We start from the raw sequence: 144,179 nt of genomic DNA, 5'->3' as shown, positions 1-144,179 counted from the left end.
CTTAACTGCATTAATAAACTCTCATTGATAGCTTTTCAACGATACATCTTAAGTGGTACTTATTATCATTAGTTCCAGAGTTATAGCCAAATAAAACTGTAATTAATGAAATATTTGGATCTTAAAAGGGGAAGGCACATCGGTTCGAATCCGACTTCATCTCCTTCTTTTTTAATTTAAATATATTGATTTATTAATAATTATAAATCTCTGATTGTACAAAAACACTTACAATAAATAATAATTCAATAATAACAATAAAAAAAAACAAAATAAATAAAAACAATATGAAAAAAATATCAGAAGTTATTAATGAAACTAAATTTTATATGTACTTTTCATTTTAAAAAGATGTATATGTAATTTAATAGGCGTACAAGGAAGTCATGTAGAGTACATATGAAATTCTTTTAGCTCAAGAAGATTACAAAACTTCTTGAATAATAATAGCGCTATTTGTTTTAATATCCTTTTTATGGTTATTCATCTCATAACTAAGTAAAAGATTATTTATTTACATAATTTCATAAGATATTATACATTGCAACTTAATGTTTTAATTTTCTACATGCCAAATTCAGTTAACATAATTGTTTTGAATACAGCGGATAAGAACGATAAAATAAGCGCTAAAAGACAAAATATAAACATTCAGTATGAGTTGTTTCCTTTTCTTTCATTGTACAAGGTCGTATAATGCAGAATGAGTGGTTGCTAAAGCAAAGAGAAGTTTCCAGTCTTTGTTTTACTCTACCTGGAGTAAATAAATTTATTAGCTTACTTACATTGTATTATTTATTTACAAGAGTATTATAAATACAAGGAGTATTTATAGCGGTATATAATTTAAGTTTAAAGTGTAGAAATTGCAGAAAGTTCGTTTATAACACTGGTTACAATTAATTATACCGTCTTTTGTAGGCCTAGTATTTATCAGAAAGAACAAGTTGAATTTTGAATCATCATTGTTTAATGATATTAAAAACTTCATGATCTGTTATTACATATATATTACTGTTTATGTTCTAAAATTAAAACTTTTCTAAATACAGCGATACAAATTTATGATTAATCTATAGATTTTACAAAAATGACAACTAGGGTCATCCCTGTGCACGCATCACGCGAAAACTACTGGACAAATTTTAATAAATTGTAGGATTTGTACTTAGAAGCTTGTTCGTCATTTCCAATTAGAGTTATCACGATATTCCTAAGTGGAGTTAAGATATTAATAATATCCATTAAAGAAAAAAAATTTACTTCATTAAATTTCTATTACCATGGTAAGAGAAATACGATTAATGTCATGGTAAAACGATTAATTTAATTCTTTAATGAATATTAATATTTAATAATTTAAATATTTTATTATTGTAAATATCTTAACTAACCACATTTAGGGAACTTTTATGGGTTTTGATTGTTTTTTTTTTTGACAGTCGTATTGGATTGTTAGAAGTTACGAAATATGCCTTCAAGAAAGAGAAGCAACCTTTTTTAGTATTCAAGTTGCTAAAAGAGTATTTCGGTCCTCTGAAACAGCTGAAGTGCGTGATTCTCGGCTAACTGCTAACCGAGATCGCAACTCTCAGAATCGATCTTTAGATTCATCTACAGCAAGAGTGTATCAGAATTTCTACGTCAAGAACTAGGGAAACTTTAGAGGAAAGACAGTTTTTAAGGCTTTAATTTTTATCAGTATTATCTTCACAACCATAAGGATAACGAATATGTTAGGGACCCATGGGGCTTCACCCATACGCTAGACGGAAGGCCGAGCAAAACTATACTGATCGGATATTTTGACATAAGTTGTAAAATATTTTTGCATTATTCCTGAACATATTGCCAAGTTTATAAAATCTTTTTTATCTATGCAATATACCATACGAGTTTTTAATAAACATATTCCTAGTATTTGTAGTTATCTAATTTAATAAGAGAAGAAATCATAATAATAAATTAGTAAACACTAACGGAATCCAAAACAATAATTTTTAAATTGATACACCAAAAAAATTACCAACATTATAGGAAGAATTATCCTTGCAGTTAACGGAACACAATCTAACATTCAAATGAAATTTTCTGAATTTTATTTTAGTGATTATTTTAATTGGTAAAAGAAGAAGATTTCATTCGAATATGTTTACTTAGAACGAGATTTTTCTCTCCTTTTAAACAAATTTTTCGAACAATTAATTTAACTAGCGAAAAATGAGATATATTTCAATTAGTTATGGCATTCAGCATTTTTCTGATTATTTTAAATATTTTAATTTTTTATAAATATTTTGTTTTCATTTAACATTAAATGTCATGGTACTTAATGGTTAAATATCATTTTTTTGTTATCTTTACCTACCGTTCTCTTTTGGATTCTAGTTAAAAAGACAGCTTAATCTGAATTGTAATAAGATAATATCCAGAGATGTAATAAGGTACAGATACACTCACCAAATGATCAAGGGCGCAACATCCTACAGGCTCCGATTTTAGTTTGAATTAAGCTAGTCAAACAATGACATCGGGTAAAATATACGAATCGATCAATTAATTTTACGATTAAATCTTTTATTCTTTTTACATCTACATATTAAAAAAGTATCAAAATGCATGAGTTCTGAACGTCAGTAGAGCAGTTATCTTTTTTTAGTGGTTAACATAACCACGAACTGATGTAAATTAGAATCAGTTTTGACGTATGCATTACTATTTATTAATTTTGATGACGGTTGTATTATTGTTTAACATGGAAAAAGTAAACACGTTCATTGAAAATTTGCTTACAGCGTTCAAATTAAAATAATGACACTTTCAAGTTTAAAATTGAATTACACTGGACATAAATTTTTTATTCATAAAAAGCGTAGTAGTGCGTGGTTTGTATAGGTAACGACCACACGTTTAGTTTAACTTTCTAAATAAATCGTAGTTGAAAATAATAGGCGGATTAAAGTGTAGTATAATTAGGTAAGATAAAAAGTAATTGTACCAGACGCTAATAATAACATAAAGATGATATACGAATCTCGTAATCTCTCCTAATTCCATGTACATTATTCATTTATTGTTTTTTTTGTTTGTTTATGATAATGCTTATATGGAAGCAGTAAAAAAATGTATTATTTTCAAACATGAATATTCTTATAACTCTTGTTTTTTATTGTAAATGAATTTGTCCCCATTTTTATTTGTAATTTTTAACCCCATATTATAAAAGTAAATGAAGCAGTACTGGATACGTAATAATAAAATAAATTATTTCATACGATTATAAATTTTTACTTCTTTGAACAAATTAAAGGAAGTATTGTGATCGCGAAAAATTTCGGTTTTCAGTTTACAACGGAAGTATCCATTTTGACCATTCCTGAATCCATTTTGACTAGTTTTGGCGTGACGTCTGTACATACGTATGTATCTCGCATAACTCAAAAACAATTAACCGTAGGATATTGAAATTTTGGATTTAGGGCTGTTGTAACATCTAGTGTTTACCTCTCTTTCTGATTGCAATCGACTGGACCAAAAGTGTCCAAAAAAGCCCAAAATCCAAATTTTTTTGTTGTTGGACTTTTTCTTAATTGAAGTAATAAGCCCTCATTGAAAGCTTTTCAACGATATATCGTAAGTGGTACTTATTTTCATCGGTTCCAGAGTTATAGCCAAATAAAATTTAATTAATGAATATTTGGATCTTACAAGGGGAAGGAACATCGGTTCGAATCTGACTTCATCTCCTTTTTTTTAATTTAAATATATTTATTAATAATTATTAACATCTGATTGTAAAAAGAAATTTACAATAAATAGTACTAATAACAATAAAAGAAAAAAATATGAAAAAGCATTAGAAGTTATTAATGAAATAAAATTGTATGTACTTTTCATTTTTTTTAAATGTGTATATTTAATTTAATATGCGTAAAAGGAAGTCATGTTGTGTCCATATCAAAATCTTAATATATAAATAATGTAATATACTAAATAATTTTTTTTAATATTACTACTACTACTATCTTTTTTACTTCAAAACTTATCTTATAATTATGATAATACGTTTTGCTTTTGAGTTAAGAAAAATTATTTAAATTTGGTTAAGCGGGATAGAATAAATGCTAAGGAGAGAGAGGAAATTGAAAGAGAGAGAGAGAGAGAGAGAGAGAGTGAGAGAGAGAAAAAAATAATGATTGAAAAGTTTTTACAAAATAAGACTTTAACTGTAGTCAAGTACTTTTGTTATCATCGTAAGTGACTTCGTTATCTACTGTAATGCACGCCAAAACTTTGACTATTACTCTGAGAAAAATAGCAACGTAAACTGTTATCAAAAAATAGGACAAGGGCTATTTGAAAGTCACCACTAGGACTTAGTTTTTTGTACTGATAATTTGTACGATAATTTAATAAACCTCTAAAATTTTTAGTCGTGTAATACGGGCCCTGGTTGCTAGTTTTACGTCATAGCTAAGGAAATGTTCTGATGAAATTTATAAATAATTACTGGTACGTTTCAAATTTAACGTTAATTAATTCGTGTTCATTTTATTCAGTAAATTTAATTATTTCATATCACAAAATTTCAAAAAATAAGAAATAAAATGCAAAAATAAATGTGTTTAAATATCATAAGATGCATGGAAAATAGAATGTAAATAAAATATTATTTTTTAGCAATGTATTTGAACAAATATTAATTTTAGGAAGTAAAAAGATTCAATTTATTGACTCTCTTACTTCAACGAAATATTTTTACAACGAAATTCTCGTTTTGAAAAATGTAAAAATTTTACATTACGTAGCCACGTGCCTTTTAAATTGTCTAAATTTACAATTTACATACAATAATTTAAACAAAAACTGTGAAATATTAAAATAAAATAATCAAAAAACAATGTTTGAGATTAAACAAAAATAAATGAAAACGATGATATTACAGTAACTTGTAGCGACTATATTCCATAGAAGATAACACACATTATTGATATTAATTCAAATGTGGGATCATCTCCCATCCTTTAAAAATAAAATAGTAACTTTATCAATTGTTTTTATCCATTAAATAACGGGTTGTACACCGATGCAAATGCCACAAGCGACTTTCTTATAAGTGTACTACTAACTAACATAAACGTATAGAAGAACTTATCCTAATCCCCGTAGGAAAAGACATATGACAGTTTCGGTCGCCAAGCCACCCCCTCCGTATCTAGCCTTTATAGGCTTAACCGTAGGTCATCTCGGCCATGACTCCTTTCAGTCAAGTCTCAGCCAGGATGCCACCGATGCGATGCCACAAGCGACATTCCCATCGGTGTACTACTAACATTAACTCCAAATAAAACGTATCTAGCCAAATCTCAAAAAAGACTGAATAACTTTCAAAGAAAGAAGGAACTGAACTCTGCCCACCCGAAAGATAAAAATGAGTACGACAGACAAGGAATCATAAAACGCAACACAAAAATATAACGAAACATAACAATAACAATAATGTAACATAACATAACTAAAGAAAAACAAAACAACAAAAAATCTACAACCAATCAGAAACACAGGAAATAAAAAAAAATTCAAATTTGTATGCCAGCTTCTTTTTTCCTAGTGCTCTGCTTGTTTATTTTTTGGTAAATAGTAAACATAAATGTTATTCCGCCAGAATAAAACAGATTTTCTCAACGTTAATTCTTAATTTTTAAAAATCCGCCATATATACATTAGTAACTACTTTAGATCAACCACAATAAATATCATCAATAATGTATTATAAGAGAACTGAAAAACTGTACATAATGTAATTTTTTTTTTATGAATATGAATGATAAATTAAGATTTATGGGCTAAAATAAAAATGTGATACAGTAACAGTTACCTCAACTATCAGTCACTGACACATTATTTCAACGTCCTTAAGAAGAACGGTTGGAAAAAACTGAGCAACCTCATGAGTGTAGAAAATCGGTTAGTAATAATACACGTCTTTTCTACAAAAGACTAGCAGTCTAGGGTTAAAAGACGTAAACCATTATTACTTATAAAAAAATATAACTTGAGAGATTACAGCTTTACTCTCATTTCTACAAGAAGATTTAGACAATATTACCCAAAATATTTCAATATTTTAATGATTCTTTTACTTTCTTTCCATTGGATGTTTATATATCCATTATTGGAAAAATTGTGTAAATTTAATTAGAAGTAAAAGTTACATCCAAAATTACTACTTCACGTGAATAGAGCTGTTTCATTTAAATTTTCCTTTATTCGTTCATTTAAATGGTTGCTTTGATTATGAAAATACTCTGTAATCTTTTGTTATTTATTGAAACTCATCTATATAAAAATAATACTCATTTCCTTTAGTAATAAATTGAAACTTGCCAAATTAATTTAACGTCTTAAATATCGAAGTAATTCAGATAAATCAGTACAAAATTGTTGATCCTAAACCTACCCTAATAAAATCTAATAAAGATTTGTAAACGTTTCTTCAATTTAAAATTTTTTAATTTTTTACAATAACTATTAATATTTTACGGAATTGATTTCAATTATATATATATTTAAAAAAAAATTATATAAGTGCCTTTGTAATTGTATACAATCTAGTATAAGTTGTATAAAAAAGAGATAAAAATATTTCTTATATTTTCAAACTAAATAGAAGTTATCTGGTAGATTAAAAAGGTGTTTACCTCAAATATTTTTACAGGTAAAAGAAATTAATATTTTTTATCAACAAAGCTGTTGGTTATAGATTAATTTCTTCAGTTTAATCTCTTTACAACAAATAATTAAATAAATTTTCAATTTCTCAGTTTTCATACTAATATTTTAACGACAGATTCTCAGAAAGATTCATAGTACCGTACACTATTACAGATATTAAAAAAACGTTTTCTTAAAAATTGTTGTTAAACCAAAAAATATTCCATACAATAAAATTACTATTATTCTATTACATAAAATACCACGATATTTTTGAACTAACCATTGAAAAACCGTCGGATAACATTAAGAAATAGATTATTGCGAGTAAATCATCCGTAAAAACGCTCGTCCAGTAAGACGAGATGAAGATTATTTGCGATTCAGCTTAAATGAACACTTTACTTGATATCTTCTAATTGGAGATGAAGAAAGGTTCACTCAATAATATCCGCAAGTCTATGAAGAAAAAAAATTCCATCATCGAATCCTTTATTCAATGATTATTTCGGAGTGGTTAAGAGAGATGAGATTTCTTTTTTTTTGTGGGAGGATTTTTAACGTTAAGACAAGTTTACTAATTTAAAGATGGGTTCCATTTGAATAAAAAATTTAAGTAAAGAACTTTTTTCTTGTATCTGCACTTCAATGGCCGATTCATTTAAAATTTTTTATTTTATAAATTGTTTAATTTATCTAGTGTTTTACTTGTTATTAAAAATTTTTATTGAATTTTATTTTTGGCTAAATATTGTTTATTAAAATATTTCTTCAGGTTAAAAAAAAAATTGATTCATTATATATAATTCAAAAAAATTAATTCATCATCGTCAAAAACTTTTATTCAATATTAAATTAATTTATTCATATTTCATATATGTATTCATATTTTTATTTTATTTTAATCATAGCTAAATACCTCGTTTTTTAAAAATAAATGAAAATTAATTTAATGATTTGTACTTATCTAAACACAAAATCATTGTGGAAATCTAATAGTAGAAAATATTATTTAAGAAAATGATTTGTTAAGAAATAATAAACTATGGAAATCTGAGTAATTCAGCCGGCTAAGTATAAAATTAAATTTAAAGGATATAAATTGAGCATTAAGTATTATACCAAATTATCATAACTTTTTTTCGCAGGCCTAATAATACAACTATGTAAATATTTACTCTTATATTATTCAAAACTTCTCCTCCAGTACGCGGCTTTTTGTGTAACCATCGCTATTTTTCTCAAATTTTCTTATTCACTTTACTCATACAAAACAGCTGACAAAAAATTCTTTCTTATATACAATAGAAAGAAAACTGTCCAAGTAAAGTTTACCGTTGTATTTTATTTAACATTTAAAGGTTTACTGGTTAAAAGAATACTTTATTACTCTAGTTTAATACTAAAAATATTATAAAATATAGATTAACAACAGCACTAATAATTGTAAATATAAGTTTACGATTTGTTTAAACAGTGAAAAACTTTATTTCTAATACTTTTTAAAATACGTCATTATTATTCAGAGCATAGCTATTATAAAGTATTATAATTTTGAATTATAGTAAAATAACTACAGTATAGACTGTTACTACTACAGTAACATAATTTAAATGTATGTAAACTCTCTATAACTCTCTGATCTGAATATATAACATATTTATTAATGGCACAATAATTTATGGTTATTATAAAACTGAAATAGAGGTTTGTAGATTGGATCATAAATTATTTAAACGTCACTTTATTTTCAGTATTCCAGATAAATAACTTCATTCATTGCCAAGCTTTCCTGAATACATTGTTTTAATAGAAATCATCCAAGAACTACAAAGTACATCTTACCCTTCATTAGATATATATGTACATATAAAGGTGTTTTATATTTATATACTTAACATTAAAAATTATATTTCAGAGGTCAGAAAAAGTAGATCCAACAGGATTGGAGAAAATTATAAATACTTAAAATGAATTTTATGAGAAGTGTAAAACGTAGAACGTATATACGTATATGTATTTAGTAGTGGTGTGTTTTATACCATTTTTATATGCACTTTTAGTATTTTTAGCTATTGTTTCATAATGATTGCCTTGTAAAACTAACTTGAGGTACATTTCTCCCGAAATATTAAAAAAAGAAATGACAAGGCAAAGAATTTACAAGGAACTACACAAAGAAACGTTCATATTTTATTAGCTTAGATGAAAATTGTTTTTTTTTTTTAAAAGGAAAAAAATACAATTTATTGATTGATACGCAATCAATTCCTTTTATTTTTAAGTTACGTCAGCATTTATTTGAGATGTATAGTATATGAATGAATTATGCAACATTATGAATCAATAATATATTAATTCATGATTACTGAATTTGTTTCACATCGATTCCAAAAAAAGAATGTAATTAGAAAGAGATAAAACAACGCAGCATGAATTTATCTTGCTGTAAAACTTTTGACATAGAAATACGTTTAGGTTGCAGAGTAAATAGAAGCCATGAATTTTTAAAATTATATATATATATATATATATATATATTTCTTTTCGTTATTCTTAGATGTAGTTTCTGTGGGAATAAGTGATATGAGTGTTTAGAGAGCAAATAACGGTCGATGGTTGGTAAAATATTAAATAAGGTAAATAAATGTTTCCCAAAGATCTTATTTACACAGGATTCGCTGAGGATAGTTGTATTTCGGATTACAGAAGCTTTACACCAAACATCTTTCTCATGAAGTTAAGATATCGAAACTTTTCGTTAACTAACAAATTCAATCTGAAAAACTTTGATGGGGATGTCATGATATTCCCCATCGGCTAGATAAGAATTAAACTGACAGTTACAATAGGAAAGGAAAGGTTTATAGTAGGAAAGGAAAGATTGTATCATTAGGATCTATATAGGCTGCGATGAGAAGACATCTTTTGAAACCATGTCGTCGAACTATAAGGTGACATCAGTTGCTCCAGCTGGCTGACGGCTGCCTTGTTTGACTCAAACTAACGACTTTATACTCTTTCGCTCGTCTTTCAATCGAGCCGGGCCCTAAACTTTCTTTTTGACCAGCTTCCCACATTTGTAACGTTTTCTAGATCCGTAGATCTACGTGCCCTATTTTAATAAATTTCTATTTTGGCTGCAGTATTTTGCTGTGAATTTCTTGGGCTGATTTTTCATTGATGTTCTCTCAAATTCGATCTTGTAAATTTTCGTAAAATATCTCACTAATAAGTTTTAACCACAGTTAGGTAAGCGAATATTTGACGCACTGTTCCCTTCCGTATGCCATATCACAGTGAAGCAATCGACCTTACTCATACAGCAGCACAGCACCGAGGATGATAAAGAAAGCTAGATTTATTACATATTTACTCTTATCATATCTGACGCAACCGGAGTACATTTTTTTTCGCATCTGTATTTTCCCCGCCCCCGCCATGGAGCCGGCCGGATTCACAACCAGCTCCACGGGTTCTGTCGCCTTAAGTTACCTCGGTAGAAACAAAATGCCACCCAGGTAGCCGGGACACGGCCTTTATTTGCGTGCTACGCCACTAATAAGGGGACCCCAATGAGAGCTCCCACCGAGACCTCGATCTTTACGCCCAGCCTCTAATGAAGAACCCTCAAATGGATCCCCCCACCGGGATTACGGTCTTACATTCCCTCCCCAAAGGTGCTGGGATGGAGTCGCCGGCCAATCATTGATGGTGGGACGCCGAATCTTGGATCGCTAAGCAGACGCCGCATCTTATGGCACAGGTGAAGTCTTACATCCCTGCCCTCCGGATGCATGCCCATGCAACCTGCAGGAAGGACGCCGAGTCTCCTGCCGGCAGTCCTTCCGCAAGTGATCGGCCTCGCCACAGGTAAAGCGTGGCCAATCTGGCCCGTACAGGGATTGGCTCTATGGCCCGTTTACAGCAGCGCAAACAAAGTTCGTCAACTAAGCGCCTTATGTTACATATTATCATAGGAATATTATTATTATTATATTACAATATTATTACATATTATTAGGAAGCGATATCTTTACTTATAAGTTACCAACAATTGAAACTTAGTGCGTTTCAATCTTTGTATTTTTAGGAACACCGGAAACTCCGTACTTTTCCCCCATCCAGACTTGGAGAAGTATATAATTCTATCTCAAAAACTAATAGAAAAAATCATGGTACATAGCCTTTAGCTTCAAGTTAGCATCTACAATAGGAAAGTAAATATTTAAAATAAAAAGTATTCCAAAGATTGACGTTACAAATTGTAGTATGTCAGATGGCTTAAAATAGATAGGAAATCTATTTTTAAGATGAATCTGATAAAAATAACTCAAAGTAAATTTACATAAAGAGTTAATTGTTTTTCAAATACTTTGAAAAATCGAGGGAAGTAATAAGATAAAGGATATAGTGAGAGCAAAAGTTTAATAGATGAAGCAAATAATTGAAGATGCAGACTGTATGTAATAAACATCCTCCATTTTTAACCTTAACATAGGATTAACCCATACGACTTAATTAAAATTAATTTAGGCAACCGAAATGATTTAGCGATCATTCTTTCTTGATTCATCGCTAATTCAGTTTACTTGGAAAGTTTACTTCGATTTTATTTGAAACACAAGTGGTTCCAGGAAAATATTCATAACTATATATTACAAAAATCTTTTATCTACCTTGTGTTACAATATTATAATATATATATATATATATATATATAGTATGATAAAATCTATATTAAATCTGGATTTGTTCTAAAATTTCTTTTTTAAAGATTTCCAACTTTTTTCTGTTTTTTTACAAGATTGAGTTAAGGTTAGACCAACATGAGTTAAAGAACTAAGTGGAATCTTAAAGTTACACATTTTTATTTTCTTGAGCGTTGGAAAAGTTTTAATCATAGCTTAAGTTCTTCTTGGTTTATAAATTGTTAAGCCAGGTACGTAGTAAACTTGAAAACATTATCCCTTGAGGTTTGGATTTTCTGAAAGCAATGTTTAAAAATTAAATAAACTGTCTTACAAATTTCGAGAATAATTTCAAACGATAATTCAGATAACAGGAAGAAAATGAATTTAATAAAGTAGCTTGAAGTTACAGGTAGCATATGCTCGTTATTTGCATTTTATTTAAACGCGATGAAATATTTATTTATTTTTCATCTAAAGAATATTAGAAAAAATAAACTAATGAACATAATTTGGGATAAGCAGCAGCAAGATTACAATAAGAAATATTTAATATTAAATATATTTTTATAAATATATTTTTTTATTTATTAGCAAAGTGACTTAATAAAATTTTTCATACATTTCTTTGCCCGTTTTCTACAAATACAAAAACCTTTGTGGCAGTGAGTGCGCCAGAAGGGCAGATTTCCGGTTTTAGTTAATAAATAAAGAATATACACTGTTATAACGATTTTTGAAAATTATATTGCTTTCGGTGATTACTTGTATTTAAAATCTATTTTATGTTAGCATCACGTATTCAAAACGAGTAAAACTTCAAAACTGATCTTTTGGACACCAACAATTTCCTTCAAATTAGATCACATTTTGAATTATTGCAAAACTAAAGTACTGCAGCAAAATTATCTGTTTTTTAGGTAATTGTGTGTTTTTTACCAAATTTTGAAAAAAAAATACAGTATCACTTTTGCTCGCATGGTAGTAGTGGAAGTGAAAATGAATTTTCTTAATGTTATGAGGTATGAGGGGGAGTAAGAAAATACTATTCACTTTAACTGGAGTTTCCTTATATACAGAATGCCCAGGAAGAGATGGAAACACTTTCAGGGCGAGTTTTACTGGTAAAAATAATGAAAAGGTTTCGTGTAAAATATGTGATGTAGTTAAAATACCTGAGTAACAGTTCAGTTCTGGGATATATTTTTATCATATTTCCCACATAAAATTACACGAGAAACCACCAGTTTTACTCCTTAATTTGAATCCCAGAAATTGTAGCAGGGCTCCTTCTAATTAGGACAGCTGAAATCCGGGCGAAATCTTTCGCTACCCGAAACTGGAAAACAAAGCGTTTCTAGCCCTATGTTTATATTTACTTTTTTCGTTATTTTCATCGTTAGAATATGTCCTGAAACTTTCTCCATTTCTCGTAGGACACGACAAACTGAGAAATCGTGTATATAGGGTAATGTATAAAATTTTGTAGCTTGAAAATTTCCAAAATTACAACACCAATTTTATTGAAATTTAGATATGCTGTGGTAGTTGATTTGAAGTTGTGCATGTAAAAATTTATTGAAGATTATTCGAGTCGTTCTTGAGTTTTGATCAATTTAATATCGAATAAAGAATCACCTCCGTTAACTGTCACCACTGAATTAAATCATTCTGTTAAACTAATGTTTTCATGAAAACTACAGCTCCGTTTCAGTATAAATCAAATACGCTAGATTGTAGGACATGCAGTTTTATTGAAAGTATATTTTACCAAAGCTTTTCTAAAATATTTTTTATTACTTTTTTAAAAATATAAAGCTAATTATTTTGCGTTTTTTTGTCTGTATTATTGCTGTTATATATTTCAAAAATTTGTTTATTATACAATCTATTTTATAATAATTAGTTTAATATTTTACGTGTACTTAAATAGAATTTAGTTTTCATGAAAATATTATTTTAAGTGCACGGTTTAATACTATAATAGAACGAAAAACCGGTGAAAATGTACCTAAAACCACTTTTTTGGCTCTAATTCCGTCAAAAAAAGTAGGGCTCTATTCCCAAAAGGTCTAAATCATACCACTAAGGTTTGTCAAAATCGATTTAGATTTACGTTCGGTAGAGCGGACGAAAACATATTTTATATATATAAATACGAAAGGTGCAGTAGCGATTTTCACATATTTTTGAAAACCGCTAAAAACTATTTTTTCATTGTAATGAGATATAAAAATATTTTCCTATCTCAAAATTAAAACTTTGTCGACGCCGTTACCTTTTCTCTTTTACTCTGATGAAACTAATATGTTTCTAATATGTCAGTTTATTCGCATGTAATAACATCCTTCGAGCATATTTAATGTAGCTAACCATCAACTTCAATAACCACTAATAGTCAAGACTTGGTTCTATTAATAACATTTTGAAAAGTTATGATCTGATGTGTTCAGAATTTTTTTGTTAGAACATGAATATATTCTATATTAAGAAAAATTTAATTTAATTCAATAATTCATCTTGTTTTAAATTTATATTCCATATCTTTTAGACTCATTTATAATTTCATATTTAACAGATTGCGAAAGAACAAACAGAAAACGAGGAAGTAGCACTATACTGAGAATACCCCTCTTCAAATATCATTGCAGTAAATATACTCGATCACTAGGGATTACTGCGTAGATGAGTAGCAGTAACAGATATCGCATGCGAGAGTTGTAAGTATTGTGGTAAAACAATCTGATTCTCTGGTGGGAACCTAATAACGTAATCTGAGTCTTAATTATTATTGTATTACAATATATTATACTTTTACGGTTTTATTCTAAAACCGGAAGGAAAACAACCAGTTTTATTTTTACTATCGTAAATAGCTGTAAATAAATCATTATTAATCATAATTGGTGAGAATAAAAATTGTTTTATAATATTTTATTAAAATAAATATTATTTTTTCACAACTAAGATAGTATTCAGAAAAAAATTATTTTTATATTTCAGGATCTACACCTTCTTTTTATTGTAGCTAAGTTTAAGAAAGTATAACCCTATAAGTTGCTATGCAAGTACTATTTGTGCAGCTCTTATATATATTTTTAAAAAGAAATATGTAAAGAAAAGGAAGGTGGAAGTATCAGAACTGTAGTAATATTGGCATTAGTATTATACTGCAAGCATAAAAAATAATGGTTTGCTTTAGAAATCTCAAAAATTATTACTACACGAACATAATTATATTATTCCATCAAAATGCTTGATCGCCAATTAAATTTCTTTTTTTGAATCTTTTCCAGAAATAAAAGTATACTACATAAATAAAACAAAGTACCAATTGTAAATGAAGTTTGAAGTTTATTTCTTAGTGCATATTTGATAGGCGATTAAAAGTGAGTACTTCTGGAAAAATTAAACAAAATCCCATAAAATTGCGACAAATATGTTTTTATTTATGATAAATTTATAATAAAAAAACGCATAAATAGTGGGGAAATTTTACCAATCATACATAAAATGCAATGCTAAAAAATAATGATACAATCTAGTTGTGGACCTCCCATTTTGAATGCGTTCAACTGAACCAAAAGTGTCCAAAAAAGCCCAAAATAAAAAAAAAAAATGGATTTTGGACTGTTTCTTAACTGCAGTAATAAGCCATTTGGATCTTACAATGGGGAGGCACATCTGTTGGTTCAGATTTCATCTCCTTTTTGTATTTTAAATATATTAATTTATTAATAATTACACTGATAAACATAATTTTTGTTTCCTAACATGCGATACATGATTTTAATCTACTTTTTGATGTTGAAAACAAATATTAACTAACAATCTTCCTAACTACCACCATTTTTGAAACATGTTAAAATTTTAATTAATGAATTTTTTTCATTTTCAACGTATAGTTAGCATTTTAAGCTCCTATCTTGTATTTTGTTAGCTCAAGTTTTATTGTTTAACTTTGTTAACATAATTTGTAAGCTATAAATAAACAATACTAGATAAAGAATTAAATCATATCATAGTCACATATTATGACTATGATAATGATATGATTTATTAAGATATCATCATGATACGATTATATATTGTATGATAATATTATATATTATATTATAATATATGATTCATCATGATATGATTATATTATGATTATGATATCATATCATATCTAATATGAATGGTAAGCCTTCATGGACAAGATTAATCATGTCTGTGCAGGTCAAAACATGTAGCTGAAAACACAGCTGTGTTTTTTGTATTAAGCACTGTATTTAGGAATGAATTAATTTTGTTCAGTCTTATTACTGTCTTAATTTTGTTAACAGTGCAGTGTCATAATGCCTCGAAATTATGTAAATGATGTGGATGCCTTTTGTTATGCATGTGGTGAGTTTACCGTAAAATCAAATAGAAAAAACTTTACACCTTTAATTAAAAATGCATATCATTTGTATTTTCAGTGTAAAATTGGTGATCAGGATAATATGTGAGCTCCTCGAATAGTATGAAATAATTTGTTCTGTATATTTAAGAGGATAGCTGAAAGATACACGGAATGCTTTGCCATTTGGTGTACCTATGGGTTAGTGTGAACCAAAGGATCATGTAACCGATCCTTATTTAACACTTGATACACTTTATTTAATAAGTGTATCTGGAATTTCTAAAAGATCTAAATACACTGTAAAATATCCTTCATTGCAATCTGCAATCAGGCTGTACCTCACAGTGAAATTATTCCAGTTCCTGTGCCACCTGTGAATGTATGTTTCGAAAGGAGCGATGAAGAATCAGGCAGTACTGAAGAAGACAACAATGATTTTAATTTTGTATTATCTTTCAATAAGCCACATCTTATATCACAAGGTGAATGAAATGATTCGGTTAGGGATTTAAATTGATAAAAAAATTAAGCTGAACTGTTTGGATCAAGACTGCAAGATTGGAATTTATATTTAAAAAAAACAAAAATTTCGGGCTTTAGAAGCCGACAAAAAAAACTTTCTCAGTACTTAATTGATAAAAATAAATTGGTTTATTGCACAAATATTGATGAACTAATGGTGCACTTAGGACAAGTTCTTAATTAGGGCTAAGTAAGTATTCTAAGTGTATGTTTTTTCTTTGTGAATGGGACAGCTAAGTTAGGGATACACACTCACTATGTTACCAAAGAGTGGAAGAAACGAGACAACATTACTCCAAAAAGGAAAAATATTATTCTTGAGCCCTTAGTTGAACCCAAAAAAATATTTTTGTCCCCTCTCCATATCAAGCTAGAACTGATGAAAAAATTTGTAATAGCAATGAAGAAGGATATCTCGAATTTTTGTACATCAGGCAGAAATTTCCGAATATAACTGAAGGAAAAATAAAAGAAGGAATATTTGTTGGTACTCAAATAAGAGGTTGATCAAAGATGATGCATTTAACTCAATGTTAAATAATGTAGAAACTGCAGCTTGGGATTCATTAAAAGACGTTTACAAACATTTTCTTGGCAAAAACAAATCCGACAATTACCACGATATTGTTAATCAACACCTTACTTCATATAGAGCTACGGGATGTAATATATCTTTGAGAATACATTTCCTACACTCACACCTGGATTTTTTACCGGACAACCTCGTAGACGTGTGACGAACACGGTGAACGTTTCCACGAAGACATTTCGGTGATGGTAAGCCTCTATAAAGGGAAATGGAATACTAACATGCTAGCCGATTGCTGTTTGATATTAATTCGGGATGTGCCTGAGACTATTTATAAAAGAAAAGCATCAGCGAAATCATTCTAATATAGGTATGACCATGCAAAATTATAAATTTTACTGATTTTAACTATATTTTTCCTATAATTTTTTTGAAGCGTAATATATTTAAAACTAAGAGTTATAGAAAAATTGTATTTACAGATCTGTAATGCACGCAAAAAAAAAACAATTAAGGAAATGGTATCACACTTAGAGACATTAGGATTTTTTTTTGTCTATCAGTGTTATTAACCCCTGAACATAAAAAAAATTTACGATTAATAATTCAGTAATAACAATACAACAAAAAAAAAAAAATTTTAAATATCAGAAGTTATTAATGAAATAAACGTTTACGTACTTTTTATTTAAAAACAACGTGTACATGCAAAATTTAATAGGCGTACAAGGAAGTTATGTGGTGTCCACATCAAATTTATTTTATATTCTTGTCTATTTATATTTCATTTCTACTAATCCTGACCGATTAATTATGATTGCTTAATAACTAAAATTCGTATTTCTTTGTTGAATTTAATTGTACGTATACGTTGTTGAGGAAGTAGTTTTTTATTTCAAATATTGTTCCGTAAAGCTTGTTCAGAGGATTAAGTAAATCGCCTAATTATTATTATTTAATTAAAAAAAATAAATATAACCAATTAGTTTATACTCATTGGACTGTACAGATATTGATTTACATATTGTTCATGGATCCTCATTATTGAATGTTTATCCAATAATTATAATAACAACTCAAAGGAACCTTTAAGACCTGCAAGCTATAGCTATAGGAACATATTTTGAAATCTCCCTGTTTAAAGAAAGTCTTAATATCTACCAAGATGCAAGCATCAGTAAGTTACGTAGAAACATCTGAAAAGACCAAAAACACTCCTCCAACTAACCATAAGGTGAAGGAAGATTTGGCAAGAATGGAGAAGAACCTAATGTGATGCAGGTTAAAGTTTAGAAAGAGAAGTGGCAAGGGCAAGGGCCCTATCACCTTTGACATCATGTATCCTATTGGTTTTTCATGTTCTATGACAAGAGTATTTTTCATTATGATTTGTTTGACAAAGCTGATATTTTGAATGTAAGGATTCAATGTAGGAATGTAGGAATCTTTTCCAAGGTAGGAAAGATTTATGAAGCTTGGTGCAAGGGCTATTGATCACAGTAGTCGATGCTTACTGTATCTTCTCAAAAAGTAAAAAAAAAAATTAATAATGATATAATTATGATATTAAATACTCTGTACTATTTCCGCAATATCACAAGTGAAAGGAAATTACATATTTTTAACCGTTGAGTAAAGGCGTTTAAAATGAGCATTTAATTAATGTTTTTTGTCTTTTTTTTTATTAAATCTATTATTAAAGATGGTATAATAAAAAAATGTGATACTATAGATAAATTAGAAAGTAACACGATCGTATAATTAATAATAATAATTAAAAAAAAAATTAAAAACCTTGTAACGTTTACCAGTTTTTATAAAATTAACAACGGTGATATAAATAAATGATTAATGTGTTTAAAATATACTGTTAAGTAAAACGCCTATAAACGCAATTGGTTTAGTCAAAGTATAATAACCCAATAAAATTTAAAGATGCTGTTAAGATGTGCTGATGAACGTCATTTTTTTAATGTCACGCTATGTATCAGATGTTTATTTCTTTACTGAACAACTTAACGACTAAAGGACAGTTAATGTAGTAAATAAAATAGATTAGTTAAAACTCTGCTATTCTCCATGTCCCATTATTTTGATTTTGCTAACATATCCTGATAGTAGGAATTAAATTACAAAAATAGAAAAAAAAAAATTGAAATTTTTGGAACATGGAAAACTTTACAATTTTACGAAAGTAATACTCCTTTCTTCAAGAAATCCTATTGGGAAACATACGAATTTTTTTTTGTTATAATAAATTTTTAGACGGGAAAACACTTCTGTTAATTAATTTTTTTTGATATATTAAGTAATATACTTTCACATTTAGTTGGAATATGACTAAAAGGACTAAACAATAAAGGACTCGGGGACCGCTGTGGTGCCGTAATAGCATAACTACCTTTTATCTTGAAGATTCTAGGTTCAAATCCCTACCAATATGTAATTTTTTTATATACCACAAAATAAATTGTTCATAAAGTAATAGATATCATTCAAATAAATAATTCGCAGACAACTGTCAAGAGTTTACGATAGAATACCAAAAGATGCGGCCAACAAACGGCTGCTCCAAGTATTGTACGTGGTATGGGATGGCTCGACAAAAGGAGCATGGACAAGGAGGCTGATCCCTAATTTGGAACCATAAATTTGGAAAGGGTATTGTGAGGTGAATTTCTATCTCAACCAGCTCCTATCCGGTCATGGGGAATTCTTGGCGTACTTATACCATTCAAACGAAGAGAATAACCTCGGTGCAGGTTCTGTGAGTCGGTTGATACGCCTGAACACACATTTTATGTCTCAGATGGGATGTAACAAGGAGAAATTGGGGCCTAGATTGGCTCACTACCAGGAACAGAGTAGATTGAATACTTAAGGGCCTGAAAGAATTGGAGGCAGTATCCAAATTGGCATCGGACATTCTGAAAGTTGTGGAGAAGGAATACGGAGAATGATCGGCAGGCGAGAAGGACTCATATCAAGTTAGGTCGAAAGGGAAGACCTCCATTGTCTGAGGTGAAGAAAACAGACCCGTGAGTGAGGGGGGACGGGCAGCCTCTGCGGAGCTGTCGTTCGAGATGATGAAGACTGGGACCCTGGAACCCCCACACTCGAATTCACCTCCCAGAGCTGCGTAATGCTTAACTGCGGGTCCGGTCCAGGGAAGGGAGTTGGTGAGGTAGAGATTTAGTCAGTAGGGCGCAGGTATACATACGCATCATCACTACATCTAGCAGAACCTATTAGCCAGTCCGGCAGTCAGTGCGTGAATGTCATTCCTCCCCTCACCAGCAAAAAAAATTAAGTAAATAAACAATGTTAATTAATTGCTGATACATTTACTTTGTTTTCTTAAACAGGTGTTATTATTTTTTTTTCATGATACTATATTTAATTTTACTGTTACTACGATTGTTAAAAATATGGATATATATAAAAACAATTATTTTATTTATAAAATAAAGAATGCTTCTTTACTAGAACAATTTTATGCTGCCCACACACCAATTTTTACCATTAATTAGTTTCTTAAATAATTTATAATTTTACAATAGTCTTTTTTTAAATTACAATAGTATATGGAAGTAAGAATACAATAAAAGCCAATTAAAATAGATGATCTATAACTATTTTCACATGTACAGTTAATGTGATAATTTTTATCACAGTTTTGTGATAGTTAATGTTAAGTATGCTCTTGGTAAGTAACCATTATAAACAAATTTTATGGGCAGTTAATGTTGATAAATTTTAATTTATTTACCCACAAACTCATTTATTTATTATCTCTAGGGTTGATGATCACTGTTACTTGGTTACATTTTAAAAAGAGAAAATAAAATTGTTAAAAAACTCTTTTTTTTTTTTGTCTTCAGTCATTTGACTGGTTTGATGCAGCTCTCCAAGATTCCCTATTCTATTCCCTAAAAAATTCTATCTCAAGAAAAAAAATTTTAATTTAAAATTCAAAGAAAGTGAATGTCTTGGTGATCTAAAATAGAATAATACCAGATAAGATTTGAGAAGGTTTAAAATGATTGTTTTAAAAATTATCCACCCGTTGCTTCCTACTTGCATGCAGGAAGAATACAGGAAAACGCAGAAGATTAAATGAAACAACAAGATCCGGGACTTTATGGAGTTTATTGAAGGCATTCCTTTTCCAAGCTACGGGGCGTGTAACTGTTGCAAAAGCATTTTTGTAATTTAGTGAAATCAATGATGCTGAGAACATCAGTTACGTTAAATATAACACTCAAATTTCCGTATCCACAATAATACTTTCTTAACGCAATAACATGAAAGTTTATGTGGCAATGATCTAGCATGAAAAAATTCAATAACTGTTAAATCTTACTTTAAAAATTAATTTCTATATTATTCTAAAAAAAATGTATAAATACACAATTGATTAAATCCCCAATAAAATTATTTTTATAACATAAAAAACGTTTTACCGCACTAATAGTAAGAGATTGTTAAAAAAAAAAAATTGCAAAAAATTTTTTTTTATTATAAATTAACAATTTGAAGTTCTAAATTTAATTTTTATTTCGGATTAATTAATTTTAATTACCTTCAGCCTGTAAGAAAGGTAGAATATCATCAAATTACAATATTGCCGGCAGTGTTCTGTCATACAGCTAGTATCATGGGTGAATAGATAGTATGATGTCTATATAAAGTAGAACCAATTCAGCTACCATGTGCTACTGTATAGTACAATGGATTTTGTAGTATTGGAGGTATACAAAGAGCACAATTAGTATGGTAGTAGCAAAACCAGAGTAGAAGTTTAGATTTCAAGGGGAAATTAATAACTAATATACAGAAGTACATACAGCTTTCAGTCGTCCCATTCAGGTATACCTTGTTAAGGTCTGGAGAAGCAAACAATGATTCAATGTACATGATGAATACGTAAGCCGCCTTTTACTACTACTAATTGTTATGCACCATTTATTATATAACTCAGAAGTCATTTTTGCTCTCCTTTGGGAAATTTTCCTCTATATTGTAACAACGCAAACTATTAAAATTAATATTTTAAGCGCATTAAACACACCGCTTTTGTTCTCTTCATAAACATTGTCAATTCTCGTACGAAACAGGTATTTTGCCAGACGAACAAAATAAAATATTAAAACAAATATTCAGGCCCTTCAATTTTTAAATGGTTTTTTAGGATTAAAATTTAATACGTACCAGTTATGAAGAGACACACACACACACACAAATCTGAAAACATAAATATTATGCGCTCTCCTAAAATAATTAAATTTTTTTTTTATCTCGGTATTACAATTTGTCATTAATCTATCCGTAGTTAAAGTGCCATTCTATGTATTATTTTTTCAATGTATGGTCTGGTACTCGGCATCATATAGATTTGTTTGATTAAAAATTAGAGTTGAACTAAAGGAGCTATCATCCCGAAGCTGAATGCAAGCTGACTCACTCTGTGCACTTCAGTTAGAATTTTAGAGAGAAATTTTTGAGGCCTAACTATTTTTTTTGCGTAAATTAATTTTCAAAGATCTTTCTATTGAGAGTGATCCGTCAGTTATTTTACAGGTCGTTTTTTTAGAAGGCAGTAAAATTTCCATTAAAATTTCTGGTAATTTGTTTTAACCATTTCGATCATATTTTTTTTCTCCTAAGTTAGGCAACAGTTATCAATTTATTTGTTTGAAAGTAAATAATTTTTAATATTTTTATTCTATATCCAAAAATGTTAAAACCTTCAATTCTTAACCTTTTACTATCCTGGCTTCACAGCTCTAAATCTATGCTGCAAAAGGAGCACTATCACTCAAAAAATAGAGTGTAGGTTTTTGCATTTCTCGACGTTTTATAAATCAGAGATACCAAAAAACAAAAATAGTGAAGTGTAATATTCTTGCGTACATACGTATGTTCGTGTTTTGGCATGTTTGAAACTTAATAACTTATGACTTGATAAACCGATTTTGATATTTTATACAGACTAGTGTGTATGGAGCAATTGGTTGGTAAAATTTTGGAGTCAATTTCTTTAACGGGTGTAGTAGATAGGTTTTTGAGATCAATTATCTCAAAATTTTGCAAAAAATAATCCCAATTTACATTAGGCCCTAAAAAATATTTTAAATACTTTAAAAATTGTGCCCCAAAAATTTAAAAAGCTGTATTTTTTATTTATTGCATATTTTTTTAACCGATCTTGTTTTGTTTTCCTAGGTATAGTAGTACTGGAAGTGACCCAAAAAAAAAATACTTTGGGGTAATATTGATAGTGAAGGGGCAGATAAAAATTTTAATTACTTTTTTTTAAATTTTTTAAACTTTTTTGTGATTTATGTATGAACATAAACCACAAAAAAGTTTCATTACTTTCATTTCATTTCTTTCATGTTTCATTACTTTTTTACTATACAAGACTAAATAACCAATGCCAGGAAATTTTTTATTAAAGAAAGTTCCTTCTGTTGTCACCTTTAAGGTGGATTTAATAGGAAAGTACCTATTGTAATGGGTAACATGATTCGACTTCCGGAAAATTTCAACATATCTTCTCGTTTCACATCCCCGGACCCCAAAACCACCGTCAGTTTAAAAGTTTATACATACATTTATATATATCAGTTTCAAACTGATACATAAAATATAACGACCCAAAATCTCGGTTGTGTCCGTTAATAGACAAAATCGGACCATGGGGTGGAAGTGGGGGAGCTTTTTCGAGAAAAATATACCGCTATAGCTTTCTTATTAAATAAAATATCGAATTCATTTAAATTTGCTACTATTCTTTGCATAAGGATCTAAAACTTGTTTAAGTAAGGTTTTTGAGATCACCAAACATTGGCCCAGAGGGTGAAAAAATGGGGTTTTGAAGACAAAAAAAAATTATACCTCCCTTAATTGGCATAGTATCGAATCGGTTTAAAGTAGTCCTCTAAACATTACCTATAACGTTTTTCTGAAAAAAACGTTTGATATGACCGACACTTACGTCAAGGGATGACCAAAATGTTGCTGGAATTGTAAAATTGTTGGAAATGGAACTTGTCGTATGCTAAACCTGTGAAACTTTATTTACATGCAATCATTGTTGTACTGAGTAAATTTGAAGATTTTTTTAACTTTAAGGTGGAAATTTTTTTTATCCCCTACTTAGCACTGGTAAAATCTACCTCCGGCTTCTCCTATTATACTTGCAATTAATAATGGTATATTTGATTATCTAAAAACAAAAAACGAAATTCAATTCTGAAATTGTCATTCTAATTTTTTTATTATATTTTCCAAATTGTGAAATTCATCCAGATTTTTTTTTTGTACAACCTCCTTAATATTAATAACAAGAATTTTTTTCTTCTGCATGGATGCTTTAAAAGTATTATATACTTCAAGTTTCCTAATTAGTAATGTGTTGTTAACTGTTATTTTTATTTATTTAAATTTATTATTTATTTAAGTCAATATACATTTTTTTGACGTGATTTATGTCATGTCAGCAATCATTACAGTTATGGATTTAACGAACATACATGATATTTTATACTGAGATTTATTGTATTAAAAAGATTAGAATTTAGAATGATATTTCATTATGAAACCTTTAAATTAATTTTATCGTACTTATGAGTTAGTCTGTTAACTGGGGAAACGAACGATTAACTAAATCCAAGAATAATAGAAGCCTTTTTTGCTTAAGTATATCTAGGCATCTTTACTAAGCAATTCTTATGAAAAAAATCCACACTTGTAATTCACTAGACCAATTTAAAAGAGAAGTTCTCGTTAAAATTACATATTAATTCATTTATATTGTAGATTATTTATTTCAGAATTTAAACAAAGCAAGGTAAATTTGTAACAGGACTTTGGTTAAGCTCCCTTCAGTAACAAGCCACACCCACCTTAATTAAGTTTCATGTTCAAACTATTCACTAGTCCAATCAAAACTTTCTGACGTATAACAGGTATTAATTTATTAACACAGTCTAACTTGGAGAGGTTAGTTATTCTGATTGAATTTCCAATAAATAAGAAAATATTAAAATTTTTTTTAAGATAATAAAATATTTATTTTGATCACTGAAGATTGTAATGTTATCTTGTTTTGATATTCTTAAACAAAAACGAAAAATTTGATAAAAAATTATTTCCTACCGTTTTATAAAAATATTTATTTTAAACACAATAAAAATAAACATATTTTAGATCTGAAAATAACCGTAATTTAATTTTATTCATATGGAAATAATTTGCTTGAAAACTATTTATACTAGAATTTATGAAAATATATTAATTTATTAAAACGGAAACTAAAAGAAAAAACAAACAATACAGGATAAAAATTATAACATGGAATTTTTTTTAAACTTATTAAATGTGTAAATGAGAATACTTGATACAATATTCGTTTATCTAGATAAATAAAGAAAAAATAAGTATAATGGAAATTTTTTTCAAAGTAAATTTTACAAACTTTAATGAATTTATTATGCAATTTCTTTTACTGCGCCGTTTTTCTACAAATTATATTACAACCCTTTAATACGCTATAAACGAAATATCCTAGGAAGTCGATAAACTGGAAAAATTTATATAGCTGCCTCATATTACACTAGATTAGACTAGGTTATATTGATTCTAGACTAATCGAGAAGTTTTCTAGTGTGGTCGATATAGTTATAGGTTTCATAGGATTGAAACCTGCGATAGATCAATGAATTACTGATCTTTCACTCATCATCATTACTGTCATCACACGTTCATAATAGAACCGAAGCCTCACCAGCAAAATAAATAAACATAGCATTGAGTATTCATAGTACAACAAGTGACAATAAATTTGTTCAGCAACTAGAGTATTATATACAAATATATATATATATATATATATATATATATACACAAGGTGCGATTGAAAAGTTTTAAGACAGGTGCCGCAACTGCTCAATAGGAAAGGGTAGATTTACCCTCGGATGTGGAAGACGAAGGTTGTTTCATCCTTGAAACGTCCTGAAAAGATCACCGCAATATCTTTGTTCAGTAGAGAGTGGCGTCCTGGTGAGTGAAGACGTATTTCCGATTCTCGACAGATTATTGATTTTGCAAACTGGATGAAAAAACGGAAAAACGAGTCTGTGTTAAATTTTTTTTGAAAACCGTAAAAACAGCTTCAGACTGATGAACTCTTCAAACAGCTTTCGGGGATAAATTTCAGACCCGGTAAAATATTTTTATTTGGTTCAACAGATTCAAAGGTGGGCGGGAATCAGTCAAAGATGACTCTCGGTTCAGCCGGCCTTCCATATCAAAAAGCAACGAAAATATTGTGAATTCGCGAATTAGTCCGCCCTGATCGTAGAATTACAACCAGAGAGATTACCGATGAACTGATTTTACGTTCTATGCGATTCAGTCATTTTAACTGAAGATTTTAACACGCGTCGAATATCCGTGAAGTTCATTCTGAAATTGTTGTCAGATCAGCAGAAACAATACTGGCATGAATTACCCCAAGAACTGACTAATCTGGCCGAGACTAACCTAAATTTATTAAGTAGGGTAATTACAGACGGCGAATCATGGGTTTATGGGTGTGACCCAGAAAAAAAGCCACACTTATCGCAATGGAAAGGTCAAAATTCACCTCGACCAAAAAACATCGTGAAAACCAAAGTCGGTTAAATCCGAAGACAGTATTGATGGTTTTCTTCGATTCTATGGATATCGTGCATAATGAATTTGGCTTTACGGGACAGACAGTTAACCAGGACTACTATAAAATTTTCCTTCAGTGTTTGCGCGAAAATGTGAAGAAAAAAATACCTGCACTCTGACGAGAAAAGAATCGAGTCCTCCACCACGACAGCGCACAGGGTCATCGTGCGTTCTTGATCGCTGAACGTTTGGCCAAATTCATGTGCTTCCACAGCCCTCCTTTACTGCTCATTTAGCTCCTGACAATTTCTCATTTCCTAAATTGAAATTCTCGCTGAAAGCGAACCAACTTGCCTCAATTGAAGACGAACAGACAAATACGGAAAGGGTTCATAACATCCATAAGAAAAACAATTTCCAGGAATTCTTCCAAAAGTGGAAACATTGTTGGAGTGGTCAGTCAGAAAAGTACTACTTTGAAGGATATCCATCATAATAGCCTGTAAGTACTGCCATTTTGAAATTACAAGCACAATCTTAAAACTTTCTAATAGTACGTCGTTTATATATATATATATATACATAGTCACACACACACACACACACACACACACACACACACACACACATATATATATATATATATATATATATATATATATATATATATAACTTATTATCAAATTATTAGTCTACGATAAATATTCTAATGCTATCCAGAGAATCATATGACATCCTAAATATTATTGAAACGAAGAGACAACTAAAAACTTTTTTAAACACAGATTCTTTTCTCTTGAAAAGTAAATTATCAAAGAATAATCAGTGTCAAGTTTCTTTGTTTAGCAAACAATGCAGACTGACAAATGATTAGTGGAAATTACTACCCACATTTAATGGACATAACTTAAAAAGGAAAAAAAAAACGTACCTATTTGGCTTAATAATAACAGTAATATAAGTAAGATATTCGATATATTTAAAATTTGATTAACTTTCTTAAATAGCTAACAAAAAAGTAATTATGATACTTTAATACCTCTAGATTTCATATGCAAGTTAACAAACTGATTCCATGCCAGGCTAACTCAGAATAGTAAAGAGTAAAATACTTTAAAAAGTACAAAAACTTTTAATTTCCTATTCCTTTCTTCATTTAGCCAAACATACTTTTGTCCATTGACATCCAAGCCGATCGAAATGTAGATGTTTAACTGTAAAGTTTTTCACTTATGCAGTTAAACAGAATGCAGTTTTCTTGCATTCTGTTTAGTTCAGATATTGGGTGTATCATTACTGTTCCGAGTGTACTCAGTACTCTCAGATAAAATAACTGTAATTTGTGCTTATTGCACCTCAGCAATAAGCTTAAAATGCTTTGAAATGAAAGTGCTTTCAATGAAATACGTCAATCATAAAAAAACAATAATATAAATAGTGTGAAAATCACACTTTAATGTAATACATACTCCGGGTTTCATCTTACAAAAATATAAATAAATGGATAAAAGATTACGTGGATTTCAAAGACTATAACTAATTTAAAATGTCTCCGTACAAGTGTAAAATATATTAATTAATTGCAACTGAGAGTTACGGTGAACCTACCTGGCAACATAGTTCAAAACAATAATTTTAGCTTACGAAAAACTATACGGATTGCATTATCTAGCGGTTGGATTGTAGACGTGTACTGAATGATATTTAACAAATTAATTAGTAACTGGATCAGATTCTCTGATTTATATGGGTCTATACCTCCTAAATTGTAAATTTATCGGTCTTCTAGAACTGCCGCGGAAAGATATTGGATTAGAAATAAGTCAAATTAATTGGTTTACTCACTCATTCCCGGGTTATAAATTATGAATCGATTAACATAGACTAACAAAAAACTATTTTTAGGATAGTAATTTTTAATTCTTGGTGGTATTAATATGCAATAAAAATAAAGCTAACAAAAACTTTTATGTATTACTAATTAAATCTATGATTAACCATATTTTGAAACTATTAAATTGAATTTAATGATAGAAATAATTTACATACGGCTAATAAGAATTAAATAATCATGTTATATGTTTAAATAAATTAGAGGATTTATTGGACAGGATATCCATTTGACCAATAGATATGTCTAGGCTTATCATTTTACCACTCAATAAGTGTCACAAATAAACATTTTACAATAAATAATAGCTAATGTTATTGCCAAGAGATAAACACATGATCCACACTAATTTACGGATTAAAAAACCGATATTAGATATCTAAATTTATATTTTTTGATGAATTACTGTTTGGTTTAATTTAAAAATACATACACAACTTCACATCTAGTCCGCATATTGCATATTTTATGTACAATAGTGTATAAATAAAATATTATGAAAATATAAAATTTCGGTTAGGGTAAAACAGAATAAAGTTTCATAGTATTTAAAAATTAAGAATAATCCCGAGTATAACATAAAACCACGTTAAATAATAAAAACAATTATAAAAATTAAAAGAAAACATCACAGCCAAAAAAGAAAAAAGTTTTTTTTTAAATAAATAAATTGATTAAAATAACGACAATTAATCTGACTTAAAAAAAAAGAAAACATGGTATGAAAATAAAGGACGAAATATCCTATTCAGTATTTTTATTAAATAAAGTAATGGTTGACCAATCAACTTTCAGACAGTTTTAATTTTTCATACTGTAGAATTAGCAGACATTTAAGGTAGTCTAACGATTAAGTTCTCACCAGGTCCTATATCGATAAGAAAATTCTGTCCTTTAACGAAAATATTTGAATGCAGTGGGGGGCTCTGAATAAAAATTGGCCTTTATTAAAGAGCTCTGAGTAGTAATTATTCTATACTAAAGGGCCCCCCCCCCCCCCCAGAGGATTAACTACTACTACAACTACCACCACCGCCGCCGCCGCTACCACCAGCACTACCCAAAGACGCGAGCACGCGAGCGCGCGCGCGCACACACACACATATATATATATATATATATATATATGTACACATTTATTTAACCTACGACACTCCCGGTAACATAAGGATTCCAACGCGAGGTCATACATATAAATCGGTTCGGCCGTTGACCTGGTACGGTAGAACAAACCTACACCGTAAATACATTAAAATCCTCTTTTGGGCATTCGTGTAATAAAAAAAATGGATTATTAGTTAATATTTAACAATAAAATAGTGACGCAGAGCGGACCAATGGTAGTGCACCGGGCAGCTGCAGACGTCTCCCTCCACGACTCTCTCCCGCTTGAAGCAATCCGTTGTCAAATAATTTTCAGTTTATTTAACTTAATATCTACGCATAGATTATTTTTATTTATATTTAACATTTGTATTTGTATTATTTATTAATTTTATTAATAAAAGAAAGGGATTATTAGCTAATATTTACCAGTGAAAGAAACAGTTATTTATTTTACGGGAGACAGTTGTTGGCGCGCATCCGGCAGGCACATCCCTTGGTCCGCTCTACGCCAATAGCAGCAGCTGGATTGGCAACTTAACAATCTCACATGAACGCACACAACATTTTTATCAATATGGATAGCGTTAAATTATTATATTTCTATTAAAAAATAATAAATTCTATATCTACTCACACCTCGAGCCTATTTTAAATATAAAAAATACTTTTCGGCACGCCGGAAGGCGTAGGCAGATTTCACCAGTGCTAAATAGGGGATACAAAAAAGATTTCCACCTTAAAGTTAAGAAAAACTTCAAATTTACTAAATACGACAATGGTTGCGTGTGGAAAAAAGGTTCACAAGTTTAGCATATGACAAGCCCCATCTTGTTACAGTTCCAGCAACATTTTGTCATCCCTTGCTGTAGGGGTTGGTCATATTAAACAATGTTTCAGATTAAGGTTTTAGGTAATTTTTGGAGAACTCGTCAGTTCTCCAAAAATTACAACCAACAGTATCGAATCGGTTTAAAGTGGTCGTCACCACTTTAAACCGATTCGATACTGTGCCTATTAAGGGAGGCATGATTTTTTTTTTGTCTTCGAAACCCCATTTTTTCCACCCCATGGGCCAGTAGTTGGTGATATCAAAAAAAAATTAACTTAGATAAGTTTTAGGTCCTTATCCAAAGATTAGTTCGAACTTCATATGAATTCGATATTTAACTTAATAAGAAAGTTATAGCGATTTTTTTTTTTCGAAATAGCCCCCCATTTCCAGCCCAATGGTTCAATTTTGCCCATTAACGAACTCGACCAAGATTTTGGATCGTTATATTTTGTATATCAATTTTAAAGTGATTGACGCAAAATTACGCCAGTTATCGAGTCCACATGAAAGTGAAATATACTCTTGTTCAGAAAAATGTTCAGAAAAATATTTTCTACATACTTATATTTCTTTTCTTAAAATATTTCTGTGTAATACTTAAAATTCTCACAAATATGAGGATACGAACCTGTCAAGGGTTTAGGGGACAGAGCCCACTGGTTCGTCTTTTGGGCGATCGAAGCGAGCACTGATTTGCCTCTAGACCAGCTCGGTGGGCTTATTGTAAAATTAAATTAAATATCTATCAGTATGAAGATGATGAAAAAAGGAAATGGTACGGCATTTGATTGTGTGATTCATTTGGAAGAGGCAATGGTTTCACTAAATATAAAGCTTCAAACTGCTTAATAAATAATGGTTAACAGATTTATCTTTCAGTCGGTATGTAAAAAAATATCATTATAAGCTAAACTGAGAGATTTGATAATTTATTAATAATACTGCAGATTTGAAATACTGTAAATCCAGAGATTCTCTAATAATATGAATTTTTTTTTAATTCAAAACTGTTCTTAGTTGGTTTCTGTAAACAAATAAGTGTTAATTGCTCTGTATAAATTTATAACTATGAGTATTTATTGTTTTTTAAAAACTACACTGTACTCGTAATTTATTATTTTCAGGATATAAATTAAGTTTAAGTAAATTCAAAGATAATTTTTATTAAAAACGTACTGCTTTGTCTGTGTTATATAAATAATCTAAAATAATTACCTACGGAATAACAGATGGCGAAAATTAAAAGCAATGGTGAAATGTACAATCTAATTGGTAAGATTACCATCTAAAACCCGACCTCCAAGGAATCTCCGAAAAATATTCACATAATTTTAAACTATCAATCTCTTACAGTTATAAAAAAAGAAAGATCTGACAGTTTATTACAGAAATCACATGGTCTTTTACATTGAATTTACGAAATTGATTTGATGTCATCCGACCGAGGAAGTCGATATAAAAAAAAATTCTACCTGTTATGTTGTATGACATGAACAAAAGTTGTAAATAAATAATATCCTAAAATTAAAGTGATAATATTAAATCAAAATTATAAATAATATGTATTAGATGAGGAGGAACTTATTACACAATAAGAAGGAAACTTTACAAAGAACAATGAAGAAGAATGGGCAGCTAGATTAAAAAATCGACGTGTGTTGGTTTTTACTTCCTTGTACGAAGCAAAGGAAGTATTGTGATCGCGAAAAATTTCAGTTTTCAGATTTCATACAAAAATACCCATTTAGACCATCCCTGAATCCATTATGGATTACGTATTTCGCATAACTCAAAAACGATTAGCCGCAGGATGTTGAAATTTTGGATTTAGGGCTGTTGTAACATCTAAGTGTCTATCTTCCCTTTTTATTGCAATCGAGTGAACCAATAGTGTCCAAAATCCCAAAAAATAAGGATTTTGGATTTTTTCTTAACTGCTGTAATAAGCCCTCATTGGGAGAGCTTTTCAACTATATATCATAAATGGTACTTACTTTCATTGGTTCCAGAATTATAGGCAAATAAAATTTCAACTAATGTAATATTTGGATGTTTCAAGAGAAGGAACAATTCGGTTAGAATAAACGTCATCTCCTTTTTATTTTTTACTTTTTTTAACTTAAATATATTGATTTATTAATAATTATTAACCGGTGATTATAAAAAAAGTTGTATAATAAATAATAATTCAATAATAACAATAAAAAAAAAATGAAAAAATCAGAAGTGTTATTTTCATTACTTATCTGATCTTGTCGGACAATATTCTCCGTAAATCGGAGTTGATCATCATTTCGTTTATTTGTTTTTTGTTGCCAATCATTAAATCGCTCTTTGGTTTGATATAATTCTTCTGATCTGAATCTGTGTACACATTCTCTAGTTTTCAAATCTTCTCTCTCTCTCTCTCTCTCTCTTTATATTCATCATCCTCTCTTAATATTCTTATTCTTTCCTTGGTATTAACGTTTTCTCCTGTTTATATTTATCATCTTCTCTTATTATTTTTATTCTTTCTTCGGTTATAAAATTTTCTTCCTCTTTATATTTAACAACTTTTCTTCATTATTTTATCCTTCCTTGTTCTTAACATTTTCTTCCTCTTCATATTCTTCTTCTTGTCGTTTTTTTGAAATATATTTTTTCATGTTATATTTCTTTTTCCTGTATGATTATTTCTTTTTCATTTTTGATTATTTACCAAATAAACCAATAATAAAAACTGAACATTTTACACCGTAAGGTCGAAATAACCATTTGTAACCAGTATACGGGAGTTCACTAAATGGAATAATTTAATTATTATTATTAACTTTTATTTATACGACACAGCAGACATCTGAAACTTTTTTAATCAGCAACTCAACGAATAATACTGATCTAGTAATACGAATAATGAAGGGACTCTTAATCTATCCTAATAATTGATGTAAAATTGTTGAATTAATAATTGTATAAATATCTTATGTTAATAAAAACTAATATTTCAGCAATTGTGTAATTTTCCACTTTATTAAAGAACTGGAGGATCGTCTCTCACTTTCAACTGAAATAAGTTTAATTGAAGTGCAGAAAAAAATGTCTATATGTAATTTACTAGGCGTACAAGAAAATCATGTGGTGTACACATCAGATTTTTTGATTAATCTACAAGAAAAATATAATAATGATAATATATTTTAGATTAAACTGAATCCTAAGTACAGGATGAAATACGAATGACCCCGAAAATTAAATGCAATATAATTGACTATTTATTAATTAGTATGCGACCATACCAATGTTAAAATGCGTAAGACGATTGACTATCATCTTTTTAAAACATATGATTTCTGGGAGGCCTGCTTATGTTTAGATAATAACCTTATAAATTTTAAGAGTTATCTTGTTCATACGAAATTTAATAAAACAATGTTATATCTAAAAATAGAAAAAAAAATTAAAATAAAAGAAATGTTGAAAAAATTGTAAAATAAAAATAAAAGTTAAAATACTCATTAAACATTAGTATATTATATGCAACTTAATCACGTCTTCATGTACAAGAAAATTTAATTGTAAAATAACTTCTCTAGTACATAATACTTATTATTCTAACACAAACGTGTAGAGAAAATAGTTACGAATATAAGAAAAATAAATTGTCCAAATAAATAAATCAATTTTTAATTGTTTTTTAAGAAGTAACAGGCTATAGACAATTATTATCAGTAATATTTTTTAAGTAAAGGTTTTTACAAATATCTTTAAAATAAACTTTGTGGCACATTAATTTTAAGGACTAGAAACAATACTTAATTTTAAAAACTATAATATTCTTTATATCTGTCATTTTTTTTTTTACTTGAAATCTAGTGATTTTATCTTCTGTGACACTTTACTTCCTAATGGATGTCCCGCTCATGACGGTTCTGCATTATTATTGAAAAATTCAATTTGACATTGTCATGCCGAGATATAAAATTGACTATATAACACTTTTAAAACTGACTGATAAGCCACTAAGATTGAGATTTAAAGCTAATATAGGAATTTGATGATCCTTTCACAATATTGTCTACCACAATATAAAATTGAAAGACATACATTTTCGGAAAACTTTTCGTCCTAAAGGGTGCCGATTTTTGTCTAATGGTAATTAAAAATTCTACTTTCTGGACTGGGGTTCTAGTCTTATATCAAAGGGAAGAAAGAACTAAAGTTTTCTTGATAATAATCCCTTTAAAACATTGCTTTTTTGATAGCTAAAATACTGGTCCGCAGACGAAAAAAATCTTCAGGTTTACTAGAAAATTTTATTTTAAACAAATTATACAAAAATTTATTTTGACGTTGAAATTTATCTTCACAGCAAGAATTTCTTATGTACTACCTTTCTAATAACCTGTAATAATCTACCTTTATAATAAATTTCTAGTAATCTACCTTTCTAGATTGGGACAAATTTTAAGCGTAGATAGAACTTGAAAGTAGCAGATTATCCAAAAATACGATACAGGGAATTTGTTACCTCAACGTGCTGTGTGTATAAATTAATAATAACCATTAACAATTAATCTAAAAAAAATTTAAATGTTGTAGATGAGTAAAATACCAATTTTATTTTATTATTTACAAACCAGCTTGTTGATATACGTCTAATATTTAAAAAAATCCCTTTCGGCACGTCCGAAGGCGGAGGTAGATTTCACCGGTGCTAAGTAGGGGATTAAAAAGATTTCCATCTTAAAGTAAAAGAAAAGCTTCAAATTTACTCAATATGACAATGATTGCACGTGAAAAAATGTTTCACGTGATTAGCATACAAGCCCCATTTCTTACAATTCCAGCAAAATTTTCGTCATCCCTTGACAAAAGGGTTTGTTATATCGAAAATCGTCTCAGATAAACGTTTTAGCTAATATTTAGAGAATAACGACCACTCTAAACCGATTCGCTACTGTGGATATTAAGGGAAGTATGATTCTTTTTTATCTTCGAAATCCCATTTTTCCACCCCCCCTGGGCCAATGGTTGGTTATATCAAAAAGCTTTACTTATATATGTTTTAGGCTCTTATCCATATAATAGTAGGAACTTTAAACGATTTCGATATTTTACTTAATAAGAAAGTTATAATGATATGTTTTTTCTAAAAAGCCCCCTCCCTATTTTCACCCCCATTGTGCGATTTTGGCCGTTAACGAAATCGACCGAGATTTTGGGACGACTTAATTATTTTAAGGAACAATTTGAAAGTCATTGCCGCAAAATTCCAGCAGTTATCGTGTTCACAACAAAGCGAAATATATATATGCATATATATATATATATATATAATGTATAATTTTTGGTCACCAAAAATTTTGGTTTTGGTGTCTGGAGGCTGTAAAACGCAAAGATGTCGAAATTTTCCGGAAGTCAAATCACGGTACCAATTACAATAGATGGTAGCTTTCTTATGAAATCTACCTAAAAAACTAGCAACTTCTGATTATAAATTCCACAGAAACAGTATGATAATTGATTTTAAAGCAAAGGTATGTCTACCACATCTGACATAACAACATAAGTATTTTTGATAAATAGGATTGAACGGAGTTTACATAAATATAAAGGCTTGATTCAGTAAATAAAAAAAAAAACTATCCACTTGTTTAAACTTTCTATAGAGTTTACTTGCTTCTAAATCTGAACTTATTGTGAAAGGCTAGAAAGGAACTTAAGCTACCAGATAAAAGTAAAAATCCATATAAAGGAAGACAGATTAGACTAGGTAAAGAATAAAAAAGAAACATAACAAATATTTACTGAAAACTTACCTGAAGTCTTTCAGACATACGACCTTCCTACATTTTTGCCACGATTTTTAAAATAGAGAGCATCTAAGAAGTCTTAATCCAATGGACGTTTTACTTGATACTCACTCAAATAAGAAAGAAAGAAGTTAATAAAACTGGTTAAAGAAACCTTTAGGATAATATTTAACTACAGTTTTTATTCTTGAAAATTTCCCAAATACAACTGTAAAATTTATAGTGTCCTATTTATAAAAGTACTAAAGAACATTAAATTCAAATTCTAATCGCATTCAAAGAATAAGAAATTTCTAATTAAAAACCAATTCATTTTGATTAATCACCATATCGATTAACGAGAAAAATTAAATCTATAAAATACATGAATTTGGTTTTCGAAATAATTTCTCAACGACTGAAATTTTCAGGGCAGTTACATTATCAGTGAAACTTAAGGAAAGACTCCTCAACATTTTTTTTATGTTAATATTTTGTTTATATAACAAACTAATTTCTATTAAAAGTTGAATATTTCCCACACAAACTTTACGGATTGTGAAGTTTCACTTTGACTGATTCTTTCAGTTAAATGGGAATATGAATCCTCATTGTTTGAAGACATCTTCCTGCTACTATTAGTGATGGCCCAAATTTACTAATACGTATTTAAAATCCTTACTTTGCTTTCAGTATAAAGAGTTAAGTAAATAATAATTTTCATTAGAAATAAAAGGAAAATTACAAAAAAAAAATAGTGTTACCAAGTTACAACATAAAGTATGTCGTTTTCTCTAAGAAGAAAAAAAAACTTTTATCAGCAAATTTCATTACATAACTTCGTTAATAAAAATATACTAGAAAATTATAATCAAATATGTAGGTACAACAGTGGATAAACGAATATTGTAGTGCAAATATTGTAGATAATTAAAGAGTAAAATTATTAACGGTGAAAATGTTAAACGTATCAATTATCATGATTGACTTATTAATCAGCTATATGTATGGTTGTTATACATAAACATATTTAAATCATTTTCAATGAATAACAGCTTTAATAAAAGTTCTAGCTTGAATATTAAATTCATGTTACTGTTTATGTCAATATTTATCTATTTATTTATTTCCATGAAAACTCTGTCTATCAGAACTTACTAAGAGAGGACTCTATTGGCAGACTCCCTCAAAGTGTTATAAGTTATAACTTTCTATTGTTACAGATCGGAAACGAACATAAAAAAAAATTATACCAATTCAAATAATTATTTTTAACTTTTTACTTCCTTGTACGAAGTAAGAAAGTATTGTAATCCCGAAAAATTACGGTTTTGTGATTTCAACAGAAATATCCATTTTGATCATCCCTGAGTACATTTTGAATAGTTTCGGCGTAACGTCTGTATGTATCTCGCATAAATTAAAAATGATTAGCCGTAGGATGTTGAAATTTTGGATTTAGAACTGTTTTAACATCTAGTTGTGCGCCTCCCTTTTGATTACAATTCACTGGACCAAAACTGTCCAAAAAAGCCCAAAATTCATAAAATTAGGATTTTTTGATATATCGAAGTGGTACTTATTTTCATTGGTTCCAGAGTTATAGCCAAATAAAATTTTAATTGGTGAAATATTTGGATCTTACAAGGAGAAGGTACATCGGTTCGACTTCATTTTCTTTTTTTTCTTTTTTTTAATTTAATAACTAATACATTTTTTTAATTTTGATTTATTAATTAAATAATCATTAACTTACAATTGAAAAAAAAAATGAAAAAATCAGTGGTTATTAGTGAAATAAAATTTTATGAACTTTTCATTTTAATTCAAAAATGTTTACAGAGGTTAATAAATTATTAATATATCAATAAATTTAAATTAATAAAAAAAAGTTAAAAAAAATTAGATGTATATGAAATCGGATTCGAATCGATGTGTGCATAATTACGGTTCGATACGTTCTCATTTACACCACATAACTACTTAACCGACGTGAACCAAAATTAATATATAAACTAATATAAAATTCTGATACGTACATCAGAAAAAAATGAGATGCAGTGTGGTGTCCACCACAATGCATTTGTGTAACTGTCCACTTTATTAAAGAATTGGAGGATCGTATCTCACATTCAAGCGAAATAAGTTTAAATGAAGTTCAGCAAAAAAGTCTATATATAATTTAATAGGCGTACAAGGAAGTCGTGTAGTGTCCACATCAGATTTTTTTAATTTTAATTGCTCTTTCAGAATCGATTTTAATTTATTATTTTATAGAATTATTTTACGCATTAATTTAAGTTATTTTAAAGGGAATGTTAATGATTTCTTTAAATCTTGTATTTATCAAATTTACAATAATCTCTTGTTTTTAAAGCAATAAATAAAAATTAAATGGAAGTAAATATATTTATAAGAGTAAGAAGATCAAACCTGGAATCGATTTTTATTTTGTCACTTTAATTTAGTATTTTGGGCAAGGACAGCTATTAAAAAAACAAAAATGAAGATGTAAAAATAAGTGTTAAATGAAGTAATAATAATAATAAAAATGAATAAACCACAAAAAACAATTTTACTCACGCACACACACACACACACACACACACACACACACACACACACACACACACACACACACACACACACACACACACACACACACACACACACACACACACATATGTATATATATATATATATATATATATATATATATATATATATATACATACACACACACACACACACACACATGTAACTTATTTTTTTACCTATATTTATATATAAAAGTACAAAAATACAAGAGTAGCACACCTGCCATCACACATTTAAGAAAATCAAAGTCGATTGAGTTCATAAAAAAATTAATTCAACGAATTAAAAAAATAATTCCAAGCTTTATATGAATTTTCATTTGACATAACAAAATCACATGCTACCAAATTAGAAAAAATACTGCGAAATTATATCAGTGCAGGTATGGGGTTTTTCAACAGATTGGGTAACAAATAAAAAAAATTTCATTCATCGCATCATTTACGAAATGTGGAAAGGAATTTCTCTTTTATTTAATGCTTTTATTCTGTCTGATTTTCTATTCGAATATCCTTAAAAATGTTCGTTTTTTTTTATTGCACGATATCAAATATTTCATATACCAGTTTTTTTCTTCCATTTATATATTCCCTTATTTAAAATTATTTCGTCGTTATTGAAACTTGTATCGTTATACTACATACCCAAGTTTTGGAATTTCATTCAAAAATTGTTAGTTATAAAAAAAAATATGATTAAAATGTACAAATAAATAATTGAAATAAAAATTTATAGTTACGTAAAATTATTATTTACTTTATATTTTTTAAAAACAAATAATGTATAATCAATCATATATGAAAATATCTAAGGAATGTACGCCATGACATAAAATTATTGGTGATATGTAACAATCATTTTAGTAAAAAATTTTATATAGAGATAAGGATGAGTGGATGCAAGTACCTTTATTGCTAGCAAGTTCTGTTTCTTGAAATAATATACGATTATTATATGAAAAGAAGTATAAAATAATTTTAAGTAATTTTAAATTTGATACATTATTCAGAGGAGCAAAACCTGCGCAGCTTCTATCTTTTTGTCTAAAGAGAATTCAGGCGGGCTATAGAACTGTAACTGGGCGTAGTTGGTTGACTTTAATTCTTTCATATATCTTTTGAAAATGACTTCTGCTCACTTCTGCATTTGGCATTTCAGGGTTAAAAGATCATATACTCACACACACTAGAACTTTAACAATCTGTTTAGCTTTCCTCTTACTATTATTATTTTCATTATTATTATATTATTATAATCATTATCCCGTTTAGTTTTTTTTTTTACTTCGTCTATAAAATTACTATATGTTCTTTAAGCTTGATATATTCATACACAGGTGCGCAAGTGTAAATATTTTCTGTGTATCAGAATAATTTTCTTGTATATAGTTTTTACAAGATAATAAATTCTTACGTTGAATTTTATGTTTTTGCATTATAAATCTCGAGAAATTCCAGATACACCCATTTAATTTACAACTACTTTTGATAAATATATCTTAAACAGGTAGTTAGTTGATAATAAGGTAATAATAATTCAAAGAAAATTTAATGTCAATCTCATGTAGTTTTTATTGCTCTTACAGAATACTGTCACTAGTTGATTTTTTTTTTAATATAATTTCTTGGTCGGTATAAATATACCGTTTGATATACAGGAGCAAATCTTTCTCTGATTCTTAACGATGGGGACATTGATTCCTACCGTTAATTTATCACATTTAATGCCCATGTCTATTTGAAAGATGTCCAAAGCAGAATTAAAAATTTCATGGAACATAGAATGTGTATTTGACTTAATAATTTAGCTGTTTACGTATAAACATGCATTTTCTTTGAGTAATATCTAAGGTATTACAGAATAAGATCTCTCTAATCATTTTTTTCCCATTTTTCCTCTATTATCTTTTACCCACTATCAATATCTAGTACCCACTTTAAAAGTGATATATTCGGTAAACTCGTCCAAGCGTTATAAAATTCCAAACAATATAGAAAATTTATAATGTTTAACTTTATATAAGGCATTTACCATCCTGTAATTTTTTTTTGTAACGACCAAGTTCATTTTAAGTTTCCCCTAATCCACACCGGATTAGAATGACAAATGAGAAATTTTCATTTGTCAAATTATAAGATGGAATTATAAAAATTATGAAAACTTGAATCATGAAGTCAAACAATTATAATGCATTTATAACAGAATGCAGCTCTTTTTCTATGTTAAAACAAGGTCTCAATTTGATCAACAAATGTTATTACGTGTAATTTTAATGCGCAGAATCAAAAGGACCCTAAACTGATCGTAATTAAGGCGTACAATAGAGCTTTTTAAGTGTAAACTAATCAAAATAAATAATACATCCAAATGGCTGTGTTGGTACAACGTGTCATAGATAGCTAAGGAAAATTAAAACCGAGTTTTAACATTAGCGATAATAAACTTTAAGGTCTTTGAGAGAGTACAGGAAAGAGAAAGAAATACTAAAAACTATCGGTTAAAACAAAAGAATGAATGTGAAACTACAAATTAAAAAAAATGAAATATAACATTTAACATTTTAAATGAAAAATAATTTACATTTTTTTCAGAAATAGATAAAATAATTGAATTAATAATTAACACAATGTTTTATCGTAAAAAAAAATAATAATCGAGAAATAAACGAACAAAAAGTGTATATTTAGTTAAACAATAAATAAAATTTTTAATCACAAGATTTTTAAGATAACCAACATAAAAAAGTGACAAAAATAAAATAAATGAAAACAATTTATAATATAATATTAATAATTGTCAGTAATAAGATAATACAGTTGGAAAAAATTCACATGTTGCTTATATTAATAGTATTATAACTGTCATATTTTTTTTTTTAAAAAAAGGGTCCATGAGAAATGAAAAATGTTTGACGGTGCTCTCTGCTCCGTGCTCTCTAGATGACAAACGATGGGGCGCTACCATAGAGTGAGTAAAATATTGAATGCGCATAGCATCACGGCAATTGCTGGACGTGAACTCAGTAGTAATGTACAACCTTTTTTTTAACACCATTTCATTAATACAATACTACCATCGGTAGACTTCCGGAGTATTCTTATGAAATTTTCTTATTCATTACGTTTTACTTAAAAGTTTTACTTTCACATAAATTATTACGTAAAGATAAGTTATAAAATTTTTTTGGCTAATTAGTATTTGACAAAAAAATTATATTAATTATTTGTTATCTAGTTCAATTTAATATCAAATATTAAGTATTAATGATAGATAGAATTTATTTTCTAATAAAACCATAAAATGTGTTTCATATTAATACTAAATTACATAATTATTTCAGTAAGAATAAACAAAATTTCTTATAGGGGATGTTTCACTCTCGGTTGTAGGACCATTTTAGAGAATAAAAAGATTTTTTGATGCAAATTTTGCAATCAGTAGTGCCTTATTACATATTCCACTAAATATGAAACTGATAGCATTTTGGCGCTAAAATTAAAAATTTACCTTCAATCCACAAAAATTAATGAATAATTTCACATAACATTAGGTACTTAATGTAATTTATTCCACATCTAACAAATTTTAATGCTTAAAAAAAAAAAGCAGTTAAATGTGCAATGAGTGGATATACTTGAGTGGTATTCTCCGTCATTCTAAATTCATCTGAGTTCACGTCAGTTATTATATGTACAGAAAATTTCCACATTCCGACTGCTTAAAATTATTTTAAAAATGTAATCCAGTTATTTGAATAAGTAATTATTAATACATTCAATGAATGATGTCCTTTTTCACTGTTTTTATACTGTTATACATTACATTTTACCAGTCGGTTACGACGCTATTTTGACAAAACCTAAAAAGGTTTTATTAAAATACTAACCGGTCAGGGCCCCACACCCTCGATACCTGTGCATTTTTTATTCTCATGCTTCTGAGAGTATTAAATACCTTACAGATATTCATTAAAGAAAAAAATTAGTCATTTTACTTCATTATATTTCTGTAGCCTGCCATGTTGACAGAAATATAATGGAGTAAAAGAATTAATTTTTATTTTCAATATCTGTAATTCATAACTTCATCCTGAAAGGTATTAGGGCCTCGATCTATGGCTAAAAATCCTCCCTAGGATAACAGGAATGTATCTTAAAAATATGAAAGCAGTCACTTGGTTGGTTCGCGCATAATGCTGTTGCAAACAAACAAACACAGAAATTTTTGCATTTATAATTTAATTTATTTTGCAAGATCACAGTAATAGGAATTTGATTATTAAACAGGCTACTACTACTCTGTCGACCAGTACTGTTACCGGCTAGTACTAGAGATCGACTCGCATATGCAGATGACGTATATGGAATAAAATAGCGTTCCGCTGCTAGCTCGGCCACTGGTTGTACTGGTCTATCCGTCCTATATGTAAAGTAATTCCAAATGGTCTATGGTTTGTGCTGGATTACAGCGGTTAAAGTGCTTACGATCCCAGTTGAAGGTAAAGCTATACAAGGCAAGTCTGGACAAGCCCATATTAAAAAGTCGACACCACCGGCAGTTGACAGTCGTACTGTGGTTATCAAAGCAGCTGGAAAATCCTATTCCGATTTACTTAAAACGATGAAGTCTACAGTAAGTAGCGAAGATGCAAAAGAGGTCGTCTCCTTACGTAAGGGCAGGAGTGAAAAACTCCACGTGAGAATTCAGGGAGCGCAGAAAGCTGCTGAGTTTACAAGTAACCTACGAGATAAGGCGGCAGATTTACATGTTGACCTGCGTACAAGAGCGGGAAGGCGCACAATAGTTCACATCAGGGATGTAGAATATGACACCACTGAGACAGACATTTTTGCTGCAATTACTGCAAGAGTAGGTACTGATGAGGACATCAAGATATCGTCAATTAGAAAAGGGTACGCAGAGACCCAAAATGTTACAGTTATCACCTCGTATAGGGCTGCCTGTAAGCTGGTGGAACAAAGGTTGAGGATTGGCTGGGTAAATTGTCGGGCATATATTAGGGAATCAGAGGAAAAGTGCTTCAGATGCTGGAATACTGGACATCGTAAACATGAGTGCAAGGGCCCTGACAGAATGGATCTCTGCTTCAATTGTGGGGGCAGAGACCACAAGATTGCTGAATGCCGGGAGCATAGTAGCTGCCTGGACTGTGGGAGCCAAGAACACCGCACTGGAGGCTGGGGGTGCTCAAAACATTTAAATGTTTAGGGTGATAATGGTTAACGCAAACAGAAGCACCATGTCTCATGATTTGGTTAGTGAACTGGTCATAGAGCAGAGGGCTGATTTACTGATAATCACGGAGCCAAACAAGTACTTTGTTGCTAGATCAGGCTGGATGGTGGATACAAATGGTGACGTGGCAATTATGGATGTAAGTGGCAGGATAGCATGGAGATTGACGTCCAGATCTGGAGGCATGTTGGCGGTGGAGTCGGATTCAACACTAGCGATTGGTGCCTATGTGTCTCCAAACTGTGACATACATGAATTTACTAGAAGACTAGACATAATACAAGGAGTAGTAAATAACGCTAGGAAGAAAGTCATTATTCTAGGTGATTTCAATAGTAAAGCGATTGCAGCAGGGAGCGCATTCACCAATCGCAGAGGTGAGATCCTTACGGATATGATGGGGGCAATTAGCTGTCATTGTGTAAATGATGGCACCCCTACATATGAGGCGAGAGGACACTCGTCAGTCTTGGACTTAACAATCATAGACGATAGATGGAGTAGGGAACACTGGGACTGGCGAGTGTTACCACATGATGTGGCGAGTGACCATCATGCCACTATGATTACCATAAAAGGCTCAGATTATGTGACTAGAGAGAAAATGCCCTATAGTAGTTTTACAAAGGAACAGATAGAGATCATAATCGACAGAACGGCCGAAAGGATTATCAACATAGAGAATCTGACACCAGTTGCCCTGACTAACGTTATAAGACAAGAAATGGGCAGAGTAGCTCACAGAAGAGCCAATAGACACTCAGTGTATTGGTGGAATATGGAGATTGAAACACTAAGAGGGCTCCTACAATCGCGCAGAAGAAGGAAGCAGAGACTCAGAATGCGAGGCGGACAGGAGTACGAGGAGGCATCTCTGGCTTATAAAGAGACCAGACGGGCCTTAAACAAAGCTATTCGTATGTCTAAGAAAAAACAATGGCACAGACTCTGCGAGGAGTTAGACGGAGACCCCTGGGGACAGGCATACAAAATAATCACTAAGCGATTTGGAAGGCGTCTGCCCGTATTAAATAATGAGCAGGCAGAACAACAATTTAATGAGCTATTCCCCGGTAGATTAGAAACTGCAGGAAATGTTATAGATTGCGAACCCAGACGCTTCACGTTCTCTGAACTGCACTTGGCTGTAGCACAACTGGGTAATAGGAAGAGCCCGGGTCCAGACGGAATTCCAGCGGCACTCCTTAAAGGGCTGATAAAGAGAATTCCTTATGAAATGCTTGATGTTGCCAGCCATGGATTAGAAAACAAGACATTTCCAGGAATCTGGAAGGAATCTAGGGTGGTGTTTATTCCAAAAGGCACAAATGAGAATGGAGAACCTTTATACAGACCATTGAGTCTTTTAAATACCATGGCGAAGGTAGTGGAGAAGATGCTCGCTGGCCGAATCTTTAAGGAACTTGATGAAGGAATAGGCATTAGTAGAAATCAGTTTGGATTCATGAAGGGTCGTTCAAGGATACAGGCGGCGACAAAGGTGATGGACTGGGCTAAGGATACTAGGAGCGGCACATGGAGAACGAGGCGTATTCCCCTATTCATAACTTTAGATGTAAAAAATGCATTCGGTTCTATTAAGTGGGAGTCAATAAATAGGGCATTAGTGGAAAAAGGTATCAGTTCTTATTTAAGAAGGCAGATAGGGGAATACCTCTGAAATAGAGAATGCTTGGTGGAGACGCAGAAAATGCATTCGGTTCTATTAAGTGGGAATCAATAAATAGGGCATTAGTGGAAAAAGGTATCAGTTCTTATTTAAGAAGGCAGATAGGGGAATACCTCTCAAATAGAGAATGCTTGGTGGAGACGCAGAGTGAGTGCCTACGTTTCAATATTTATGGCGGTGTGCCACAGGGGTCTGTACTGGGACCCTTACTCTGGATACTGGCCTTCGATGGGATATTAAGACTAGACTATCAGGATGGGGTACAAGTAATTGCCTATGCCAATGACCTGGCGATACTCATCAAGGGTAAAACAACTGTCGATGTACAAGAGAGTGCTAACAACACGTTACGGACGATAGATAATTGGTTGAAAGAGAGGGGACTCCAGCTGGCAATAGAAAAATGTAAATATATTATGTTCACAGGGAAAAGGATTTTAGACCGTCCGGCTATCCAAATTGGAAACCAACAAATAACAGAGGTCGAAAAGATTAAATACCTGGGTGTGACTTATGAGAGGAACTGCCGGTTCACCCAGCATATAATAGACATATGTGCCAAAGGTGAACAGATGACTAAGAATTTGAATATAATAATGTCTTCGCAGAGAGCTCCAAGACCCACTAAGCGAAGGGCGATAGCGTCCACAGTGACATCTATGATGTTATATACAGTACCAGTGTGGTGGCACTCAGTCAGGGTTAAAAGAAATTTGAACAGACTGGTTGGTACTCATAGGAGGCTGTTGCTGGGGGTTGTTTCAGCTTACAGGACGGTCTCCTATGAGGCGTTGTGCGTGTTGTCTGGGGTGCCACCAATAGACTTAATGGCCCTAAATAGAGTCGAGAGGGTGCAAGGCCTCGAAGCAAATGAAGCAAAAGATAGACTTAGACATAGATGGCAGGAGGTGGACCAGCCAGACGCACCAAGGAGCTGATTCCAGATCTTGCAATATGGTTAGACAGGGAACATGGTGAGTTAAATTATCATATCACGCAGTTTTTTACAGGTCATGGCAATTTCAATGAGTACCTCCATCGTGTTGGAAGAAGGCCAGGTCCAGAATGTATGTACTGTGAGAGAATTGACAATGCAGAACACACATTTTTCTGCTACGAGAGGTGGGCAATTAAAAGGAGGAACTGTGGCATAATAGGTATGAGCCCAGCAGAGGTCCTAGAGCACATGTTGTGGAGCGAAATAAACTGGAAGAAGGTTACGGAATTTATAGTAGCAGTATTAACAGAGAAGGATATAGATGAATGGCGACTAGGTTACTAGTGTAGAATAGGGTAGGGTGGACAGCCTCAGTGGTGAGAGACGGCACGCTGAGGTGTGTCGTTCTCAATGATCCACTGAGGACTCCAAGGGTTTAGATAGGTTCCGATGAAGAAGAAGAGTAAGAAAAGACCCGGTGCCACGTTACGGCTATTTGAGGTATGTCGTGGTTTCCAAATGGGCAAACAGAAAATCACTCAAAAGAGCTGACACCGGCGAGCCGACCTGCCATGCCGGATGTTCAGCCGGTAGGCGGGGAGGCTCGTTAGAGTTTACCAGACACTCCCCTGGGTGGCGCAATACCAACCAGTTGGACCGGCCCAGGGGAGTAGAGTGAAAAAAAAAAAAAAAAGAAAAAAAGGTATTTCTTGTAATAGGGACAGCCCCTGTAGTTAGTCGGGTGTGGCCCCTTGCAATTTGCGCATGAGGCAAGCTCTTCACGTCGTGTAAGGCAGGAAACCGTCTCATGGTCCCTGCCACACTTGACGCAAATCTGTGTTCTGCGGGAATAGTTCGAAGAATAGCCGAACTTTTGACACCTTTGCATTGGCGGGTGGGGGGGGGGGCCCTTCGTGGCATGAATGCAGTCACTGACACTTTACAATAAAATAAATTGTCCTGATCATAAATGATCAGGTGGTAGGCGTTATTTTATGGACCACAAAACACGTTGGGGTCTGCCTCCCGTCACTAATGATCAGCTATTTACTGACGCCACTTCGTAGCCAAGTGAGGAGAGTTCCTCTTTCTCTTCATTGCAAGTGGTCCCAAAGGGGATACCTCGGATCACGACTTAAAGTTCCCGTTCTCTAGGGAGCTGGTATGTATGAAAGGATATGTGCCTTTCAAATGTAGCAAGCTTTGAACTTCCCTGAAGTCATTTTCGCTGCTTAATTTCAACCTCACAGAGAGCCCGGTGCTTTTTGCAACCAGATGCCCTCGTACAATGGCAGTGATGGCTCTTGCCAGCGTTGCCCACTCCCTGGGACAATCCAACATAATCGATGGGATTTTTTTCCCGCCTAATAACCGGTGGTTGGGAGGAAATTCCATCATCAACCTCCATGGAGGCAGCTGCCGTTTCACAATGTAACACAACCCCAAGCGATATGCTCTGTAATAATTTCTAAATTTATTTTGTCAAACGTCATACTTACATTTTTGGGATAATGAAGTAAATTTAATCACTATTAAGAAAAGAAGACCATTGACATGAATAGTTATTGAATTAAAACTAAATGAAAATTTAATTGCATTTGAACTAGTGTTAGCAACATTATAAAGGAATTGCACTTACCTTTCTGGGAACCGATAGGCTGTATAAGATCAAATTGAACCAGTTATACTTTATTGGTATCTGCTCCTTGATACTATTTTATAGCATACACTTTGCTGTTATTGGTTTGTATTTAATACATCCTAGATTGACGATTGAGGGTTATAGCAATCTACAGGTACACTCACTAAGTAAATAAAACCCACTAGTGCACAAGTAAAAGACGCGGTTGCCTTCAGGTATCATTTTAACCACTCTCTATAAGATAGCCTAGAAAATTTTTAGAAAATCAAAAGAATCAATTATTCAAAATATAATTATAATAACGCTGTTTGTTAATAAAGCAGATGATAAACGAATCTAGAAGAAAATATAATAATAAATTATATCCAAATATAACAATGTTATAACATTTTATTAATAGCTTATAAGCAATCAAACGAAAATTAAAATCAGAAAAGTAAATAAAGGGATATTGAAAAATAGTTGCAACAGATTTTATGGTAACAGTTTAACCTAATATGAAACTAATTAAATTCCAGCTTACCAATATTAAATTTCTGTGACGTGGTGTACTAACGTATTATATCTTGATTTTGCTTCTGACTCTCCTTTTAATACCTCTGCGTGACAATACACTTTGAAAATCAATTTTCACTCACTTGCACTTAGAGCATATATTTATCGATGAAATAATTTTAAAACTAATTATTTACGTAATGTCAACCTGTAAAACAGAAAAAAGAGAACCTGTAAATTCAGCTGAGTTCGTCGACTTATGTTATTATTTTATTAATAACATTTTATTTATTAGCACTTATCATTGTTTTTTAAGCTAAATGGAAAAGAAAATTTTAATAACTTGGATTTTTAAAAATATTAATGGTTTTTTTGTTCATATTTCTGTATTTTTTTTAAACAATAAATGCTTAGTATAGTATTTTAATAATAAATTATTTTTTCATCTCTGTTAATAAACTTTATTTTTATACTTAAAAAGACTGTAAAACGGAAAAAAACTACTAATTCTCGGATACTCAAGCAAGTTAATATTTTAATGTAAAAACTAACTGATGTATTTTGAACTAATCCTTGACTGGCTATTATTAAAATATTCTGTAACTTCTAAGTCTCACATCTAATTTCACAAAGTATATTGTTACTTATAACTCGACTTCAACTCTAATGTACTTTTTAGATGGGATTTCAATAAATGCTTTCATCTGAGGATTTTTAGACATGAATTTGAATAACACTACTCCCATTTTGAACTTAGGCGTAAATTCTGTTTTTAGTTGTTTAACGTTTCAGTAAATTAATAATTCATTTTTACATAGCTGAATGGTGGCTTTTTTCCTTAATTTTTAGTAGTTGATTTCAGTTGAGACGTAACTAATCGTTTAATTTATTTTGAATTAAAGATATTTTTATTACTTAAGATATTTAATTAATTAAAATATCTATCGTAAGATATTTTTATTTATTTTTGATTTTACATCTGAAACATTATTCATTCTGAATATACAATTACAGGTTCTACGTATTTTACTAATCTACGTAACAACAAATTGCTTGGTATTTGCCATTAAGGAATATGAAATCAATAAATTCACTGCCTTATATTGTGCTTAGAAATATTTCAACATAAAACAATTAAATATTTTAAACTGATTTATTTAATTACAAAAATCTCAATGAAATATAGTTTTAAATTCCCGCCGGTATAAATATCTATACTTTACTTTTTTCTTCTTTCATTACATAAAAAAATGCAAAATAATCATGATTCCATATCAATATGCTAATTACTTAATTAATTTACTATTTCTCTTAGACATGAGAGTTGTTTGGATTATTACTTTGATTTAGTATTTCAGAATTTTTTATCTCTAATCTGCTCCAAAATTTAAAGTTATTTGAAGGTTGATGATAAGAGCTCAATCTGTAAAACTTCCTGTCCTGCAAATTATTGCAGGACAATACCAAATTTCTTTTGGTGGCCTTTATTTCATGAACGATGAGTACTGTTTTCTCAGTACTCATTGCTTCTTCAAGAGTATTATTCTACATGTAATGTAATCTTGGATGAATAAGTAAGATATTATTATATCATATTAGAACACTTTCATTTAAAAATATCATTTAAGTAAAATGTTTAGGAAATAAATAGTTTCGCACTATTGAAAGTCCACATTCCTTGTGTTATTAGACTGAGTTCGGTAAATAAAGCCGCTATATCATCATTTAGTTCTTCTTCACAACTTAATAATATAATTTATTTAGTAATTAAAACAAAGAGATTCGAGATTGAAAAGTACTTTAACAGAAATTAGTCCTTTATTTTAATATTTTTAATTTCAATGATATATAAAAATCTGTATAAAATTGTACATATTTGCCATGTATCGTTCTATTACTCTGCACCTGATAGTAACAACACAATCATCTATTTAATTTGCTTTTTTCGGTCCCTTTATTTGCCTAACTTTTATAAAAATTATTCAGATTTTACTGTAAAGCACTTTTAATTAAGTTCCACATGATAAAAGATTTAAAATCGAATTATTATAATTATGATATATATTTATATTTTAGTAATTAACAGTCGTAAATATTTATTTTTACTCCCCACCCACCCATTAATTACAGCATGTCAGGGAGAAGTTTGAACTGTACATAATTGTATATTATACCGTGATCTACAATTATGATGAAACGAGATTGGTTTATTTTATTAATATTTCGATTCATTGAAAGAAATCGCTACTTCTCATTTTGACTATTCAATCTCATAGTTTTCACAGTTTATATTTTAAAATTTACTTTAATTTACGTTGAGGATTAGTTTTTCCACTTTTCTTTACAATGGAATGGATGAGTGTATCTTCACGAATTACAATTTCAAAAATTTTATAGGGAACTTGTTTGTTGGAGTTGAGTAATTTTTTCTTTCAATTCAACTTTTAATTCCTTATTAAAAAAAAGCTGACAACACAGTTGTAGTACTTTCCTCTCACGCGGCTTACACACACAACTTAATTTAGCACTTTAGTGGTACACTAGCGCTCATTTTGTTGACAGGGGGTACTATTGACGCAGTACACCCACTAAGCGACTGGTTTAAAGCATTTATTGGTGAAGATGTGTGATTTTTCAAAAATAATTTTTTCTCAGATATTATTATTTTTTAATTGTTAACAAATGTGCCTAAGAAAAATAAAACCTTAATTAGGCGAAATTTTAAAATTCTGAGAGTGATCTTGCTCTAGAGCTTTAGAAGGGAAAGAATTGTACTCGGTCCAATTTGGGCATATGCGGTTTACACCGGATCTTGACGTTTTGACACCAAAGAAGCCCAAAAACCGGATGGAAATTTTCAGGATGTTCGTATGTGTGTGTTTTCGGTCTTACAATCGTTATTCCTCCAAAACTACTGGAACGATTTTGAAAAAAACTTGGTCAGATTAATTTCATATGTCTGCTATGATGTGACGTTTCAGGTGAGCTAAATAAATGAATAGTATTTAAAGTGGCCGCTAGTACCGCTCCACCCGCGCGAATGAAATAACTATATACGCGCGCGCTTTAGTTAGAATCATTGAATTAAGTAAACAAAAATATTATATTTAAATAAAAGGATGAATATTTTAAACTAAGTTGTGCGTGTAAGCCGTGCATAAGAAAAAAGCCACGTGACAGGAAAGTTCTACAACTGTGTTGTTGGCTATTTTACATTGATTTTCTGAACATTTAATGAAACAATAATAGTTTTATAACATTTTAAAATTAATTTAAAAAAATATATATTTATTGTATGTTTAGTGTTATTAGGCATTACAGATAATATAATGATAATATTACTTAAAAATAAGAATATTTCAAAGGTTGGTAAAAATGGTCTGCAGCTGCTGTTGTCGTTTACTAAGGCGAAACTATTAATAAAGAATATTAAAAAAATTATTATATAAAACAAATATATTTAAGTCGTGTGTCTGTGTGTAAATAAAAATAATCCCTGATGGTAAAGATCTTTGAATTTTTAAAATACCCCCACCAGATCCGAGTTATTCTTATTTTTTAGGATTGCTGCGCTTCGGGGGCCCTATTCTGATCAAACCCTCTCTGTTTTCATTCCGTCTTGCGTTCTTGAACGAAATGCTATGAGAATTTTCAAAATCCGTTCATTCGCTCATGAAATATTCAATTTCTAGGAAGTGATTTTCTCAAGTTAACGGGTATTAACGCAATTTTTAATGGTTAAGAAATTTTTCTTAAGACGTTCAAGTTCTTCACCTAGAAATGGTGAACGACTTATAATTAAGACAATCTTCTTAAGAAAATTTTGTTGTCACACTACTTACAAGACTTTTCTTATCTGCATCACATGACCAAAATATTGCAATCGTATTGGTCGGTGTATCATCCTTGTCCCACCATTTCCATACCGTTTTTGGTTCATTTCTTGGAAATAAACGTCTTAAGGCTACTTTTCTTGAAATCAACGTCATAAAACTGTCTCATAATACTCATATTATTTACTAATTGCACCTTAACGTCTTGAACAACATCTGAAGACGTTTCTCCTGGACTGCTCGATTATACACTACTCATAAGTTATCTACACTTCATTTACACTAATACATATCATCCTCTGAAGTATTATCTGAAAGGTAATTCCCGAACGCTAAACAGGAAAAAGAAAGAAAGTTGCTACGATCAGTATATACAATCGATAAGTACAATGCTACTATCCTACCATATATTCTTATATATCGGTGATTGCTGCAGTTTAAATAAACTAGTATAGTACTTATTATACTTTCTGATGCTAATTTTGGCAGCATGAGGTTCCAAGGTTATACCTAACCAAATTTATACATCGAATTAGTAGTTCTAGACGATTATCAAGAATAGTCCTGCCTCAGTGTCACGTATATCATGCTTTTACTAGCTTTAGGCTAAAAGAACAAAATTTTATGATACCTCTGTATCTTCCTGTTTAATTGTACGTTATGGTCAAAAACTAAAACAAAAAAAACAAACTATAACAACCTAACCAGTTTTAAAAAAATCACGGAACTCATTTAACTACACCCTACCACTTTTAATTCAGTTCTACCAACCTTAAAGAATAAAAATGTAGCCGGACAGATGTTAAAATCCTTGATTGTTTAAATAATAATCCTTAAAACCCATTAAATTTTAATTTTTAAATTTATTTTAGTGTTATGATTCAAGAAAAATAATGCAGATATTTTAAAAGAAAGATAACGTTGATGAAATGATAAGTGAAAAAATATCAGATCCTTGTCGAAGTATTAAACCTTAAGTCTAGCCGATTTAGAAGCCAGCATTTTGACCCCTAGTCCTAGATAGTTCAACACATTTTGCATATTTTTATGAACTCTCGTACTTTCTCTGTAAATATAAAATTTTAAAAGGAGTTAGCAATTTTTCATGTTTCATTTAATTCTTCTCCACTTATGGAAAAATTAATTCAATCTGCATCTCACTAAATATAATTCATTAAATTAAATATTTGATTTTTAATAAATATTAACAAAGCGGAGATTAAAATGCTTTAGCAAAAAAAAAAAAAAACAAAAAAAAACAGTATATTAATTAATTTTATATCCAAAAATATACGAATGAATGTATTTAACATGGATATTTTAGATCATTATGGATAAAAATAGAAAAAAAAATTTTTTTTTTTGTGTCGGTAGAGATAATCGCTTACAATCATTTATTCTTCTACAATGGATAAAGTGATTTAATATTTTCTATGATGTTCTTTATCTACAAAATTATCTACGGTAACCACAAAATTGTTTCCAAATCAACATTTTAAACTTTTATTATATAAAAAATAACCATTTTAAAATGGTTATTTTAAAACTTTTTGGTCACTTATACAGTCTACAGTTTTCAATATTAGGATTACATCATCAACCAAATCTGCAACTATTTAAGTACTTCATTTCAACACAATTAAAAAATTGTACATTCTGCGTAAAAAAAATAAAAAAATTGGTATACAAAATTAAAAGTAAAGATAAAATTATTATAAATTCTGTTTCAGAGCAACATTTATAGATGATTAAAATAAACATTCACATTCATTATAACATTTTGAACGTAGAAAACGTGACTATATAATTTGGAGAAAAACTGAAAATTAAATGAGACATAAACATTGGTTTTTAAAATTACCGTTTTTACATCCAATATCAAAAATATAAAAAAATATACACCTCTATTCACTGTTACCATATTTATATTGTCGCAGTTCAAGAAAAAAAAGAACTGAGACACTATAAAACACGGTAACAGTGGATAGAGGTGTATAATTATTTTATATTTTGGATACTGGTTGTAAAAACGGTAAGTTTAAAAACCTAATCTAATATTTATAAAATTACAAAAATGTTATCTTTTGTATTTGTATATAAACTACTATTTCCCGTCGTGGCTTCGCTCACGAAATACATAATAAGAATTTGAACATAAATACAAAAATTTATGTTTAACGCCAAGATTATTCTATTTTTAACAAAGATTTTTTGCACCAAAAGAATTTTAGTACGGTTTAATTTCAAAGAGGGATAAAAAAGCAGGGCAAAATTTTTTGTGAGCCGTAACTCGTTAAGAACCATTTTCTGACCTACATCTATGATAAACGTGTTTTCTTATTGGCTATCGAAGATAGCATGCTATAGATTGAACGTGCAATTTGTTAAATTATATATATATATATATATATATATATAGGTAAAATTAACGTACAGAGAAATCATGAACTATAAATAGATTAATTTAAATAGATGTATGTATATATAATATACATATAGATTGATTCTTAGTGAGTCATATATATATTAAAAGAAATAATTGATTTTTTAATTCCTTTTATTATAGTTAACAAATTTTTCTTTAGATGTTTTTTCGAATAATATTTTTTGTGTTAAGTTGAAAAAATGTAATTATGATATATAATTTTAAAAGGGACTCATTTTCAAAATTTTTAAAATAATTAAAAGGTGTGGCCATGAATATAATTTTTGAGAGAAATAGTAGAATAGTACAAAATGATAACTAAATTTTTTATTATTTTTTTAACTTTTTTCCGGAGTTCCGGGCATCGACTGCTGTAGTCATTGGCCCTTTTCCCAAACAAAAAAGAGAAAGTTCTTTCCCACCATTAGTAAAATAACTAGTGACCTAGTCAGAACACCAGTCTTTTCAGACAGATTATTCAGAAACAGACTTGTCATTGTCCATTAAAACTCTTCAAGAATACAAGATGACAAAAGTGTATAGGGCCTTTTCCACTTAAAACCGTACATTCCATTTTTAAAGAATTGTGTCAAAATCTATCAAAACGTCATTATATTGAAACTCAACCTTACGTGAAACTACTCAGAAAAACTTATAAAATGACTAGGTCCGGACCAACTCGAGGCACTTCTGGAAGGCGAAATCTGTCCCCATCCGAGCGACTCCAGCAGGGAAAGTACATGACCAACACGAGCTATGCCCTCCAGGGGAGAAGACATGATCCCGAGTTCTACGCTCCAGTGAGAGAACATGACCCAACCGACCGACTGCGGCAAGATGTTGAGGAACGGTCCCATTAGGATGACATCGATGTAGGACTCATGGTTCTATCGTTGTCGTCCGAATGTACCGTTTCCTATCCGTCACAGTCACTTGGGAAGGCCATTATTCCTCGACCTGTCGCAGTCACTCGGATAGGCCGTTCCCCCTCGTCCTATCGCAATTGCTTCGGTGGGGCTATTCCCTTTCTTCCTGTTGCAGACGCTAGAATGGGTCAGGTCCAAGAGTGACGGCGATGTGCCCTTCCGTCTCCGTTTGGGAGTCGCCTGAGTGAGTCACATTCAACGTAACATACCAGTAGTATCGTTTAAATTTAATCAACACACGAAGACAGCTTATTTAAATTTCTAAAATAACAGATTTTTTTATGTTTTTTATCAAGTGAGTACAACCAAAACTGTTTAATGTTTATCTTATATAGAATTTCAAATTTTTAACGTATTTTTTTGTAAGTGTTATTTATTACGTTAATGCTCAAAAAACGTTGTTTAATGTTTGCAAATCTAATAGAATTTCATATTTTTAATGTATTATGTTAAATTAGTTGGCAGTTAATTAATATTTGACTATTAGAAGATTTTTTCAGACAGAAACTTATTTTTTGATAAAAAATTATTTAATAAATTTTAAATGTGTTGTGCACTAAAATATCAATTAATTGTAAATTATCAATAAAATATTATTTCTTTATATATTATTTAATATACGTTCGATGAAATAATTATAATAAATTTTGAGGGGCCCACCAACCAGAGCCACTGCAGAAAGGAAAGGACCGATTTGCAAGAGCTACTTCAGGACGGAGAGAACTACGCCCATGCGTGGGTGTTTAATATAGTATCATAAAATGATACTAATATTAAAAATTCAAAATAAAGGCAGGGAAGATAAAACGTTTATAAATTCCATTGTAAAGTGTGTACCGATGTGTATCACGGGTTTTTAATGTCTGCATTTGTAACTTCGTCTATATCAGAGTTTTGAATAATTCATTAATAAATATTTAATAAAACATTTCATCCGTAGCATGTGTACTTAATTTACGGCTGGAACATCCCCGCTGTACGAAATTTTCATATCATAGAAAATAATAATCAGAATAGCGGGAAAAAGACTATTATTTTAAAGACAAAACCAAAGTTTTATTTGTAATTCTTTTATTCTTGCAATAACATCAATGTACAACAGCAAATTACAGTTTTCTAGTAGCTGACGAAATTTAATAATTTTTGGTACCTTTTTTTGTTTTTTGTGAAAGGAAGTGGTTCTGTTTTAAGCTCTGAGATGAAATCGATTCCATTAAGAGATCAAGTAAACAAGAATTGAATTTACTTACTGATCTGCAATGAATAGAAATTACTTCCTCTTGCTCCCTCATTCATACCATTGATGACACTGTAATTGTGACTTTCTGAAAACATTAGCTCATAGCAAGATTTCTGTGTACAGTATGATAATGGAAACTGTTCCTTGATTGTGTTACAATGCAAATAAATCCGACATAATCGTAATTATTTTACTGTACATTTTTTTTTTAAAAGTTAAAGCTTTTATTTTTACGCAAGATTTTATCCAACAAAGCTTATAGAACGAAGACGTTTCTATTTATATCAAAAGATTTTACGACCGTTAATCCCTGAACTAGAATTATTAACATTAAGAAAATTTGACAAATTTAGAAGTTTAGAATGCATCATTTTATAAATTCTTCACTTATATTTAAACTTGATTAAGGATAATATTGTCCGTGGTTTGTAAGAGCGCCGAGGTTTGTTAAAACAGAGAGAACTACGAATGTCTGGGGTTGCCATACGTTCAAGAGGAAATTCAAGGATTCAGTTGGAAACATAAATTACGGCTTAACAACCAAGAAAACTATCTGATAGTGAATTTACTAAACAATATAAATGATATTAAAAGTTTGAAACGACTCCATGTCTTGGGTCTGGGAGATAATGTGTCATATCTAGTGTAGAGATTCTTCCCTCAAGTATTATTGACCTTGGTTTCATAATATTGTTTTGAAGTTTGTTGATTATGTTTTGTTATGTTATTTCATACCATTCTTTTTTATTATTTTTTGTTGTTATTCATAGTTCTCTTTTTCATTTTTTTTTCACTGAATGTTGTTTTTCATACAAGTAACGTATACGATTGTTTATATGGTTTCTTTTGATGGGTTTCAATGGAAATTTTCTCTTTCACGTCATTGATTTTTCATCTTAGAATTTGAATGAAACTGATTGTTAATAAAACTTTGAAGCCAAAAATGTTTCTTAATTAATAAACATGTAGTTATACAAAACCACACAACAAAATAAACAATTATTCCATTTTATTTTATCTTGTTTGTTATCCAGAGGTTATGTGAAATAATTTAACGCTCTATAAATTAATATAATTTTGGTTTTGTAGAAAAATATATGAATGAATAATCATGTTTTAGTCTATAAATCTAGTAAAGTAAATAGTGGGGTTATGAGCTAAAACAAAAAATATCCTTATTAAATAAAATAAACAATCTGAATTCGTAAACATTTTTGTTGTTTACATAAGGCAATATTTTTTAAATCCTGGAATTTTTATGGTTTTATGAAATTCTTTTATTCTTGCAATGGCATCAATATTATTGATGTGGACTTCTATGGACTGGAAGATAGGAAATATTATCTTTGTAATACGAAAATAATACGACTATTATTTGATGTATTAAAATGATGTTATAAAAATTGATGTATTCCTCTTCCATAATATTTTATATTTCTAAATTAAAATTATATTGGAACAAACAATCCTAATAAAATTAAAATGAAATGAATAAATAAATTGACCCTTATGATTACAATTTTAGAAAGGGAAGTTAAAACATTCTAGATAAAGATAAACAAAGTAAAGTGGTAAAGTGGGAGTTCAATTCATTCAAAATGATGGCATACTGCTAGCCATGCCAGCCAGACATACTGGCAGTTCAACTTGTGTTGTAATCGATACGGGGCCAAACCACATGTACCATATGACGCTCGCCCTCCTACAGCTCTGTTCTCCCTCCAACATACTTCACCACTCCATACCATACACCACTCATTGCTAGAGTTCTGGAGCTCTTTTTTTTATTACTACCGGCAGTGTAGAACCAAACTCAACTTTATTTCTGTTCATCCTCCAGGATAAAATCCCATAAAGAAAAAATCTTTTAAAGAGAATGAACTTGATTTATGTACCTTAAAAAAAAGAGTTAAAAGTCAAAGTACTTATATTTTGACTTATAATCTTTCCAAAATACATGCTATTCATCTCTCACGCTCTCTAAAAATGTGCTGTTTTCAGTATTGGTAAAATATATTTGAATGAATCAAATTTTATTACTATTTTTGGTAATACTCAAACAAACATAACATTTTATCAAATTTCCAATACAATAATTTTTACTTTAATTAAAATACATAAAAATTTAGAAAAATCTATATGCATTCATATATGTTTACATAAATCACTCATTTTACATTGTTTTGTTTTTTTTTCTACTATAATCATTCTGATATAATTACATATTTTATATTTGAATCTTACTTTAATTCAGGTTCTAAAAGAATCTTAATTACAAAGTACATTAAATAAGACTTAGTAACAGAAATAAATTTAAAAAAAACTCCTTTTTTGTTTCTTAATATTTGTACAGTACGAGTTTCTTACTTGGGTACTAAAATTATACCGGTAAAAAAACGTTCAAGCAGTTAAAAATGTCGTGTGTAATTACTTTTATAAAATGTTGGATTTAAAAGAGAAATATTATAACAAGGTTGAACAATTAAAGAGGTTGTTGTTGACTAAATGCATGTTATCAGTGTAAAACGCTATGATCAGCGACTAAAATAATTTATTTTTGATATTATGAACTGAGTTATCCAGCTATGATTCGTTGTAGGCAATAAAATGCTATGAGTAGAATCCCAAAATATTGTAGACAAAGAACAGTATACAACAGCTGTTAGTTTATAAGTATTAGTTAGTTTATAAGTAAGTGTTAGTTATTTTTGTGTTATTTAATAGATATTTTTTGAAAAAAAAATTTTACAACGTTATTGGGTACTACTGTGGACTGGAAGATAGGAGATATTATTTTGATACCGTATATTTACTTATCAGACATTTTAGTGCCTCTTGGTAGTATTATTGGGGCTACCTCAGACGCCACAGAGGAATGTATACATGGATCGGCTCAGCTGATCTATACAACGATCATAAGAGTTCGTCTTGTGGAAGTTGTACACTGATCTGCCAAAAACGTGGGTTACTGACATCATCAAGTAGGAGCCGAAGAAAAATATCTCGCAAGAAGTTAATTAGAGATGGCAATGCTGCCAGTTTAACTGAGGACTCAGTCACTGATAGGGTGAAATTATTGACTCCTAACCATGTTCCAATCCATAGCGGACTGCACTTGTACACCAAAAATCTAGAATACCACAGATCTCAAAAATGCCTTTAATAATTTATATACCTCAAATAATAATAATAATTTATACCAGCCGTAATGTGAGCCAGATGAAAACTGTCAGATCTCCATTGATTATGCTGTATAGGATAACTGACGTTCTGCGGCTTTATGAACTACTGGAAGTAGTTGTAACAAAGAGCGATTAAAATACACGGCTAGCCCGTAGCAAATGACGTCGTATTGTTTCAAAGGATACTGAGAAAAACCAAAAAAATAAACATCGTTCGTAATCAAGGATTGATTGGACATACGTTTATGAAAAGGACGAAAGAGCCTTTCGAAAGACACTCACAGCTACCGAAAGAGACTTTTGAGTAGCTCTCAGGGTCCTACACTACTCTGCCTCGGTGAAGATGACCAAGAGAGGAAAACAGGCCATGGACATAGAGCCAGAAGTAGAATTCACGACATAGAGTAACCAAGGATCCAATATCGACGTTCTTTGAAACCTTGAACCCCAAAAAAACAATAGGGAAATTTTTACTATGAATTATGTTGCTAACTGCAGTATTTCGTTTGAAGCACCAAGAAAACATCCAGGTGTAGCACACTGTATGCCTTGCCAGCAGTAAGGGCATACTAAAAAAAAAAAAAAATGAATTCGACCTTTCCGCAGCGTGAAGTGTGTGGAAGGTCGTAGAATGCGGACTGTACAAAGAACAGAAACAATCCAGCTATTTTTGCTCTGTCAATCAAAGCCAATTACAAGGGAAGCAGAATGTATAAGGAAATCCTAGAAAAGAAACAGAGACTCTAAGTGAATCGTAAATCAACAAATACTACTCGAATCTAATCTATGGACCGATAATTGTCTGGTTTTGACTTACGTATTTCTTTGGGACGTGGAACATCTAGGAATCTGGATGCCGATTCAAGTATGTTGCGATTCCGAATCGTTTGCTGCGGCGGAGCTGTCCAATACAGAATTTTTAGTCAAGCAAACAGGAAACCTGATAAGCTTACTCACCCAAGTTTACACAAAAATCTGCTAATTGCTAATTTCTATAGATCGTAATATGGAAAATAAGTCGTCTAGTTAGTCGACAGAAGAATAAGAATCTCTAGCACTTGCCGAATCCTTGGACGTTGTCCTTATATCGAAAACGCACTTCACTGACCGGAATTACCTTCGGCTTCATGGTTTCTTTACATATACCACAAATCATCCGCATAGCAGGTTCGGAATAATTCAACTTCGTACCATTATCCGTTCTACTCATCTTAAATACGACGGTGATTAGGAAGAGGAAGTTACCTATACTTCATAACAAAAAGACGGACTGGAATTCATATCGGAACTGGATTGAAGAGTAGTTAATCAAGCCGGTTTCATTGAAATATTCTGATGACAATGATTACGCTACGTACTATTTGACCTCAATCCTTTGAGAGGGAGCCTGATGATTGGCAACTGAGGAGAGATATTAGGAGAGGAAAGGCACGGATTATCCAAGGGAGGTAATGGACCTTATGGAAACGAAGAAGCCACTCGGGAGGAAGTGGCATTGCTACAGAATATTTGAGGACAAAACGTTCCTAAATAGAGCAGCACACAGGTTGAGAAGACTGCTAGGACAATTAGGGATGATACTTTCAAAAACTATCTTTTCCACTTGAATAGGGATGGATGCACTTCGTAGAAATTCACGAAGAACTTTCCACGATCTACACCGTCACTCCTTCTATTGAAAGCGGCTGATGGATCATAGATTAGGAGTGACAGACAAAAAGCGGATGTGATTGTTGCATATTTTAGCAGGAAATTTTGTCTACACGACGAAGGGAATCTAATGATAAGGAAATAGTTGACTTCTTGCCTTCCGATACGGCTAATTTCAACAAAGGAGACACTACGGGTAATCATACAAGAAAAAAGGTCAAAAATGCTTCAGAATTTGACTTGGTGAGTCATATAATACTTTTTATGCTCCTTTTTAAGGCATGAAGTACATTACTCATGTTGTCAATGAAATCCTTTGAACATCGTACGTTCCATCAGAGTGGAGGGTTTCCCAAATAGTGATGATTCCGAAACCTGCACAAGACGTGACTGGAAGAGGAGAAAATTATTTTCGATCATGCATTTGAATTCAGAGGTGGACCATCTACCGTTGAACAAATGCACAAGACGATTAATGTCATCACACAATACCTAAAAGAAAACAGTTTGTGCGGGCAGCCTTCTTGGATTTACAGCAGGTTTTTGACAATGTCTGATTGCCTGATCTACTCTATAAGTTGAAACGCAGCTTTCTTCAACCATTCTATCTGATTTTGCGGAACTATCTCGGTGAGCGTATTTCCCAGGTCAGATGTAATGGTGAGTTATCTGGAGTTTTTGATATTAAATCGGAGGTTTCATAAAGCTATGAATTAGGACCAGTTCTGTAACTCAATTCCTTAAAACGGATCTTCCACCTCCAAACCATGTCACCGTCACCTCGGTTTCTGTCGATAGATCAATCCTAACCGTTGACGAAGACCTGCACTTGGCGTAAAAGAAGGTAAAATCGGTGTAAGACCTGATGCGTGTGAATAGAAAAATTATGGATAATTAAAGTCATATTATGTTTGTGATGAGGAGGAGTGACTGTTCTTGAGTCACCTGGATGTATTCTCCATCCCGCACTCTGACCCGGCTCGATACCTTAAGCTTCCACGTGGCTGCACCACGTGACAAAGAGAAGAAAACTTCCTAATAACAAGCATTAAAAGCTTTATTGATTGTTAGGTAGGAATTCGCACTCGTCGTTGTGTCAAACAAACGTTTGAAACACAAGGCGATTCTAAACCAGTTTGGACGTATGGCATACGGTTTTGGGGTACGACAAGCATACGTTTTACGATGAGATTATACAACGTTTTCAGAATATTTTGGTGAGATCCATAGTAGAGGAACCGTGGTTTACTTGGAAAGAGGAAATTCTCGCCTACCTTGTATTCCTTTATGTTCGCGACGAGAGCAAACGGTTCGGTTTGAATTACAGACAGTCATATAAACTTCCCAGCAGTTACTATACTAGACAAAATTGAAGATGTCCGGCAACTGTAAGGTCTACATAGACCTTTCCAAGACCAAGGTACATAAAGTACTGGAATTGAGGTATCTGAATGACACTTGAGCTAATTCGATATCAGATATGAGATCAAAATCATTATTATTATTATTATGAGACTTCAATGAGAAGCCTAATTCCGTTTTATCTATTTTCGTCAATATGTTATGTAAATAAATTTTATTTTTATTTATTTAGTAATCTATGGATACTTTTTTTAGATTGATTTTTCATTAAATTTTTATGATCTCTTTATCTCTGATACAAATCAAAGCGATTGTGTTCATTTATATACACTTTATTGTATATATGTGGTTTTATATATATATATATATTTTTTATTTTTTATTTATACATGTATGTTTTATTGAGGGTGTTCACCTCTCAACATGTCGAGGAAACCTCTCTTCAAGTGCTTTTTATAATTCCATTTACTACTAATTCCTTATTCGGAAATTAAACACGATTTGTGAGACTAAAACCATAAAGAAAGACAGTTTTACAGTTGTTAGTATTGAAAGAAAACTAAACGGCCAGTGTCAAAATTCACCGGAATGGAAGCGCCAGTTCTCTGTTTAACTCTTAGCACACTAATATTAAATATTTGCACGATTTTAACGATCTTAATAAATTCATATATTAATAAATAAGAAAATATCAGTGTTAATTAATAATTGTTTTTAAAATGGCGATAAAGAAAATTAATAATGGTAAAAAATAATAGTAAAAAAATAAATAAATAAATAATTTATGAAATTACTTAAATTTTAATTACACAACGGGTGGTTGAACGAGATAATTATAGAGCATGGTAAAGATTTTACTTTGCTAGATGTTTTTTATTAAAAACCCTAGCAAACGTTTTGATGATCACTAAGCTATTGATTTCATTAAATTAATGCTCAGTGAACCAAATTAAAATATTTACAATTTTCAAATTAAAAATTCAGTTGTTAATTTTAATCACTACCTAGATAATTGAATTATCTCACTATTTCATTGTTGTTTTATTCTTTAATGCATTTTTTTTATTTAATAACTTTTGTCGGTAATAATATTTTTAATTTAATAAAATACTGATGGTTTTTTTATTTTTTTTTAAGAAAGGTAATTTTCACTTTTTAAATTTAATTATTTATGTAATAAATTAATAATAATTATTCATTAATGTAATTTATGGATTAAATTAATTATGAAAAAAGAACAAAAATTACACTAGTCAACAAAATTAATTTTTTGTTTGTTAATTGAGAACGAACGGCTGATTCTTATAGTATTTTTTTCTGATTTCAAATATATTAATAATTTTTTCATCCAGCTCAGTTTTTTGTAATTGAAATTTCTTTTGAAACGAAAAATGTATGGTGAACATAATATGGCAATAGATTACATGCATTTTGTAGCATCCCAAAATCTATTTCTTTTGGATATTCTGCTGTAATTTGTTATAAGTAGATCCCTCTTTACATTCCGACAGTAATCGGCTAAAATTTTTGGATTCCATTTTCCCTGGTATCGTTTTTCCGTTGTAGATATGTCCTGGTGAAAGTGTTCTTTATGTTCATCACTGGTAGCGTTGAGATTGTCAGGGAAAAAACCAAATTTAAGTGTAAGAAATTGGTTTTGAGTGACATGTTACACCAAATTTCTTTGTAGTTTTGAAGGAGTTCACTCACAATTTCTCTGTAGTTACTGGCTTTATGGTTTCCAAGGAAGTTGTTTACCACATTTTAAAATGATTTTCATGCAGCAACGTCCAAGTCATTCAAACATTCTTCAAACACCACATCACTTATTAGTTTTCCTATTTGTGGTCCAACAAATATTACCTTCCTTTATTTTAGTATCACTTATATTAGGGAATTTGTCTTTTAGAAACTGAAACCTGCACCATTACCATCCACTGCTTTAAAAAAGTTTTGAATAAACCTAGCCTAATGTGTAGTGGCAAAATATAAACTTTTTCTGATTTTCCTAATACCCGACTAACAACATTGTTCTCTCCTATAGTCAGTAACTCTCTCTTTATCCACTGCTCTTTTATATAATGGTTTTTTCTATTCCTGCTGTCCCACTCGCACAAAAAGCAACAGAACTTAGTGTACCCAAGTTGCAGGCCAAGTGAAAGCGCTATTACTTTCAGTTCTTCCTCCTCAATACAAGTTTCATATTTTCATGACTCCTACATGTGAGCAGCATATTCTAATAGTATTGATGGGTATTTATTACCAACGTGAAGTAAGACTGCTTTCAAACTAAGCTTTAACGAGTCAATAAAAAGTTACATTTTTCAGGATGGTGCATATGTCCCAAAGCTTCCAGTAAAGAGTCCACAACATTACAGTGTACTAAGTTTTTGTACTGAAAGAAGAAATATTTAAATTCTGTCTGCCTGTCACGGAAAGTATTTATTTTAGTATTTGGTTGTAAAAGTGCCATTCCTTTCAGTCTTGATGCCAGTACTTCAGCTTGATTCTTGATAAATTTAGATCAAAAACCAGATCATTTAATTTTGACTGATTAATTCAATGGAGTTCAGTATATTTATTTTCTAAAAAGTTTGGACCTCTTTCTTCATCACCTGATAAGTCAACACAAGGTTTGTCATTTTCATCTTCTATGTTCATTTTCATCTTCCATGTTTCTGGCGGTACTGGAATTGACAATTTGACACTGCTGCATGGCAAAGGGAATATCACGGTATTTAACAGTATGCATAGTTTTAGCTGTTATCCAAGATATCTTTATTATACAAAAATAACAGTCTGTGGTGTGTTCCTTCGGTTCTCTCCAAACCACTGGAATTGCAAATGGCATGTAATAAGATCCATTTAGCCAACCAGTCACCAACGTTACACAAGAACCACAGCAAATATGAGGAGCTCAAGATTTGTCCTGATCACCAAATTTACATCCAAAATATAGTCATTATGACTTATATTAAACGAGTTATATTTCATTTCTGAGACTTCAACCTTACCTCACCACAGATGTAGCAGAAATTGTTTGGATGATTAATGCAAATGTAAGGCATTGTTACGACATAACAATAACTAATATTGTTTAAAAAAACACTTTATAAACAAGCTAATTTAATAAACATACATTTAATAAATATATACGTTACCGAACAGCACATACCCGCAAACACAAAAACCATGTACAAACACAAAAATCAGGTACAAAACTGAATGTAACACACAGGAAAACTCAGTAATTTTTCTGTAAAAAACAGAAAAATATTTCTCTAGACTGTACAACAGTTTATAAGTAAATACTAACTTACTTACTAGGCAACGTCCGCCATTGGCTGTTGAACCATTTGGCGAGCTGCCGACCAATAAAGACTAGTTTCTGTGAACACCGAGCTCTCATCCGATCTCTCAGAGACAATCTCCCAGGTGATCTATTGTCCCGCAACCATACAGCGGACACTCAGGAGACGGCAGCACATGGATGCAGTGAAGGTGAGAAGCAAAAAAAAGCTTTATTGGAAAGCAGCTGACCGCACGCGGTAACCCAGGGTTGATAGGACCGTCAGTGATGAAAGTCTCCCATCTTCTACCAGCAATAGTCTCGGAGAGACGCTGTTCGTTCCATCTGTCGAGCGCCGTGTCGACCATTTCCCTGGTGGAACGCAAGGACGCGGAGCAACTAGGTTGGGGTAGAGTCTTTCCTAGCTTGGCCAGTTGATCGGCCTCCTCATTTCCATGTATGTTGACATGACTCGGTATCCACTGAAACATCAGTGTCCACCCGCGATTTTCCAGGCTTTCCAATATTTTTCTACACTCAACCGTCCTCAGGGATTCCGTTTAGGTGTTGCGATATAGCTTATCTATAGCGGCTTGGGAGTCGACCAAAAACACTGATTTCAAAGGAAAAATTAATTACTCCAATTCGGCCACAGCGGCGTGAACTGCTCCAACTTCGTCATCATAGTTGCTGAGGGGGGCACTTACCGCTATATGTCCATGGAAAGACGGCAGTAGTATCCAGCTCCTGTTTTACCACAGCCTGAAATTGAAGATCCGTCAGGGCAGACGTGAATCCATTCTACTCCCGGAAATTCCTCGTGGATGGTTTGTTGGACTACCTGCTAATTCAGGTTCATCAATTCAGGTTGTATGGCGGCGTGTCTTGGCGTCGAATGGCTATTGAGGTTGTGCGAGCTCGAGGTAAGTGATTGAAGAAGTCCTGGCTCGTGCACAGGAGTGCAGTTAAAATGAGAAAAGGCCTGATGACGGCTGGAAGAGCTTTTTCCTCCCCCTACGGAAAAAAATCAACGTAATAACAATTAAGGGACTGTTAAACAAACAAAAGCTCTTTATTTGATAAATAATACTATAAAATACGTTCACAAAATGCTATACTTATGGAGTTAATGCACGATACTACCTGAAAATAGGAATAATAGTTACAAAAAACTGTGCCTGTTAGGAGAATTCTAATTTCATATTTAAATTAGCATGAAAAATACTATTAAAATCAGTTATTCACTCTCTTTTAACAAAATCATTGTTGATCAGTGCTATCTTCTCTTTATTTACAATTCTACATAGGTCTCAGACGGTTTTCCAAATTTTATTTGTAATTTTCTATTCACCATTTACTCATCAGAAGTTATACATAAATATTTTTTATTACCTTCACATCGAACAGCGGCGAATAAAATTAACAATCAGAATGTTTGAATTCAGGTTTGTTTAATTTTTTCATCGATTAACTTTATATTAATAAAAGGCTTGTTTAATGTAAATCGTTGTGCTTGGTTCTACGGCCATTTATGTTTGATTACGTTGACATGTTTAAAACATCCAATTACCACGCGTAATTAAAATTTCATTGACTTTTTCGAAACGGTGGGAAGTAATATTTATTTATATATCAATATATATATATATATCAAACCTTTGGACCCCTTTATAAAAACCATATGTAACAAAAATGAAAAATATAAAAGAAACCGTGAATGTTGCAACATGAAGTCAGTCAGAAAAAGAAAACTCGTTGATCTAAATAATAATCAAATTCCTAAGATCCTTTAGACCTTCAAAATTAATGTGTTCATAGTATATCACATCGATCTATCATTGATTCTCTATATTTAACCTATTAAAAGAGCCAAAACTCCTTAATTTGAAAAAAATATATATTCAAAAACTAAATTTAAGGAAATGAAGAATATTACTGTAAAAGACACAAATATTCTACATATGGAAGGATTGATTTATTTTTCTATATATGGAAGGAAGGTAAAATTTTTCATATGATGTATGAGTAAAATCAGTTTGTAAAATGTTTTATTACTTTTTAGTTGTTAGGAATTTTCTAAAAGTAAAAAGTTCACAGTTTTTAGTAAAGAAAGAAGTTTACAAAAAAGTTTTACTTAATGGATTGTAACATATCAAATAGAAACTATGAATTGTTAAAAAAAAATTAAAATGTAACTTCATTCTCAAATATTTTAAACTTTATTCATAGATTTTCATTTGTTTCAAACAGTTTTTAACACTTCCTAATTGGTACTTTTTAGTAATAGATGACTTTTACAATAGTTAATAGTGTTTAACAATTAATTTTTCAAAGCTAAATTTTTTTTTAGTAAACATAAATAAATACATTTTTAAGTAATTATTTATTATCATAAATAATTAGTTTTTTAGTGGACATTAAATATTTTTCTGGAGATAACATTACATAATCAGTTTGCACCGACAAGATGTATATTTCTTACTGTACTTTTATCTTATTAATGTATCTTTTGAATCTTTAGATTTATCATGTTGTAGAAATTAATGTTCTTGCGGTTTTAGTTGACTTTTTTTTATATTGTTTAATTTATAATTATTTTCCCAAATAACGAAACTACAAGTAAATGGTATCAAACAACATGACGCGAAAGAGAGAGGTAACCACTACTGATACCTCCTAAGACAATACAATAAAAGTTTGAATAAAGAATAATACAGTTAAAAGTACAATGAAAAAAACCAACAATTAACACAACGTTCGTAACAAAGTACGCATTATTCAACAAATAAAGAAACAGAGCAAGAAGGATAAGTAGTCAACACTACGAAGAGTTAAATCGTTAATAAAACAAAAAAAGTGCAATATTCACCGCACAACAGTCACAAATTCCAACACATGCAACCTTTTCAATCGTCCCACATCCTAACATGTTATCTAATAAGTTAACAGCCAAATGGTTTTCATACGATTCAAGCTAAATTATATACTCGTACTTTGAGCTTAACCGGTAAATTTCTTCAGGGAGTGTATGGCATCCCTAGATAATCGTGGATCTTTTTTTTCTTCGCAAACCATGCCGACTCCAATATCTCCTCAGCACTTTTTTTCTTGAATCTTTGGATGATATCGATATTGCTATTGCTTGCCGTACCACAACGTTGTATCCCGTAGGTCCATATTGGCTTTAAAACGGCTTATAAAACAACAGTTTATTATTTAACGACAATACGGATCTCCTTTCTAATAATCAGTTCAACCAACTAAGATCGATATTTAATTCTTTTCTGTCACGTGTTTTCCACGTTAGACGGTGGTCCAAATGATGTCCTAAGTATCGTACGTTTTCTGAAAGAGGGATGTGAACTCCAACTAGGCAGACTTGTGGACACACTCACCTCCTCGTCGCAAAAGTCACATGATTCGACTTTGCAGTATTAACATGTACCTTCCATTTAACTACCTATTTACTTAGAAGGTGAGTAGTTGAGAGAGATACCTCATGGTGACCTTGAATTTGACCTTAAAATTGACCTTATTTCAGATTTTTTCAAATGGAATGACATATTTTTGACCCCACCAATGAGTAGAAGATTTTATATTGGAATATGTAGTCACACACCTTGGACCTTTTTTTAAGGCCATAGGCTAACCATCAGAGACAGTGTTAAGTCAATTTTATGCTCTTTCCTATAGTTTGCGAGATAAATGACCAGGAATATTGTATGACCTTCATAAACGTGTAACTCGTATAACACTACCGTTATGCCTTTTGTAAAGTTTAATATCTTACCTTATCTCATTAAAAAAAAAAAAAAAAACACTCCCAGAGCGATCGCTTAAGCCTTAAAGCATTACCTCGATCGCTCCGGAGTGTCGCGGCAGCAGATTGCCCCACCCTGACTTGGCCCTCCCAGAGGCCCCCTGGGGTCTCCCAACTCGACTTCCGCTTCTGGATAGTCCCTCTCCAGGGGAGCTTCCGTTCCCTGCCCTAACCTACTAGGTTCCAGGTGCGCATTTTGCATGCCCTTGCTCTCAACGCGCCCTCTTATACCATCAAGGTTCTCCGAACCATCATCGGAAGCACCCCGACTTCCCCGCTCTTGCATGCAGGCGAGCCAAGGTGTCCTAAGCTAGGTACCTTAACTCACCTTACCTTACCTTATCTGTTGGTAAGTTTAATTGGTTTACGGAACGTAAATTTTATTAGGTTATATGTGAAATTAAACGTCATATCCTTACCTATGCCTACAGATGATACATCTGTAGGCACGAGAGGTTCCTGAAAATAACCAGTGTTATAGGTTGACAATACAATCAGTATTTCTTGAAGAATATTATGGATATTAATTTAGAAACCACTCAATAGTGAAAATGAGTTATTTTCTCGTAATTAATTATTTATTCTCTAATAATATTAATATTTGGGGTTAAAAAACATTCATCTGCAGAAGCTTATGCAGTAGAATATACTTTTTCTACTTCTTTTTATTTTTTTGCCAATAATGAAAAAGTCTAGATAAATCTGTAAATAAGTTTTATATATTTGGGTATAAATTTAATTATAATTTAAATATAAATTCATATGAAAGTAGATTTATCGATATACATTAAAGAGATGCATTATACAATGGAAATTACTGGATAGTTTATCCGAAGTTTGGAGGAATGATGAGTGAAGACACTGCATTGTGGAATGATACTTGTGATGTTAGCATATGGTGGTCGATTATATAGCAGTAATTTAATATTTATATAAGAAAGTATAATTTTTTTTTAACTATTTATTTTACGATGAGTTTAGTTATAACAAGATCGTTTTAGTTTTAACTAATTCTGTAATTAATTTTTTTTCATAACCGTTCTTTAATTTAAAGTTTAATATTATATAAAAGATATTGAAAATGTAAGTAAAGTAAAGCAATCTGTCTATAAATTTGAATAAATTAAAAAAATGACAGTGTATTTTATAAAAGAAAAAAAAACAACATGTAATTTAAACTTAACTACATTTTTGTACCAGAACAATTTTAATTTTTGTATTTGTTAGTTTTGCTTAATATAAACAAGACATTTATATAATTTTTATTCTCTTTGTTGACTTATTATGACTTGTTCTAAATTTATAATTAAAAAAAGAATAAATAAAAATTAAAACGTAAATTAAATTTTAAAAAAATTTGTAAAATATAATTTTTTTTGAGACATTGTTTGTAAATAAAACTTTTTTTGAAAATATGTAATTCTTAAAAGAGTTTAACTTATCGATATTACCCAATATACGATTTACACCTCCTTTCTATCTACTAGATCAAATAAAAAAATTCGTTAGTATTTTAAAAGTTCATTTTTCCATATTTTTTAATGGTTTTAAATTGAATAAATTAGGTGAGATTTCAAAAACGAATTTCTTCCATGACAGTAATCTTCCAGATTATACCAGCATCAAAAGAAAGCAAAAAATTAAAAACTATAGAAAAACAAATAATATAAAAAACCTGTTTGCAATTACTAGTGATTTTGAATGACACACACACATACACACGAGTCGCTGGGGAAAAAAAAAAAATATATATATATATGTGTGTGTGTGTGTGTGTGTGTGTGGGTGTATCTGAATAGTTATATATATAAAACCATTGAGAAAATACTACTACTAAATATATATACTACTGAGAAATATTACAGAAGCGCTGTAGTTTGCGAAAAATACTAAAAAATATGATTATCTGGGATTGAGAGGTCCAAACCGATTTGGATATACGTAATAAACTATAAGGCACAAGTGAGAATAACATTGAAGTTTTACAGCAATTCCAGAAAAGATTATGAGGAATATAACAGAAGCGCCGTGGTTTGCGTAAAACACGATTAAATGGGATTGCCAACCATTCGAGAGGAGATACGGCGATTCGGTACAAGATACAATATGAGACTGAACAAATATGCGAACTGACTGGCGTTAACCTCCTGGATAACAGGGAGGACGTTAAGCGCCAAAGCGACTGCATATATTAGATCTGTAAGTTCTCTGAGATTTCAGGTGAATCGGCTACTCTAGCGTGTTGTGCATTCTCAGAATTCTTCATTTCATTTCCCCACTTACTTTTGTTGACTCTTTGATTTGTTTCAGTATTTCTTTGTTTGATTAGTTATTCTTTGCGTGATTGATAAAACTATTTTGCAAAAATGTAAATATTTATTTACGGTAGGGAATTATCTCTCTTATAAAGTACTCAAGCAACTTTTAAAAATGAGATACGAAAAAAATATATGAAGAAAAACTACAAATCTAAAAAAAAAAAATTAAAAATCAAACCCAAATTTTCTGTATATCAGTATTTTTTGTTGTGACTGTTAAAGAATCTCCGTAGTGTAAGTAAAGACACTTTTTATGAGTTTTTTAATGATTAATAATAGTAGTAGTTAGCGATAATAATCAATTATTGTTTTCTTGAGAGAGTAGTGCTGCTCTTTATAAGGTACAAACAACTACTAACTTCTAAGATAAAAAAAAAATCTACCTGTAGACTACTGTAAATAATCAAATTAATTACGACTACCTTTTAGAACTTTTTAAACTGTTTAAAAACAATCGTTTCAATTCTAATTTGAGTGAAGCTTTTAGTTCTTTTGTTGCAGTAAATTGAATAATACACGGAAGACAATGTTGGACGTGAGGTGTGGACTTGAAATGTGTATTAACAAAAAATATACCTTTCCAACTCAATGGAATTACCCGTAACATAGTTTATAGTTTGCATTTCTTGTCGTTCATTCAAGTCACGTTTCATCTCGTCTCCAACACTTTGAAATAATAAATTATGTTATTGTTAATTTTTACTTTAAGTGAAACAAATTTTACATCTATCGTCTTCAAGGGTGTTATTTGATTAAAAAAAAAAAAAAAAACAATTTAAACTTCTTATAATATGTACTCTCTTCATGTACAGCCTAACAGCATACTGCAGAATAAAATAACTTACATCATTGTTTTCTTACTCCATATTTTTCAATAAGTAGAAAACAACTTTTTATTTATAGTTCATTTTTAACATTTTTTTTTTTTTTTAAATAAAATATTATTTGTTAACTTTTTGTGGGAGAAACGTATATACGTATTTTTTTAAAAATAAATTTAAATTAAACATGATTTGAATTACACAATTAAAAAAAATTATGCATTTTTTTTTCGATCACATTTAACATCATAAAGCAAGGAAAAAAATATTTTTTTTATTAAATTATTTTATTTAATTTAAAAAAAATATAAATAAAACAGGAAAACTCATGTCTTACTGATTTAAATATAAACATTTCTTTCAGAAATTAATTATTAAACCAGGTGTTAACTGGGAAAAAAAAATTACTGAAAGATTCTGATACAATTGGGGAACTAGGTCATAGTACAAGAATCTACGTCAAGATATGACCAATATTATAAGAGAACTACTACAAATAATAAATTTGAACAGATTGGAGAATGTAAAGATATTAAAGTTGAATAACTTATACTAAAATCAGATTAAGAATGAATATTTTACATTCTACGAACATAAATAAAACAATTTCACAAATGATATAGATTTCAACAAAAAACAAAGACTATTTGAAAGAAGAAATCTTAAAGTCTTTCAGAGTGAGGAAGGAAATGGCACCATTTGGCTTGCACATACACTTAATAATACATGGGGATTAATAAATCTTGAATAAGGGCGTTGCGTCCCTTTGGGCTCGTAACAGAGACAAATCGGATTGTGGGCCCCGAGAGTACGACTTCTACAAGAGTAGTAGAAGAGTCCGCCTATAGTTCATGGTGCGCTGTTGCCGGTTTCAAACGCAACTATACATACATTATGCTTTCTACTAGTATTTGCTTTCGCTTCTTGCTGTAAAATATTGTCATGTTACTACATTCAAAATTTTCATATCAACAATTGAACTTAAATCTAAGAAAAAGATTCATCCTTAGTTTGTATTATTCAATTAAATATTAGTGGTTTATTTGCAATTGATTTGTAGAACATTTCTTACAGATTTTAAAAACGTTTACTTTCAAAACTCTATTTACGTGCAAAACAAAAAAAATATTTTAATTGCACAATATCTTTATGTAAGCAGTACAACGTTTAAAAAAAAATTCAGCTTTAATTGTTACCTTTTGAACTTTATTTGCTTTATATGATTCACTATTTTTTAACCGTTACATTTGTGCCGTCGGGTGCTGCTACCTACCTAGCGAGGGCTAGGGTTCTCCGACAAGCTTGGTCAGGCGATCTGATCACGCGATGTCCTACGTCATAATAATATTGAAAGGAATGGTCATTATGATATAGCGACCTTCTACTCATTCGACGCTCAAATCTGACCCAGAGCGGTCGGGATTGCACATTCAATCCGGACGGACATGTTCGGTTGAACGCTTACATTAGTTTTATATTTATATGTTATTAAGTCATATGTTATTCATTTTAATTATATGTATTACGTTATGTGTTAAATAGTTATTTATATGTTATCGAAATGCCAAGACAAGTAATTAAAGAACAATTCAATAAGCAACAAGGCGTTTTTCAATTCATCACCTATGAAAATACTGTCCAACCTCGCTCTAAAATCTACCACAACGTGTTAACGGTCTTCAGGCGAGATCGTTCATAACAGACTGGGAAAGGTAATAAAGCAACATATTTAAAATTATTCTCTGCCTTTAAATGGGTTATACGTACAACGTCTTTTCAGTAAAGTAATAAAATGACTAGGAAGTCACTTTACAGGTAGGAACCTGTAAATGGGTAGAAAGTAAAATATAATTATTAGTAACCAATAATAATAATTAACTGTTTGTTAACGTTTGGTGTTTATACACACATATTTATAAAACAGTAAATTAAAAAAAAAATTTGGTCTAGAACAAACTGTGAATTAAATGAATTATTGTATGCGATCATCTATTCAATTGGTGAATATTCTAACATTTTTAAGGACAGAATTCTGCTATTTTCTTTTATTTTTATTTACTAATTTTTTTTTTAATTTATAGAAATGCTTAGTACGGAATAAATTCTCTGATTTCATGTTTCATTTTTAAAAAAAATATATATTTGAAAATATAAAAGAACATTTATATGAGTACATCATAATAATACTAAAATGTATTGAATACACTAATGTATATTCAAATATACTAATGTATAAGAATTAAGGAAGGACTGAATTTGAAACTTAAAATCTAAATTGATAAATTAAGTAAATGCTGAAAATCCTTGCTTAAGTAAAACGCATTTAGTCATTTATATGGCAGGTCTACTAAATTTTGAATCTGTTCTTAAAACTAAAATCAAAATTTATTAAATCATGCAAATAATTCTATTCTTGATTTGAGCTTTAAAATTTAAATATTTAATATTACCACATGCTAACAGCGTTCGATACCTAGGATTGCATCTGGATCGCCGTCTGACGTAGATGATTCGTGTCAGGGAGAAAGGGAAAGGATGCACCTAAAAATTAAGTTCACGGAAATGTACTGATTGTAAGGCAGGGAGTCGTAACTATCATTGCCTAACAAGCAATTGCTGTACTCAAATATCCTGAAACCGATTTGGACCTACGTAATAAAACTATAAGGCAGGACAAGTGAGAATAACATTGAAGTTTTACAGCAATTCCAGAAAAGACTATGAGGAATATAACAGAAGCGCCGCGGTTTGTGTAAAACACGATTATATGGGATTGCCAACCGTTCGAGAGGAGATACGGCGATTCGGTACAAGATACAAAATGAGACTCAACAAACATGTAAACTGACTCGCCGTTAACCTCCTGGATAACAGCGAGGACGTTATGGGCCTAAAGCGTTTGCGTATGTTATTAGATCTCTAAGTTCTCCAATATTTGAGGTGAATTAGCTACCCTAGGGTTTGTGAATCGTTCATTTCACTTCTTTCCATACTCTCCTTGTTTCTTAGACTTTTTTCACTATTTCTTTACTTGATTAGTTATTCTTTTCGTGAATAATAAGACAATTTTTTTAAGACTTATGTCTATTGTTCATATCTGTTGAATAAGATAAATATATAAATTTCTTTGAGGGGTTTCAATGGAACCTCTCCCTGCATGTCATTTTTTTGTATGCAAATTTACTTATGGTTCCCGTAAACTGGTACCGATTGTATATTAAACCCTGCGGCAAAAAAAAAAGTTACTAGTATATTAATGTTATCTAAAGTTTAGTTCTGGCCGTTTGTGCTGTTTCTCTCTCTCTCTTTCTCTTAATGAACGTGGCAGGTATTGGCTCTGGTCATAGCAACACATACATTCATCATTCCGTTTTTGTCAGATAGAACTACTTGGCAACCGTAGACGTTGAGTAGCTACTGTGTGGAAAGCGTCTGTGTTGTATTAACTCTTCCTGCGTTTTTTTTGCATTTTTCATCAGTTATATAAACAATACTTTTTAATATTATTACTGCCAGAATTACACCATTCTAACTGTACGTCTTCTACATAGTATTTTTATATACTGTAGAACGTATATAATATTTTTCAAGAATCATTAGTTACCTATTGGTTCTAGCGATTTTTGTCGTGCAATGACTTCAAAAGAGGTAGGCCTGTCACTCATTCTGTCCGTGACAGAATAGTTTTTAGTCGGGGCCTAACGGTTCATAGTAAAGTGTGGGAAATGGTCTGCAGAATTAGAAAGTTTTCTGAGAATGAATCAAAGTATTTTAGAAAAGAATGAACCTTTAATCCCTTTCCAAAAAGTTAGAAAACACACTGCTTCTGCTCTTAAAATAATTAAAGAACTAGTTTCTAATATTACTAAAGAGAAGTCTTTAACTCTGCAGAAAGGTTAATCCAAATTATAAACACCGGGAAAACAACCACCAAGAGGTTCTCCAGTAACTGATTTAGATATGTTTGCAGCTGATATCATTCGCCGACACATTTACTACTACTGCTCGAAGAAAGAATACCCAACAACTAAGAATTTATTAATTTTTCTTCGGAAGGCAGAGTTATTTTACGGAAAATACTCGTCTTTAGAAAGATTATTGCATAATATCAGCTTCCAGTACCAAAAAATTAATAGTAGAAAAATTTTACTTGAAAGAAGAGGATTAGGTATGCACGCTACAAATCATTCATCTAATTCTCTGAAGCATGCCTAACGGTGGACCCGGAGTTTAAAAAAAAGAAAGACGATTAGGTATTGTCGGTTAGACGAAACTTGAGTTAATGCTAACCACTTAAACCCAAAATCATGGACTGATGAAGCTCTTGACGGTACTGTACCTGTACCAATTGGTAGAGGTGGAAGTCTGTTATACCGGAACAGTTAACGGGTTTGTGAATGAAGCGCTATTAATGTTCAAATAAAAGAAAACTAACGACTACTACGAGGAGATGAATAATGGAACATTTACAGAACGGTTCAAAGAAATGCTTTTGGAAAAAGTTAAACCGTGTAGCACCATAATGGATAATGCTTCATATCACTCGGTGCAATTGCACTAACGCTAATTGGAAACATAAGTTGATTGACCGGCTAGTTTTACGTGAGGTTAATGGTGACCATTCAATGACCAAAGAACAACCAGGGAAAATCCTACCAGACCAATCTATGAAATAACAAAAGAAGCAGACCACAAAGTCATAATTTTTCCAAAATCCATCATTGTCAATTCAATGCTATTGAATTTGTGTGGAGTCACGTTAAAAAATATGTAAAAAAATAAGAATAAAAAGTTCACAATGTCGGAAATAGAAGAAATTACATAGCAAGGAATAAAAAATGTAACCCCTCAAGACTGAAGAAAAGCGGTGCAGAATGTTAGAGTTATATATAAAGCCATAGAACGAGAAATTCCCTTGGATAGTTTAGTTATAAATCTGGTTCATCTTTCAGTTCCGCGACTATGAAGATGACGAAATGGACGGAATTCATCCACTTTATGATGAATATTGACACAGTATTTATTTATAATAACAATAATTTTTATGCACGGAAGTTGTTTTTCCTAGTTTAAATAATATATTGTAGTGATTATTATAATATTAATAACTATTTTAAATTAATATAAAAATAAAATAAATACGTTGTAGCCTATTGTAAATGATTATAAACAAAAATAAAAATTACAAAAATTATAACAGGTCTAAAATAAAAAGAAAAAATAATTCTAAAAAAATTAAATTAAAAATTATATTTCGGGAAATGGCTGAGACTTAACTTTCAGAGAAAAGAATTGCTTGATCGACCGCAATTTGAGAGTGAGAGAGATGATATGGTAATGAGAAGAGAAGGTCAGATACGTTTGGCAACATTCGATACCTCGCTTTCCTTCCGAGAGCCGTATGTGGTTATTTTTCTCGTTGTAAGATAGGTACATTAACCACCAGAACCACACTCTAAATAACATCAGTATATTACATTACTAGTGGCAGTAATCGTACCATTACTAGTGGCTAGTGGCAGTAATCGTACTAGTAGAAGAAGTTGTTAATGACAATGCTTTTAATGAGTGTTTCGTCTCGGCCATTCATCAGGAGGACTCCGGTTCGAATCCCGTTAGGCATGGCAGTATTCACACGCTAGAAATTTATTTTTTCATATTACCACGTACAAGCTTCTTTGTAATCATTTGTAATGAAATAATTCATCAGTCAAATAAATATAACATATCTAATTCGATTATAAAAATTAAAAATAATAAATAAAAAATTATATATATAATTAAAGTAATTAATTCTATTATAAAATTAAAATTTGACATGGTTATTTAAACTGAATTATGCCCCTTGGTTAATTTTTAAATAATGTTGAGATAACATTATACAACTTTACTATCTCCAATTTATTTTATATTTACATAAATTTGATGCAAGTTCAAGAGTTCTGTAGAATTCAAATGGAAGCGCGCAAACTTTTTTTTTTCAGAAGTACGATCTTTTACAAGATATTAATTTCAGTTCTACTTTTATCAAGATAAGTAGTACAATAATACTAATAAATAGTTATATTCAATTATCATATTTATTTCAATTTCCGAGGAAGAAAGGTTTTTTAAGAAAACTCCATGACTGAGCGGAAAATCTTAAGGAGCAAAATGTATTGTAATTTTACAAAAGAGTCACTGTTTCTAATTGAACCGGTTATTTCTGCTACATGAAGAACCGACAGAGTGAAAAAATTTAATGAAAATTTCAGTTTGTAGAAATGAGAAGACGATTTGTATGAGTTCCGGAATTTTGTATTATTAGACTCTTTTCGCTGTAACTGAAAAACCTGATTAATGTAGTTGGATTTTAAATATCTATACCAAATATAAAATTTATATGAAAAAGGGAAAAAAGTTCATTGATACTGAAATATATTTTTATATATAAATAGTAGTATGTATTTAATCACTAGATTTGTAACAGATATCGAGTCATTACGGCCCAGGGTCTAATTTTTAAAGATAAGTGAAATTAGATGTGGAAGAAATTGCAAGATCATTACCGAGATCAAACTAAATATCAGTTTGACTACAAACCTTAATATTAACCAATTAACTCGACGATTAAGCATTCAAGTGACGATAGCTGCACGTTTCAAACTTTCGCCAGTGCAAACCGCACAACTACAAAAAAGTATTCATTGTTAATTTTTAATATCTAGGAACCTGAGAAAAATGAAAATTTGTGATTGGAAAAAACTATGTCGCGTCATAATTTTTTTTATAAAATAATGATGATTTTAACTGTAAAAAAAAATAACTATAATAAATATTAAACGTATAAATTACAACATAACAATAAAAAAAAAAAAAACAATGGGTAACTTTGTATAACAAAATTCTAATTATTTATTGATTTTCATTATTTTCAAATATATAGTTTTTTGGTTAATTGTCCGATTAGTGCAAATGGACTCTACATTCGTCAAAGTTAAGATGTATGCTTTATGATTAATCTTAAATTTTCAGTTAAAGCTACTCAGTAATCGAAATAACATAAAATATTCAAACAAAGTAAAAGTACATCTGGTAATCATAAAAAAAAAAATCCTTCTGTATTTTCATCAGTTGTATACCTATTAAAAAAAAATAACATTGTATTATGGTTTATCCCTTTTTTCAATAAACAAAATAATACTAAATAAAAATACAAAAAAAAAAAATTCCTCTCTGTTGCTGTATATAAAAATATAAGCTTGCACACGACTTAAAAATAAAACAACAGAGATTATGTACCCAACTGAGTTTATATTAAATGGAAAATAAGTTACCTTTTAATACTTAAACCGCTAAAAAACAAACATTATGATACAACTACTGAAATTGAAAGTCCATCGTAAGTTCCTAGTATTTTTTTATTTTTAAATTAATTGCAAGGTTTATTTTAATGTTGTGTAATATTAGAATTGTTTAAGCTATTAAGAAGATATATATAATCATGAGATGATAATTGAATACAATTACAAAAAAGAAATTACAGCGTTTGTTTTAACAATCTCCTTTTTATAGTCTTGGGTTGAATAAGTGCTTAATTATAAGTCAGACCTCTGACCCATTTTTTTGTCTTTTATCACAGAAATAATTTCGATAAATACTGATACTATAGAAAGATCAGATGACGTTAGATTTTTTATTTTACTTAATAACTAAGTTAAGGATTGATTAAAGCATCGATTTAATTAATCCATTTTTACCATGAAAATCTGAATTTTTTGAATTTTCCATTTTAATTACGCTTGTGACTTTTTTTATTATGCTTCATACACAGTATTATAGTTATTTATTTCCTTAAAATTGTATGTTACATCATGTTTTACATAATTTTTTTGTAAATTAATTGATGCTTTAAAATAATTTTCCTAAAACCATGTTTCTGTTTTAAAAAAATAATTCTATTAAAAATGCTCTTCGATTCATCGTAAAATATTTTTATTTCGAGCTTTATCTACTCTTTTAATTTTTAAATTCGTCTCTAAAATTATATTTCATCTATATATATCTGCCTGGCTTTTAAATTCCCATGTTTGGGTTTTTATAATCGTACGCTATATGCAAGTGTTTTTAAGATTTTAAAAGTAGCATATTTAGTTATTTTCCTTGATAAACTCAATAAAAGATCTCTTGGATTAACTAACTTACTTTTGTTATTTTCTTTATTTCCTTCAGCTTTTGTAATATTTCTTATCAATTAAAAAACTTCTGCTGTATTATAAATCCATTGATTTGTTTTTTTTCCAAAGTTGGCGGAGAATTCATTATCCTAGCAGTACCCGGAGATAATGATAATCAACAGAAGAACTTTTCTTAAAACGAAAAAAAATTATATAAATCCAATTTAGAGATTTTAATTAGCAATGCATTGCTTATTCATTTCTTTAAAATATGCTAATAACTTACGATATTTTTATTAATGAAATAACTTTGTATAAAAATTCAACAGATGAGAAAAGTATAAAAAATATTACAAAAAGAAAAATAATAATAATAAAAAAAGAGAAATAGAGAATGAAAAGAATATTTTCTATTGAAGAGAAAGGACCTATAAAGTGTGCTATATAGAGATCGGTGGAAGTGGAACGCTTGTCCCACTTCCATAATCGTCATCATGATGCGGCTGGGAAACGATCTGTCATCGCAAATTTTGTCAGCATCTGTGACTATGTACTGTAAAAACACCAGAATTTATACTGAAGTATATTAAAAATAGTATTATGAAAAAAAATATTAATAATTTTTACTATAAACCATGCTTAGTGATATTTAAATTAAATAATTATTTAATTATTGTACGTGAAATATTAAAAATAAATTTAAAAACAACATTATTTTATTATTGAGTAATATTACTACTACTAGGACTTCTGTTGTAATCATTATTATTTCCATTTTAGTTACCAGCTTATTTGTATATATTCATTTAAAACCAAATAAAATCAAAAATATGTTATAATAAAATATGTTATTAAATTATGTGTTCAGATAAAAAAAATATGTTAATAAAATCTTAATTCCCTTAAAATAATTTCCTTCTTTTCCCTACATATTTAAATTTAAATAACCTTTTTAATAATATGAAAGCCTTTTGTACGAAAAAATATATATTTTTTTCATACTAACGATAGGATTAAATCAGAAAAATCTTTACTAATTTACTTGATTAAATTATGACATATTTTTACCAAAAGGTAGTTAATTGGTATGCTTGGCATTTCTCCCGCCACCACTCCATTCGGTCGCCCTAAAGCATAAGACCGAATGTCTGGGCCACAAACGGCTACTGGGCCACGAAACAGTTTAGTGACCAGTGTCCTAACTAGCTCCTAGAGCTAACCTATAAGCGTGAGTGGAATAAGTGTGGTACCATACACCACGCTTGCGTGTCCTACCACCCACTTGTCATATATCACTAAAATGGGTAGGCGCACCCCGTCAACTACTAAAACATATATGATTATCAATAATTAATTTATCTCATCAGACAGCAATTCGCTGCCACGCCTAGGCCGCTGAATTAAAGCGTATGGAGCCTTATTCTGGCTGGTAGCCAGCCATATCTCTCGGTTAGCTTCCTACAGCAGCGCGGTAGAAGTCTTTTCCCTTAGGTAAACTACTGATGTCGATTGAACGAAGCAACCGCATCAAGGAACTCCCACACTGTCCGACAATGCGGCTTATGCCACATTGATTCGCCGCTTGTGAGCGGCCAATTTTCCCCTTGACCTCTAAGTTCCAGGGTGGTACTTAACAAAAAGTAAGTATTATAATATTTATATGTTAAGTAAGTATTAATATATCTTATTTTACATGGTATTATATTGTGTGGGGTGTTCCTTCTGGTGGCAGCGTGAGATACCCTTCTTAAAAATAATAAAATCATATTACTTAACCTGAAAATATTTGTTTTAGCAATACCCTTATTGGTAAAAAACAACTACGATTGTATGTAGAAGAAAATAAATATCTAATTTTATGTATTGAAATAAGACCTTGCAATATTCTTGTTTTTTTTTGTTTTTTTTAATTTGTGATAATAACTTAAAATTAAAAATACCTTTAATTTATTTTGTACTAATTTTTATTAAAAAAATAATAATAACTCTTATACATCTTATACTCTTTGTTTTCAGGTTTTGCTCATTTATACTCACGAATTATTTATCCAGTGGATGTTATTTGATTAGAACAATTTGCGTAAAACGTATTTTACTGAACATTACTTATTATGTACTTTAACATTATATAATAACAGATCATATATATAAACATACTGAAATAGATATAATGTTACATTAACATTATTATCTATAGAATATTATATAAGTTGTACGATAAAAAAAAAAGAAAGATTTCTTACCATATTATATTTTACAAAGAGTTATGGATTACTGAGACTTGGATTCAAAATTGAACTTGTCCGACAGAAGGCCAAACAAGAAAATTTATTTATTTTCTACGTGTCATAATCTGTAATAAACATTTTAGATTCTACAAGTATATTATGTTACCTGTGATAGTGGTATATTTATTGGCTGTAATTAAACGTTTTTCCGTATTTTTAAGAGCATTTATAAATAACTTAGTGAATCGTGTACAACTGTATGATGTTTACAGTGGAATTACGTTTTTAAAATTATTTTTGGTTAAATTTTTAGATTTTATTTTTTTTAGGTATAGGCCTTTAATAGCAGTGACTCTGTTATTGCGGACTCGATTCTGGTCTCACTGGCATGGCAAACGGTGCCGGTTTTACGCACGTTGACGGTAACTTACACGACTCTTGGGATTAATATATATCTCTCTCAAATAGATTTTTGACTATCGGTGGAGGAGACTTACGGTGCTGTTCCACAAAAGTAAGAGGTTAAGCCGCCTCCAAAAGTATTGTATGGCATTTTGAATATCACGAAGCTCTGTATGAGTTGTTGGAATCGGTGGTGAACAAGGCGGAATATACCGTGAGAATAATAAACTGTAAACGACTTCGGCTGCTGTCGAAGGATATTGAGAGCAACAAAAAAATTGTTCGTGTTGTTCGCGAAAATAACCTGACAGGGCATACCTTCATGAGGCGTGATGAGAGGGCGTTTCGGATGGTGCTTAAGAATCTTCACTATTCAATTCCAGTTGCAGTTATACAGCAGGAGATTGAGAGTCAGGGGTACAAGGTCCGGGGCATCGTAAACGCACGTCACTGAGTAGCGAAGGAGCTGTTGCGACTTTTTTCCTAAAACTAGAGTCTCAGTATAATAATAAGGAGGTGTTTGGGATAAAGTACATAGCAAACTTTTGCGTTAGGTTTGTAACACCAAAGAGAACTCCAAGATTGGTGCAGTATATGAGGTGTCAACAGTACGGTCATCCTAAAAATAATTGCATTAGATCGTATCGCTGTGTGAAGTAAGTAGGGGGACACAGGACCGCCGATTGCCAGAAGGTAGAATGGAGCACATCAGCGATTTGTGCTTTATGTCATGGAAGTTGGACGTCAAGTTTCGAGGTATGTGTCTAGGTTGGGTAAATATATTAATCATCTTGCCTTGATCTTCCAGAGAATAGCGAGGACGTTACGAGGGTAAAAGGGCTCCATGTATTTGATCTTGTTGATGGCCCGTTATGATGATCCGGTTTGGCGGCTTGTTGCTCATGCTTTATTGTTTCTTGGCTGTTTCAAAATTACTGTTTCGTTTACTGTTCTAGTTAAAGTTATTTCTCCAGTTTTTTTAAGGTTAATGTTGGTTGAACGTCCGAATTGAGATTGAAAGGCACTATCAAATATCATATTATACTACTGTTTTTGTATTACTTGAGGACTATCATTGGGTGACCCTCTTTTAAGTAATGGCCAGTCATACGACTTACTTATAGCTACGATGTAGTAGCTGATGTAATAAAGAAATTCAGCCAAACAAAAAAAAGGTTCTACTAAATTTTTTCAACCTGATATTATAGACTGTTTACGATGTTTTCGAATTTATAATATACAATTAATATTGGAAATAACATAATATCATTGTTTACATTTGCAATATCAGTAATCTTATGAGTTCGACTAACATATTTCATGAGTAATTCTATTGAAATTATATCTTAGGGATTTTGTATCCCCAAAGAAAAACCCTTATTAAAACGAATGTCAGATTTAATTTTTTTTAAATTCCTTTAAAATCGAAATTTTATTTATCTCTAATAAAAAGCTTTTAAAGATTATTTCTTTAAATTAGAAGAATAATTAAGTACAAAAGACGCCCAGAATAACTCTTGAATTGGAAAGAATAATTTACTTTATCGTAATACTTTAAAAAAAAAGTATTTTTTTATTTAATGTAGCAATATATATTTAATGAGATTTAGAAGAAAAACCATTTAATCAGTTTGTTAAAAAATATTATTTACTTTAAAAAAAAAAATCTTAATAAGCAGTAAATATTGTTTAGTTATTTTAAAATAGAAAGGGGAAAATTTATTTATTCTTTGAAATAGAATATAATTATATAAAGTTCAAAGCTTCAGGATTCTAACTTAGTGATCAAGCTTCATTACTGTTTGTAACTTCATTTTCAGTAATGAAATCAAAGACACTCTATATTCTCCCGTGTTTTATATTATGAATAATCTAAAATGTGTGACATCTAAGTAAAGTGTAGCTTTAATTACAACACAAGAACTAGTATAAAAGAAAAATTTAAATATCTTTATACGCTATGAATCATTCAGACATATTATGTTTCGAAAATATATATGAGAGAGACGGTAAACATTGTTTACCGCTAAATAATCCTATTATGTTTGTATATCCTGTAGGTTACATCAGATTAAATAGCAGTAGTATATATGAATAGTAATCGAATCTTAGTTTTAATAGAATTAGTGCTTTAAAATAAAACTTCATTAATTTTTCATGTAACGAAGATTAATTTTTATGAAATTTAAATGTAATTTCTAATTTTTCATTTTTTTATATACTATATATAAATATATATATATAAAACAAAATATCAGAATATAAAAATTAATCTGATTTTTTGAACTAGACAAAAAGGTCAAAACAATAAAATTTTAATATTACGGATATATAACTTCTTTCTGTTAATCAATATTGTGTAATGGGTTTAAATTTAAATTTCCTCTGTATGACAATAAGGTATTTCATAACTGTCAACCGGTTAAGCCATTTGAATTAGATATTACATGATGATCATCAAATATACGATTATGCTCTAATTCGTGTTGGATATATATTCCTATTAAACATTAAAGAGGTAAAACTCTGATGAGGACAGCACGTGACTTCCTTGTACCTGTTAAATTACGTATACACATTTTTTTTTAAATGAAAAGTACATAAAATTTTATTTCATTAATAAAATATATTTGTTATATCTTTTTTTATTGTTGTTATTGAATTATTATTTATTGCAAAGTTTTTTTTACTCTCAGAAGTTAATTGTTAATAAATAAGTATATTTAACTTAAAAAAGAAAGTAAAAAAAAGGAGAGGAAGTCGGATTCGAACCGATTTGCTTTCCCCTTGTAAGATCCAAATATATTATTAATTAAAATTTTATTCGGGTATAATTTGAAACCAATTAAAATAAGTACCACTTATACATCGTTGAAAAGTTCTCAATGAAGGCTTATTACTGCAGTTAAGAAAATGTCCAAAATCCACATTTTTGGATTATGTACTTTTTGGACACTTTTGGTCTAGTCGATCGCAATCACATCGTACGCCTAATCGTTTTTAAATTATGCGAGGTACATACGTACATATGTACAACCGCACATACCTACGTACAGACATCACGCTGAAACTTGTCAAAATGGATTCAGGGATGGTCAAAATGGATATTTCAGTTGAAATCTGAAAACCGAATTTTTTTCCGCTTACAATACTTCCTTTACTTCGTGCAAGGAAATAAAAATGACTTCGAATCGTATTTTTACTTCTTTGTACGAAGTAAAGGAAGTATTGTGATCGTGAATAATTTCGGTTTTTAGATTTTCAAGGAAATATCTGTTTTAACCATCTCTGAATCCAATCCATTTTGACTAATTTTGGCGTGATGTCTGTACGTACGTATGTACCTCGCGTAACTAAAAACAATTAGCCGTATGATGTTAAAATTTTGTATTTACGTTTGCCGTACATCTAGTTGTGCACCTTCCTATATGATTGCAATCGACTGGACCAAAAGTGTCCACAAAAGCCCAAAATCCAATTTTTGGGGATTTTGGACTTTTTCTTAACTGAAGCCTTCATTGAGAGCTTTTTAACGATATATCAAAAGTGGTACATATTTTCATTGGTTCCAGAGTATAGCCAAATAAAAGTTTAATTAATGAATGTTTGGATCTTACAAGGGGAAAGCACATCAGTTTGAGGTAAACTTCATCTCCTTTTTTTAACTTTCTGTTTTTAGTATAAATAATTTGATTTATTAATAATTATTAAACTCTGATTGTAAAAAAAATTACAATAAATAATACTTCAATAATTATAATAAAAGAAAAATGAACACATTCAAAACAGAAGTTATTAATGAAATAAAATTTTATGTATTTTTCTTTTTAAAAGAGATGTATATGTAATTTAATAGGCGTACAAGGAAGTTATGTGGTGTCCACATCAGATTTTTTATAACAAATTTTCAATTTCTAAATTACACAACAAATTTTGATGTTTATATGATTTTAATTAAATATTTGCACACGAACTTTTTCTGAGAAACAAAGACGATTAAAATTTGATTAGCACATTTTTAGCAACTTAAAACATACCAAAAAATATTTCACTGGCTAAAAATATAAAAATATTAGATATTTTCGATAAGCGAGTTATGTTATACAATTTCGGAAAATCTTACCTTCAATAGGATACCTTTTTACAAGCATGACTAGTCTCTATAGTACACCTATCCCCAGGCTTCTTGTGATTACAAGAGAGAATAGTAACTTCTGTAATATGAGTCCGTAGTCCGTTTCTGATTGCTCGCAAGAATACAGAGTGTGTCGACTGACTCGTTAAAGAAATTCGCAAACACATTTTATGGTTTGTAAGAGGAGACTGTAGAAGGTCAAACGCAGAAAATTCTTGTATTGAAAAAGATTGGTGAACTCCCCGTTCTTGTTCAACTCATAGCACCCTTAATCCATCAAAAGAGGTTTTTTATTGTAGGAATCTGTTTAGTTACACAGAAGAAGAAATAGTTCAAAAACTATCAAGTCAAGGTGTGACTGAATGCTGAATTCTCAAGGTTGACTAAGAGAAGGAATGGTGAGGTTGTTTCTTCTACTTTTCATGTGCTGACATTCATTAAACCTTCCTTGCCTGAGTGTTGGCATAAATCGTTAGGACGTGCGAGATTTTATACCACAGCCAATTTTGTGTTTCAAATACCAACGATTTGAACACAAAGACTTTCGTACTAAGATGTAAAAGATAGCAAATCTCTCTTTCTCTCTCTCTCTCTCTCTCTCTGTGTGTGTGTGTGTGTGTGTGTGTTTGTGTGGTGATTTTTATGATTCAAATATATTTGTTTTTAAGTATGTTTTAAAAAATTGTTAGTTCTTTTTATCAGGGTAAACATTTTTGTATTTTTTCCTTTTTTTTGCTTGAAAAAAAGGCTAATGACGATAGTACTCGATACCCGTATCCCCGAAGAAAGAAAGACAATAATAATAATAATAATGTCAAAATCTAATATCCTGTTCTCTGTTAAAGCCATTAATAACACTAAAGGAGATTTAATTGTTCCATCTGTTGTGGTGTTTTAAGAAGAAAATAATAGAAATTAATCGAATAATGATTTTTCTGAGAATCGATCCCAACAAAACGTGATTATAAATTTATTATTATACAAAAAAAATTATTATAATTATTATTCAAGTAATCAGAAATTATTATATCCGAGATTTATTATAAAAACTGAATGTTGGATAATACCATCATTGTCTAAAAAAGTACTGTTCAACATAGTTAAATATTTAAAGAAAGGGTACCCTTTAATTGACGCAAACCATGTTTACTAATACATAATTATTAATTTAAATTGATCATTGAAATTAAATTATGTTAAGCATAAATTCATTGCACAGTATTGGTACTTGGTAACGGCCGTAACTGTCGAATTCAGTTAAAAAGATAATTATAAAGTATGCATATGACACATGCGAATGTCATTAAAAAACTAGTGTTAATTTTCATCTTTTTAAATATGCAGGAACAATACCTATAATTTTGTTACAAAGCTCCAAAATAAATTATTTCAAGTATTCATATTTTAAAATAAAGTGAAGCAAAATTTATATTGTGATATGATCAAAGAGGAAGGAAGCAACTTGTGTCTTGTTAAATATGCTAAACTGATCTCCAACAAGCACCACTACTTGAGGTCTTGAGTTATCGTATAGGATAGAATATAGATTGAAAATTTAACGGACTTCCGAAAGAAATATCTTTCAATTTATTGTGAAATCGCCGTTAAGAGGCCAAAATATTATAGCATACAATACACTACAATTAATTTTATTAAAATACATTTTATTTTTACTCTTTTTATATTAATTAATATGTACTTATTGAAAAAAATTAAGGACGAGTCTAGAAAATGTAAGATTAGGGAAACTTACATATGCACGTTATAAGGCTAAGGCTTTATCAAATTGTTGATTAAAAAATTAATTTAATTTAAATTTATTTTTATATGTTACTGTCTTGAGTTGAATGTACTTGTGATGTATTTGTTTGGAAGGGGTTTGTGATGTAAAATTAAAAAAAAATCTGATGTGGACAGCACATGACTTCCTTGTACGCCTATTAAATTATATATACACATTTTTTTTTTAAATGAAAAGGACATAAAATTTTATTTCATTAATAACTTCTGTTTTGAATGTGTTCATTTTTCTTTTATCATAATTATTGAAGTATTATTTATTGTAATTTTTTTTTCCAATCAGAGGTTAATAATTATTAATAAATCAATATATTAAAATAAAAAAAGAAATTAAAAAAAGAGGAGATGAAATATAATTCGAACGGATGTGCCTTACCCTTCTAAGATCCAAATATTTCATTAATTAAAATTATTAATATATATTATTAATCATTTTTATCTCTAATATTAATCTCTATTATTATTATTTTATTATAAATTTTTTTTGTAAATAATTAGTCATATACAAATATATTATAGTGTTCTTTAAAATTGATTTTCAATTCGGTGTCCATTGAACTGAATACTGAAAAGAGTTAAATACTCAGACTGTGGTAAATTTAGTACAACAACAAAAATATCACAAAGCATATGTTATTTTTTATTAATTACTTATCTCCCCTACCTAATTCCACAAAAACAAAATATTACTATTACAGAGAATTCACTTTTCTCTAGCTAACAGTATTCTCAAATATAAATTAAATTTTGATCAATAACTCTGATCAATGAACAAAAAAATGTTCAATGATTCACATTCTCATGAATCAGAAATGTTCAAAAATTTAGATTCTTCTATAACTTCGGATCCAGAATATTACTTCCTAGGCTTTCCTTTCGGCCATCCTTTCTTGCGTTTTTCCATTCTGCGAACGGCCTCAACCTCTGATGACAGCTATCTGAGGCTTCAGACATGGCATCGTCTTCCTCTCTTTCCGATGCCAGTGACGTTCGCCGGCTTCCATCAGGAGACAAAAACATCGTTGGTGCAGTTAGCACCGTTGCTATTGAATGTAAACTAGCAAGCAATGCACTTTCCGCGGCTGATGAACTGGATTCTATCTCTACTGCAGTGCTGGGTCCAGCTGAAATAGATGCTCTCACCGAAGCTGTTCTTTGAGCTTTTGGAGGCTCCATTGTTGCAGTTTTTATATCATCTGCGTCTGGTGCTCTTTCAATAATAACCTGCACCTCCATTTCGGTAGACGTAGATTTTCCTTGTACACTTGTTGCATTTTCCTTATTTTCCTGACTCGACGACGGAGTGATCTGTTTCTCTTTGTCAGATAAGTCAAGATTTTTAATTTTTACGCTAGTTGGTGGCTTTACAATCGCAGATTTGACTGGTTTTTTAAACGGCGCTGGTACGTCTCTCACGACGACGGCGTCAGTCCGGGGATGAGCCGTCTCATCTTTACTTTGTTTTTTCTGATGAGTCGACTCAATCTTTGAATCAATGATTCTTTCAATCATTGTCGCAAGACTTGGTGCCATCGTGTTAGGCAACTGCTCCACATTAACTTTAGATGTGGAAGGGGCAGCCGCTGCTTCTGCATAAGAGGTAGATGGTCGTGGTGTACGTTGATTAACAATTTTCTTCGCTTCAGGATAACTTAACTTCTGAAGCGTTTTAACTTCCTGAATGGCAGTTTCTAATTTATATGTAGGGCAGTTCCTAGAACGACAGTTGTGATGCCCTTTACAGTTAACGCAGATTGGAGGGTCTTTACATGGTTTATCCTCATGTGTTTTCTCTCCACGTATAAATATTTCCTGCGCTTCACATCTAACTGCTGTGTGTCCGAATCGTTGACACTTAAAACATCTCATCGGCTGCTGAATAAATGCCCGTACATCAAGCCGATGGATGGCAGCTCGTACCTTTTCAGGAAGGTTCGGCCTATTAAATGTTAAAACATGCGAGGCCGAAGGAACAACTTCACCATTTCTTCGCATGGTTAGTCTGCGACACTGAGTCACTCACTCCCTGACTCGACATTTCTTGGACAATTTCTTCTTCTGTTCAATTAAGAAGATCGCGACAAACAACAACTCCTCTAGATGAGGTAAGTGTGCTATGCGGTTTGACAGAAACAGCAAAATCACCGTTCTTCTTCAACGACTGAACTTTCTAGCTTTGCATGTCGTTGATGGTTTCGACATGTAATCCATTAAAGGTTTTACGAATTCCCATAACAGGACCACCAGCACAATTTGTTATTTCTCTTGCGATTAAGAATGGACTAACTTTTTGAAAGTTTCCATTCTCCTTTTTAATAATTAAAAATCTTGGTTTGGGAGCAATGTTTCCAAACAACGACTTTTTCAATTCCCTACTGATTTTGTCAGCATCTCTCTTGATTTTATCTGACTCCTTGCTCTTTTTACTCTTCGCTTGTGGCGAATCGGAGGTTTCTAGACGAGGGTGTTTACGTGCACCCTCTGCCACGTTAGGTTGTTGTTCAAGAGTGTTCATTTTGTTTATCCCTTCTGTAGCAAGGCTAGCCGCCGGGGTCTACCCCCACTCCAGGGCTACTAACCTTGGAGGTCCGATCCGATACTCCGGTGGAACCGACATATGTCCTGGCAGAGAGCGGATGCGCAATCTCTGCACTGACTCCAGGTTCCTACTTACCGAAGCTTTCAGAGCTCCCATGCATCGACATGCATGGGCACCATTGGTACATGCTTGCCATCGCAGGGGGCATGTGAACAACGGAAGGGTCTCCGTTACACCTGCAATAGCATTGACCCTGGCCGCCACAAGCTTCGCTTAGAGATTAAAAAAGGCTGAATTTCTTTATAGACAAAAAATGATAAAAATTCTTGTTGGATGATTATTGCTGGATTTTCTTTAATTTTTCTATAGAAGAGATTCAATCTTGAATTTACCGCTGGTAAAAGCCATGGCGGTATTTCTCTTGTAGAGCAATTTCATATTTTCTTCTCAGTTGGTGACACCATATTCCGGCTGGTCTGCAATAGGTAGCGCGACGTTTGTATAATGCGACCAATGGATGATGGTTTAATATTTTATTATTTAAATTGGTAGGAAAGGCCCATATATTTATGCATATCTTAGCAATAGGATCTCACTTCTGTAATGTAGTGGCATTATTCCGACTTCTGTCATTAGACTAGTCGCCGGACTTGTACGGAAAGCACCTGTGGCATATCTTATCCCGCTGTGATGTATTACGTTAAATTTTCGTAAATGCGATTTTCTGAGGAATGAATATACAATACATCCGTAGTCGAGTTTCAATTGAAACAGCCTCAGCCTCAGTAGTATTTCTTTATCTGAGCCCCAACTGATGTGGCATAAACATTTAATAATTTTTAGGGCTTTTTAACATATATAACTCAAGTACTATATATGTAATCTCCATGTAAGGGATTTATCTAGAAATAGACCTAAAAATTGCACATTATCCTTGTATTTTATTGGATGGTCGTCGATGGTCAAAACAGGACTTCGGTGAGGCATTCTCTTTCTACAGAAGTGTACACAGCGTTTTCTCTGGTGAAAATTTGAAACCACTATTCCTGGCAACTTTGTTGAGGGCGTTTATCGCACGTTGCAATTTTTTTCTTCACCAATTGTTGCAATTTCGTTTAGAGCATCTCTAACTTCAGTTTTATACTGAAGGCAGGTTATGGGAGCAACGTTTGTACCCCAACAAACGGCTGATGCAATTGTGTTGCTGTTGGTGTATGACACGTATTGCTGCCAGGATCGTTTGTTAACATCTATCATTAGTGTTTTTGCATAGGCTCTGTATTTTTTAAAGGCAATCAAATTTTCTAATGTTAGAGGTTTCTTAAAAGCGTTATAAGTTTTTTTTTCTATCTTTTAATAGCTTCACTGATTTCCTTGTTCCACCACAGAACGGGACGCTTCTTGATTTTCTCGGATGTTCTGGAAATATATCTTGATGCCGAGTCAAATATGGCATTCGTTGTTGCATCGACATCGACTTCGATAACTCCAGTTGGTTCAGGTAGTATCATACTAGCTGTGAAGCTCATCCAGTCTGCCTTTTCAAACATCCATCTTTTGGAGAGGGGATATATTTATCTAGTAACGTTAGTTACAATTTGCACCGGGAAATGATCGCTACAATGCAGATCTTCTAAAACTTGGAAAGAGTCACGGTTTCCCGAGAGGCTGTGAAAGTGTTGGTAGGAATATTATCTAACAATCTGAGGATCACCCGCAAGAAGAAGATGAAGAAATGCAACGGGCGTCTGCAAAATAAAGGAGAGTGGCTAGCTCCATTATGGAAGAAATGAGGAGAAAATGGCAGATGCAGTGGGACACTAGTGATAGAGGCCGATGGACACACCGCATAATTGGGGACCTGAGAAATTGGTGCGAGAGCTTCTAGCGAGCCATGTTGTGTTCAGAGAATACCTTTTTAAGGTTAAGCTTGATTACTTGGCTAGTTGCCCAATGTATATAAAAGAGGAAGAGACAGCATATCACGTCTTCTTTTGTTGCTCCCGATTTGAGGATGCGAGGAGGGAAAATATTGGATACCTTAGATAGAAGGGAAATGTTCCTCCTAAATGCAGCAGATCATGTTGGAAAGCGCGGAAAACTGGACGGCTGTAGCAAGATTTGCTAGGAAGAGCACGGAGGAGCTGTACATCTGGAAAGAGTCTCGCACGGGTTGAAGAAAGGGTCGTAGAGGGCGCGGGGGTGAACAGGCACGCGGCTGAGCGCCTAGGGGGTTCCTCTTACATTTGGGGGTCGCCTTGGTTTAATGAAGTCGTGGGCACTCCGCTCCCGCGTCCGATGGTGATCCGTGAGGTACGTATGTTGTAGTGTTCGATTGTCTGTGAGGTGCTTGTTTATGTGATTGGATTTAACTGATTGATGTGAACTGATGTGATGTGAGGAGTGTGCGGCATGAGGCTTGTATTCTAAGTGATGTTTAGATGTCGTGGAGTATCTAGTGAGATTTTAGTCTTATCTTTGGTATCTTGCGGGTGTGAAGTCGGTGTCTGAATGTATGTGAGAGCGTATTCCCCCTTCCTGAAGTAATGCACACCAGCTGTACCAGGAAGGGTGGGTAGGCAGGGGTGGAAATTTAGTCAGTAGACCGCAGGAACACCCGTATTTAACATCATTTTGCGGAACTTGTTAGCGAGCCCAACACTGCCTAGGCACCCGTAAATGGAGTTTCTCTATCTCATAAAAAAAAAGAAGAAATTAAAAAGAGTACCTCGGTACTATCGATATACTTAAGTGCTAAATCTGTACTGGACGTCGATCCATCTGTGGCATTGAAAAAAGATCCTGAACCATCATTTAAGATAATCAAATCAGAATTTAACAGAAACTTTTCCAATTTTCTTCCGAGGGGATCTACTCGATCCGATCTCCAAAGAGAATTGTGTGCATTGTATCCCACCAGTAGTGTGGGTAGGGGAAGCTGATCATTTAATCATGTTATGTAATCCTCCTTCCAATCAAAATTGAACAAGTATATGCTGCAGATAGTATGCTGCTGCGGATGATTTATACTGATTGCGACCGCTTGCACATTTGTGTTTACTTCAACCGCTTCGGTGGAAGCTCTAGTCGATGTTAATATAGCTACTCTACCTGTGACTTATATTTGGCGGTTAATCTCGCCGAAATGTATTGTACCTTCTTAGTTGGAAATTTTAATTTTGGCAGAAATGTGTTTCTTGCTGGCATATACAAATCGGGGGTCTACATCATATACCAAGCATTGGAGCTCATGGATGTTTGTAAATCATCCATGATGTTTTTTTTACTTATCGAACAGATCGTGTTCAATAAGTAAAAACCCCGCCGGGATACATCCCTCCAGGGCTACCACCCCTGGAGGTCCGGTCCGCTAATCCGGTGGAACCGGCATATTTCCTGGAAGAGAACGGATGCGTAATCTCTGCACTGACTCTAGGCCCCTACACATAGGATTTTTCAGGGTTCCCATTCACCGACATAATGGGCACCTTGCCTTCATCCTTGCCTTCGCGGGGAGCATGTGGATAGCGGAAGGGTCTCCGTTACATCTGTAATCACTTTTACCCTGGCCGCCACATCGCATGCTCTAATGATGGTGTAAATCCATTTCCTTAATCGTTTTAATTTACATATCTCCAGGTAGCCGAAAAAATCCAGTCATTGTAAAACGGCCTGTACGTGGAAATCAATCCGAAGAAAATTCCATCTCCGAGGAAAATATTCGATTAGATGTTATGTTCCGGACGTGAAGATTCAAGGGATTATTATTATTATTGTTATTATTATTATTATTAAACTTATGAAATCGCTGAAGTTATGGAATCCTAGAGCAGGAATAGTGCATTATAATGAGTGTATATTAGTTATCTATCTACACCTTCTTCATTATATTACATTGTATAAAGTGAAATATATTAATGAGAAGTGAAGTGAGTGTTCTACAGACTAGACGAAGGCGATTCTCTTTGTTAAACAATGTGATGAATGACGTCTTCTGTTATGTTAGTACTAAAATTAGAATAGTGTACTATTATGCTAATTTAGTTATGAAATTATTTTAACAATTAATAAACTGTCTGGAAATTTTATTTAATTAGGTACATAAAAGTAAAGCTGTTTTGTATATTACTTGAAAATAATTTAATTTTATCATATTTAATAAAAGAGGGAGCGATAGTTTTATTTTATTATTGTAATTATTAATTAATTTTTCGTTAATAAAATATAAATTAGCTGAGATATAAATTATTGCTACGTGTACTGTATGAATATAGCTCTTTTATGTAATTACGATTATAAATATATTTCTGTAATAAGAGGGAGAATAAAAAATCTCAACAATATTTTGCTGAAAAAAGTAATAAAATTTCTAAGACATGAAAACTTTAATTATTAACTAATAATATTTTCAAACCATCCTAATGTTATTCCAGTTACTAAAATATAACAAAACAACATTGCCGTAGAGTAAATGAAACTATTGGAGACAATTCCACGTTTTAAGGTATTAATCGATGTTTATCTCACCAGTGGATGGATTCTATGTACACAGTATATAAATATTATTTTGTTTTTTATGAGTAAAACTTAATCCTCGCCATTTTTTAAACAAACTTTGCATGTAATATTAAATATATGATCCACATTGTTTACAATTTTATAAAATTCGAAATTATTTAACGGTAAAATTAATTATTGTATTTATAAGTATATGTGCAGAGTGTTTATAAAACCCGTTTAAAAAATTCAGCGGATGGTTCCCCAAATCAAAATATAGAAAAAAATTTTATCAATATACGTCCAGAAACGTTTAGTTAACCGGCTGTCCACCATTTTGTATTTTTATCATAAAAATTTATTTCTCAGGATTGGTTAGTTTTCATCAAGTTAAAATTTGTATACTTCTAGGGTACCTAGACGTATACTTGTATAAAATAATGAACCTGTTACCTCAATTCATTTCAAAATAGCACTTATTAAAACTAATTAATTGTTATATTTACAACTGCTGGTTTATTTAAATGTTATGTTTGCAAAAGAATGTCATGCGTTTTACGACAAAGAAAATAACAACGTGCTTATTCAAATCTGTTCATAAATAACAAAATTATAGAAAAAGTCTTGAAGTGAGTCACTCTAGATTAAAAAATCAGTTTTCATTTCCTTACAAAGTAAATTAAATTACTCGACACGATCTCAACTGGAATAATTGTATTAATGTTCTCATTTAATTAATTATATATAATTGAATGATATAGAAAAAAATAAAATAAAATATTATTGAAATCATGAAAATATTATAATAAAAATAACATTAATATTGAAAAATAATTATCATCACAAGTTTTTTGTTTAAGATTAAATTTTCTGTATGTATATATATATTTATTTTCTAAAATTTATGGAAAAAATTCTATGTTGCAAAGTTATTAAATTAAAAAAATAGACAATACCTGAATATTATTGTATTTTTCTTTTCATTGCAAGAACTACAATGGAATTAAGGAGCTGTTTTCTCTTCAACATTATTTTTTTAATATTTACGTATTTTACTATTCTTAGAAAAACATTTACACAATTTTAAAAATCAAGTGAAACTGACAAAGAAACTATGTATTCAAAAAATGCTCAAAAATAATTATAATTGCATTGTTATTTTTAATTACAGTTATTTTATATATTGGGATTTCATTAATGATAATATAGAATCAAAGACTATGATTTTGTTTTTCACCGTATAAAAAATAAATTAATTTAAATCAGCGGACAGTATTTTGTTACCAGAAATTTACTCTTCGAGTTTGCAAGAGAAAACTGTGTAAACATGAATTATTATTTTAGGGAAGAAAAATAAAGATTTCCAAACCGAATAAATCAGAAACCGTTTTATGAGTATAAGAAGTATGGCAAGGACAAACAAAAAGTTAGAAAAACATTATTGGCTTCTTAAAGAAAATAAAAAATAAATCATGAAATTTTATATGAACAAAAATAGGTTTATTTTTTTAAATTTAAAATTTAAGAAGGGATTCGACGAGTAGCTCATGTGAAATTTAAAATAATAGAAAACGTTCCATAAGTCTGTTTTACGAGTACGTTATACAATTGCACCAGTTCTTTTAGGAAACCTTTCTACTTTTTTTATATTCTTTTCGGGCTAAAAGATAAAAAAAACAATAAATATCAGTTATTTTTTACATTAGAAAAATACATGTCTTTATTATTTTATTTATAAAATGTTTCATAATAGATTATTTTATATACTCGTGTTAACAAAATTGAGCTGAGAACGATTTCCAGTCGGTCTGATTGTTTTAATGAACGGATCGAGCTGATTTCTTTTTATTCTGCTCGGAATAACCCACAAATACGTCAAGGGGATGACCCTTGATGTAGTGAGGGTTCGCTGGAACCCCAACTTTAATCAACTCTGAGAAATACTCAAAATATCCTTATTTATTCCTTAATTGAGGAGCTTTCCGAGGTTATTTCTCACAGGTAAATCACTTTGAAGTTCCATCAATGCTTGCTCACATATCTACGGACCATCCACACTAAAATTAAAAAAAATCAGCCAAATCCGTCAGGTGACTGTATGGACAGACTGGATATAGATTTTGATCACGCATTTTACTTAAGGTTGGAAAGGGACGAAAAAAACAAGGTGATTGGGGGGGGGGGTTGGAGGTGAGACGTATTGTAAATGGGATATATTAGCCGATTTAAAAAAAAATATAACACTACTTTGTACCAATAATCTGGAGCAGCAAAGAGCCACTAGTAAATTATCAACCCAAAGACAATCCTGTGTACTCAAACTGCATGAAAATGAATCATAAGGAATTTAAAAAAAAAGGAATTGGATAAAAGGATGAAATTTTATCCAATTAGTTGTTTGTTTGAGACCAACAAAGGAAGTTACCCTACTATAAAAAGGATGCTAAACTGATTACATTTTTCTGAAAGACAGTTTTTTAAAATAAATGATGTAAGAAATGTAAAGAGAAGATAAAATTTAGAAGATTCTGAATTCAAAATAATTTAAAATCTTAATTTTTTTGTTAATATATTTTTACGTTTTTATTATGGAAGAAAGTGCTGAAATCTGTGAAATTAACATTTAAAATTCCTGAAAAGTAAGAAATTTAATATAAAATAACAAGTTTCATACTTTTAATAATTATATCTTGTATAGAAAAAAACGTTTGTTTGCATATAATCATGTTTCTTCATATATGTAAACGGAAAACTATTATCTGAAGAAGAGTTACTAAAGTCTAGTAAACAAAAAAATAAAAATAAAAAATTAATAAATTTCCTTAACTCTTTTATACCCTCTTACAGTTCATTTCTATTATTCAAATTATTCGAGAGAGATCAGATTCAAAAATATTATGGAAACAATGAATTTGGATTTAGGAATGAAAAATTTAGCAGACTATCGGAGCGTTTATAAAAATGATAAATGTTAAAATAATTTTAATTGGAAAAATATACCTTTTACATTTAGATTCTGAATTATATAACTAAACATTCTCTGGGAATAGGAATTGTTGTACACAGGAATTGGAGATTAATAAATTAGTGATTCTTAAACTGAATTCTTTTACTAAAATAAACTTTATTAACTTTGATTTACTGCAAGCCAATATCAATTCATGTTATGATTTCAACCTCTGCTCTTAACAGAATTGAGAGCCATTTAAACGGTCATAAAGCGAACCGAGATGCTGTGTCTAGTGGTTAACTCTTCGTCGCAAATAGGTTTTTTACAGCTGATTTTCGAAGTCGAAGGTTCTAAGGTTGAAATCCTTGTAAACGTTGGTTGCTTTTATATGGATATGAATGCTAGGCAGTGTATACTGGTGTAGTTTAGTGATTGGAGTTCAATTAACTACTTGTCTAAGAAATGGTCGCTCTGAGACTGCAGTAGACTACTCTTAATTTCATATCATAAGCTGTAGGGGGATTGCTTATTGTTGACTAGTTCAATAGATTGCAACGTACACATTAGGAAAATTAAAACAAGAAATAGCTATACAAATATCTTACACAAACATTCTATACTTAAAATTATCCATTTCAATAAAATAATAAGATCTACAGTAATTTTCAACTTTATTTCGTGGCTAACTATATATTTAACATTTGTAAAAAGTAGTGTTTTCGTTTTTTCTTTACCACAATATTCCTAACTGGTCTAATGTCAAACTACCACTTAGGTCATTTTGGTTTTATGAATTTAGGTCTTCTTTAATTATTTCACGTTGGAAATATTGAAAAATTACCTTACTATCGCAAATAGAATGATAATTCTCAAATTCAAATTATATAAAAAATAACTACCTTTTTAAACAGATTTAAATGTGGCTCTATGAAGCGAGAGAACTTCTAGGGTTCAGGTGGAAGACGTCCTGTTGGACAGTAGTGGCAGTGATAGCTTGGCGGAAGCGGTGATGGAAGAACTTCGGCGCGCGGGTCGGTTGTTGACAAAGAGCAAAGGGAAGAACACGGGTAAGAAGATGACTTGGAGATAGCAGAGGGCTGCCTCCAAGTCATCTGGAGCATCGACGAGCAGGGATGTCGAGGAAGACTTTCCGGCTCTTTCCCGTCCGGTCGGACGACGTCATCGATGGCGGGAAACGTCTTATGAAACCTTCGGGGAAGCGAAGGCGCTGTGGTTCTTTCCAGCGGGTGAGGGGGAAGAAGAAGTCAAAAGCAAGTTCCTGGTAGAGGCAAGTACCCGCAACACGTACCTCTGTTCCGTAAGACTCCATGGAACGGGACTTGGCCCTAGCGGGCAAGTTGGAGGCAGGTCAGGTTGTAGTGGTGCATTCCATTGCACGTGATCTATCCGGAGGGGACAATGGATGCAAATTTGATTGGGCCGGACTGACAATGCTTTAGTGGTTGATTCGGAAGTTGGGGATTGCGAGGTGGCCTGGGTCATTTCCAGATCCGTACGGCAAGTGATGCAAGATATATAGGATCGACTAGTCTGCTTTTGTGGATCCTCGAGTTGGCTGGGGCAGATTCTACGGTGTTTCCTAAAGTACATGTGGAGGCGGCTGGAGAAGAAACATTATGTGTTTCGGCGTCCCACCACCAATGATCGGGAGGGGACACCCTTGTAGACGCCACTGGGGAGGAATGTAAGACCGTAGTCCCGGTGGGGGATCCATTCGGGGGTTCTCCATTAAAGGCAGGGTGTCAAGACCGGAGTCCCTACGAGGGAGGGGTTCTCCCACTAGAGGCATGGCATGTAACACAGAACAACCGAGTCTCGGCTACCTGGGTGGGACTAGCGCCTACCCAGCAGGTAGTTTGAGGCGAAGCCACCCCTCGGAGCTGAGCTTATGTGTAACTGCGGATCCAACTTTGGGGAGGCGGGGAGATTACAGACGAGAATTAAAAAAAATTCTAAATTTTCTTGGTATTTTCGTTAAATTTACAGTTAAATTTTAGATTAATTTTTATTTAAAAGCTATTTATCTTTACTTATCTTTTTACTAATTTTACTTGTTTTTATTTAGAAATTAAAATTGTAAACTAATAAAACTAAATTAAATAAAAATTTTATCTAATTGAAAGATAATAACTGTTTATATATCTACGTATACCCAAGTCACTAAAGAATTTAACGAAAAAACTTACACTGGAAAAACAAATAAAACATTTTTTTCATGTTTTGATTCCACACATATGTGACATATGTTTTCAACCATGAATGGAATAGTATATATAAGGAATTGGGAAATGAAATCCAATAAATGCTTTTAACGGAATTGTTCCATCCAGTTACTAAAACCCATTCTATTTGAGATGAATTGTATTTTGTCGTTATTGGAAAAATATGTCATTACGTATTTAAAGCGCCGCTTTTAAAAATATTTCTCTTTAATATACAACAATCTATATTATTTATATTTGTCATATCAAATACAGAACAACTCTGAAAGCAGGCCAATTAAAAATATATTTACTCTAATGCAAAAGTAATAATAATAGTAATGTAAAATAATATTTGTTTTTATATTAATAAATTTATACAACAACAATGCCCTGATAATATTATGGCGTGATGGATGTTAAGTACTTGACATTGATACATGGACATATTTTTCCTATTACCGAAATGGACTACATCTACTTGAAGCTTACTAGAGCTTGCTAGGTTACTAGAAGCTAATAACCTAAAAATGTATTAATTTTGATTTAATGATCGAAATTTTTTGGCTATGTTTAAATATTTTTGTGAAGTTTGAAGTTTGAAAATTTATTATAACTGTTGCTTTAACAGTAATCGAAAAGAGTATTTAAATTTGTATAATTATTAATACATTGTTAATTTACAACTAAGAGGAACATAACAATACTTCCACAGAAAATATTAATAGAAAAAATAACTTATTCCTTATCCGTTTTATAAACTGATTATAACTAATATTATCAGAAGATTTAATTTTCATTATTATTGGCTGCTGTTTTATCCCAGTTCACTTTTATTCTGTAACATCTCTTCACAATTCGAATAAAAACCTCTTTATGATAATTTTAAATATAAAAAAAAGCCCAATAATCCAAGATTTTTATAATTTCTTCCTCATAATATACCTTGATAGATTTTGGTAGCAGTTTTATTTTTTTAGGTCTTTAATACTTTATGGAAACAGGGAAGACATGACCGAGAACTGGTAATGGTGGTAAGAGATGAAGAAGTCCGGTTCCAGATGCAGGTGAGGTGACACAAGGCACCTTGACCCCCTGCTCTGGAATATCGCCTTTGATGGGATATCGAGGATAGAAGAACCAGGAAATGTATCCTTAATTGCGTATGCGGATGATCTGGCAATATTGGTGTCAGGTCATTCAGAAAAAGAAGTTGAATCTGATGCAAATGCAATGTTTAAACGGATTAACTCATAGCTTAGGATATGGGGATTATAATTAGTTCCCCAGAATATACAACTTTTTGCGGTGGTAGGCCGCAGGAAAAAACGCCAAATAAGTATAAACGTTGATAGAGTACATATTGGGATAATGCCAAACATAAAATATCTGGAAGTATGGATTGCGTAGTCAGGACTGTTCAACAAACATTTGGAAAAAATCTCGGCAAAGGTAGAACGAGCCATTAATTCACTCAGGAACCTTATGGGGTCCAAATGGTTACCGAGAATTGAAAAGCGTAAGCTTCTGATGGCAACAGCTATGGCTATGACTTTATGTTATACCGATGTGGTAAAGTGCATAAGATAAGAAAAGGAATGTGAAGCGATTGACCTCAATGCAAAGAAGAACCACATTAAAGATAACGACAGCAAATAGAACAGTGTCGGCAGCAGCGGCGAGTATGTTGGCAGGAATGCCTCCCATTCATCTTATAGCTCAACACCAGAAAAGAATACGAATGTATGATAAGAGAGGACGCTAAAACCCTCCTACGGCAACAGTGGAAGGGGGCTTGGGATGAGTCACACACTGGAACATGGACAAGAAGAATGATACCGCGATTAGAGCCGTGGCTGAGGAGAGGTCATGGTGATGTGAGTTATTATGTTGCACAGCTTCTCTCTGGCCATGGAGAATTTGGTGAATATTTACACCGATTTGGGAAGTGAGAGATGCCCAACTATACATACTGTGACCTGGTAGATTCACCTTACCATACATTTTATGAATGTGACAGATGGATCGGATGTAAAGAGAGAGGCCTTGGATGGATAACGTCCGAAAACACTGTAACGGTTTTATGACTCAAGGGGTGGTATAATGAAGTGCTGTAGACGGTTTGGCCACGGAAATTCTTCAGAGGAAAGAAATAGATTTTTGTGACTGGATCAGGGAATAGCAAGTATAAAAAAAAGGAAGAGAATGACCGACACCCGGCTACTAGGCGGGATCTGGAAAAACGACATAGCCGGATTTGGTTTCCTCTCTGGTGGTTTGAGGCAAGCGAGAGGTAAGACAGAGCAGAGTCTTGGTTACTTTGGCGGGTTCCGGGAACGGCATAGCTAGGCCCGGTTACCCCGCCTCAGTGAAGGCGAATGAGATGAATAAAAGATTCGCCCTCCTGGGTTGAGTAATGTTTGAATGCCGATCCGCCAGGGAACAGGAGAAAAACGTCTTTAATACATAAAGTCGTCAAAATTACAGGGTTTAGCGGTTTATGATGTATGATTAAGTTTTAAAATGTAAAATTCCATTAAAGAAGTTAGCTTTATTTTTTCAGTCAAGCGGCAGTTAGATATTATAATAAAAACATGTAATTCCATTAATATTATTTGAAACATATATATGTAAATTAAAGAACAATGCGTAACGTAAATTGACGAAATAAATATAGTAAAATTTACACAATTGTGTGAAGAATCGTGTAAGGGATATATTTTATTAAACGTATTCCTGATGTTCTAAGAAATAAGAAATTGTCTCGTTTTAATGTAATGTTGTACATTATACATAATATGAATTTTAAAATCTTCACTTGATTTCTAATTTTCGCCGAGATGAATTCATTTTTATATTTTCAATATATTTTATCCAGTAATAATAATTATAAAGAAATTGAAACAATCTTTAAGAAGGATACCTATATACTTTTTATCTATATAACTATATTCTATACATTCTGTATAGACCTACATTCTACACTCTTGATGCCTATATTCTATCAAGTTTACTGAAATAAAAGAATAAAAATTTTCAAAAGACAAATAATAATTTTACGAACGATCAAATAACACTGTTTTTAATCTCTTACAGACTTCTGGAAATCTTTCTTGATGTGTACGTAATCACTTTCAAACGGCCACTTTATGAAATCAACCTACTTATTTCTAATTAAAAAAATATAAGATATCGATTTTAATTTTAATTATACGTGAAAAGATTAGTGATTATTCTAGATTTTAAATTAAATTAATTTTGTGAAAAAATTAAAGGATTTATTCTAGCTATTCTCTCTGTGTGTAAAATGCAGTAACGATACTAACTAAATACAGTATGAAAAACAGTTTTTACCTTTATTATAATATCGTAGTAAAATATTTTCAGATAATATTATTAAAAAAATTCTTACTTTTTTTGCTTAATTATCTCTTTAAAATTTTACAAAGAAATATCTTCATAAAGGTCTCAGTATTGCTTTACCACATAGAATGTATCATGAAGTTCGACCGAGGCTTTCATAACCTATTTTCCTTATGAAAATAATGAAAAAATATTATATAAACATTTGTTAAAAAATGCTTCGTTTGCGAATTACGACTAGTGAAATATTTTGCCTGGATTTCAGCTACTAGGTTGAAATGAGGTTTTACTGAAATTTTTGTAACGTTAAGTTGTAGAATTAGTGATTTCTTATGGGGTTTTACTTGAAAAATTAAATAAAATAGGTTCCAGAACACTATTTGCAGGAGTTTTTGAGAAATGTGGCATGAAAACCAATAAACTGGCAAATAAAACCATCCTTTTTTATATTTTACATAAATAACTTTGTTAAATGGGTATTAAATACATATAACTTTTAAATAAAATTGTAGAAAATTTGAAATGAAAATGAAATCGAAGCGAAATCTTTCACTAGCCGTAACTCACTAACAATTAATTTTAGGACATATGTTTATATCAAATTTTTCCATTATTTTTACGATTAGAATAGGTTATGAATGTATCGGGAGAATATCATGATAAAATCGGTACATCTTAGTACCCGGTACGTAAGGTATATACGGTACATCTTAGTTAAAACCTTACTTGAAAATAAGTTTTCATTTTCCGAGAGCTTGTTTCATTTTTTTTTATAATAACAGAGGAGGCACACACGATAGATAAATATATATATATTTTAAAATTACACAAAGATTAGTAATTGTCCTAATGAATAGCAAAACGATGATGCTTCAGTACGTAACCACAAAAAACTAACATAAGATAACTGTTACCATTAAGAAATATTGTCAATTTTTTACCATTAATCATAGCTGTCCGTTACCTCAAAATTACAGTTTTAACCCTCATTATTGCTTTTTTACTTTAGGTTATAATATTCTGCATACTGTTGATTATTCTTTCTCTTTTTAGTATGCATTACCTGTTTCTATTATTACAATCTTTCATTTCCTAGGTAAGACAGGAATGAAAACTTTGGTACAGTTTCACACAGTTATTACAACAAAAAAAAAAAATTATATATATATATATATATATATATATATCACACGCACCTTAAATTCAAAAATTACGTTACTTAAATAAAATTGTTTGAAAAGAAATGGTTTTCTCATTGGTAAACATGGACGCTTGTTGTTGAAGTTTCGATCCAGGATATTTTGGAGCAGAGAACAGATAAAGAAGAAGGAATAATTGGTTCGATGGATGAAGAACGCCTCTTCAAGAAAACTATGAAATGTTGCCTCTTTGATTTCAAAAGCACTGGACTATCCCAAAGGAGTAGGAATTAGGGATTTTTAACAGGCTGGAAATTCTAAAGCATGAGTCTAAAGAATTATGAAAGAAAAATAAATATATTACCTATTTTCTTATTCACTCTGAAGCTGAAGAAAGGCTTATGTAGTAAGGTACCGTATAGTCTACTTACTCTACTATTTGTTTATACGTACTGTATATACATGCTACAGATATTGTACAGTTTATAATACTGTACTATGTAGTGTGTTTACTTTAATTTAAACTTCTAGAAAAATGCAAAGAAAATATAGGTATAAACAAAAATCTAATTTATAAAAGGGTATAAAATCACTTTGTATGCATGTAAGCTAACATTTTTCTACCTTTATCTTGACAGAGAATTTTTCATCAGCACTGTAAGGAAATATTTTTAAAGAATATTTTCAAGGCTATTACTTAAAACAATTTATTTATTTATTAATCCCACTGACTGCTGTGCTCATTAATCGCAAAAATGCTAACAGTCTGGCGTGTTAATACATCTAGTATCGTTCAATGATCTGAAAGGAAATTGTTTACTGAATCTGAATAACGCTGTTACATTTTAGTTAGTTACTGTACAATAACAAATGTATAGTAACTAAACTAAAGTAACAAAACCGCGATACTCTTAATACGAGCTACTCAGCGGAAGGTTGAATACACAATTCCAGCAGGAAACTGAGTCAGTGTGCAGATAAGATTTGGAGGTCAGCGAAAGGCAACGTGAACCAACTTTGATAATTTTCCCTTAACAACCCCAAGTTTTTTTTTTGGGGGATGTATGATCAATGGGATCATGGCGCTCATCAATGATAAGAACGATTGATAAGATAAGATATTACCAAATTTTCAGAAGATAGGTCTTTTGGAAGTTTCGTGTATCAAGGAGCCGTTAAGTAGGATGTCATTAATGCAGTTTGCCGTTTTATCAAAATTCGACCGGGATTTTTCTTTCTATGAATTCTTATCTTTTCTATACATATTTGAAATCGATTTATAGATTCAAGATCTACGAGGATAGAAAATTGAAAAAAAATGATATATGCGTATGGATTTAGCTTCGTTTTGAGTGAAAATTATTAACACAAACGAGTCATAATTAAATTAAGTCATAAAATGGGAAGAATATGGAATATATGAGGGTTATATCTAAATTATGAACTGCTGGGAGATTTCTGTCCTTAAGGTTGGCGAACCTGTGTCGATCATGGCCACGCGAATAATTTACACACTGCATTGCTGTCTGTAAGTTGTCGCGTTGTAGTATTTTTGATTACGTATGAGTCCAGAGAAATAAATCATAATAACAATTTCAATGTTAAGCTATCTGAACAAAAAAAAAAAAAAAAATACATCCTAATAATATTTAAAGGAAACCTAAAAAAAAAATGTAAGCCACCTCTATTACATTATAAAATGAATAGAAAAATCGGTGTTGCCGCCGACTGTGAAATACGTGGAGTAATTTGTTTTTGAACTATCAAAACGTTAAGCTGGCTGAAATTCATAAGCAGTTGGTGCTGTGTACGGTGATAATGTAATGAATGATAGAAACGTACGAAAATGGTGTGAAAGGTTTAGAAATAGAAGAATTAATGCGCATGATGAAGAACGTTCAGAGAAACCCTCGATAATCACTGAGGAAGTTGAAACGTGTCGATGATGAAATTAGAAATTAGATAATCGCTCAACGATTTCTGACCTGGCCTTTCTATTTCCTGATGTTTCAAGACCTGTTATCGGTCGCATTGTTGATGACCATTTAGGCTTCAGAAAGGTTTGTGCACGTTGGTTGCCGCATGGCTTAATGGAACGTCATAAAAAAAATCCGAATGAGATCTGCTTTGGAATTTTTGATGCGCAACACAGAAAAATGTGATGAGCTCTTTAATTCAATTGTTACCGGCGATGAAAGATGGATTGTATATTACACGCCAGAGATAAAGCGGTAGTCAAGTGAATGGCGTCATCCTCAATCACCAACCAGACCGACTAAGGTCAAGCCACAGCCATTTGAACGCAAAGTGATGGCCAAAGTCTTTTGGGATCGGTTTGGCATACTGTTGATTGATTTTATGTCACGTGCAACGACTATAAATGCAAAAGCCTACTGGGAAACTCTACGTAAGTTACGGCGTGCCATTCAAAATCGGTGAAGTGGACGGCTAACCGACAGCGTCGTCCTGCTGCACGATAATCCATGTGCACATGTTGCTGGTCCGACAGTTGATTTAATGAGCATATTTGGATAGGAAATTTACGATCACCCACCATAGTCCGGACTTCGTTCCTTCTGATTACCATCTGTCTGGGAAATTGAAAGAACTCTTGTGTGGTAAGCAATTCGCGAGTGTCGATGAACTTAAAAATGCTATTAAACAGTGGCTAAATGGAGTGGCGGCAGAAGGATACGACAAGGGTATATTGAAGCTGGTGTATCGCTACGATAAATGTCTTAATTCACGGGGCGGTTATATAGAGAAGTAGTATAATATATAATTTAAGAGAAATAAAAAATATTTCTGAAGTTTTTAGATAAAAGTTTTTTTACAATGAAACGGTCTTTACTTTAGACATAACCTCTTGTAGATAATCATATACATTTTTTTCAGTATTACAGTTTAATTCTTAAGCATATTGTAGAACAAATAGAAAACGATAACCGAAGTATTTACATGAATATTAAAAATAAATAGGCATAAATTTGTAGTGTATTGTGTTATACTGAAAGACAAAGAATCATAATTGATTCTTATAATTTATATTATATTGATGAGAGAAAGACAATGAATTAAATTCTAAATCGATCGGAATCATAATAAATTACCTTATCGCTGCAAGATAACACTACATACAAAAATTATATGTGATTATACCATACAATTTTGATAAATTGGCACTGTCTTTGTTGCTCTTTCTGTTGTTTGATTGGTTAAAAAATTAAGTTTTATCACAATTTTATTTCATGTTTTAATTAAAGCAGACCCGGCAATAAATTATACTATATATTTTCCAATTATAACGGAGTATTTAGTAAAAAGATATTTTAATTGTTGTTTTTATTTTTATTGTTTTATTAAAAGAAAATACAGGATATTTTATTTACTTTGTAAATAATCGAAATTTTTTACCCATAACTACCTTCTCTTTTAATAGTACAGTTTGCTTTATTTAAACTACAAAATATAGCTACTAATAGAGCTATTTAAAGGAAAGTAAAAAGTAAAATAAATAAAAATTAGACTACTAAATAAAAAATTAAATTGGATTTTGGTGTATCAAAATTCCATTTTCTACTTAAATATCGATTCAGCTAGAAATAAACGTAATAAATAATGAAATCATCATACTATAGTATAATGTTGTAAATTAATGGTTTATAATGGCTTTCGTGATATTGCAATATTCCAAATTTTGATAATTGCGAGATTGCATGTCTATTAATAGGTGGGCGTAAGTGGTTCCTTTTGTACGCATATAAATAGTGTCCATGCTGTAAATTTACATATTGTCGTTTGTTGAAAATAATGAAAACATATATAACGGACCTAACATAAAACATACTATTTTATATTAGAAATATTAAATATCCGGAGTAAAAGGAAACATTGAAAAATTTTGATTTATAAGCCAAATTACTTGAATATTCACCAAGCATGTGGCGATAAGCATAGATTCCTGTAATAAAAAATAATAAAATTTTAGGTAAATGTGGATTCATACTAGCTTTGCTTTCAAGTTACCACCGCTGGTCTGTTATGTTTCCTCTTCTTCGAAAACTAATGTATAGCAAATTTGATACTGCATTCATCTGGATGCAACAGTATAAAAAAATATACTACAAATAATTTTTTTCCAAAGAATTAAAAGTAAAAGTTGGTCACGATAATAGAAATTATATGCTCTTGGAAAAAATCAAATAAAAATTATTAGTTACACCTTATTTCACTTTTTTCTGAGAGAATTATCTAATAGGATCTACGTAAATATTATTTATATCAATTATTTAAAAAATTTAGCTTCTTTCCGATTTTATATACAGAGAACATTTTATTGAGGATTGGATCTATTAGACGCAAGTGAAGTATTTTACTACTACAAGTTAAATGGCAAGGTCAACTGACATCTTTAATTATTGAACAAAAATTGGATTAAATTAAATTTTGAAATTTTCATGTCAAAAGAATGATCATATTTCCGAGGAAATTGCTCCGTTAGCCAGATGTACTTTTATGTATTGTATATACGTACATATGATGCCGCCCAGGACCTGGAATATCGATGGTAAATTCCGGAAGCGGAAATTATCTACCATGGGGCATTATTATTGTTATAAGTTCTTATTATTAATTCCCAACTCTTATATCACCCTGCCCTTGTCCTTGTCCCTGTCCTTGTCCACTTGTCCCCCTGAACCTGTCCCTGCCTATGACCCTGTCAGTGTCTCTTCCCCCTTTGTTTCCCGCTCCAATCCTGTTTCTCTATCCCTGAATTCCTGTTCCTGTCCCTGAAAATTTTGTGAATTTGTTTAATCACAAGTATTTGACCTAATTAGTCTAGAGTTTCATTTAGAAGTGATTAATATTCTTATGTCTTATAATATGTCATCTCTTATCAACAGTTTTTGAATATTAGATTTCTTATTCTTTATTATTATTATTAATAGTAATAATAGTTTAGATTTATAATTGAATATAAAAAGACACTTGTTTAACGTGCGCATAAAGCCAAGACAGTTTACATGAAGATCTGTAAATGTTTTTTTTTCGTAACTAGAGAGTTGGGAAACATTTCTGAATAAAGTTTATATTTTAGTTACAATTATTTATATATTTATATATATTATATTTATATTTATATTACAATTTCGTCTGTTGAAATTTGGCAATAAAATTATGACATATGTATTCCGAATTTCGACATTGGCAAGATCTGATATATTGTGTGTCTACTGCTGTAGTATTGCGTGTGTGTATTGTATTGTGAGTGTGTGTATTGCGTGTAGTATCGGTGCGTAGAGTTTATGGATAACAATCTTTTTTTATATTGTTTTATTTTTTTCTGGAAAATTAATTAAATGTTCCTACCACATCAAATATATGTGGACAATTCTTTTCATTTTCAATAATTTGGGGGCCCACAATGTCGCGTAAAAATATTGTATTATTTTACGATAAAGAAAATTGTGTCGGTTTGAGGTTAAGCTATATTGTTGTATCGCTTAATGCAGGTTGGCTAATACATACAACCGAATTTTCCTGTAATAGTAAAAGATAAATATGTTCACCATCACTAAAAAAAAAAATACTAGGGAATCCGAATCTGAGAATTTCTTGCTCATCAATGTGAAATTAAGGTAATCTATTCTTGATCCATAGATGTAGTTGTAATTTCATTTCTATCTTCTGCAGGGAAATCAGTCTTGTTGTAGTAATATGGAGAGGAGGTAAAGCGGATGGAAATCACTGAACTGCAAATGTTGATGCTAGCTATCTAATGTGGAACGAGTTAAATGCCAATTCTCAAATTTTGGAAAGGTTTCTAGCAGATCAAGATTTATTTACTATTTCACAATAAATCAGGTCTATCTGAGTTATGTTTTAAACTTGTCTTAGAAACAGTAAGAAAAGGGTTTCTTACTGTTTCTAAAGGGTAAGTAGGTTTCTACAGGGGTAGAATAGATTTTAATAGGATGATTTTTTGTAATCTGAAACAACCTTCCTTCGCTAGATTAAACCATATTTTCGAATGAACAGGTACACGTTAATCAAATTATTTCCAATTATTTCTGTTAGCTGTTTATTGTTGTTATAACTGTTGTGCTTTACTCAACAGTCTCCACTATGAAAATATTTTGAAGGTAACGAAGAATTATAGTACTATGGTTTCATTTGGTTGAAATAGATCAAGTATTCTATTTCAAAAAATAGAAATCGAAAACAATTGGACCAAACAAAAGAAACTTTTTAGCAAGTCACATATGACTAAACAAAAGTAAACAAACAAATAAATACATATATATATATATATATATATATATATATATATATATATATTCATAACATATTATAACATTTTTCAAAATAGGAAAGTGGGGAGTAGCCCTGAGTAAGATATCAAGAACTAAGATTAAAAGCAATTGAAACGAATTTAAATGGAAATATAAAAATACTAAACAAAGAGTAGACTTGCTGACAACGATTGTTAGAACGTCTTATTTTCAGGTGAGTATAAAAATATCTTAAGTCCCTTAAAATCATATTGTTGTTTACAACACATTTTATAAATCAATAATTTTCTATCGAAATTATAACTCGGTTATAATTTTCAAATTTTCATCAACGAAAAGAAATTCTACAATTTTATTTATTTAATCTCCATAGCTGATGCGCTTCAGTAATGAATTTATTTAATTTGTTTCCTGTAATAACTATATTACCGCATTTTACAACATGTACGCATTTCTACAGAGACATATCTCCAAGATAAAATGGGACCTTTTGAAGGAAATTTAATCTAGTTTTCAATATTACTTCTTGCTATTCGCTGAGATGTATTGAAATCTATAGATATGAATGGTAATCATACGTCTAATACTTCAAGGTTAAATAAATTTCTAACAAGGATACTATTTTAACTAAACATAAAATTTAAAACTCTCTACCAAAAGTAGTCAGGATAAATATTCGTTATATATATATATATAGCACTAGTGGACGTCATAAATCAACTTTCATGCAAGTATGTATCAATAGACGCATACATTCTTTATTTTTTATATAATAATTTTACTTGTGTGTTAAGATATTCTACCTTTCAGAAATAACTAAATTAAACTTATACGAACTCATATGCGGAGATAAAGCATAAAAACTACTCATAATATTATTTTAACTGCATTAGGAATAAATTTGAATTCATCGGGTTTACAAACATGCTCATTCCAAACATGAAAATAGAAGAAAAAAGAAAAACGTAATAGTCATACAGAAGTATAAAACTAATTAAATCCGTAAATTTAATATTTTACTTTAATACAAGACACATCCATCATACAAGTAAAATAAAGAATATAATATAAAAAAGCAGGTAGTGTAACATATGAATTTTTTTTTTGTAAATTTTCACTACAAAAAACTCTTTAATCACTTTCTCTCACCGTTTTACTAATAACTTTAACTTCAAAAAAACACACGTCTGATGTGTGGAAGAGAAGCTTGAAAATATTTGTCACACTCAAATATAATTGAGTTTAAAAGGACATAATGAACGCTGTAAGGTTATATAACACTAATTCTCGTTTTTCCCTTGCAACCAAAAAAGAGCGGTGAACTTCACAAAAACCACTCTTGGTACCGGCAAACAAAAGCTCTTGAAAACTGTACTATTATATTATCGCTTGAAAGAGAAAAGTCATTTTTCGCACACGCGGAACATTTCAGTACACTTTTCATGATACGATAATAATTACTAGGGAGTAAAATTTTTAATGGTTGATGTAAGCGTATTGTTATTATTTATATAGACTTGTAAAATTTTAATGAATTTTTAAACGTATTTCAATAAATGAATCAAGACTGAACACTGAGATTATACTTGATATACCTCTGACATAATTTTATTTATTTTCTATTTAATGGAATAATATTTTACAATTGTTTTAACCAGCAACAATGTAATTACACAATTGGTTTTACTCTAATAAGATAATAACCCATAAATTGTTAAGCTGTAAATAATCACCAACAATACTGAATAATAAATAATTACAATAACGAACAACGGTATTTTGTTAAAATTATTTACTCTATAGGAATATAAATTAAAGTTTTAATTGTGTAAAATTTCTATACAACGCTGGATTGGTTATAATTAATTAGGGTTTAATGTTGGAAAAATTAATAAATTAATAAATTAAAAAATAAGAGTATATACTCAAAATATATTTTGAGTATATACCTGCCAAAAATATATTTAGCCAGGCATATAGTAAATATTTATTAGATTATTAAATAAATAATTTCTTAATTTATAGACTGAAAATTCCTTACACCTGTAAATTCTCTAATTTTTCAAGTAGCATAAAACTTAAATTTTTCTGGATCTGAATTGAGCATCTAGATGTGTTTTTTCTGATGCTATAGTGGTGGGTTAAGTTAGCATATTGTATAAGATTACACGTACAGGCTTTTATTTTACGGAATAATTAAATGTTCTTTCGATGTTATATTGAGAGTAGCTAATTTTTTTCTCTGATAAAATGTCCATTCTTTTTCGCAGTTTCAACTTAGACTAGATGTAAGTACATAAAATCAATATCTTTTTCATTTACTATCATTCCTATCGAAACTAAACTCGTGAAACTATCACGCAGAATAAAAGTTTCTTAAATATATATTGGAATCACGTTCAGTTGAACGTGATTCCAATATAATAATAATATAATTTTGCATTATTTTGAATAATTATTTTAAATAATATAATATTATTTTGAATAATTTTGCATTACAATCCTGTACGGTTCATTGTAATACGTAATAAAGTAGAGTAATAAAAGAAGATAAAACATGATGACAATTATTATGTGTTTGAAATGAATACTACAATCTTAGATGGATAAATCATTTATTTTCGTAACTGCAATACTGGAGAGTGAAATCTATTTCAGGTCACCGCATAAGCTTAAAGTTTGTAGGTGGGAATATAATAAGCAACTTTGGTGCGTTCTAAAATATCCCAAGTCCGACCGGGATATTACCATACGTGTAGTAAATTGTTAAAATTATTTTGGTAAAATAATCTAAAATATTTTATATCATACTCATTTTGTAGAGATGAAGTAAAGAACATCATCTGTACAAAAAATAAAATTACACTAGAGAACAATGATTCTGTAGCAAGGTCAATATTTGATGAATTCTATGTAGTTTTGGGCACTAATTTTTAATATGAAGTCAGAATTTCCCTATCGGCCTGAAACTTTTTGTAATTCCTCTCCTATCTTCCGGCAAGTAGGCTAAATGTGCATGAAAAATGCAAGTAAAATATATTATTTTTTTATTTTATTTATTTCTGCAGTTAAGTTTCTAAATAAATTATAATTTATTTGAGTATAATATGTATTTATGTATGTGTTTATAATAGTATAATGATGTGAATCTTTAATGGAAGCTTTGGGATATACGCAACACCCTGATGATTGGCGTCTTTTTATAGACTCCTCAAAGCGTAATTTGAAAGTAGTCCTTCTTTATGCTGTTAATAATATCACATCAACCTCTTTATCTCAAGCAGCTCACTTGAAGGAGACGTATGAAAATATGAAACTTGTTGAATATAATTCAGTATGACAAATATATTTTTAGCATATTTATGGAGTCCTGGAAGTGATAGCCCTATTACTTTGTTTACAACTTGGGTATACTATAGTTTGTTTTTTTCTTGTAAGAAGGAGACAACAGAAATGGGAAGAAGTATTATGTTAAAAAAGAGTGTCCAAAAAGAGAAACATTGACTGTAGGAGAGAAAATGTTAAGAGTTCAATACTTGTAAAACCTGAAAGTCGCTACTGCAAACAAAGTTAGATTTAATGAAAAATTTCGTTAAAGGAATTTCGTGACGGTTCTGAATTATACATTTTAAAACCAAGTCGTTAATATAAATGATATTAAGATAAATGAAAGAAATGCTAAGTATAAGAATTTAATTAAATGTTCACTCAATAAAATAAAAATTTATATATTCAGGTTGTTCCTTATAAATTACTTCTTAGGACATACAAAGAATATAAATTCGACCACCTTAAATAAGCAAGTGGCATAATTGTCTTTTATCTGGAAGGGTAATCATTCTAAGCTTAGCATTTTTAGCACGGTAACAAATTCGTTTATTATTATTATGGACAGTTATTTGCAATACCTTAAAATTAATAACATTTTTAATTTAGAAATACCGGATAATTCAGATTGAGCGTCGGCTTAAAATTCATTTGCTTTTCCCCATATTTTATTATAAATATTTTTTTAAAAGGAAATTTTTCCACATTTCTATAATTCAGTGATAATTACTATCTCACTTTCTCTCTTTAATTACAAATGTATTCTTAACCAAATCAATTTGTCATAATAAAAACGAAAGTAGAAAATTTAATTTGTCAATGTGAAAATAAATGTTTGAATTTGTATTGTTAAAATGATTCGTTTTTTAAAAATCGATTACAGTACTATATTCTAACATAAAAACAATGAAAATAAATATCCGAGCTAGCTTTCCTTCTGATTTAAAATTTTCATAGATTGCTTATAAATTATTTCTCCATAAAATGGATGTCAAATAGAAAATGCTATCCGTTATTCTTTATATTCAAAATAATTGTTTATTTTCATGTAATTTTACTTTATAAATGAAGAAAAATTAATAGAGTAATACTGCGGGTAAGTTTATAAACATGTAACTTTTATTCAATTGCATCTAAAATGAACTACGAACGTGAAGAGAGAATGAAAATTACAAATAAATAATAAAACTTATTACTAAAGCGGAATAAGAGGGTTTGTTAAAGAATGTTTATGTTTAACGTATAGTGTATGCTAGTTTTGTAGTAAAAAAATTATTTTACAAGATTAAAGGCATCCTTTCAGCAACATTTACTATAATTATTTCCATTTCAAGTACACAATTGACACTTTTAAATTTATTCACACATAAGCCCATTATTGTCCTCTTCAGTAGATCTCTAACTTTGCCTGCCTTAAACATCCTTTCAATAACTGCATATTTTTCTAACTAACTAATAATAATAACTAATTTTCCTGAGGTTTCACTACACAAATTTACTCACCAATTTAAACAACTTGGTGCGATCAACATTTAATTAACTCACTAAAGTAAAGAGTGGTTTCTAGAATCAACATGTAGTAGTTTCTTATGTTATTTTCCACCATTCACTTTATATAAAAATTCTGATTTTTTTTTTTTAGTATTAACATGCATCAAAGTTACAGGCAGTAGCTTCATAATCCGGGAAGCGATAACAGTGTCACATTTTCCAGAATGTGATCTTTTTAGCATGTTTAGTCAGATAATCTCTAAAGTTATCCATGACTGGCATATTTAGTTTTCACAGCAATCCTCTATGGCTCCAGTTCCCTGACATATTTTCCCAATCTATAGCCGACTTTTTATTCTTCTAATTTTTTTTCTTGATACATAATATAACTACACTTATAAACGTTTTACCCTTAACTAGACTCTTGCATTTTTATATAAAATATGAGGGTAACATTTTCCTTCTTGCAATTACTGCCAGAATAAAAGAAAACAATGTAAAAGTTTGTTTTCTTATTCTGATAAAAACTATTGTAATATTTATTTTAATTTAAAAATTACTAAACATAATGCTAATAAAGTAATTTTATTCAATATATATAAAAGAACAACGAGCGTAAAATCAATTTTTGTATTTCTTTTAATCAGAAACTTCCTTCCTTTGTTCCGTTTCAAAGTAAATAAAATATCCCGTATTTTCTTTCAATAAAAATGAAAACAACAGAAAAAATATATTTTCACTAAATTCTCTGCTATAATTGGAAAATATATTTGAAAAGTATAATTTATTGCCGGGCCTGCTTTAATTAAAACATGAAATAAAAATATGACAAAAGTTCGTTGTTGGTGATTAACCAATCAAACGACAGAAAGAAAATCAAACCACAGTGACAATTTATCAAAATCGTATGGTACAATCACATATCATTTTGGTGTGTGGTGTTATCTTGCAGCGGTAAGATAATTTATTATGATTCTGACCGATTTAGAATTTCATTCTTTGTCTTTCTCCCACCAATATAATATAAATTATAAGAATCAATATAAGTACAATATAAATTATCTCCACCAATATAAGAATCAATTATGACTCTGTCTCTCAGTATAATATAACACTAAGATATCAGTATGACACTACTACCGTAGTATCATGTGTGTACCTTATACTACCATACATGTTCAAATTTATGCTATTTATTTTTAATATTCATGTAAATATTTCAAAATAATGTCATGTAATGTAATTTCATAAAACAAAATTATGCTTAATAGAAAGAAACCTTTTACCACTTACGAATTATATGAATAAAGCGTCAAAAATAGTATAAAATAAATCTATTAACATTCTTCAAACAAACAAAGATGGAGATTTTATTGTCCAATGTTAGCGGACTAACAAACTGAGATGGGTAGAAAACTCAATTCCTTATTTCTTTTTTCGAGGTTAGATTACTCGAAACAAAGTTACAAATAAATTATATTTCCGCAGAAAGTATTCTGCAGCAACAGTGCAACCACACCTGAGGCAATTCAGAAAACTGAATAGGGATGAACTCTAAGTAATCCAATAGCATTGCTGTTAAAATTTAAGTGACAATAAAGGCATACTATTTTCAATTTTTTATGAACCGGGAATTCACTGTACCGCTGATTGATCGGCAGTGTTATTAATCACTACTTAATAGATTAGATATAAATTTATCCTCGGGACCATTTCTTGAAAAGTTTAATGAAGTTTAATTTCAATTTTAATTTTCATTGAAAAACTTTTTTTTGAAAGCAGATTGATTTCTAAAAATCTTAGTCATTAAAAAGATTACATGCAGAAATTGCAATAATAAGTTATTATTTTTATATACATTGAAAACTTCATAGAAAAATGGATAGGTATCAGCTAATTATACGGATATGTTATAATAATATAATTGAAAGTTGTGTTAACAAAATCAAAAATAAGTTACGATACCTTTGGTTTCAGACTAATGAAACTCTGTATGAAAATTTTGGTTACATAAAATATATAGATGGGTAAGATTAAGTATATTAAAGTTTATGTTCGATGAATAAAATAAAAAATCTTGCCTACTTATATTATTACGTTACGAAGTGAGAAATCTAAATATATTTATTCAAGTACATTTCACATTATAAAATACACAGTTAATAAAAAAGAAGTTAGTAACAGATAAAAAGTTTATTGTAAAAATTTTATAAAATAATTTTTTTTTTTAGGATTATTTAAATATGTGTGTTTGTCTGTGTGTCTGTCTCTCTCTCTCTCTCTCTGTGTTTACACACACACACACACACACACACACACACACACACACACACACACACACACACACACACACATACACATACACATATGTTTTATTTTAATTTATTCAGAGTGAAAATTAATTTACATATTGAAATATGTAGTACAGGTGTTTTCATTTTATTAAAACATAACTTTAAAACCAAATATTGTACCCACAAACCGTAATTAATTTATTTAGTAAACAAAATTTCCATATCATACCATTTATTTGTTATTGTTATGAAATTCTGTGTGATTTAAATCAAAAGTACCAATTCCTGAACGTTAAAGCGTAATAAAAAAATTGAGTTTCTCTATAACAGGCTAAATAAAATACAGATATGTAAAGGAAGTTTTCAGAACACGGATATCAGATTAATTTTAAGCTCTTACCTAAAAAGCAGACAAAATATAAACATACTCGAATCTTGTTATAAAGTATACAAAGTAAATAAAACTATACCTGTAAATACTGTACTAATATCCTTAGTGATTTAGGTTGAGTACGATCGCATTTAATTCTGTCCCTGTAATAAATTATAATAAAAATAAATCTTTCTTTTATTATTTTTTTTTTTTTACTATTTCCATTGTTTTATTTTAATTCACATACATATTATAAGAGTTAGAATAAAATTATCGTATATAAATTTGCTTTGGCTAAAAAAATTATTGGACCGTAAATTTTAAAATCATGTTTGATAGAATTATTTATTAATCCTTTACTTCAGTAGTGTTTGTTTTTTTAAACTGATTTTTACTTAAACATTTTGAAAAAAATGAATTTCTAATTTAACTCAATAGCAAATAAACGGATATGAACCCGTTCATTAAATAATTTTAGTATCAAAAATATTTTGATATGAGCACTGTACCTCAATAAGGTCTTGTGGAGAGGTAAATTTTAACATACATTGTTAACAATTTATATAATTTTATTAAAAAAAGATCAACTTTAAATGTCTATAACACTTTTTCTCAGGTATTTTTAGACTAATATTATTTCTAAAAAGATTTAATAAATTATTATATGGATAAATAAAAACACCAATAATACTTCCTCTGCCTTTTTAAGCAGAATTATTTCTTTCAGGCATAACGGTTGAAAATTATCGTTAATTTTTTTTTTTTTTTTTTCATTAACAGTAAAGAGGATTTCTACAATTTTTATTTTGTCATCATTTAGTGAAATGATGAAAATATAGATTTATATTCAAGATAAACAAAAATTGTATAATTATTTACCTGAGTAAAAAAAAAGTAGTATTTCCAACTAGTGTTTTGATGCAGCTTTAAATTTCTCTACAACCATTAAATGGTTACTTTGGTTTTCCTTGTTTATTGATTGAAAACCGTTTATCACTAAACGTCACTAAAAGTGACATATTTATAACCAAGGTCAATATCAAACACAAATCTAAATAAAATATTGTTTATTTGTAATTTTTCCTTCAATTGAAGTCAGTCCATAATAAAACCATTTTATATAGGTATTTTTTTATTTAAGTTGCAGGCAACGCAATAATTCCTTTTTTCTTAAATATTACAACTCAGGTTAGGCACTTTATAGTCCTTGATTATTTAAGAAGGGTTCGTGTATAGATAATAAATATTGAGTTGGTTTTACGTTTTATAGTAAAACTAAAAAGATATATGAAAAACTAATATGGGAAAGAGGGGTAAACGTTTTCTTAGTAAACTAAGAAAAATGAGATCGTTTGGAATATAAGAGTTCAGAAAAGTGAGTTTTTGAAAACTTCTACAACAAATAAGAATCAATTTTTGAAAAATTGACAAAATTAGGTTAGGTATTTGTATGTTACAAAATTAAACTTTTAAGGTATCTGTTTAATTTGTGGTTAATATTTTTTTATTACGAAAATAAATTCTACTTTTTTTTTTTGAAAATGAAACACAGAAAAACGTGGCAGCCAATAAGATGAAACAGTTCATTGAAAATTTATGACTTGAAATATAATTCTTAATATCTTATCAATAAGAATCATAAAAATTTCTTAAACGATAAGGCTAGAACTTCAATAAACGTAATGAAAATAGTGTTACGTAATTTTGCAAATGTAAAGCTTCAGTTTTTTATCTTACTTTCTCGAGTTACATTCTAACACTTGCGTGTGTATATATATATATCTCACGAATGACTGAAGAATAGGTTATGAAAATAAAATTATACGAACCCGATAGCGTTTTCTTAGACAAGCTTTGTAATTTAATCTTTTTAATAAACAGTCCTGATCGGTTGAACTACGAGTTCAACTGATAATTTTAAACTCTTTTTTTTATCTTATGATAACTATTTGTGTGAATAAATTTAAAGTAGGTGATTTCGTGAGACTCAGTGTGTCATAAGCAGGCTATATTATTAGATTGCTATGAGATAAGAAACTTTTACATATTAAATTATATATTTTGAAAAACATACAAGTTGTTGTATCTTAAATATAAATCACCACCTATGACTTGGTGAGAGATAACGTAATATATTTTATCCAATAGGAATTTCAGGGACTTAATTTTTATCTGTGATTTAATGATTCGCAAAAAACAATCCATCAACAGGGAAAAATCCATTTTTCTCTTCTTTATTTTTTTATTTTTTTTTTGAAAGTCGACAGGTATTAATAGAAAAGAATATTGCATTTCATTTGAAGGAAATTTTTTAACTGATTTTAAGAAATAATTCCTATAAAAAAATAACTACAGCTGAGTTGTAACAGCGGTAATACAACCTGCTGTCTGGAAATATAATATTAAAAAATAAATTTAAAGATGGAATCAATCTGATAATAAAATATCTTAGGTTTTTAAAATAATATTATGTATCATTGATTTGTCTTTATCCACATTATTTATAGCCTTATAAAAATTTGTTATATAGAGTCAAAATGTCAAGTTAAATCATAACTGTTGTATTACTCAGCTTTATATTTTTCTGTAGAGGAAGCTAAATACAAAAAAAAAAACCTTCCATTACGTAACTTCCCTTCATTCTGGTACGTACATATAAATATAAACTCACATAGGAAATATTTGCACATAAAACGACGATACTGTTATAACCACAACATTTTGTACAGGATATAATATTAATTTTACGTATATCCGGAATATACTGAGTTTCATGCATTACACAGTAGTATATAAATGAAAATTTATAACGCACAATTGAAAACACAAATAAAGAACGAATGAGTATAAAGTACAATATAGCATTCAGAGGAGAAGTATATGTTAAACAGTGAAACATGTCTTAAACCTTTAACGGAAATGAAAGTTAATTTTTTTTTTCACGGAAAATTCTCTAATTATTTTTAAATGAAGTTAACAAAATCTAGTTTGATTTTTCTATTTATGTTATCACTATTAAAATCACAGGTTAAGTTTATATTCCAACACGAACGTATACTTTACATACATATAAAATAAACCTTTCAGTAATGGAAAATGATTCAAAATATTAAAACCATTTTATCGCTGCTAAGAAAATAATAGTAGATCAAGAAAAAGTGGAAAACTTTGTTTGGACTGGATATTACCATATTCAAACCACGATAAACAGCTGTTGGTTATTATACAAAGCCTCAGAAACATCAGTAAAATTTATAATAAGACTTTCACGAAAAATATCTTTATTGGCTTTCCTATCACAAGCTCATACTAATAAATATTGACAAGCATTAAGAAAAATAAATTGTTGTTAGATCTTGTGGAAAAGTGATATTTTATATCACGATAGTATTCACATACTAGATAAAGTATTTCGTTATTATAATACAACTATTAACACATAAATAAATTTATTACATACTTCCTTTAATATCTTTTTAAATACTGTTTTTTTATGTAGTTATAAGAGATTTTTTTTTAATTTATCGTTCAAAACTGCGTATTCAAAAAAGAATTGAATTCATTAACTGTAAGAGGAGATGTTAAACAGCGTAAATATTATAAAAAAACGTTTTTTTTTTGTTCAAGTTATAAAAATCGTATAAAATTGTACGTAAAAAACGTTCTGTGACATAAATAATTTTAAAAATCAGCAAATTGATCTACGGAAAGTTACGTGAGTTATAAACAGATCTCAGTAAAAAATTACAAAAAAAAAAACGAACAAGTAATTATTTAAATTAAATTTTATTTATTAAAATTTTACATCACTTTATATCATTAATGATTATTACGTAATTAATGCTTTTCTAACAGAGTAAAATTTTTTGACATTGTAAATACTTAAACGACTGGCTATATCAAACTATTTACTTTAAAAAAAATTATAAAAAAATGAAATTTTAGGTGTAGAAATTAGGAAAACACCAGAAGATTTCTCTTTTGTTTCGTTACATTTTTAACAGCATTTTATAAAATAAAATATTTATTAATTTTCCCACCAAAATATTCTGTGAACATTTTTTTTCTTCATATAATATAAAATTTAAAATACTTTAATTTTAATCTGAAGATGAAGGCTAGCCATCGAAACTTTAAGAAGTTTAACGCATTTGTTAAAAATGCGTTAGTAATAGATTGATCTTTTAGAAATTTCATACATTAATACGTAATATATGTGTATATATTAATACAAACATTTTTAATTCGGTTTGCGAATGGATTTTTTAATCATTCACTATTTAATCCACTTAAAATTCGTTTATAAAGGATAACTAGTTTGCTCATAATGATAAGGTTTTTTATTCGTTTTTAGTAAGTCGTTAAAACGTTTCTGTACGTTTCATAATATTCATCCCATACTTTTATGGGATGAACATAATTAAAAATAAATTACTTTTTCGTTAAACATTTTAGAATTAAATTGTTAATCGTAGTTCAGTTCAAAATATTTAAACAATATAGAATAAAACGTTTTTTAAACTTTTATTTTATTGAATTTGATTCAGTCTTTAAAAAAAATTTTCAAAATTCTTTTAAGAACAGTTTTTCTGTTAATTACGTTTTTTTCGAAGGAATTTTAAGAAAGGTTAAATATTCACCACATTATTATAATATTTTTTGAATATATTCTTTCTTAATCATTACCTTCATGGGTAAATTTAAGTTGTTTTACAGATTATTAGGCGTTTTCAGTAAAACTAATTATTTTTTGTAAAATAAGTTTCCATAAGTTTCTAACTGATCAAATTTTGGTAGTCATCTGTTTTAATCGTCTTTTGACAGTTTTTCACAAAACATATAAAGAATATAATAATATAATACTATATAATATTATACATATTAAAATACTATATATATATATATATATATATATATATATATATATGTGTGTGTGTGTGTGTGTGTGTGTGTGTGTGTGTGTGTGTGTGTGTACCTTGTACAATAATATTTATCATGCTTCCCTTAGTTCTAAGGATCATGACCAGTAGAGATCTACTACACACTAGTATCCGTGTGGACAAACGTAAAAATGTAGGTACACAAGTGTGTTCGTTAATTACATAAAAACAAAGGAAATTATAGAGGACCCAGGGGGCTGAGAAGATCCGTTCAGAGCAAAAGCAGTCAGAGAGTGAGTGGTTTAAGTTAGTCAGGAAGCCAGTCAAGTTAAGCAGCCTTACAATTAGGCCCTTGGGCGGGAGAAGTGAGGATAGGGAGAGCAGCTCTTCTAATCCTGTTACACGTATCTTTCTCTTTCTTCTTTGTCTCTCTAGTACTATTACATGAACACTAATTAATAATAAGTTTATGTTCTCTCTCTCTCACTCTCTCTTTTTGACCAAATAGCAGATGGTACTGGTAATCCACCTTAAATTAAAAGGTTTGCTTTATTGAAAGGATTTTGTCTATTGTTTAGTTCAAATTTTATATAATTTAATCAAATTTCATCATTAATGGCACTTTTTAAATAATAATAATAGTGTTTTATCGTCAATTTATTCTATTGAATTAAACGTATTTTGAAAAATAGTTTAGAAGCTAAAATGATTGCTTCTAAATTATCTTGGATCGGTATTCAATTTCTGAGTAACGATATATTTTACAAGCATATAGTAATAAATTTGTTTCATCTTTCTAATTATGATACGATAGCAAATTATATTTTAGCTCTTAATACTAAATAATACCTTTCATAGAGTTCTGAAAAAGAAATAGAAAACAAGACCAAAAAATGACTCTATAGCAGTTCCTCGTTGAAAACATGAAATTATTAGTTTTAAATTACGCCCAACTTATGACTCAGTTATGATATAATTTCAACCCATTTCATTTTAGATATTATACAACAGTAAATTATTAGTTAGCTGAATTATTTGTTTAGATCAAGTGATCAACTCGAATTTATCAAACGTAAGAAACACCATTATAATTGACTGAATTACAAAGAATGTAGTTTTTAATTTTCTTCAAGTTTTTTGAATGAGTATCGGCAATAATATTTAGAAGAAAGGCAGGGGCGGGTTCCTTGTTTGAAATTTGAAGTGTAAAATCATAGTCTAAAATTTTAATTTATTATATCTCCAAGAAAAGAATACTGAGATCACATTTTTAATATTAATTGTAGATAACCGTAGTAACCTAGTCAAATGTAAAACTGTGTCAAGGAAAACACAGAAAGGCTTTACTATTATTTGTTATACTAAACACTACTGCTGAAACTTTAGAAAAAATTTAACTTGATCAAACATATAAATAAAACTCATAGAATAAAATGTGTAGTTGAAATACCCTGGTAAAGATTTAAAAGTTTTTCTGACAAATTTAATTCAAAATTAACTGGAGAAATTTTTTTCTTTTGGTATAACTTTTGTAAATTATATCCTGATAAAATAAATAACAATTATGTTACCATAATATATATTATACATTAGAAAATTTATTTCAGTTAGTCACTAAATTAACACTACAGTAATCGTGAGATACGTTCAGTAGTTACATTTTTGTAATACACGTAATCGTAACATAATTGTAGACAAATATATTTTTCCGCCTGTAATGTCCCCACCCACCCGAAGCCGGATCCGCAAGTAAGCATAACTTAGCTCCGACGGGTGCCTTTGCCTCAAACTACGTTGGTAGGGCGCTAGGCCCCACCCAGGAAGCCGGGACTCGGTCATGGGTTACATTCCATGCCTCTAGTGAGGGATCACCAAGGGATTTGCCTCAAATCCCGATAGGGAAACCCTTGAGTCGACGATGGGGAGTCCCGGGTGGGCGCTCCCTTGCACTTACAAGGGAGTCCCCACCCGATCATTGGTGGTGGGACGCCGGAGCCTCCCACCCTTCCCAGATGGAGCTGTCCCCTATAGACACTGCAGCTTCGTTGTGCAAACTCCAGCGGATTTATGACGTAAATGAAGTCGCCTTACATCTACCGAGGATCCTGCACACAGTCTTTGCGCAAGTTGCCAGGCTCTCCATAGGTAAAACATTGGTCGCTGCGATCTGGTCCAAGACAGACTTTGGCCCTGTAGCCTGGGTTCCAGCACCGGAAACATAAGTCATCAAAGGTGTGCCTCATCAGCCGGCAGGTCACCAACCCAGTTCTAATTCGCCCATTGGACGGAACCTTGTCCGCCAAGATGGTAGCACTGCCAAATTGCATCGCATGAAATGACGGCCGAATGGATAGTATATCAAACGGGACCGACTCCCCTGCAACCTGATGAAGTTCCTTTAGTAATTCGTCCTTCGTAGAAAGTACGTCCACGTCCTTAACAACAGCTTGGACCCTCCAGCTGCCTCTTCCCATCAGAGCCGTAGTGGCACCTTTACTTTTTCGGCGATGTCCTTGCTCAGTTGTTCAGCCGCACCACTATCGGCTCGCACCCGGAGTTGTAGGTCCTCCCCCTGCTTCTTTCGTGTAGAGAGGACCGCGACCTCACCCGGCGACACTACTTCCTTGACGGGTCGAAGGAGGTCAGCATGAGTCTTACCTTCTGCCCTAACAACCACCGTTGATGTCGGCGGATCCACTGGTGGTTTTTTGCTCATTAACGACGATCCCGATAGTACACGTGAAAGACAAATATAATGTTTCTTCTCCACCCGCCTATGCATGTACTCTACTGAAAGCCGTAGAATCTGCCCAAGCTGAACAGTGGGCCCACAAAAGCAGACTAGTCGATCCTGTCTATACTGCATCACTTGCGGTACGGACCTGTAAATGTCCGAGCCACATCGCAGTCTCCAATTGCCGAATCAACCACTAAAACATCGTCAGTCCGACCCACACCAATTTTACATCCATTGTTCTCTCCGGATAACCAGGTGAATTGGACTGTTTCACAAGAAACTGGCCCGCCTTCAATTTTCCCGCTCCGTCCAAGTCCCGAATCCGTGGAGCCTTTCGGAACACCGGTGCGTGTTGCGGGTGTTCGACTCCCAACGCCATGTCTATAATCCAAGCAGACCCAACATCCTTTGCAAATCAGCGGTGTTCTCTACCAGAGTTGAAGATAGGAAGATCTCCTGAAACCAGCCTCTGAGAACTAATCGCTCAATGTCTGCCTCTGCAACTCCGCAATCAAGGAACTTCACTAAGAAAAAGTCTTCTAGGGTTCAGATGAGAAAAGTCCTATCGGAGAGTAGTGGCAGTGAAAGCTTGGCAGAAGCGGTGATCAAAGGACTTTGGCGCGTGGGTCAGTTGTTACGAAGCGCAAAGGAAAGAAGACGGGTAAGAAGATGACCCGGAGGCAGCAGAGGGCTATCGGTCTGATTGTGTCGACGAGCAAGAATGTCGAGGAGGACTTTCCGGCTCTTCCGTTCTGGTCGAACGACGTCCTGGATTGCGGGAAGCGTCCTCTGAAACCTTCGGGGAAGCGAAGGCTTCGTGCTTCCCCACCAGCAGGTGGGTGGAAGAAGAAGTCAAAGCAAGTTCCTGGATTTCCTTATACGTGCCAGAGAAAGTTGCATCTAGAGAGGTTTGCATCTGTTATGGACGTCTCATGCAGACAAACATAATTAAAATCATGTTAACTAATTAATTTTCTTCAATGTTGAGTATCATTTGTTGAATTGGAATTCAATTAATTATTTTATAAAATTTAATGAAATTAAATGTTTCAAAATTTAAGTGAAGTCGGTTTAATTATCAGAACAAGAGTTTATATTATAAGAGAAAATACCTTTCTCTTATTCTTGAAAAGACTCAGGTGCATGTACTTAATATAAAATACAAATAAAATAAAGAAATGAATAAGTAGAAGTTCCAAACTATTATGCCAACGTGATCCTTAATGGTCCGGACGAACAAAAAAAAATAAATGACGCTAACAGGCAATTTATAAAAGAAATTCAGTAAATTCTCTAAAAATGCTCAGTTTGTTTTATTAGAAATTAAAAACCAATAAAAGATAACTTAAGATGCTCTGATGATAAAATAGAGGAAAATTCAATTGAAAAATAAAAAAACCAAGAATGTGGCAAACTAAAAAATATATTTTAAGAAATAATGATAAATTAAGTGGTCATCACGTAAATTGGAAAAAATTATAGACAAAACTAAAATATCTTTGTTATTTCATATATAATTCAATAAAAAACGGATGGAGTAATGAATGTAAAAACTAAGACAGCAATAAAAGAGGCTAACCATAAAACACAGAAAGGAATTCTAAATTAATACCAAGATTTAGAAATTACGACTTATGAAAATTAATTTTATGTAGATAAAAATCTATATTATTATTATTTTGTATAGAGTACTGAAAGCAAATATCAAAGTCTGAAAAAGTTAGCAAATCCAATTCTGAAATTGTAGGATATTGAAAAAACTGGTAAAGTATTGCAAGATTTCTCGGCTACGTCGGTCAAATCATACTGTACATTGCAAAGCTTTTTCATTTCAATTTACATTTAAATGTTGAGGGTCTGGTTTTTATTTTTATAATAAAATAATTTCATCTTTTTATAAACAGTAACAAAAATGTATACTTACGATTATTTCAATTATACTACGTATTATTATTATTGTTTATTCTTAATTTAACAAAAATAAAGTACATTCATATATAAATAATATTTTATTCCTTTTCTTAATTTAATTTTTTTTTTTTAATTTCTTGTTGATCGTTTGTAACATGAAATTAAAGCTTTAAAAATAAATTACTTTTCGTCTTACAGGCTTATTGCTAACTTTTAAAAAATGTGTAAGTAGCATGAAATATGTTGCTTATTTAGATTTGTTACCAATAAAAAAAATTTGATGTTTACACCAAATGACTTACTTGTACGTCAATTAAGCTGTATATATACATACATGTTTTTAAAATGTAAATACAAAAAAATTTATTTCATTAATAACTTCTGATATTTTTTATTTTTTTATAGTTATTAAATTATTTTTTATCGTAAAATTCTTTTTACAATCAGAGGTTAAATTATTAATAAATAAATAAATATATTTAAATAAAAAATAAAAAAATGTAAAAAAGGAGATGATTCGGATTCGAACCGATGTGCCTTCCTCTTGTAAGAGCCAAATATTTATTAATGAAAATTTTATTTGGCTATAACTCTGGGACCAATGAAATAAGTACTATTTATGATATATCGCTGAAAAAGCTCTCAGTGAGAGCTTATTATTGCACTTAAGAAAAAGTCCAAAATCCTTTTTTTTTGGATTTTGGGCTTTTTTGGACACTTTTGGTTCAGTCGATTGCAATCAAAAGGGAAGGTGCACTACTAGATGTTACAACAATCCTAAATCCAAAATTTCAACATCTTACCCTAATCGTTTTTGAGTTATGCGAGATAAATACGTACAGAAGTTACGCCGAAACTAGTCAAAATGGATTCAGGGATGTTCAAAATGGATATTTTGGTTGTAATCTGAAAACCGAAATTTTTTTTGATCACTTCTTTTACATCGTATAAGGAAGTAATAAAAATTTTATAAGGATTAAATTTTTTATTACACTATAATACAGAATATAATAAAAATCATATAATTATAAACGGGAAGAAATTTTTAAAAGGTATATTAAAATAGTTCTTTAGGTGATGAATAAAAAATAATTAATAACAGAGATTAAAAGAGTTTGAGTGAAAGAACAAAATGAAGATTATAGATGTGCATCCTGGAAAACAAAGTACAAAGACTTTGAAAGTACAATGAATTATTACACAAATTATTGAACAATTATAAAGTACATGAATTATAATATTGAAACTTTTGGATATAGTAAATATATTAGCAAAAAAACAGAAGATAATGATCAGAAGTACCTAACCAACTGAAAGATTATTGAGCGAATGGTTTAGAATAAAATTACCCTCTATATTTTATTCATAAACATAATTTCTGAGAAAGGTTGAAATTAATAGGTTTGTTATTAGGATACCGCAGACAAAAAAAAATTACAAAAGAAACCGATACACTGTGCAAAAAAAAAGAAGAGAAATATTAGTTTTTCACCTATTCCACACCGGAAGTCAGAACACCAGTATTATGTGTTTTGTAACATTTTTAAAACGACAAAAATTTATCGTGTATGTTCCTATATAGAGTCGCTTCATTACAGAATAATATAAAGTACACTTCGTAAAAAAGTTATCTTGCATTGACATGTCTGAACTACAAATACAGTTTATATTATCAAACTTACAATCCACCGACTTCAACAATAACTGTAATCTCACATACACAATATTCTAAGGCAAAACAAAATAAACATAAATATTATAGATAAAGGAAGTTGTTAATTTTAATAATAAAATAATTAATAAATAATTTTTACAAATAAAAGGGAAACAGAAAAGGATCACTATTTAAAATATAAAGTAGAATTCAGTACCGCATACAAAATTCTCGGTGCGGCAATTTATTTTAATGTTCATTTCATTTACTATTTTATTATTGTTGCTATTAACTTTTTTTACTTTACAAAAACAATCTTTTATATAAACTATTTTAGAGAAACATATCACTAATTTTTAATATATATATTTATTTTTGCTATATTTACTTGTAGTTATTTTTTATGATATATTCATATTATAGTTTTCTCTATTTATTTCTTCATTAAATGGCACAAAAATGCACATAATTAACAAATGAATTATCCACTTAATAGAATTCATTATTTATTATCATATTATAACTTGAATTTTAACGAAGAACTTATAATGAATGATAAGTTATAAGATATTTTGATGAGAAATTTTGTTTATGACTTCATAACATTCCATACTACTTTATCCTTATATTTATAACAACTAAAACTTTGAAATATAAACACAGTAATTCGTAAAATAATATATATTTATGAAAGCTATTTATTTAAATAATAAAAAATTCTATAGTATTTGTTCTAAAAATTTATTATTATAATTTATATAACTTTATTATTATTATTTATACAACGAATAGAATAGACTGTCATAAAATCAAAAATTAATAAAGAAAACAAAACCATATTTTATGAAAATGTCCTAATTACTTTAACCTCTTTAAGTTATGTTAAAGAAGTAATTAAACCGATAAACGTAAATATTTATTTTTAAATGCTTACGTTCAGTATACATGTGAACTACTCTTAAAAAATATATATGGTACTTGAATTACGCAATCTAGAAACAAGATGAATTTAAGATACTGTATAAATGTTTTATTTAAAAGCAATTTCTGGAGCGGAAATGGCAAATAATTTGGTCATAAATGGACTGAGAGACCAAACCATTTTTTCCCTTTACTTACCTTAAAGATTTCTCTACTGTCTGCATTGATTGTAAGCGTCGTCTACGAAATCTGATGCGTGCGCATCAAAAGTTATTTTTTTTATTCACGAGGTAGTTACACTAAACTTTGATGTACAATAAAAACAAAAAATACTATTTATGATCAATTAACGATTAAAATCTTTACGAGTATTTTCCGTGAAAAATCACAATATCATGAATGTCAGAGAATGAATTTGTTATACATTAAAGTAGAACCGTAATTTCATTTGTATAGAAAAATGTTGTAAAATTGTTTTGAGTTTACATAATATGCACTATTTATAAGCCTTCGTTAGATCTACCAATAATTAATTATATATAAATCTATAAGAAATCATTCTGAAGATTTGGTTACATGACGAGAAGTTATTCTCGAGTCGTAAAGCCACCACAAAAACAATCGAATAAAATTCAACATGTTTTTTTAGTTGAGGATTAAAAAGGAAATGCAACCGAGTACATTAGATGATGACTCATACTGTGAATAAGAGATGATAGATAATTATGACACCTGTTATTGCAATCGAAGTTCTATAGTTAAACTAGTTTAGTATTTCCATTGTCTCTATTCATATTAATGGCAATTTGTCGCTTACAATTACACAGAAAATACATAAAAATTAAAATATACACATTAAAAATGTCTATATTTAAAAAAAATGTATATTTTTAAATAGAATTTTTACCTGTACATTTAACTCGTCAAATTAAAGATGAAATTCTTAATTTTAAGGAAACATTATATTTAATAATAGATAGTGGTGTTTCTTTAATATTTTTACAAAAGAAATCAATTATTCAATGGAATTTCCTTCTTATTAAAATTTTATGTACGTTATGAATTCAATGAATTCATTAAATAACAATATTTTTGTATCTTATTAAGAAAAAAAATTATGAATGTAAAAACAAAAAAACAATTTTCCCGAGGAACAAGACATGAATGTTTTTATTATGTAGCACACGCAAAACATTGGCCTATTTTGTATGAATATATGATTTTATTTTTAATCTTTACATAAATTATTGTTACAATTCATAAAATAAAGAATAAATTAAACAATAAAAATGTAGTGTGAAAGAAAATAAATTTAACTATAAAAGAAAATAAATAAACAATAGCAGGCCTAAATTCCTCTCGCCACACAAAAAAAGAAATGTTAATAGTTTCGTAGAATTGTGGAATAAATTTTATTTTTAAATAAAATTATCCTACGAGTGTTCCAAAAGAGTTAGAATGGTTAGTATCATATGGAAACAAGCGCTGGTGGTTAACAAGAATAATAAGAACAAAAAAAATTCGATTCAAGCCTATGACTTTAATCCTGTGGTTCCAATTGCTGAAGTAAAATCTGTGATCACGGACTCTGTTAGGTCGGTTTGGTCTCCGGAACCACGTAAGGTATTACTTCAGAGGATGAAATGAAGATAATATTTATGAATGTAAAAGAAAAGCATTCTTGTAAGGTTTCAGCTTGACCGTTCCTGTGATGTATGATTACTTGAAACCTAACCACCAAAGAATATCGGTATCCACGATCTAGTATTCAAATGCCTTTACTTTAACTCTCGACTTCGACTTGCGATAACCAGTTAACAACTAGACCAACCCGCTGGGTTCCTCTATTAGACCTACAAAATCTAAGTGGTCAATAGAAAATATAGAAGTTAATTATTATTAAAACTTTAAAAAAGGCACCAAGCTGCGAAAGGGAGGCGAACAAATATGTCTAAGAAATCGATTACAATAATGAATAAACTAATAAAGAAAAAACTAAAAGTAATAAATTAAGTAAAATTGATTTATTACATTGTATTTAATAAAGAAAGCGAATATATATATATATATATATATATATATATATATATATATAATTTTTTTATTGAATTAAAATTAAATAGAGATATAGTATATAATTTATATATAATTAAACTCATTAAAAAGTACTTATCTGAATTGGTTTCTAATAATGATTTCGTGCTCGCTTTACTTGTAATAAATGGAAGGAACATTCTTGAAAAGATATAAAGGGGGAAAATCTCTTTTTATTTTCCACTACTATGAACGTCTCTACAAGTAAATCCCTCCAATTTTTATCAAATAATCAGATATTTAATTAAAAAAATGTCATGAGATCTTTATCGTCATCATTAAAGAGAAACATTATTTATTATCTTATTCATTGCTGCTGACGGCAACATCCTGTAATAATACTTTAAAAAATGACCTCTCATTAAATACAAAAAATGAAGTTACGTAATTAATAATATACAAAATCCTTATAAATAAATATATTTTTACTAAGCTCTATGATGCTATTTTAAGCATATTATTACTTTCATTAAAATAGGTTAAAAGCTGGAATTCCGATTGGAACTTTTGTTCTTAATTCATTAGTTTTCTCTACTGCCATTAAATAAGAAAAATAATGTTTCATTCAAATATATTATTTTAACTTATTCAATATAGTTACTATTTAGACTCATCCTGCTGCAAAAAAATTATGGAAGTATGACGCAGAAAAACCGGGTGTTGCCGACATAACATGAGATATTAGTCACTCCTGAAAATAACATAGACATTCTCAAGAATAAAATGCCTTCCATGGCAGGGTTATTTGAAAAAGTCAAAAGTGAATTGTTTTTCTGTTATCTTCTTCAGAAGTCAAAAATTAACATATTAAGTACAACCAATTTCATGCATTATATCACGTTTTCAAGTTACAACTTACACTGTTCTTCACAGGGATTGTCTTATAATGAAGAAAAATTTTTTTTCCTTATGCAAGAATTCATTAAAAAATTTATTTTAATTCTGCAATTCTATTCAACATTTCCAAAGTTGAAATAAAATTTAACAATGGCAATTTCAAATAAGATTAGAAAAACCTAAAATAAGATTTTAAAAACACCTTCTATCTGTTGGCATCAAGAAAGGATTATAATTTATATTTCAAAACAGGACTTGATGTTTCTGAGAATATTGAACCAAGTTTTATTTCATGAATAGACTACGAAGAGATTATTTTAATAGATCAAACTAATTAATATTTTTAATAACTACATGCTATAACTTAATATGAATAAATAAAGATCATAATTTTATCATTTAATACTTGATAGGTTATAAAAAAAATCTACGTCAATTAAACAAATATAATCATTTTATTTAATAAACAAAGCGTTTAAAAAAAATTCAGGACGTGCTCTATTGATGAAAACAAAGAACATAATTCATATAAACGTAGGTCCGGAAAAGCTTTGTTAGCGATTGTTAGTTGGCGAAAGTCGCACAGAATCATGGCGAAATCTTTCGCCGGCCGACACTAGCTAAAGAAATGTTTCCGATTTATATTTATAGGAACTTTCTTCTTTGTTTTCATCACTAGACTATATCCTGAAGACTTGTTATATTTTTTTATGAATCACTAGTATAATTATTTTATTTAACCCAGACTTTGCATTCTTAAAATGAATTACCCTTTCATACGAGTATGTTCGAAAACAAACAATTTTTGTGACCTGTCACGATCCAAAAATTTGCAATCAGTAAACGATTATAAATACGGATTATAAATTTATTAATATAAAATACCTGTCTGCAAGTATTATCCTTAACACTTTCAAACACTCTAATATATGCATAAGAAGCTAACGGGCGAACCCACATTTAATACACTAGTTCCTGCAAATTACCAAAGTTTAATAACGCTGGGTCAGTGGTAAAAGGTAATTTCACTCTATTCTTAATTCAAAAATCTATAATTTTATACTAAAATAATATTAAATAATCTAGATTCGTGAATCCAAATCAATTTTTTTTTTAAATAAAATAATTTTTTGATGTATATTCAAAAATAAGATTATGCTTATAGATTTTTAATTTCTAGGTTTAAAAGAGTTTAATCAGATAGTTATCTGAAATAGTAACGTAACAGTTTACTTTCATAATTTTAATTTACAAGACTGCCAAAATTTCTGAGACCACGGAAGCATAAAGAATATAAATTTCTAGACAATTGTTTATAAATTAATTCTCCTAAATGAAATGACTGAAAATATAGAAAGCTCTGATATTAAGTTGAATTTCTGTTCGTTTTTAAATATTCAGAGAATTAGTGTAGAATAAGCTGTTAGTGATTTGTATAATTCAGGATTAATTACATTAATTAAGGAGTAAAAATTAAAAAAAATAAAACTTTTAGATTTTAAATTTAATTTTATTCAATCTGTTTTATTTTAGCACGGTAGCCTAAAATAAAGTAATACAATATTACCATATTCATATTTGGGATACCTCTTTGTTTGTATTACAACAGAATTTTCAATCTAGGATATTAACTGGGATATCATATGATAATATATATTGCTACAAGATTATTTTTTATGTCATGGTAAAAATACTTAATTGTGGAGAGTATAGTAATCATTATCAAATTATAGTTAATAAGTATTTCTTAGCTTTTTTTTTGTCTTCAGTCATTTGACTGGTTTGATGTAGCTCTCCAAGATTCCCTATCTAGTGCTAGTCGTTTCATTTCGGTATACCCCCCCCCCCCCTACATTCTACATCCCTAACAATTTGTTTTACATATTCCAAACGTTGCCAGCCTATACAATTTTTTCCTTCTACCTGTCCCTCCAATATTAAAGCGACTATTCCAGGATGCCTTAATATGTGGCCTATAAATCTGTCTTTTCTTTTAGCTATGTTTTTCCAAATGCTTCTTTCTTCATGTATTTGCCGCAACACCTCTTCATTTGTCACTTTATCCACCCTTCTGATATTTAACATTCTCCTATAGCACCACATTTCAAAAACTTCTAATCTTTTCTTCTCAGGTACTCCAATCGTCCAAGTTTCATTTCCATATAAAGCGACGCTCCAAACATATATTTTCAAAAATCTTTTCCTGAAATTTAAATTAATTTTTGATGTAAACAAATTATATTTCTGACTGAAGGCTCGTTTAGCCTGTGCTATTCGGCATTTAATATCGCTCCTGCTTCGTCATCTTTAGTAATTCTACTTCCAAAATAACAAAATTCTTCTACCTCCATAATATTTTATACTACTATTTCACATTCAGTGGGCCATCTTTGTTATTTCTAATACATTTCATTACTTTCGTTTTGTTCTTGTTTATTTTCATGCGGTAGTTCTTGCGTAGGACTTCATCCATGCCATTCATTGTTTCTTCTAAATCCTTTTTACTCTCGGCTAGAATTACTATATCATCGACAAATCGTAGCATCTTTAACTTTTCACCTTGTACTGTTACACCGAATCTAAATTATTCTTTAACATCAACTGCTAGTTCCATGTAAAGATTAAAAAGTAACGGGGATAGGGAACATCCTTGTCGGACTCCCTTTCTTATTACGGCTTCTTTCTTATATTCTTCAATTATTACTGTTGCTGTTTGGTTCCTGTAAATGTTAGCAATCGTTCTTCTATCTCTGTATTTGAACCCTAATTTTTTTTAAAATGCTGAACATTTTATTCCAGTCTACGTTATCGAATGCCTTTTCTAGGTCTATAAATCCCAAGTATGTTGGTTTGTTTTTTTTTAATCTTCCTTGTACTATTAATCTGAGGCCTAAAATTGCTTCCCTTGTCCCTATATTTTTCCTGAAACCAAGTTGGTCTTCTCCTAACACTTCCTCCACTCTCCTCTCAATTCTTCTGTATAGAATTCTAGTTAATTTTTTATGCATGACTAGTTAAACTAATTGTTCTGTATTCTTCACATTTATCTGCTTGCTCCTGCTTTCTTTGGTATCATGACAACCCTTTTTTTGAAGTCTGACAGAACTTCCCCTTTTTCATAAATATTACACACCAGTTTGGATAATCTATCAATCGTTTCCTCACCTGTACTGCGCAGTAATTCTACAGATATTCCGTCTATTCCAGGAGTCTTTCTGCCACTCAAATCTTTTAATGCTCTCTTAAATTCAGATCTCAGTATTGTTTCTCCCATTTCATCCTCTTCAACTTCCTCTTCTTCCTCTCTAACACTATATTCTAATTCATTTCCTCCGTATAACTCTTCAATATATTCCACCCACCTATCGACTTTACCTTTCGTATTATAAATCGGTGTACAATCTTTGTTTAACACATTATTGGATTTTTTTTTATGTACCCAAAATTTTCCTTAATTTTCCTGCATGCTCCATTTATTTTACAAATGTTCATTTTTCTTTCCACTTCTGAACAGTTTTTTTTAATCCACTCTTCTTTCGCTAGTTTGCACTTCCTGTTTATAGTATTTCTTAATTATCGATAGTTCCTTTTACTTTCTTCATCACTACATTCTTATATTTTCTACGTTCATCCATAAGCTGCAATATATCGTCTGAAACCCAAGCTTTTCTACCAGTTCTCGTTGTTCCGCCTAAGTTCGCTTCTGCTGATTTAATAATTTCCGTCTTAACATTCTCCCATTCTTCTTCTACATTTTCTACCTTATCTTTTTTACTCTGACCTCTTGCGATGTCCTCATCAAAAATCTTTTTTAACTCCTCTTCCTCAAGCTTCTCTAAATTCCACCGAATCATCTGACACCTTTTCTTCAGGTTTTTAAACCCCAATCTACATTTCTTAGCTATAAGAATTGAAATTAAAATAATTTAATTTTTTCTTATACTTTCCATATATTTAAAGCTTCTTTCAACCTAAAACTACATTTCTATTTTTAAACTTAGATAAATTCCTTCATAGACAATAAATTCCATTAAATAAACTTACAGTTTTAAGACATAACCTTTATCAATTAAACTATAATAATACTATTTCTTAGTACCTCCGCTTGTATATAATCTCCCAAAACATTAATTTTTTTTTACTATAGTGAAATTAAAACAACTATAAATAATCGACAACTATTATAACAATAATAATTAAATAAAAAATCTAATAAAACAAGGCGTGTAATAAAACAATCTAATAATGTTAAAACGTGAAAATTAATTTCAGTAAAATGAAGAAATATGAAAGCTATAAAACTGTTATTTTAATATAAAATACATTCTATGTCATGTATAATATTATATTTTTCAAGAAGCAGTATGAATATTTCATCAGAGAATCAATAGTGACCCACATTAAAAAAAGGGAACAAAACATGACGTGGAAAGTTTACTAAAATAGTTAGCTGTATATCACTTTTTTTATTTTGTCTGACCTGTTTAAATGTACTGTAATAGATTCAGTTCAGAGTTACGTTAAAAAAAAATCATCTGAAAAAAAAGAAAACAGATTTGCGGTAATAGAAAAAATCAACCATTTTGAGACATGCGGTAACTTTTTTATGTCATGTAGTTAATTACAGGGCACATATGTAGCCTGGTACAGTTCAGAATGTTTCCATTTATCAGTCAGATGGCTGAAAACTTAATATTATTTTTTGTTTTATAGTTACATAAATTTAAGTTGAAATGAATTTATGATGCTGATTTTTTCAAAAATATGACTAAGTTTTGATACATATATAGACTTTTGACATTTGAGGCAAGTTCATTATCAAAAAATTCTATTTATTTTTACTGTAGTGTAGAAATAAATTCCACTCTAACTCATTTCGTCTCAAATAAAATAATTACTGAATGTAGTTTTGGATTATTTCAAAATAAGCCCCGAACACAATGCCAATCTATGAAAAAAAAAATCATTACGTCTATCTAAACTTAATATAATAATTCACTAGTATAAATGTAACACAATTTTTTTTTTTTTTTTACAAAACGCCTAATGATGAGGAGGATTAGAACGAGGATTATTCAAACTAAGTGGATTTTAATAAAAATTCGCAGACCATTACGGATCCGTGTCTGCCTGCTTTGGTACTACCCCTGAAAGTATTTTAAATAGCTGTAAGATTCCTTAAATTTGTAGTGTGTTATACGTATGATTAGAAATTAAAATATCAGAAAGCTAAATCAGATGTCACAGCGTAATAAGACCCAGCATAATATACTACAAATTCTAATTTGCTAATGATAAAAATGTAATGAATTTGTTCATCAGAGTGTCAAAGGAGGTGGTTAAAACTTAAAAACTGTTTTTTAAATATTTGTAAATAACGCTTTCAGAAGATGTTTTCAGTTCTATTGCTCCGTTATGTCATCTCCAATGTTAATGTAATTTCAACATACTCTCCAAACAACATTCTACTGTGCATTATTTACGCAACTGCATCAAAAACATACCTATTATAGAAAATAAATAGGTAACTCTGAGATATACCGGTCACAATTTCCTTATTATTGATAAAATTTTTACGAAAGAACATTTCTGGATGACTTCCAAAACTGTGAAAAAAATATCCCTTCTTAAGACCAAACCAACATTTACAATAATTTTTTAGTTATTGTTATGAAATCCGGAAATCCTCAGACACCTTTTAGAACTTTTATATTTATAATCCTTAGCTATCCACCGTCCTTGCTACTAGTGTGCGCGTGCGCGAGTGTGTGTATTTTGTGTAGGCATATTCCTGTAGCTGGTTACTTTCACCATCAATAAATCAATATGTATTATTAAATAAAATTAGAAAACAATATTAGAAGTAGTGAAAATTATCGGGGAGCAGACAGCCACAAAATATAACTACTCTGAAATAGTCTTGAACATTCAACCTTCCGCATGGGATGGATGCGCTAACAATTTTTGTCAATTCACATTCTATATTCATAAACCCAAAATCCAAGTAACAGAAAAACTGAATTCCAATGACTGCACAAGTAATACTCTCGTTAAATCATTTTAAGAATCAATCATTAATTCAAATACTATGAATTAACCTTTGCAAATAGTATTACAGAAAATGAAGGTATATAAAATCTGGAACATCTTCAACGAAGGAAATGCTAAATACCTCCTAAATAATTTTCTAAAAAAATATTTTCAAATAGATTTAAGATATTTTTTTCATATTGTTATAGTTGAAAAGCCAAATTTTTACTTTACTTTTGAAATACTTATCCTGTTTCCAACCCTTAATGCAATCTGAAAGATAAATTTAATACATCCGTGATCTCTGAGTTAAAGATAAGTAAATTTTTCTTCTACCACATTTCGAGGGCGCGTAAAAAAAGTCTGATGTGGACACCATATGACTTCTTTGTACGCCGATTAAATTAGATTTACATATTTTTTTAAAGTGAAAAGTACGTAAAATTTTATTTCATTAAAAACTTCTGATATCTTTTCATATGTTTTGTTTTTCTTTTTGTTGTTTCTGAATTATTATTCATCGTACATTTTTTTTACAATGACAGAATAACTATTAATAAATCAATACATTTAAATTTTAAAAAAAAGTTAAAATAAAAGGAGATTAAGTCTGATTCGAACCGATGTGCCCTTCCCCTAAGATCCAAATATTTCATTAATTAAAATGTCATTTGGCTATAACTATGGAACCAATGAAAATAAGTACCACTTATCATACATCGTTGTAAAGCTCTCAATGAGATATTATTACTGCATTTAAGAAAAGGTCCAGAATCCCATTTTTTTTTTTGGTTTTGTACTTTTTTGGACACTTTATTCAGTCGATTGCAATCAGAAGGTGAGGTGCACAGCTAGATGTTAGAACAGTCCTAAATCCAAAATTTCAACATCCTACTGCTAATCGTTTTTGAGTTATGCGAGATACGTACGTACGTACAGACGTTACGCCGAAATTAGTCAAAATGGATTCAGGGATGGTTAAAATGGATATTTCCGTTGAAATCTGGAAACCGAAATTTTTCACGATCACAGTACTTCCTTTACTTCATACAAGGAAGTAAAAATCAGAAAATATATTGAGTCGTTAAATTGTGCTGACGTCGACAAAATGACTATTTACAAACATTTCCTAAACATTATTTCTATACACCGGTTTCTTAGTGAAGCTATCCTCTAATTCAAGGGAGCTCTATTTTCCTTGACTATTGTACAGTAAGTAATTAACTGTTTTTATCTTTTGAACTTTTAATTATACAAAAAAGATAAAGTTCACCGTTAAAATTTATTTTTTATTTAATTTGATAATAAATTAATTGAAATTGCTTAATAAATAAAGAAAAAAACATTAAAAAATTAATAGCAAATCACTACTGCGAAATGATAAATTAATTCTTACAATCCTGTTGCCGATCCATATACAATCGTACTAGTAACGTGTTATTAAAAATAAAATTTATTATATTGTTAAATATTTCGTCTTATATATTTTAATACTTTTTTATTATTGATATTTATAGTGCACCAACAACTACTGTCACTTGCGACTCATCAAGATTAAATTTTGTTAAGTGTAAATGTACCTCCAAATGTATAGTCTTGAACAGACTCAGGCCGACTTGGCGTACGCTTAATTGAACCCCAACCTACAAAGAACACTGTTTTCCACAATCTAATAACCTAATCCGTATAAAAGCTAGTACCTTTACTAGGATTTGAATCTTACAACTCTCTATTTCGAAATCAATTGAAAAACTACGATGACGAGTTTTACCATTAGATCAACCCGGTAGATTATTACTTTAGCGTATAATTCTTAATTTTATAAAAGTATTTGTTCAAAGTGTGTAAAAAACTCAATGTAATTATTTTTAATAATTCTTTGGAATATTTAACAATTTTTTTTAAAGGTGATAAGAACGAGTATCGCAATAGGTTTGTGTTTGGAGTAATATATCTGCTAAATTAAGCTTAGCAGATGAATTTTGTCATCTGATAAAATGGCTGTTATAAAGTTGATAATAATAAAATAAATTAGATTTTATAATAACTCGTTTTCTAAATTACTGGGATTACAATAATGTAGTGATCATACGTTATAATAGTATTTATCCAACGATAAACCAACTTAAATAAGTATAAAAGGAAATAAATAAATTTTTATTAAAGAAGTTAGACGTTACGGGAAATTTCTTATTATCGGACACTATTTGCTTACGTTGCGATTATACTGTGTAACAATAGTCTGTAACTTCAGTATCGGTAAATCCTGAAAGTAATGGTGGAAAAAACCTTCGAATCTGGATTTTCTTTTT

The 144,179-nt window shown here is 30.5% G+C and overlaps 1 protein-coding gene across 1 annotated transcript; it reads left to right on the top strand.

The window, feature by feature from the left end:
- Window positions 1–43,968: 43,968 nt before the first annotated feature.
- Window positions 43,969–116,658, top strand: LOC142321129 (uncharacterized). The gene is made up of 2 exons (XM_075359121.1): window positions 43,969–44,881; window positions 116,480–116,658. Exons 1-2 carry the CDS (start codon window positions 43,969–43,971, stop codon window positions 116,656–116,658), a joined length of 1,092 nt encoding a protein of 363 aa, XP_075215236.1.
- The last annotated feature ends 27,521 nt before the right edge of the window (window positions 116,659–144,179 follow it).

The sequence above is a fragment of the Lycorma delicatula genome, chromosome 3 (assembly GCF_047948215.1).
Source record: "Lycorma delicatula isolate Av1 chromosome 3, ASM4794821v1, whole genome shotgun sequence".
NCBI classification, from domain to species: domain Eukaryota; kingdom Metazoa; phylum Arthropoda; class Insecta; order Hemiptera; family Fulgoridae; genus Lycorma; species Lycorma delicatula.
Note: the sequence above shows the minus strand (reverse complement) of the source record. Positions and strands in the feature narration are given on the sequence as shown.

Coding starts and splice junctions, on each gene's coding strand:
- LOC142321129 (XM_075359121.1), top strand. CDS start 43,969: ATGTCTCATGATTTGGTTAGTGAACTGGTCATAGAGCAGAGGGCTGAT. Junction 44,882..116,479: donor GGCCTTAAACAAAGCTATTC/GTATGTCTAAGA, acceptor CTTTAATGGAAG/CTTTGGGATATACGCAACAC.